The 142,122-nt window shown below is 39.9% G+C and overlaps 5 protein-coding genes, 3 long non-coding RNA genes and 1 pseudogene across 12 annotated transcripts; 5 read left to right on the forward strand and 4 right to left on the reverse strand.

The window, feature by feature from the left end:
* Nucleotides 1-10,802: 10,802 nt before the first annotated feature.
* On the reverse strand, nt 10,803-12,963 carry LOC122876849. The gene is made up of 3 exons (XR_006378144.1): nt 12,759-12,963; nt 12,333-12,475; nt 10,803-12,086 (listed from the first exon to the last, which is right to left on the reverse strand). It is a non-coding gene; the product is annotated as an uncharacterized LOC122876849 (long non-coding RNA).
* Nucleotides 12,964-15,292: 2,329 nt separating this feature from the next.
* LOC122877539 (ras-specific guanine nucleotide-releasing factor 1-like) lies at nt 15,293-47,453 on the forward strand. Of its 2 annotated transcripts, XM_044199246.1 has the most exons (28): nt 15,293-15,892; nt 21,321-21,427; nt 24,330-24,477; nt 25,287-25,379; nt 25,698-25,951; nt 26,078-26,157; nt 26,706-26,899; nt 27,730-27,839; nt 28,121-28,239; nt 30,844-31,004; nt 31,546-31,609; nt 32,139-32,165; nt 33,112-33,254; nt 33,836-33,918; nt 34,855-35,103; nt 37,769-38,142; nt 38,678-38,794; nt 40,943-41,113; nt 41,788-41,894; nt 42,019-42,131; nt 42,693-42,753; nt 42,895-43,001; nt 43,097-43,181; nt 43,386-43,583; nt 44,394-44,473; nt 44,597-44,714; nt 44,832-44,900; nt 45,567-47,453. In XM_044199246.1, exons 1-28 carry the CDS (start codon nt 15,617-15,619, stop codon nt 45,657-45,659), a joined length of 3,801 nt encoding a protein of 1,266 aa, XP_044055181.1. In that variant the 5' UTR covers nt 15,293-15,616; the 3' UTR covers nt 45,660-47,453. The 2 variants fall into 2 exon arrangements, with proteins under 2 accessions (XP_044055181.1, XP_044055190.1); XM_044199255.1 differs by lacking the exon at nt 32,139-32,165.
* A 114-nt stretch (nt 47,454-47,567) lies between these two features.
* LOC122877551 (pro-cathepsin H-like) lies at nt 47,568-54,668 on the forward strand. The gene is made up of 12 exons (XM_044199268.1): nt 47,568-47,702; nt 48,348-48,373; nt 48,498-48,603; nt 48,762-48,832; nt 48,929-49,033; nt 51,197-51,283; nt 52,050-52,105; nt 52,239-52,320; nt 52,430-52,498; nt 52,717-52,823; nt 53,693-53,821; nt 53,905-54,668. Exons 1-12 carry the CDS (start codon nt 47,627-47,629, stop codon nt 53,978-53,980), a joined length of 990 nt encoding a protein of 329 aa, XP_044055203.1. The 5' UTR covers nt 47,568-47,626; the 3' UTR covers nt 53,981-54,668.
* A 2,742-nt stretch (nt 54,669-57,410) lies between these two features.
* LOC122875227 lies at nt 57,411-60,802 on the forward strand. Its single transcript, XR_006377774.1, has 3 exons — nt 57,411-57,832; nt 58,104-58,193; nt 58,411-60,802. It is a non-coding gene; the product is annotated as an uncharacterized LOC122875227 (long non-coding RNA).
* A 10,163-nt stretch (nt 60,803-70,965) lies between these two features.
* Nucleotides 70,966-75,159, reverse strand: LOC122879394 (annotated as a pseudogene).
* Nucleotides 75,160-75,868: 709 nt separating this feature from the next.
* tmed3 (transmembrane p24 trafficking protein 3) lies at nt 75,869-79,595 on the forward strand. Its single transcript, XM_044214248.1, has 3 exons — nt 75,869-76,094; nt 76,434-76,679; nt 77,612-79,595. Exons 1-3 carry the CDS (start codon nt 75,951-75,953, stop codon nt 77,843-77,845), a joined length of 624 nt encoding a protein of 207 aa, XP_044070183.1. The 5' UTR covers nt 75,869-75,950; the 3' UTR covers nt 77,846-79,595.
* Nucleotides 79,596-80,144: 549 nt separating this feature from the next.
* LOC122884306 (isocitrate dehydrogenase [NADP], mitochondrial-like) lies at nt 80,145-86,561 on the forward strand. The gene is made up of 11 exons (XM_044214119.1): nt 80,145-80,443; nt 81,261-81,352; nt 81,539-81,704; nt 81,997-82,157; nt 82,254-82,397; nt 83,895-84,031; nt 84,240-84,391; nt 84,492-84,604; nt 85,625-85,722; nt 85,819-85,911; nt 86,054-86,561. Exons 1-11 carry the CDS (start codon nt 80,323-80,325, stop codon nt 86,136-86,138), a joined length of 1,362 nt encoding a protein of 453 aa, XP_044070054.1. The 5' UTR covers nt 80,145-80,322; the 3' UTR covers nt 86,139-86,561.
* Nucleotides 86,562-89,602: 3,041 nt separating this feature from the next.
* znf710b (zinc finger protein 710b) lies at nt 89,603-115,727 on the reverse strand. 4 transcript variants are annotated; one of them, XM_044213990.1, is made up of 5 exons: nt 115,522-115,727; nt 95,573-97,147; nt 92,646-92,837; nt 92,056-92,227; nt 89,603-91,370 (listed from the first exon to the last, which is right to left on the reverse strand). In XM_044213990.1, the coding sequence occupies exons 2-5, from the start codon at nt 97,103-97,105 to the stop codon at nt 91,189-91,191; spliced, it is 2,079 nt and encodes a 692-aa protein (XP_044069925.1). In that variant the 5' UTR covers nt 97,106-97,147; nt 115,522-115,727; the 3' UTR covers nt 89,603-91,188. The 4 variants fall into 4 exon arrangements, with proteins under 4 accessions (XP_044069925.1, XP_044069740.1, XP_044069647.1 ...); XM_044213805.1 differs by lacking the exon at nt 115,522-115,727 and adding an exon at nt 115,279-115,302 and having other exon boundaries at nt 89,603-91,367; XM_044213712.1 differs by lacking the exon at nt 115,522-115,727 and adding an exon at nt 115,279-115,302.
* A 22,069-nt stretch (nt 115,728-137,796) lies between these two features.
* LOC122877557 lies at nt 137,797-139,144 on the reverse strand. Its single transcript, XR_006378279.1, has 3 exons — nt 139,075-139,144; nt 138,722-138,760; nt 137,797-138,601 (listed from the first exon to the last, which is right to left on the reverse strand). It is a non-coding gene; the product is annotated as an uncharacterized LOC122877557 (long non-coding RNA).
* Between the last annotated feature and the right edge of the window lie 2,978 nt (nt 139,145-142,122).

Here is a 142,122-nt window from a genome sequence, read left to right on the forward strand (position 1 = left end):
ATATTGTTTTTATTGTTATTCTATTCTGATTTTGGATATGTGTATGTGTTCTGTGTTTGAAGTGTGAAGGGGGCTACAACTTTAATTTCATTGTGCAGCCCTGTGTTGTAGAATGACTAATAAAATGTACCTTGAACCTAGAAGAGGGATCCCTCCTCTATTTCTCTTCCTGAGGTTTCTTCCTTTTTTCCTTGTTTTTGGGAAAGTTTTGCCTTATCTGAGTGGGCTTAGGATAGAGTGTGTTGTATATTCACACTGTAAAGCTCTCTGACAAAAAATGTGAATTGGGGCTTTATAAATAAAATTGACTTGATTTGACATACTGTCACTTTTGTCTTTTAACTTTTTTTTGTAAAACTGCAATAGCTAGGCTGACTGAGAGCCAGGATTGAATAAATGACAAATTCCAGCTGTGTTCAAATGCTTGAACCTTCGGTGTCTATTAGAAGAACACATGATGATGCATGAGGATGAATAAACAACCAGTAGGCTACACTGCTGCACTGTCCTCAAATATGATGTTCCTCTTTCTCTCTCTCTGTTCACTTCCATGGTTTCAGTGGTATGATTTCACCTGCATGGCTCAGTGATAACACTATAATCAGCTGCTGATCTAATAATGTATGGCATTGTTGCTATTATTCAGCTCAGGCTGCTTATGCACTATATCTTGGTCACTGTCAATACTGATATAGTAAAAACTATACAGTGCAATATATGAACAAACCAAAAAGAAATACACCAAGACTCTTACTGTACATGCATTTGAATTTCTTTAAATGTTAAAGAAAGGTATACAGTAGACCCTTTTTCACAGCAGACATTTTCACTTGTCATAACAGGAAAAGCACACATGTTACAAATAACATTAATGATGGATCTGCTCCACTTACGTGTCCCACTGTCATGTCAGTAAAGCAGCATGCACAATACCAGGGCCCTGGAACAGTCAGACAGGTGGAAAACAGCCATTGTTGATGTTATTAATTACACCTGCGTTTGACAAGTCAAAATGTCTGCTGTGAGACAGACCCTCTCCGAGGTGCTGAACAATCCAAAAACTACTTTTTCTAATTAAACAGTGATAATTTTACACTACCACATATTTTAAGTAGATATTGGAGATTTTTGTAGGTAAGGACATCTGCAATAGAACATGCCTAATAGCTCTTTTTGGGAACCCTTTCGAGTTATAACTGCCATGTAGATATTTTGTCTTTTGATACCCCCTTGCTAGTCCCCAGTATTTTATAATAATTTTAAAACATACACATAACTATTTCATAGCTACATCTATAGAAGTAGTCCCTTCCTCCCAGATTTAGATTCATGTTTTGTTCCCCTGCAACACCAATGTTTCACATTATATTAATAGTAATAAGTACTCCATATTCTAAAACTTTTACATTGTAATTTCTCAAAGGATTTATGTCATAATTTTAAAATACCATACCAAAACTAATTTCATTGTAATATTAACACTCTTACCCATTTCCCCCCATTGTTCCTGTCTTGTTACCCAGTAACAATATTCCTGTACTTAGAGTAAAAAGATAAAGAATACTTAAGGTGTATTTATTATTGTGAATTTGCCTCCTATGTTTGTGAGACAGTCTAATAACTCTCTCTCTCTCTGTCTGGCTTTAAGAGTGACTATGGTAGCAGATCTTAAATATGGGCAACACCTACATAACTCTGCACATGGTAAACGATATTAAACATTTTTGATATTAATATGATCTGTGTAGTTAACTGTGCTTAGCCACACCTCATACTAGGCACTGTTTCAAACCTCTGTTCAACTGTGTGTTTTGCAGGTGTAATCTGAACCTTATAAAAAGTGACCTCTAGCGGCAGTAAAGTTATTTCTACAAGACACAACAGAGGAGTTTAGGATAAACCACAGCTGCATATTAAACTACAGCTTGAGGACACAGCAGTATAAAGCTGTGTGACTTATTCTAGACAACACAGGTTATAACTCATCTTAAGCCCTAAACTGCTGAGTTGATGATAGAGCAACTGTCCCCACAAATTTTAAGTTATTTTCCAGACCAATTTGTATCACCACTGGCTGGTAAAAAGTACTTCATGCCTCCAGCGGATCATCTATGTATGCTGCCTTGCTTTCCACCGGCCTGTTCTAACTACTTGCTGATCTGCTGGGACTAGATGCTGATCTGTGATATGTAGAGGTTATCCTTCTTTTCTTAAAATATAGTGAATATGTGAATTGTCTACTAATTAAACTAACTGTCTTGATTTGTGTTGTAACTAGTTTGACATGGATGTACAGATTAAAACCAACATGAAGTGTCTTAATATGGAGCCAGAGCAGCTTCAGTACTCCTTGCCAAGTCTGTGGAACTCTACTGGAGTTACCACAAGATATTCCCTCATTTATATATACAACCTTTATTTAATCAGGTAATCTCATTGAGATCAAGATCTCTTTTGCAAGAGAGACCTGAGTACAGCAGATAGAAAGAAAAACAAACATAGCCAGACATAACAAAAGGACATATAGCATCAGAGACATCACAGACATCATTAAATAGATTTGAAGATGAAAGTTTATATTATATCATTTGGTGTTATGGAGATGGTGGTGGACAGCATTTTCCAAAATCTGAGCCCTGGTGCACGAAAGCACTTGCATTTGATATGTTTCTCCACTTGTTTATTAAGGTTTTTCCTTTAATTTGTCCCTAGCTAATACAATGTGTCTTGTCAAAAGGAGTTAAAACGTCTCTATATGAAATTTTAAATATTAATATAGCAGCAAACAATTATTTGCTATGTAAAGAAGTAGTGGAGTAATGGCGTCCTGAGCAGAAACTGATATCACACTCCCTCTGCGTGCGTTGTAATCCAAGATTCTCTGTTCGCTGTTTTGGTAGCCGGTCCAGCCGCCATGCATGCATCTTAGTGCATGTGAGTCCCTCCCTGTGAAACTGTTGGCTTTGAGGAGAGCCATGTCATTTTCTCATCTAACGCGGTGACTAATGGGTATATTTTGACCAAACCAGAGTTAGTGATTGTTGGAACAGTGGAAAGACTTACAAAGGCGGTTTTGGTGAGTTGTATTTTGTTTCTGTCAAGTTTGAAAGAAGTGTGTTTTACGATGATATGCGAATAGAGTCTGGTAGGCAGTAGCGCCCATTTATTTTGGTCTGAGATGCTGGTGCTCTAGTGTGACATTTAGTGGCAGTGAATGTCGCATACAGCTCCTGTAGTGTTCTTGTGGAGTGTGTTGAAACTCTGTCTAAACACCAAGTTGAACTGTAGCCAATGAAGACAGAGTCGTAGTAAGGTTGACCATTTACTGTCACACTTTCTCATTAACATGCTGGAAAAAACTGTAAATAAAGGCAATACAAAAATATGCAACATCCATGTTCTTAACTATACATTACATTGTAAATAGCTGTAATCATTGCTGTCCTGCAATTGTAAATAAAACCATTGTTTTAAATAACTTATCAAACATAATTTCTTTACTAATATGGGATCTTTAACATGTCTAATGTCAAATAAATCAACTTACGGCATTGCCTCTATGATTCTAGTGGATGCAAGTGGATTATTAGAGCATGCACAACATGTCTGTCTCTTTTCTTTTTCTCCAGAACCGGGAAGGGCTTAACAGGAAGTGACTAAACAGGAAGTGACAGTATCGCACAATTATATTCATTTTACAAAAAAAGTTTGTTAAACTGTAGTTATCAACTTCTCATTTTCAGCTAAAAATAGGTACCAATGAATATTTAAAGAAGAAATTTGATAAAGTTAAACAAATGCCTTAAGGGCAACACAGCTCCTTTAAAGTTAAAAGGTTATTCTCTGCCAGTGAATGCTGAATTATGTTCTTCCTCAGCAGCATAATGAAGAAAATGGATTATTATACTGTACATGTGGTGCTCTATATAGCATGTTAAATTCAGTCTCACAATAGAACAAATGACCCTGAAGGAGGAGTGATATGAAAGATTAATTTTAGCATGCCCCCAGAAATAATCTAATTATAGATCCAAATTAGTTACCTAATGCATTGTTCAAAAAATATTATAACCATACTGTTGTTGTATGTATGTAATAACATACATATTGTTAATTATAGAACATGAGACGATCATGTTTCTTTATGGCAATGTTTTTGTTCAGAGGTCACCATTTGCATACAAATGAATGTTATGTCTGTCTGTGGTGGTTTTATAGATGATTACAAAAAAAATCTTTTGAGGATAATTTCTCTTCCCTTAGATCAAAATGGCAAAAAATTCTATGACTGACAAAAAGTAAGTTTAACACCAATGTTGACCCGTTGATTAAATACTGAATATCTCTTAAAGGCTGAAACTCTTCAAGTAACAAACACAGAGGTGATGGTGTTCAACCCAAGGCTATGGCACAGCGAGAAGGAGGGATTTTAACAAAACTGCACAGGTCAGACTATCTATTCCTCCAGTTACATCGACCCTCAGTACCATGCCCATTCCAGTTTATCAGCGTGTTCATGCACTGTTGTGCACTGCAGGCGGTGAGTGCCAGTTCTGCTGCAGTTTTTGAAACTAAGTGAGGCATACTCTGGAAGGTTTATTAGTCCCCCTATCTCTCTCCTCAGGGCATGGCGAAGGCAACTGTGGAGAGACACTGCCACAAATAGATTCTCTAAATATGCAATCATCTGTGCTTGTGAGGCTACTGCATTGTTTTTGTAAGTTTGCTTGGGTGATATTTTTTTGTTTGACCAGATATTTAGCTTTGATGCTCTACTGCATCAGTGTTAGATCTGACAACAAATAACTCACACTGGCTTTAATAATGTTAATGGTTTAATAAATTGCTTGTAGAACCAAAAGAATTGTGTCTGATAAAAGAGACACAATGACAGCCAGAAAGTTTAGATCTCAAAAAAATGCTCAGCTCAGCTTTTCTGTGATTGGAAAGAATTTCATGCAGATCCCAGATAAATGTTGTGTCATAATAATCATAATTTCTCAACAACTTAGCCCATGTAAGCTAGGCAAGGCCCCGGGGCCTGACGGCATTCAAGCAAGGGTGCTGAAGACCTGCACCCTGGAACTCTCACCAACCCAAAAAATCCCAGCCCACAGAACTCATCCACTACCTCCCCTTTGCCCTAACATCTATAATAATGAAGTGCCTGGAGAAACTGCTGCTTAACATCATTCTGCCAGTTGTCCCCCCACAACTGGATCCCCTCCAATTTGCCTATAAGGCTGAGAAGGGCACAGAGGATGCTGTGCCCCCTCCCCCCATTACTAATGCACGCGGTTATAAACTGGAATCCAGCAACAGAACAATCACCTAATTTTCATTCATACACAATGAAAATAAAGCGCTGTGATTGGTTTATTGATCAGTATAAGATCTATTCAAATTTCAACCCCCGGAGCAGAAGGAGAATTAGCAAGTCAATTATATTTCCACTGGGATAGACACATGCACTGAACTGGGTGAAGACCCTCTTCCTGTTGGGTCCTCGCTTGCTGGAGTACTGCAATGCGCCATGATGCCCTGCAGTTGACCCTGTGCTCTGACTTTGTGTTTTACACACTGTGGTCACTGAGCATGTATGTGGAACAAGCACAAATTCCAGTCAAGCCTTTTGTCGTTAAAAATCTACCACTCATATTGCATATTTCATCTGATCAAAAATATGCCCAGCTGAAGATGCTTCAACGCTGACTATATTATAATAATGAACACATGCCTTCATGAGTCAGCCTCCTTCATCCCACAGCAGGACTGTGTGCGTGTCTGTGATGGTGGACGGTATCTGTAAATGTAAATGTATGAATGTGTGCATGAGTGCACGTGACCCCATGCGTGTGTCCGTGCAGCCACGTGTCACAGCAGATGTTGCCTAAAGCCTCAGCAGTGTCTCCAGTGATGTGCTGTCCGCTGACCTTCAGTAATATTTGAAGATGCGACGTCCGGCTTGTCAAGGACAGTGCACTTCTCTGGCTGATTATGATGCTTTGCCTTTCATTAATATGCCTCACCTCCAGATCTGCTATATGGCATTTGCATGACATTAGCATATATCTTTGGGCCAGCTGCTTGACGCTGCAGTGTGCGGAGCTTGTGGGAATGACACCTGTTAGACAGAGGGGCAGATGACACTCTGGCAAGTCACACAGTGGAGGTTTGGGTGAAGAAGGTGGTTGAGGTTGGGAGACAGGGGAGTATAGACAGTTTTTGGGGCATATATGTTCAGCTGCATTTTTGGGCTGGTTGCAGTTGAACATACTCTTTAAAAAAGTACAATTTATTTGTAACCATAAAAAAATGATACCTTCACTGTTATATTGCTTTGAAAAATAACAGTTGGGGAGGTGTTGTTTTTGTTGTTTTTGCTCAAAACCGCTTCTGTGGTCGTTCCTGTTACAATTCAATTAAATATTATATAGCACCAATTCACAGACAGAACAGAAGTTATTTCATTGCACTTGTCCTATAGAGCAGGTCTAGACCGTACTCTTTATAATATTATTTATTTACAGAGACCCAACAATTCCCAACATGAGCAAGCACTTGGTGACAATGGCAAGGAAAAACTTCCTTTTAAGAGGCAAAAACCTCGAGCAGAACCAGACTCTGGGGTGGGCGGCCATCGCCGCTGCCAGTTGGGTTGAGAGAGAGAGAGAGAGAGAGAGAGAGAGAGAGAGAGAGAGAGAGACAGAGAGCATACAGTAGCACAATGCAAATTCCACATAGAATTTTAAAATAATAATAATGTAATGGTAGTGGTAATTTTAGTATTAATAAAATAATAGTAATAATAATGATAGGAATAATAATGATAATAACAGTTGGTGGCCCACAATCACAGATCCAGACTCTACAGCTTCGGAGGCAGAAGTACCTGCTGAAAGCGACAGAAGGAGAGAGGAGAGTAGGTGTCTCCAGGACCACATTTTGATCACATTATGATGAGACACACACAGACTCACAAGGTGTAAACAATACTAGCCATGCGCTGTCACAGCAGGTGAAAATAAAATTCCTGGTTCTATCTAAAACCAGCAAGAAAGAAATAAACATGACTGAGAGTCTACAGCTTTGTGGGGCTGTACTATATAGGCCTAGACACAGTGCTGCTTTGAGCTAAATGCTAACCTCAGTATGCTAACATGCTCAAAATGACAATGCTAACATGTTGATTTGTATTGGTTATAATGTGTGCCTCCTTAATTTAGCATGTTAGCATGCTTTAGCTAATTAGCCCTAAATGCAAAGTACAGCCGAGGTAGATGAGAATGTCATTAGCTTTACAGATATTTGGTCATAGACCAAAGCTAGATAAAAAGTTAAGGGATCACCAAAGAGATTCATCCTGAGAGGGACATGAATGTGTGTACCAAATATCATGGCCATCCATCAAATAGTTGTTGAGCTATATCAATCAAAACAACAAATGTCAAACTCATGGTGGTGCAAAAGGAAAAGTGAGGGGATCATCAAAGTCATTAGAATTCATCCTCTGGGGACCAGAAATGTTTATCCAACATACATACATAAATCCATCCAATAATTATATTGGATGGATTTACGTGGATGGATTTAAATATTGGACCATATTTCAGTCAGGACCAAAGCGGCTGACCAATACATCAACATTGCCATTCCCAGAACCACACGGCTAGTGTGACTAAATATCAAAGCAAAGCAAATAAAACCTTATAAGTTAATGAATCCAAATAGCCATAACAGAAGAATATATAACTCAACTCAAAAATACAGAATGTCATGAGGGTTTTTTTGTCACCACGCTGACAAATGTAGCTTGCAGTTGTGCTGATAGTGTTTTTTCAATAGGCTGCTGAACTACACAGCATTTTCAGTGATCTCCCTGCAGGTGAGAAAACACAGTTTTCTGCAAATTTCAATCAAATGATGCCTTGCTGGAAAAATAAGACATCAGCACCAGAAAACTCTCTGACGCTCTCTCAAAGATAACAACAGTCTTTGTCCCATTGTTGTGAAGCCTTTTCTCAGTACTTTTCCTATAGTAATGTCTGAAATAATGACTGTATAAACAAAGGAATAACAAAGAAAGGGCATTGAGGCTTAGCAAACTTTCTTCTGTTTAAGAGTTTTTATATCTAAAAAAAAATCACTTTTGTCTCTTGCAATATATTCTCTTAAAAATGACATATTTCCTTTTCCTGTTCTGAGTCATCATTTAACCACTTTACTCCTTCTGTTGGGTTTGTATTTATTGCGACAGCATAGGTAATATGTGGGTGAGATCTGTGGTTTTGTTCATTCCTAGCTCAGGCTTTTGGTCAGTTTTGATGCTGCTTGGCCTGAGGATGCTGCAGCCAGGTGGTGACCCTGCATGCAGTACCTGGCACACAGCAGAGTGTGCGGAGCTGTGGCCAAATCCCAGAGTCTGAGAGCTGCCCACACTGGCCAATCTGCCACCAGAGAGAATGAGCACTGGACACTGTCACAAATACTCAGGCCAGAATATAAATAATTTTATATTATAAATAATTTACTATGTATCGTGAGGAGGGATCACACTTCACATAAAGGTAATCATTGTATCATACTATATTCTCTATTAAAGGTTATATTGATAATTTTTTCATTTTTATGTAGACATTTTTTTTAAAACATCCACAGAGCATTTAGAAAGGTGCAGAATAAAAGTGTCACTTTTCCTAAAAAATATATTATGATTGTGAACTAATCATTTTAAAAAAAATTACGGGTCCAAAATGAATGTTTTGTTTTTCTCTGTGTGAGATGTCTGACGTTTGGTTCCTGCTTCTAACAGGAGTCTTAGCTTAATCTTCCGAACAACAATAACCCATAAAATTACAGTTCTGCATATTTAAACAAAATAAACAACAACTACCGACAGTCATAGTCCTTGAAAACCTTAACTAATGTGTTGTCACCGGTTCTAAAATTAGAAAAATAACAGCGTCAATCCCTGAGGAGCTATGTTAGCATTAGTGACAGTTCCTAGTGACTGTCCAGTTACCTAAAGTTATAGTTCCCTCAAACAATGTAACGTTATAATGAAGATGCGTATCAGAGGGGATTTAGAAGTGGGCCAGAGTCTGACAGAACCGATGGCCCGGGGCCAGTACAAGTTTATGCAGGGCAACTTGATTGACCAGTCATTGGTCTGTCTTGGCCGGTGGCGGACTGGTCCGCTTATGAAAAGACAGTTGCTGTACTTTAAGAATGGAGTGGACATGGGATCCAAATATATTACTAATGTGTCATGTCGAAGGTAAATTAAAGTTCAGAACTACTGTAAATCTGCTCATTATAGTGTTTAGACCCAAAACTTGACTGTTATTGAGGGTATCATCTCATATAGCAGTCTAACGTTAGCCCTATTATGAGACACTTTGCTGAGGATACTTGTGGCTAGCTAGCCATGTAGCCAGCTGCATTGAGCTCAACAGCTACGGTACTCATGTTAATATAGAAATCTGGAAAATACTGACATGATCATACAGTCGTCCTAGTAGCCATGTGTGGCACTCAGCTGTTTTTTTATAATCCGCTATGAGATTTGTTTTCAGCAAGAAAACACTTCAACTAGTGTTAGGTCATCACTACGCTAACACTAACGCTAGCTAACATCAACTTGTACTGTAGCTGTCTGTCTAATGTGGAGCACTGTGGGTTTTAATAGCATCCCTACAATGTACTGTACTGTACTATTTGATTGGATTAAAATGTAAATATTTACCTAATGACTTATAGTGTAAGGATGATTGAAATGTCATTTTACGGTAAGTGTTGCAATATAGGGCCCCTATAATTATTAAATGATGGGGGAAAAGGGTTACCTAAAGCTAGCTAGCCTTATCCTAAGATTACCATAGATAACGTTACATGAAACACCACCGCACAAAGTAACTAAAGCTATAGCTAATGTATAGCTATATGTTGCAAAATGAACTCATTACTCTATCACGAAAGATTCATCACTTGATATGACTGAGTCTGAGTCTCACTGCACTTGACCATGAAATATGCAGGTTGTGCAACGGACTGGCAACCACTGGAATAGAATGGAGGGGGGAGGGGGAGTGCGCCATCTAGTGGCTGAATGTTATCAATGTTATCAATAGCACCTTTAACGGTTTCTGAGTATAGAAACAATTTACACAGTAACATCACAGCATACTATCAAAGAATTGTGAAATTACAATTTCTCAGTTGTGCCATCACTTACTAATCAGGGTGGCCCTTTTACATTATTACTTTAATAATGTGCTAAAAGGTGTCATTTTCATTTTTGTAATTTATGTGAAAGGATTTGAATTGTGATGTTCCCCGAAAAACACACAAATAGCATTGCTTCCAAGTCCTTAACTGCCTTTTTCAAAAATCTTTCCCACAATATTATGTTTCTGTCTGTTGTGACATCATATAGTCTTTTTTTGATAGAAACAAACTTAATTTGCTGTGTATGGTGCAACTTCAGTCAGACAAAGACAGATAACTAAGCCTACTACCTTCCATTTGATGAATCCCAACTTTTTGTTTCATTTAGTAATTTAACATGACTCAAACAAGAGTGACTAACTTTCTTTTTTTATGTCAAACCACATTAGAAATATGTATGAAATTTGCTGGTCTGAACATACACACAATGTAAATTGACATTTCATTGACAAATGTTAGTTGAGTGTCAAGGCTGCTTCCCTAATCCAACACGTCTTTGCATTACTTTGATGTCCCCTGAAGACTGACAGCATCTCTAAAGGGATGTGACTTCAGACAATCACTGTGGTTGAATGGATGCAGGCGTGAGCGGATTCGTGGTCTTCAGTCTCCAAACTGAATCTCAAGTGTGGTTTTAGACGTATTAGGAGACATCGACAAAAAGCAAGTGCAGACCTCCTGCTTCAGGTATTCAGGTACTTCTGTATTCATAGGTCAGTTTACATTTAAAAAAAACCCCTGACCTGAATAAACATTTAAATATGCACTTTATTTTTTAGCTAGATGCGGCCAACTACATAGCACACCTCAAACTGCAAACAAGTTATGACTCTTTCTATTATGAATTTTTGATCCATGAAGGTTTTATATTTGTAAAACTTTCCTTGAGCTAATAAAAGTGATTTGAAAATCTGTGACGTCATCACAATGTAAAGTCTATGGGCCGTGTGGGAACTCACGGGCGGGGCCAGCGGGAGAAACATTCAGTAGGCTGCACACCCCAGAAGTAAACCCAGAAGCTAGAAAACCTTTTTGGCGTATGCGCCAGGCGAGTAATTCTCATTGGAATGGATAGGTGCCATTTTGGGGTCCGGTATCCAGTTCTTATAATACATCCATGGTCCCAAGGCATTTTAGTCTGCGTCCCTTGAAAATCAAAAATGAACTGAGAGGTTCCAGACAAGTACACATTGGTATTAGTCATACAATTTTAGGCATTAAAAACTGCAGTCCTGAAATCTTGTACTGAATATTGATTATTATCAGCTACCACAGACAATGAATGAGAAATGCCAATATTTCTAATACCACTATCATGATTAATTCTAATAATTCTGGAAATTAAAGCTGTAAATGATAAATGGTAATGGTAAATGGACTGTACTTGTATAGCGCCTTTCTAGTCTTACGACCACTCAAAGGGCTTCACACACTCCATGTGTGAAGTGTGAACATCCATTTTACAATCAACTTTGCAGCTGTAATATACACAAAAAAATCAAATATTAAACAGATATACAGAAACCTGTGAGGTACTACCAAACATCAGACACACAAAGTTAGCAACTAGCTGGTGAGGAAAGTCTAGCATCTAGCAGCTAAATAGCCAGACATTTTTCTCAGGGGTTGGTGGAAACCAAAACAGAGCTAAAAGGAGAGTGAATATCAGGCTTATATTTGTCAGGCAGCCAAAAACACTAGTCCAAATAACTCATAATTTTCCAACACGCCATAACAACTTTATAAGGTGATAATATGTCAGAGCTGTGAGATTGTCAGCTTGTCATGGAGTTTTTCTGCCCCCGAGTGGTATGATGGGTGTGATGCCAACTGTGATGTCACGGGGTCCTGGAGTACCACTGCAGCAAGGTGAGAAGTTAAACCACTGGAGGTCAGCAAAAACAAGATTTTCAAGGGGTATTAAGTTACTCTTTAATATTCAATTTGATTATCTCAGCCTTCCATTAACCCTCCTTTCATCCCAGCTTTGTTGATGAATAAATCTGGTTTATTGACAGCAACGTTTGATAAACAGCAACCCAGAAACCCAGAAAGCATGCCTCAGAATCCTGTTGCACAATATGTCAATATGTCAATAAAATCACCTCCAGCTGTGGGCTCCATCCTCTGAAAGCTGCTTTCTGATTGGCCACAGCTTCATGGGTTTGAATCCCCTTCATGACCTTTGGGAAATGTCAGCACCACTCTGTCTCTCCAATCTTCTGTGTCACTTTCCATTTTATACTGTCTATAATAGGAAGCCATAAAAATAATCTTTACTATCAGTGCCAGTCAGAAAGGAGAATCACCACCTCATTACCACCCCTGTCTGAGGGGGATGATTATGGGATGGACGGAGCCCAGCAACAGAGCTGAGCCTGGGGCGTCCTGGTGGCTCAGTCTGCTAATGGCTGCATGGGGTTGAATTGCAGCTCATTCTACACTGTTGCATCTCTCTCCCGTCACTTACCTGACTCTCTTCACTGTACCTGTCGCCAAAAAAAGAAAGGAAAAAGAAATGAAATACTTACTGTCCTCTCTCCTTTTCAATAAAAAGACCAAAAAGCTGGTTGAATCTAGAGCAGTCCAATCTCACTCAATTATGCCCTGTTACCTCCCTGGATCCTTTTAATGATCCCACACAGACAAAGCACTGTGATCCCACTGTGAACACCCTGTGATGAAATAGGCCATTGTGTGTGTCCTAGCCCCAATATGCTAATCCAGGATTAATTATGGGCCAACCCTAATGAGTATCTCTCTCGCCCTCTTAGATATGTAAATGTACCAGCAGTGGATAGCGTTGAGAGGCTTTTGTTAACTCTGTGCTCTATAAAAGAGGTAGGACAGGACAAAAAGAGACAAGGACAAAGGTTTAGTGGCCATAGATTATTTCAATTTATATCATTGCTGTAATAAAACAAGGTCTATTGTCATTGGGTCAAAGGAGTAAATTTGTAGCGATGCCTGGAAATCAGTGTATACTTACAGTATATGTGACTTGAGGGCATTTCACCTGTGTGAGTAAAGACAGGAAGCTGCAGAAATTATGTTAAAAATGGTAAGACATACTGGCAAGTTACTCAGCATAATACATACTGACCCAGACCCATTTGATATGGCAGTTGCCAGACTGTTCTCCATGAGTGGCTACCTGTCTCCCTGACAGCATGGGTGGTGAGTTGTTTTTCAGCTTACACAGGAAGTGTGAATATGGGCAGTGCCAGGCGAAGTGTGCTCTTGTGACACTTTCATCCTCATCTTCTTTACTTGAAGTGTAAGGGACAAAGAGAGAGAGAGAGAGAGAGAGAGAGAGAGAGAGAGAGAGAGAGAGAGACTTTTGCTGGCAGAGTGGAAAGACTTTCAGCTTTGTAGTTTACCCCAAATAAGAAAATATGTTGTTTCAAGAACAGGGAATGCTGGCAAACACTCTTATGCAGTTTTAAAAGTGGTCATTATGTATGTATTTCATCAATGTACAGCCAGTCATTGTCTGGAGCTGATGTATGGCCAGTTAAATAATACGTATATAAAACTAAGGATTGAAAGTCAAACACCTTAGCCCCAGAGGAAGTGAAACTTTCTCAGCAGTGGTGGAACAAGATCTGAATATTTTCAGGGTTAGGGAGGAAGAAGAAAAAAGTTCAACTACACAAATTTGTATTCATATTTTGGACCTTAAACTTTGCTTTTTTGTGAAATAATGGATTTTTTTTTTCATCTTTGAGCCTCAAACTTGTTTGAATTAAACCATCTGAGAAGTTTAGAGGGGATTGTCTCTAGGGGATTGACAGATTGACAGCTAGACACTGTTTTTTGTAAGAGCTCACAGGTAAAAAAAAAAAAAAGTTTGGGAACCAGTGCTTTGATCTTTCATAATGTACATTATATGTTATAAGATTATCATATATGTTTTGAATGTAAAAATCTTGGTCTGAAAAGTATAATTAGTAGGCTAACTACAGCTTGCAAACCAATTGGAGTAAAAAAGTAGGTAGGCAGTTATTCACTCTCAACTCAGCCACCTTTAGTTTCACACATGTAATTCTTAGTAGTCCTGTTACTCTTATCTTACACTGTTTATGGCTCTCATGTTTGATTGCGTGTTGGAGTTTCTGTCCATGGTGCTGCAGTGTTGGGAGTAAGACTTTACTCTTCTTTTAGCGGTAGCCTAACTAATTACTTTTTCAAATTAAAGAACTCAAGAATTACTGAAATTTCAAAGGGCTTGTTCCTTACTTTTGTCTTCCCTAAAAGTAATGGACAACTGCAGAGGACAGCAGACACATACAGCTTATTCACCAGTTGTTCCAGTCTAACATCACCCGTTTTCTAACATCCTAACCACTTCATTCAGACCAAGTCATCAGCACCAATGCAGCGATGTGTTGGGGTGAGTATGTGTTTATTTGTGCTTTAGAACATAACCACTGTGAAACAATCAGAAAATAAAGTTTAATTTCTCTGATTCACGGCTCTCTCACTCCCGGCGCTCCCTCTCCACATTCAATCTATAGGTCGCTCGACCACCACTGTCTCTGTCTCTCAAACAAATGAATACAAACCAAGGAAGCTTCTTGGTATCAGTATTTTTCAGCATAGAGCCAAGCACAGACGTTGAAGCTGGGTACACTAAATAAACCAAACCATGACACAACTGGGAGAGTATCATGAACTCAGCTCTAGCGCCTGGTTTCAGTGATATTTCAGGCTGACTGTTAAACAGTTTGACCAGTCTGATCGCCAGATTGGCCACAGCAGCATGACGTCGGGTTGCGGTTTCTCCAAAAGTTGATTCTGTTTCTACTGTGTGCATTAATAAAATAACTGAAGCAGACGTTTAAAAGTAACGCAAAAGTTACTTTCCCGAGTAATAATTACTTTTATATGCAGTAATTGGTTAAGTAATTCAATTACTTTTGAGAGAAGTAACTAGTAACTGTAACTAATCACTAACTTGCACAACACTGCCAAAATCTGCTGCTCCGGGGACAGGTCACGTGACTGCGCTACCTCCCTCTGTGAGAGCAGGATGCTGTGTGTGTGTGTGTGTGTGTGTGTGTGTGCGCGCGCGCGCTATGCACGGGGACACCTCAGTCCTCATCATGAGCACTTCGGGCTCGCGAGGAAGGCTTTTGGAGTCGGGGTTGCTGTAGTATGCTCGCAGCGTGGAATTTGTGCAGTTGAATGCGTAACTTTGACTCGTGTATCCTTTTCTTCCTCTTCTTGTTTTCTTTCGCCGTTACAGACATTAGTGTGGAAACTGTGGATGGGCACACAGGAGTGGGCTGCTGCCCACCAAGTCTGACTGTGTTTCGGAGGTGCTGAGAAGAAGAACATGTAAGAATCCGCAGGCATCGCCGCAGATCCTTTCGGATTCACAGCCAAAATGCAGAAAGGGATGAGGCTCAATGATGGCCATATCACCTATCTGGCTCTTTTGGCGAAGAAGGATGGGACGAGGCGAGGTTGCCTGAGTAAGAAAAGCTCAGACAACACAAAATGGCATTCAAAGTGGTTCGCTTTGTTGCAGAATATGCTATTTTATTTCGAAAACGACTCCAGCTCACGCCCCTCCGGACTGTACCTGTTGGAGGGATGCGTTTGTGACAGGGCGCCGTCACCGAAACCATCTCTCTCAGCGAAGGAATGCTTGGAGAAGCAGGTAAGATACTGATCACCCGGGGAGCTCCCATAAGACTGACTGACACTCACACTGTCAAGGTAATCCGTCTCACTGAACGGACGCACTCGTAATTGTTGCTTGTTGTGTTTCTTCTGATGGCAGAAACTTGCTTTTATGTATTTGGCTCTCAGTTAAAGCAGTACTTATAAGAGGATCTATTTTATATACGCAGCATAAATGAGTATAAACGACACAGTTGCTGTTTGTATCCCTATTTATCACGCAAACAATGTCCCAGAGATGTTCACTTGACGTTCAGTGTTACGTAATGGCGTCATTCTAACTGATTGATTGTCTCGATTCTGCACTAAAATAGCCTCGCAGCCTGCCTCAAAGGTAACTCATCAAATATAGGAAATACAAAAATAAACAGCTGTTTAAAGTGAACAGGATAAACACAATTCTCTGTGCAAACTTTGAAAACACAGGAACTAGTTTACCTCCCTCCACTTCTTTTCTCGCTATCATCATCATATCTGTTGCAGCACGTTTATTTTTTACATAAGAGACTGTATTTTTAGACATTTCAAATGTTGAGGGACTGCAGCTCATACACAGGGAGTAAACTTAAACAGCATCCAAACTTTGCAGGTTGCCATCTTGCGGAGGAGAGCTGCCCCCTTCCCTGTCGTTTTGACGTATTGATTTAATTCCTTGTCTTGATATTAATAGCATCCTACCTTGGCAACTGCGTCTCCCCGGTTCATAGCGGCTTGGTTCATTTGATAGCTCTCTCATTATCGTGTGGTTGTTTACGACAGTCATGAATGAAAAGCGAACTATGTCCCAGGCATGCTTTTGTTTCTCAGTACATACCCCATTCGTTTTTAATCCTCGGGCATTTAGTGTCATGGATTAACATTGTGTGAGGGCTACACAATTTCCACTATTTTTTATTTTTTTATGCCAGTGTGACAGTCAGAAATAATCTCATGGCTGCCTCTAGCGAAACAGTTTGGAGGGGTTAAGAAGGCTGCTCGAAGGAAGAAATAAACCTTGTGGCATTAAAGCATTTAAGAGGCAGAGAAGTGGTCAAGCTGCTGTGAGCTATGACTGCAGTCACCTTCTGAAATCTGCTCTGCCAGCTGCAGTCTCTTCGCCTTTCCCTGCTGCAGAGCTGATAAAGAACTGAAGTCAAAAGTCAAAGTGATGGGTCATTTTATCTGTTCAAGCATCATAATCTTTGTTTATGAGGCAAACAGGTGGTCAGTTTTTTCCCCGCTAATGCCATTAACATGTTAAATTTGGCAGTTGCACCAGTGGATGAGAGCAATTTTATTTTACAATCCATCATCCTTTTTCAGTTTTCACTATAAATGTTGGAAAACCTGGACTTTAGGCTTTGCAGACATGTTACACTTTTACTATATACCAACAAAACTGATCCAACAAATAAAAGGCAACCAAGTTTCATTTTGCAAACTAGCACACACTTTGATTGTGTCAGGGTACTGGAGTGTTTTGTCTTTCTTTAAATATATTTTTGGACATTTTATGCATGCAACAAGGGTCCCTGGCCATACTGGAACCAGGGATGTTGGGGATCCTAGATTTGAAGAAAAAAAACAAAAAGCCTCACTCGTGTTCAGTGTTTTTGTTCCAAAAGCTGTTTAAAATAACTCCAGTGCACGATTAAGGTACAGCTTAAAAACTGTCCAGAACTACAATTCTGTACTCTCATAAAAGAATATCTTGATGTCCTTAGTTATACAAAAAATTTTACTCTAGGTTATGAGCTGGTTTAGCATCAAAATCCTGAGTTATAATATTTATATTTTTACTATATAACCTCTGGGGAAGAACTGTCTATAGACAAAGGACAGAGCATTGTACAGTGGATCCTGCAGTTACTGTATGGGGCTGTTTCCATCAGCTGTACCGGTGTCGCTGTCTATGGTGCTGAACTCTGCTGTCGCGTCATGTTCTTCAAACGCTTGCTCTCTGCTCTTTGTCGGCAGTACTGTCAGGATTAGTATCAGTGTCTCCAAGAGGCGCCATACAGATGTGCCAGCTGAATTTAGACAATTCAGAACAAGCAAATGCATGTTTATTTTACCCTAGACAATTATTTCCCTATAATGGAGTTGTCAAATTTAGGTTTGGGGGGATACAGTCCTCAGCAGGGAAAAAACCCACTGGTTGTTTGTTCAAATACATTTTACTGAAAAGCGATATTCTGCAGTCATGTGAACTTTGAATGCCCACTCTTCTAAGTAACAAAGGAGAGTTTTTTTCTTTTTTAGTAGTTTAGTTTAGTTTCCTTTTTCAGATCAGAAAAAGCTCTTATTCGACATATGGGTTTTTTTTGGAAGGCACTGACAAACAACCTGCTTTGTCCTTTAGGTGTAAGGACTTGTTAGTCACTCTCATGGCATAAACTATTAAACTTTGCTCACTGTCAAGCCTATTTCCTTAAAACCGTGTCAGGACAAGAGGCATGCTCTGTTCTGGGTATGAAATATGGACTGGGTGACATCTACAATGACAGCTGTTCATGCAGGCTGCTCCTGTGAATTTATTTCAACAGTGAATTAAATTAATTTGAGAGCCTTCAATTAGCATAACACAGTCTTCTGTCCAGTACGTGTCCCATTAAATAATATATGTCAGGAATATTTGTGTGGGGGAGTGAAGTTTTGTGCACACGTATATAAAATTTGGACGTGTACTTGCACAAATACGTACTTTTCAACCATGAGAACTGCACGCTTTGTAGTGTGCAATCATTCATGCCAGTGTACATGTCTGTATGTGTCCACATCTGTACATCTTGTACTTGGACTTGTATGCATGGCTTGAAGCCTATATTTGCCTCACTGTGTCCTCCTGCATACGCCGATGTCGATCTATAAAAAGTGAAACGAGGACAGAAAGAGTAATCAATACTGCAGGTGTCTGAGAGCATACAGATTTCCTTTTCACTTTGCCCACTCTGGAAAAACAAAAAATGACACCCGAGTCAATGAGCAGACTGCAGAGGTCATCTGAGGCAATGCTACTGTAGATTTCTGACATTAAACCTGTTACATATGCAGATTACAACAGATTCCAGATTTCTGGTGTTGAGCAAGTTAGTGGTGTGCGTGCATATACTGTATGTCTGTGTGTGTGTATATGTGTCAGAGCTGCAGGAGGAATGGCCGGACGAGTGCTGGATCTTATCTGTGTGTGACAGGGAGAGGGACAATGCAGCGAATAGATGCCAAGCCAACTGCCACCTTGCAGGGCTACAGCGCTTTTTATAGCCCTCACTCCTCAAAAAGGCAAAAGATCTTTCTCTCCCTCCCTCTCCATCTGTCTCTCTCCGTTCTCATTGTATTCTTTGGAGTGTTCTACTTTTTATATGTTCTTATTCCCCATTTAGAAGACGAGCTACGTTTAAGCCCACAGTTACTATGGCAACCCCTATTTGCATCTGAAAAAGTGCATTTGAAGGGGCCAACAAAATGTGCAACAACATGCCTCATCATTGTGCTTCACTTCGCAAGTTCAGCAAATATGGGCATATACCAAAAACATGTTACCAAAAACAAAAGAAAAAAGGAGCATCATTTTAGGAACTCTCTCAATTTTCTCTAAATCAGTGAATTTATTGTATAATCTTGAAGTGTAGGTTAACAGTTTTTATATACACAACATGACTGTGGCCAGTTTGAAGTAATCATTATGTTCAACAATATCTGCATCCAGAAAAGAGGTACCAAAGGACGATACCAGAGCAAGTGGGTCAATGACTTATATTGACTGAATGAATGTATCCATGCATCAGTAGTCGTCAGTTATATCTTTGGCACCATGGAGAATCAATATCCCAAATATATTTACAATTGTTATGAAATGTTTAATGTATTTTTATTATTTATTTATTTATAGTTTGTTTCAATTAAATTAGTTACACTTTGAGTTTACTGCAGGTGGTTCAAATTATGCAATGAACAAACATTACCACTATGTACTTAACCCTTGTGTTTTGTTGACATTGGCTTTACTTGACCCCACCACAGTATGTGTAATAATAATATTATTATTTAATTATTAATTATTATATGTATATTTTTCTTTTCTTCTGACCTCATATGGAGAAAAGTATTAAAGTGGTAATGCTTCCTTTTGCTAGAAACTGGATTTGCATATTAAATGAGGGTTAGAAAATATGGAAATGACCATAAAGCATTGTTATTACACCAAATAAGGAAAAAACCATGGGTCATTAAAAAATCAATAGCAGAGAAAGAAATATACAGTATGTTATCCTATGTTTATAGGGAATATGTATAATAGCAAAAAAGAAAAAAAAAACACTCTTTTGAACAATGATTGGCTTTTTAAAGTCTACCTGAAAAATATTTTTTATTTAAAAAAACTGGATCAAAGAGGTTCTTGGAGATAACATTTCTCCAAAGTTTAGTAATTGGAAGCCATCTTTGTCATCAACATTACATAAGTAAATGTGTTTAATCTTTTCTCTTTTTCTCTATTCCAGATGAAATTCAGTAGTTTTTGTTCATAGATTTTAAATAAGGATTTACTACGGGCTACATTGTCTCACTTACCGAGAGATAATGTCTCTGTGGCAAAAAATGTAGTGACGTGGAGCTAAATATAGCTGCCTAAAAGGCTTGACACACCAGCTCACAGGAAGCGGGAGATGGGAAGCCCATTATTGACAAAGGCCCATTCTGCTGCTCATCAGGAAATATGGAACATTACTCCCCTTCACAAATGATTTGCTCTTGGCATTTGGGAGGGATGAAAAATCCAATATATTGGATTTGTGGGGGTCTGTTTACAATGCATCAGTGTTATATAATTTGATGCATTTCAACCGCAAATAGACTGTCTGTACTATTATGGCAATGACCACCACTTTGTTGATTTGAGGATTTTATCTGATAAGCCTATTAGAAAACAATTCCACATTCATTTGTCATAATTGCCATAACTGAACCTTTAAGGCTGTAGGGTCACTGGAGATAATTGGTGAGGGAGTAAAAAGGGGTGAGCACGCAGTGGTGTTTGTGCCACTAAAATGCTGCCAAATCAACGGGACAAAGCAAAACAAAACATGGCGTCAGTCGAGAGACTTCCACCAATTCAGAGGTGAGTTGCCAGGTTACAGACAGAATGCACAGAGGCTTTATAATTAATCTCTCGCGACGTTTCCCTCAGGAGCTCTCTCTCCCACTCATTTACACACATGGGAATGCATGTGTGTATACTTGCAACTTCAATTTCAACGAAATGTAGGTTTAAGAAAAAGCCGGTCATGGATGACCTTAGATATGTTTTCCTGCAGCTCATCGAGGAAACATTCTACATCTTTCACTTTGAAACCGTTTAATATATTCTGATTGTCTCGTTATATGCTGAGCAAATATTTGACTCTTTCTATGATGTCGTTTCCCAGTACTACTTCACTGTCACGTTCAATCATGACAACCAGAAGGCTTTGGAGCTGCGCACAGAGGACGTCAAGGACTGTGATGAGTGGGTGGCTGCCATCACACAGGCCAGGTACTGCTTACACATGACCTCTCACCTACATACACACAGCTGAGGATGATCTGAGGAGGAAGATTGTTGGGAATATGTGTGTGTGTTTACCCTGTGATGTAGCATCAATCAATTTAATCAATCAGTGAAAAATAAGTATAACCCTAGCCCTAACTCACCTTGCCATAAGACTAAAGAATATAAATCTAATAATGCTGTCATGTGAAAACCCTTCCTGCACCGTCAGTTTTTCAGGAACCAGGATAAGGTAATTAAAAAGGTTTTTGGAGCCTATCACGTTGAAAAACTGTACCAACCCATAGATTAGCATGTAATTCCATTCAACTTATTGGAAGGCATTAAAAGCACCAAAACTGGAGATACAAGGTTTCCCCATGACAGCATCAAAATGGTCAATCACAGTACGATTAACTTCTTACAGCCTGATATTTTAAAGTCCAACTGAAATTAAATTGCATGTTTTTTGTCTGCAAATCACTTGTCCTGTGCTCTCCTTTGAGAAAAAAATCAGAAGCCAAAACGGATACGTTTGTATTTTATAGTTTTTTGGTTTCATGATGACACCCCCTAGTTTTGCATTAATTCTATATAGCCAATCAAATCTTGCAAACAGTAATGTCAGCGTTCTATCGTAGGTAGAGCAGACAGTCACACTGAGCCACTCAAGACAGCCTGCTATGCAACACAAGAGCCACAGATTCTGAACAACAACCACATTAGCTTTCCTGCTAAAGTCTCCTTCTTATCTAATAAACATGAACACATTCATCTTGTTGAACGAGCCACCAAACAAACATTCACTGGGGAAAAGTGCTCTGCTAGCATCAGTTTGCAGGTTAGATAGCTAATTAGCTGCTCAGCTGCAGAACATTAAACAGCATGTAAACGTACCTGTAAATGTCACTTGGGTCCGGTTAGATGCTGGTGTGGTCCTCACTCATCAATACCACTAACAACACGCTGTCTGCCCATGACATGTAGGCTAGCAAGTTTGTTTACTTTGTCTCTAGTTCCCTACGGTGTAACACCGGCACTCTGGCAGCTGCTGTCAATCAAACACAGACACTGACATGTCCCTCCAGCCGGCTGAGACGAAAAGGAACATTTCTGATATTTCCCCACATATTTTTTCCTTCCTTTTAATAATAAAAAATAATTAACAGTACATTAAAAAACATGTTGACAGTATTTTCGACTACAAAAAGGGGATGTCTAAATGTGACTTCAGTTGGACTTTAAAATAAAATACATAGAATGAATTGTATTCTTACAAGAATCGAACGTGTACTCAGGCACAGCGGTTCTTTGAGCTCAATGCTAACATCGGTATGCTAACATGCTTACAATGACGTTGTCAAAATGTTGATGTTTAGGTATAATGTTTACCAAGGACACTATCTTAGTTTAGCATGTTAGCATGCGAACATTTACTAAGAGACACTAAACAAAAAGCACAGCGGAGGGATTTGTTCACAAACCAAAGTATTGGACAAATTAAAAATTTGACCTGAAAAGACAGGTGAGCACCAAAGTCATTAGAATTCATTCTCTTGGAACCCTGAATGTTTGCACAAAATTTAATGGCCATTTATCCATTATTTCTCAAGATATTTCCGTCTGTGGTGGGCATTGCCACCCCTAGAACCCTAGGCTTAAAAACCCATTTGTCTTACTGTGGATGGCACTCTCAGACCAAACACATTGGAACAAGTAGTTTGTGTGAGGTAGTGCACAGAATGAAGAGCAGCACAAAACCGCTCACTAGGATGCTAAAGACTACAACAGAATCACAATATTAATTTGATAGTCTAGTATCCCTGTCCTCTCCGATATATTCTGCCAGGGTTCAGATTTTTACTCAAGTCCTGGTAGGCTTGTAGAATAGAGTTACAGAAGTTTGTGAGTTCTGAAATGCACAAAATTAACTTTTCCACCATTATTCTCTATTGTGAGTGTGGAGGTCAACGTATTCAGGGTCAAGGTTCAATTTAATTAAACTGTTGCCACACAACCTGGTGGTAAATCTACGTAGTGTGAGCCTCTATGGCTTGCACAGCTTCATGAGAGAGTGCAGATGCTCTCTCTGATGGAAATAATGGCCTTGCTCCATTTATTGTCGAACTTGCCCTTTTGGCATGAAAGCCCTGTAAAAAAGAGTACTGACTCTTTTAAGACTCCCTCTACTGGATTATTGTGTGGATGCCTGTTATTATTATAGTTTAGAAAACCATTATATAAATAAATGAAATAAAATGCATTATTAATAAACTTGTTGTATGGTGTCCTGAGATGTATAATGAGTGAAATGCCCCTTTACGATTCAGAGACAAAAGAGGGTCATGAAAGCCAAGCAATACAATCACTCTAAATGTCAGCAGTGTGCATTTGTATGGCGAAAGGTCAATTTATTGGACTTATTGAAGATTACATTTATTAGTGCTCAGTCAAGGCAGCAGCACTTACTGTACTGGATTAAGTTGGCCTGTAAGCATGTAATACACAGCAAGGCAACGTATTTTCATATCATCATATTTGTTTTTACAGGTTTCTGATGGTCTGGATGTCACATTCTAATGCTTTGAATTTCTTTTTCACTACTTATTTATTTCAGCACATTCCAGTTTAACAAGCTGTTTAGCGAATTAAACTAAAACCCTTTGTTGAACAGGGTAATGTACAGAGTTATTGTTCATGCAGAAGCAGCCTTTACACATGGTTTGCTAAGCATGCAAGTATTTGAAGAATTGGTTGCGTAAGTTCCAGCGCTCTGTGTGGACACACGGTCTGTGGTTCAAACATATGCCGATCAGAGGTCTGCTTTTGCTTTGATAAATCTATGGAGAGCCCATGAAACATGCGTTAATGAGGTCCTTACGATGTGTCTGTGTGTGTGTTTGTGTAGTTACAGGAACCTGGCTACAGAGCATGAAACCCTCATGCAGAAGTATCTCCATCTACTCCAAATAGTGGAGACGGAGAAAACGGTTGCCAAGCAACTTCGACAACAGATAGAGGATGGGGAAATCGAGATAGAGCGGCTAAAATCAGAGGTAACTTGCCTTGTAATTTCATGCTAGTAATACCTGTGTGTGTTTTGTCTTACTGTATGGCACACAGTGGAGACAGAGAGAAAAGTGAAAGTAGTCACGCACAGAGTATAAAGACATAGCAGAAAGGGGGTATAGGACAAAGGTCATGACCCAGATTCCAAACCACAATGTTGTGAGTTCATGTTCATGAGCATCGTAGCTTGCGTCGCCCCTGGGATGTCCTTGTTAGAGACTCTGCAATACTGTTGAGTGTTTTGTATCCTAATTATTCAGTCTAAACTAGATCAAATGCACCTCTCTTTAATGTGCTAATGGATAGTTCCAATTGAATTGAATGTTTGCAATATTCATGAATCAGCTTCTATTGTACCTGATACTGCAGTCTGCATCAGAAAATGATAATCAACTGTGTCACTTTTCATGGCTCAAACGTGTAGTAGTAATGGATTTTGAGTTGTTTTGTTTAATTTCAGTCCTTTATTTAAGCTGTTTTTCTGGAGTCTGTTCTTATTCATGCACTGTGTCATTCTAATGGGAATAAATGAAACAAGACTAAAATAGGAAACATGTTGATGCAGCAGATACAATTCATTCATATATAAATTCTTTGAAACCAGCTAATGGACGGTAACAAAGTTGAACAAAAACCAAAAACAATGAATAAAACATTAATAATCATAATAAAAAGCACAGAGTGGAGAAAATATTACATGACCTAGATCACGAGTAGGATTTTAGCTGCATACAGTATGAGGTACTCATCTTAGCCCACTCCATCAACGCAATGTTTGATTCGTGTTGAATTTCAGATTGCTGGACTGCTCAAGGACAATGAGAAGATCCAGTCAAATCCAGAGGTACCTCCCAGTGACGATGACACCGAGATCAAGAAGATCAAAAAGGTGAGATCTGACTGCTTTGGTGCTGTGCAGTTTTAAAGGAGAAAGCCTGATTCACTCTACTTTCTTTATCAAGAAAAACTAAAGTAATGCAAAGAGGAAAAATAGGAAGTAGGAAAGGGGAAAGGAGGGAGGGTGTAAGCAGGGTGTGGGCAAAGTCTGATCTGTTCCAGCAGGGATACGTATGGTTTCTGAAACAGGGTTTTAGCTTGTCTTGGCTTGACATTAGCTTCAAGATAAGAATCTGAGTCTGATACAATTAAAGGTGCATTCGTGCATTCCTCTTTACCTTGTGAAGACGTAAATCGTTTTTCATCACAGGTTCAGAGTTTCCTGCGAGGCTGGATTTGCCGCAGGAAGTGGAAAACCATCATCCAGGATTACATCCGTTCACCCCATGCTGAAAGCATGAGGAAGAGGAACCAGGTGGTGTTTAGCATGCTGGAGGCCGAAGCCGAATACGTCCAGCAACTCCACATCCTGGTCAACAACTTCCTGCGGCCGCTCCGCATGGCCGCCAGCTCCAAGAAGCCGCCCATCACTCATGATGATGTCAGCAGCATCTTTCTTAACAGGTGGCTGGTGGTGAGCCTGGTTGTGATAGTGGTGTGACTCGGCACAGTGGGAGCTGTCAACACTTGTGAACAAGAAAGGGAGAAACAATAGCTCATGACCATCATTTTGCTTATTTGTTTTATCAGTGAGACCATCATGTTCCTCCATCAGATCTTCTACCAGGGCCTGAAGGCCAGGATAGCCAGCTGGCCGACACTGGTGCTGGGTAAGAGAGACAGAGACGAGCCCTCAGTCACCCACACAGTTCAATATTAGGCTGTTTTTGTTGGGATTTGTTAAAGGGTCAGTTCATCCAAATCACACACGCAAAAAAGATATTGCAGGTTTTTGAGATATCTACTAGTGAGACTTTTGCTACCAACCCAGTATAATAGAGGCAGCAAGTCTTTTTCCAGAAACAATAATTCTCACATAATTCACACTGTAAACTCTTATAACTCTGAACTATTTTGAATTTTTCAAATTAAAATGTAATGATTGTCCAGATCAGGCTGAAATCAGATCAGTACAAAAACAAATGTCCACTTTCTGACTTTAGGTGTTTGAAGAAAGTTTTACAACTATAGAGCAACCGACTTTTTCACTGAGAATGATTTTTAAAAATCGCCTGTGTTTTTAGCTCTTGCTCATTGGTTGTTTGTGTCTTTAAGTGTTATCTTTGTTACATGATTAAATCACAGGAAATATGCTGTATGAATGAATTGTACACAACATATTGTATGTATTCATGAAGATGTCTGCTTCTCTTTACAGCTGACCTGTTTGACATCTTGCTGCCCATGCTGAACATCTACCAGGAGTTTGTGAGGAACCACCAGTACAGCCTGCAGATCCTGGCCCACTGCAAACAGAACCGAGACTTCGACAAGCTGCTGAAGCAGTACGAGGCCAAACCCGACTGTGAGGAGAGGACACTCGAGACCTTCCTCACTTACCCCATGTTTCAGGTAAGATTACAGGGTTACGATGTAGATGGCTGCAGTATTATCACACAATCCACACACAGCTTCAGAAAGTATTCTGTGGCACTTGTTGCACCAAACCAATAAGTGTAATGTTTTTAAACATTGTACACTGCCAAAATGCTTCATACTGTACCTCCTTGTTTTGTCAAAATCACACAGTATTTCAATCTTTATAATGTCTCTATTAGGCAACCAATGTATTTTAAAGTGTGAAAATGAATAATTATAACTTTTAGAAAACTGGACCATTGTGAGATGTCACCTTAGAAATTATGTGTTGGAATCAACAACTTCCTGTCATTCTTAAACTTCAGTAATGAGATGACCTGCCAATAGCAGTAGCACTTTTGCACGACAGTCTGTGTTCAAATTGGGACTGAGGTTTTCAAAGCTACTTCAACAGCAGTACAATGACGCAGAGACTCATGCTTGAAGTGAAGACATAAAAGTGGATGTTATGGTGATAAAGGGTTTCATGAAATATTTATTGAAAATGTGTTATGTTTCAAGTGAAAGTAGACAAAAGTGCCAGTGTTAGAAGCTTTCAGGTAAAAGAGAGAATCAAAGTCAAAGAGTTAAGCTACGTATTTTATTAATTTCAAAGATGATCTTTCTGCCTTTCAGGCAAACCCTGGATAGGCTTCATGACCAATTAATTACCAGTATAAGGCCATTAGAGTCAAGATGCTTTACACTGCTTTCTAAAAAGCTTTAAATCTCTTGACCTTTAAAAGTCTGAAGTGTACATTTTACCACAAAAAGATTAAAGATACTCATTTCAATAAGTGGTTCAATCTCTCTTTCTCTCTCAGATCCCTCGTTACATCCTGACGTTGCATGAGTTGCTGGCTCACACTCCCCATGAGCACGTGGAGAGAAACAGTTTGGACTACGCCAAGTCAAAACTGGAGGAACTTTCCAGGTAGATCAGTCAGTCAATCAAAGCAATTAAAAATGTACATTGTACTACAGTATATGTTACAACTCAAAGAAACTCAGTGTGCTTAATTGGATCTAGAGCTTTGTAGGATTTAAAGAAGAATTTTGTTTTGTTTTCAATTATTATATCATCATTTGTCTGAATGGTAGAGAGTGCTGACACTAAACATGTGGTTAGAGACGCTTGCGATACTAATGTTCATCAATTAATTGAACTTTAACTGTGAAGTACCTGAATTCATAAGTATTTATTTGTCTTTTCAGAATCATGCATGATGAGGTGAGTGAGACGGAGAACATCAGGAAGAACCTAGCCATCGAGCGAATGATTGTGGAGGGTTGTGAAGTGCTGCTGGACACCAGTCAGACATTTGTTAGGCAAGGTAAGTTTGTTTCATCATCAGATTAAAACACTGACTGTGAAAAGGCTAAATCCCAATGAATTTGAAGTCATGAATATTGATTTTTATATTGGCTTGTTTGCAAACTGTATAGTCTGCAAATACACAAATGACAATGAGGGTAAACATTGTAGGAAATGAAACTGAAACTCATTAATTTAATCAAGGCAAAGTGTTTAGTTTATCTAATTAAGGCTTTTATGTGCTACATCTCAACCCACATCTAAAGAAAGGTCACTTAACCACCGATGCACAATTTACTTCAAAATTGTAATCAATTACTTATTACACATATTCATTGAAAAAGTAATAACATGACTGTACTAATTACTGTACTAATGAATTACATTACTCGTTACTTTACTTTTGTTACTCAGATCTATCAAAGGTACTTTTAAACAACTCCAACAACACAACTCCACACCCACACAATGCATATTTTGTATTTAGCATGTGTAGAAATAGAAAATGAGTTGTTGTGGTTTAACAAGCCCTACAATTTGGAGGGATTTACTGACTATCAAGCAGCTAGTTCAGCCTCAGTGACTGCACACAGCTTTCCAGAAGACCCGACCTCAAAAGCATGGTTACACACCCTCTGACCTCCACACAAAACTAGCGAATGCAGGCATACCCATGGCTAATGTTAGCCAGCTAAGAACTCACAACATGTAAATAAGACAGGTTTGGAATTATCAGAAGTCGCACTTCTCCACTTTTGGTAGAGCCTAACCACCTCCCCTCGCCTCAAGTCCCTGCGGCAAGCTAGCACATCCGGAGAGGTGGAAATCATATCGTTCAGTTCAGTTCAGTTCAAAGATTCGTAGTTACTGACTATGTAGTTTGATCCCCTTTTTTTCCTAAGCTAAGCGGACACGTCACCATTCAAATGCACTTCAATACATACATTAAAAAGTGAACGCATCACTGTTCAGGTACTTCAGTACAACAGTGAGTAAATGAAACACTGTTCATACAGCTGTAACGTTCAGTCTGATTCTGGTCCAAGCTGTCGCGTTCAGTTCAGTACAAAACTAGCCTATGCAAGCACTGTACATAAAGTTAATAGCTCAGCAGCCTGTTTACAACTGAGTTATCACATTATGATTGTTTCACTGCCTTTTAGTAGGCTTTTAACGAGGAAGTAACATACTGTGAATCTTTCAATGCCACTCAGCCACCAGTGAGATCCACTGTTCGCTCAGTGACAATGGTGATTCGATATAGTCAGTTCAGTTTACAGAGTCATTGTTAAAGATTCGTTTGCACATGTACTGAACACCTCCACTGTCTTTCCATTGAACACAGAGAGAGCAAACTGATAATTAACCCGCCATCTAACTAACAGCAATGTAATTGCTGCATTTCTAATTGGAATCCCTTACACTACTCATTACTGAAAAAGCAATCACTACTGTCACATTACTGTAACGTGTTACTAAGTAACGTTGTACTGCCCAACACTGCATGCAACATAACTTACAAACTAATATTATGACCTTTAAACAACATTTTCATTAAAAATGTCGGTAACTCTTTATTTGAAGATGGCTTCATAAGACTGACATGACACCGTCATAACCCTGACATGACTCTTGACAACTTGACATTAACCAATAAACATGTCATAAACATACCATGGCAGGCCTAATTATCAAGCTAAGAGAAACTATTTAGCTTTATGTGTTACCATTACATTATACCGTCATATGTGCTTGGTTTTGACGACTGTCACGAGACCATTCTAATTGTGTCATATAAATCTATAATATAAATGTAATCCATTATTATTATTACTATAACCGCTAACTGCTGCTAATTGTAACTTTTAGCTGCTGTTAGCTAATTAGCGCAGATAGACCCTTACAACCAGCCGTGCTATTAACTAGCTGACTCAGCCCACATTCAAATAAAGTGTTACCAAAATGTCATTAAAAACATTTGGAGTCATTATGACAGTGTCTTCATGGAAACGGTTGCATGGGTGGGCTTATAGGGTGACAAATGCACAATTGCATACTCTGATATATAAAATTGATGAGTGATAAGCACGACCACCTGCGATGGATTTTTGTTATCCTACACAGTCTTAAGTGTGCAAAACAATACACCCTATGGCAGTTATACTGACCAAAGTAGGAATGTATTACAATAAAATATTAATTCTTCAACATACATTAAACACCATCCTCACACATCTCTCCTACACCCTTTGCTGTTGTGATGCATCAAATGTACTCTCACCCAGATGTTCAACACCTTCCTCCATCTCTATTGACATGTGAATAAAATCAATGATTACTCATTTTAATTATATTTTACTGTAACTGCAAGCTACAAACAACAGAAGTTTGAATGTTTACATGTATGTACATTTATTTGTCTTTTAACTGTCCACACCTGATAATACAAAGGTGTGGACCTGGGGGAGTGTCATGTTATTATTCCCATAAAAGGCTTTCGAAGGTTAGACACCAAGTATAAGATCAATGTCAAAGTCAGTATGAAAAGTTGAGAGCAAATTGCATGTGTTTTCTCTCGTGTGTGTGTGTGTGTTTGTGTGGGTGTGATACTGACACTCCACAGGTTCTCTGATCCAAGTGCCGATGAGCGAGAAAGGGAAAATCACGAGAGGCCGACTGGGCTCTCTGTCCCTGAAGAAAGAAGGCGAGAGACAGTGTTTCCTCTTCTCCAAACATCTCATCATCTGTACCCGCGGCTCCGGGGGAAAACTTCACATCACTAAGGTACAGTGGGATTGTAGTCGAGAGGACCTGATACAAAAAAAGTACAACCCAATAAATTACTCTAAATGTTTCTTAAATGTTTCTTCTATAAAACAAATCAAACCTCTTTAAACTGGTAAGAGCTAATTCTAGCTGTTTGTGTACATTATCAAACATACAGTATAATTTACGGTAAAACAGGAATTGCATCTTTTTAAATAAAAGTACATAAACAAGGCATAGACTGACATGCCATGTAACCTGATAATTACCTATTAAACTAGTAATTCAATGAAGACATTGTATTATTGACCTCCAAAGATCAATAGTTTAATGCATGTAATCTTGGTAATTTTGTGAATTTTTTTTCTTCTTTTCTCCAGAAAATGTTCAACATGTTCACATCTTCAAATTGTATGACATGATGTATTATTTAGCAACTGCAAATCATAACATTGACCCAGAGTTTAAAGAGATTTCCTAAAACTATGCAGAAGCCTCCACTGTCTGTTAACTGGTAAGATGCTGTATGTGACCATGTGACCTTTCAACCCTGTCACAGAATGGAGTGGTCTCTCTCATAGACTGCACACTGATGGAGGAGCCAGAGGGGACAGACGATGAGTGTAAGCTACTACGTACACTATATTCAAATGTTTTCTTAATATATATATATATATATATATATATATATATATGTAGAAGTTTATATGTCCTGTATGTAGTAGCTTAAATATAAAGCGATGCAGTTTTTCTGTTAATATAGCTCACAAACTATTCAAACTTTACAAAAGACAAACTTGCTGAGAGTTGAGCAGTCAGTTATCAAAACTGTACATGCCATGTTTCTGAGGGGCCAGTATTATGTAACACAACCCCGAGTAGAACATATTGATTACCCTTAGTTGGCTACTTCCTGGTCAATAATTAATGAACAAATCACTTCAACATTTGGGATTTTGTTTGAAAATGAATGCCATTATTTTGACTGGTAGAAGAAGTCTTGGTATATGGAATTGTGTTTGTGGGTTGGGACTGAATTTTAACACAATTTATAAAGAAATTGTACTATTTTGTGCAGAGTATTTCCCTAATGTTATCCTTACTCCTTGTACTTGCATCATGCCTACCACTTTTTCCCCTTCACTCCCACAGTAACTGTTGTGTTGGGGGTAGCAAAAGGTGAGCAGTTACAATAAATCAGTACAATAAATCTGCAAATAAATAATATGTTACATTATTTTCCTGATGAGTGAAGTAGTTTCTTTGAGCCATTTGGATGCAAAGACTGACAGTTCTCCATAATAATCCAGTTTACATGACTATCCAGAGAGCTGTAGAGTTTTGTTTCTAGAAAAATATTGTTTCTTGACTCACCAGCATCAAATTGAACCAAAACAACCGCAGTCATAATTGTTGACTGGTTGAATGGTGCTGGTTGCACATGATTTAATCAAGGTAGCCACAGTGGATCATTATGAGGAATAGTGCTGTGCTTTCATGCCACACTTTCCAAATTAGAGGCTGCAGATGGAAAACACATATCAGCTGCTGCCTTCAGGTGAATGTAGGGACTTCAGAAACAGAAGGCTTTCATACAGTGTAAAGGCAGGGTGGTTTTTTTTTTGCAACAGATACCGGTAAGAATCAGTCATCTTTAGCTCAGTATGGAAAGCTTTAGATGTTGATCTCAATACTGGTCGGGGGATGTCTAGAATGTGTCTCAGTATTGGCAAGACCATCTGAAAAATCACAGCTGGACTCCCGATTACACAGCTCCTTGATGATTGTTCTTCCTTGTAAAGTAACTCACCAGTGCAAGATTTTCATAGGATGGGATTTTTTCTAAATCTTCAGGCCCTTTTAGACATTTTGATTTGATGGTAAATGTTTCTGAATGTCTAAATCAATATAAAATACATATATAATAATACATATCACAAATATGATTTAAAATTTTATTTGGTCCTCTCAGAGCTTTGAACTACACTCAGTCATGAAAAGAAAAAAAATGAACTGAACTTTACTAAAGTGTACATTTTTAAGTTATTTTGTCATTTCTGTTTTCAGTATATTTAATTTTTCCCTGTTACAGTAAAATGAAGGTTGTTGAATTTGTGCCTTGCAGCCAAAGGGGAGCGGAGTGGCCAGGACACAGAGCACTTGGACTTTAAAGTGATGGTGGAGCCCAAAGAAGGCCAGCCCTACACCGTCATCCTGGTGGCTTCATCCCGTCAGGAGAAGTCAGCGTGGACTAGTGACATCAGCCAGGCATGTGTCCTCATCTGTGTGATTAAAGACTAAATATGTTCCAAACAAACCCAATGCAGTATTGTGGAGTGCTGTTTTGACTTAAGCATGTCATGGGACAAGCAGTCATTAGATGAGGGAGAGTTTACTTAAAAAAATAGAGCTAAGACTTTAGGCTGCAAACATCTGACACTTGCTCTATATTATGAGGAAGAAGCTACATGTAGAAGGCCAGCGTTGAAACTTACTTAACTGAAGCTATTGTGGCTGCCACTTTAAACAGCGATGACTAAACCCTGTGTTAATATACACCTATTGTAGGTCAGTTGGTATAGAAGTGGAAGTTACATACAGCATCAATAATCATGGAAAATAGCGGTACAGTTAACATTCTTGTGAGCTGACTTTTGACCTCAGCTTGTTACCATAGCTCCACACGTGATGAGATAAATATCTGGACAGAATATAACAGAAAAACATTGTATCTTATTGCCATTAGGGGTAGAAACTTGTATCATCCACAGGTTTGTGAACTCACTCACCGTCTTGCTTTGTTACACTCACAGAGAGCCTTTTTGTCTGTCTGTCTGCTTACCTTACAGTGTATTGACAACATCCGCTGCAATGGCCTGATGATGAATGCCTTCGAGGAAAACAGTAAAGTCACCGTGCCACAGATGATTAAGTGAGAGTCAGACACCACGCAGAAATGCACATACATTATACACGCACAAACAGAAATTGGCGTTGGCATTACATAAATACATGACAAATGCATGAAAAATGCACGACTATGCGTGCCCAAGCTCACACACGTTTGTGCTTATATACTTGTGAGGACCCTCAATGACATAACATATTCCATAGGCTCTAACCTTAACCATCACAACTACATGCCTAACCCCAACTTTATCCCTAAAGCCAAACCTTAATCCCTAAACATCCCTTTAAACAAGTGAAAACCAGATGAAATGTTCTTACTCTCCTCACTTTCAAGGTCTAAAATTGGCCCCCACAAAGATTACAAGAGCACACACACACACACACACACACACACACACACACAAACATTAGTGTTATAGCTGAATAAATTACCAGTCTCCCACTGTGTGAATGGCTACACAGCCACCACTAGAAAAAACTTGGCCCCCTGAATGCAACTCAACACTGACTGTGATGCAATACATGTCTACATCCTTTGCATGTTCCAGGGGCCCTGACTGATTCAGTGGCCCCTTTCCATACTGGAGTTCCCCAATATATTTACAGCCTGTAGAGGCCAGTGGGGCGGACTCACCAGAGTCTGCATCAGTTTTTAGTAAGGCTTATTACTACTGCAACTTATTCTGAAGCCGCATGTGAGGCTAAAAAAAATAAGAAAAATTGCAGAACATTATTGGAGTTTATATATTTAACATTTTTATTCTGGTGGTTAAAATGATCTCTCTGATAACTGTATAGATTTATTTTTCCAGTGGGGGACCTACCCTACTCATAGCAATGTTAATGCTCTACCCATTGACCAGAAAAGTTAACTAACTGGAGGTGGGTTGCATAAGTACTGGGAGCTAAATCCCTGTGAGTGAGTGACATTCCTAACCTCACTTAAACTCCAACGCAGGTCGGACACCAGCTTGTACTGTGATGATGTCGACATCCGCTTCAGCAAGATGATGAACTCCTGCAAGGTGCTGCAGATCCGCTACGCCAGCGTGGAGCGTTTGTTGGAGAGGCTGACTGACCTGCGCTTCCTCTCCATCGACTTCCTGAACACCTTCCTCCACTCCTACCGCGTCTTCACCAGCGCTGACGTAGTGCTGGACAAGCTCATCACTATCTACAAGAAGCCCATCAGTGCCATCCCTGCACGGTGAGTGATCACCTGAGAGGTTTAATTAGGGATTTTATGAGCTCATTGGTATGAAATTGTCCACACTAACCATATTTTAGTTGCAGGCTAAACAGATTAACATGTCACCCTGCTGTTGTGAACCCAACATTTTATGTCTTGTTTTGCATACTCTGTGGGCCTGTGTGTGTACACATTGATTTGTTTGTTTGGTAATTTATTACACTAAGATGCAATTTCTTCAACTCATATTTACAGTATTGTTTTGATTCCACATCTGTGGATGCTGGGAATAAAAATTGCCATTGAAATTGCCGTTGGAAACACTGCTACAAAGATGGGTCGTACTAGTCTGAATATCTGTTAGCAGCATTTGTCAGGTATGAAAGAGCATGATATGTGACTTGTTTAGCCAAGCTTGGCTGGTCCACCACCTTAATGAAACTTGATGAAACTGACTTTGACTTTGATGGTTCCCTGACTTTTCATTTAGCACCATCATCAGGTCAAAATTTCAATAAACTTTGGTTTATGACCAAATACTTGCAAAACTAATAACATTCATTCTCATCAGCCTCAGCCCTAGTTAGCGTTTTGTGCTAACTGGTAGCATGCTAACACGCTAAACAAAGATAGGTAAACATTATACCTGCTACACTTCAGCATGTTAGCATTATCAATGAGACATCCTTGCTGTGACCATGTTAGCATGTGGATGTTAGCTCAAAGCACCACTGTTCCCTAAGTAGGCTACAGCCTCACAGCATGGCTGTAGTCTTGTTACAGTAAATCAACATGGGACCAAATGAAATGTGACCAAAATCCAGGTGCATCAGTCAAAAAACTGCATAATTATTTGATAATGTGAGGGCATGGAAGGCAAGCTTAGTTGTATAGCACCTTTCAACAAAAAGGCAAATCAATGTGCTACACATGTGAAGGAGAAGAGACTTGAAATGCATGACAACATCAGCCAATCACAGGAAAAGTGTATCAACCAGCAGAAACAGCAGAACTCAAGCTGAAACAGCTAGAACCTGTGCATGGCCCACCTCTGTAGCAGTTACTTCAGAGTTGCCCTTCTTCATGAAGTGTTTCTATGATTATATCTATCCCTGCATATTCTCTGTTAGAGTTTAAGTGGACACCTTTAAACTTCAGAGCTGAAATGGTTTGTTACATTAAACTCCTCCAAGCACCTCACTGCAAGGCCAATCCCTGTGGCTTATGACAACTGAAGAAGGAACAAAGTTTGAAATGTCCACGTATTTTCTCCTGAGGATGCAGCAACAGCTCTGTAATGGTGCAGTGAAAAGGTGGGACTTCCCTGGTGTCTGGATTTGTCTTTGCTCTCACGTGGGCTAGTCTGTAAGCAGCCCATAATGGTATCATAGCCCGTCCAGGTGAGAAGGGACTAGAGGAGAAGCAGTGAGAGGTCACACCAACACGTCCACTGTCTTCTGTCCACCATCGCCGTTAATTGGGTCCTGCATCCACCCACCTCTCCCTAACCCCTCTTCTGTTTTTTTCATTCCTCTCTTTACCCTTTTCCATTCTCTCACTTTTATTTTTCTTTCGACAAGTCTGACCATTCCTCTCTTCGCTGCTCTGTCACCATGGCAACCCTCCACTCTGCTGCAGGACCCCACCCTCTCCTCATCTTCTCCCTTCCTCCCTCTCTCCCTCTCTCTCTCTCCCTTTCTCCCATCATCTGCAGCGGCTCTACGGTATTAAATATTGATGGTGGTGTTTTGCACCCAGACCCTGCTCTCCTCTCTTCTTCTCTCCTCCTCCTTCCTTCTTTTTGTCTTACTCCTCTCTCTTCTCCTGCTTAATTATCTCCTCTCGTCTTTCCTCCTTCCTGCTTTACTTTTGTCCTCTCTTGTCTCTGCACTGTGCTTTTTGTGCTTTGTCTTTCTCATTTTCTTTTCGACTTCCCCTTCTGTCCTTTCCTCTATCCTCCCAGCCCATCTTTGCTCCTCTCATCTCCTTTCTTTTACTGTTTTGCAAATTTAGGTGAGGAGACACAACATGGCTGCAACTAACACCATACACGGCTGGAGGCTTCCCATTCGCCCACTCCCAAACAGCAGCCTTCGCTGTGGTGGAATCCATATCCACTATGTTTCTCCTCTCTCGCCCCCTCCCTCTCTGTCTCACTGTTTTTGCCCCTGCTTTTTTTATTTTTTTGCACTGCACCTCTGTCTCTTTCTCCCACTTTCCCTCTCTGTCTCTATCTGGCTCCCCTTTTCTCTCTGTTTCTCTCTCCCCATGTCTCTTTGGGCCTCCCCTGGGCTGGTTGCTGTTGGCAGCACCCGTGCCTCCCACACTGTCACTTGACATGCTATTTATAGGCCTTCAGAGGGGGTGGCTCTCAGTGCAAGGAGGATGCTGTCTTAAACAATGTAGCTTAAATAAAAGAGGCAGGAGCTCCCGAAGAGCCCTGTGGTTAATGTGTTCCCTCTCTGCTTCTGTGTATAGACACCAAGTGCAGCATGCACCCCCATTATCACCATGTCTCCCCTATCTGCTTTCTTTTATTCACTGGGTCTCTGGGAATAATTACCCAAAATCCAAAAAGTGTTGTTTTGTAGAAGTGAAAGATGCTCTTCTTAATGTTCATCCTTCTGTCTTTCTCACCCATCCCTCTTTTTTCTCCTCTCTTTCATTCTCTCCTGTCCTGCAGTTCTTTGGAGCTTTTCTTTGCTAGCAGCCAGAACAACAAACTCCTCTACGGCGAGCCACCCACGTCGCCGCGTGTCAGCCGCAAGTTCTCCTCCCCTCCTCCTCTCTCCATCACCAAGACGTCCTCGCCCAACCGCCGTCGCAAGCTTTCGCTCAACATCCCCATCATCACAGGGGGCAAAGCCCTGGACCTGGCTGCACTCAGCTGTTCTCCCAATGGCTATGCAAGCATGCACTCCACCATGTCACCCTTTAGTAAGACCACCCTCGACATCAACAAGCTCTATGTGTCCAGCACCATGGCCAGCAAAATCCCAGATGAGGGAGAGGCCAAAGCCGAAGGCAAGGCTGAGGAGTCTGTCCTCAACAAGCAAGGTCAGAATCACTGTCCGAGGGATTTTGCTCCGTTTTAATGAGGTTCATGTGTACTATGGTCCACTGTCATGCTCATATCTTGTATGTATCCTCTACTCATGCTAGAGCAACTTTTACTGTCTATCCCGTTAAGGTTGTAAAGTGATACTGATATGCATATATAAGACGTCTAAAGGGAAAAATAATCAGCTCCATTAAACAGCATCCTTTGAGATTGAACAGCAAAGGAGCAGTACATCCACGAGGCCATGTGTTTTGTTTGTTTTTTTCAAATTTAAAATAACTTTTTTTTTTGATAACAATGCTGTAAAAACATGTAAAATTCAACTGTCCATGATTATCGACCATAAAGCTTAGAAAATGCGTGGTTCTTTCAGACTTCGTGGGCCTTGGAGTTTCCTCAATTTTTGTCTAGACCCTTTGCTATCTTCTCTGCCCCAATCTCGCCATTTTCCCAGCTACCCCCAACCCCAACAGTTATGTCTGTACACTTCTTCTCCTTCTTTGTTGACTTTTTTTCTTGATCGTGAAACAGATCTGTCTGTGAGAGAGGAATGTGCTGAGGACCCAAGTCAGAGTGACGAAACAGAAGCAGAAATGTCTCCTCCCAAGTCACCGTCAACACCCAAGAACGTCAAGTCAAAAAACTCTGGTACAGTATGACCCAGTGTTGTCCTGCTTAAGTTGTTCTATGTCCTTTTAGAACATCTTGTGATTTACTTTTGAATCCCAACCCACCAGTTAAAAAAACAAACGAGTTGGCAAGAATGTTAAGTAACTTGGCAAGAATGTAAGAGCTGGCAAACTACAGTAGCTTAGCACTTAGTGCTAGTGACACACAGTACTTGCCAGCCAAGTGTCTTGGCAAATTAGAATATGACAAAATAAAATCAATAATAATAGATCATGTCAATTACAAAAACCATTGGTAACATGAAGCACATTTAACAGGCTTGCTATTCTTATGTTACACCCTCTATGAGCACTTGAATGAATAATTCCAACTGGCAAAGAATATATGACTTAACTTGTCAGGAAACCAGATAACATGAAATGAGCAGTTAAACTGAAATTAAATCAAATTTAAAAATAGCAATTGTCTAATGGAACTGCACTGAAAATTTTAGCGGAAGAAACACCAGTTGGCCTTCAGATTATAGGTTAGCCAGGATATTTCCTGACTGTAAGAGTGAGCAGTGGCTACACAGAAGTATCAACTTAAAGCAATAGCTCAGCATTTTGGGAAATACTTATCTTAAATTAAATTAGCTTAGCATAAAGACTGGAGATAGGGGGAAACAGGTAGCCTGGCACTATCCAAATGTAACAAAATCCAGCCACCAGCTCCTATAAAGCTCACTAACAGTTACACTTGTTTTTTAATCTGTACAAAAACTGAAGTGTAAAAATAACACAGTTTTATGGGGGTTATATGCCAGACAGGGTGCCAGGCCACCAGCAGGGAAGAAATAATTTGCCACATGACCCCCGGTAAAACCACAACATGTTGTTAATTACTGAACTTTAGAGGTGCCGGTAGGCAGATTTTGTTGACAGGACAAAGCCAGGCTAGCTGTTTTCCCTGTTTCCAGTCTTTGTGCTAAGCTAAGCTAACCGGCTGCTGGCAGTAGCTTCATATTTACTGGACAGTCATGAGAGTGGTATCGATCTCATCTATTTCTCGGCAAGACAGGGAATAAGCGTATTTCACAAAATATGGAACTATGGCTTTAATACATTTGAAACATTCAACTTTGCACATGAGGCATAAAGTGTCACACAGACACTTTATGCCTCTGAAGAGTAAACAATTCAAATACTAAGAAAATGGTCTATCAGCTGGCATTATTACTTGATGTGTACGAATCACCTTTAATAGTTGCTTAAACATAATAGATGTCAAGCAAAGCAAGGGAAACTGGCAGCTGTCTCAGAAAAGTATAAAAAGGTACATTTTAGGTCCAAATCATGTTTTTAGTGGAAATCAATAATATGAAAGGCAACATAAGGTGTCATTGTGATTTTTACCATCCAGCAGTATCAGATTGTGCATGTAAGAAGTGCAAAGAGGTTGAGATGAGAAGAGTAATTCATAGTGTTAAATAACCCTGCTACAGTAAACTGTATGGCATACTTTTTTCAGAAAATGACAAACGTAACTATAGCCAAATATGGTCTTGATTAAAAACCACCCACAGCCTCCTGGCCCTCCCCGTACTGCACAGAGAGGGAGCATCCACCCCATAGGTAGTCAGGCACAATTCATCCCCAGTGTGTTCTCTTCCCACGGTGCTGGATACAAGGGAAGCCAGTGCCTTGTGTGAGTAGGTGGAAGGAAACCTTGTACCTTAGCAACGATGTGCATGTTCTTCTATACCGCCCCCGGCTGAACGGAGGAAGGCAGGGAGGGAGTGAAGGAGGGAGGCAGAGAAGCAGACACAGTGGAGTGTACCCCGTCACTGGCACAAGCTGCAGGACATACTGTCCTGGGTCTGTTTTAGCTCTCTGTTGCCCTCCACTGGTTAATGTCTTAGTTTGATTATACATGTATAGTCTATCCACAGCACTACACTGAAGGAATCAAATCACCTTTAATCACCTAACCGATGAGCCACCGGCAATTTCCCTTTCAGCCTAATCCTGTCAGAGGAAATGTACACTGAAAGGGTTGTAATATTGGTGTTTGTCAGAAAATATGAAATGTTCTCAATTTAGGGGAAGTATCCTTTAACCTTTGGATAAGAATAATGAAAAGTAATTAAGCGTGTTAATCTTTAAATAACGCTGTCCCTCCCTGTAGAGTTTTCCCTGTTTTCCTTCAACAACGGCATGGTGGTGTCATCTTGCCGAGAGTTGGACAATAACCGCAGTGCCCTTTCTGCCGCCTCGGCCTTCGCCATCGCCACCGCTGGTGCCAACGAAGGCACGCCAACCAAGGAGAAGTACCGTCGTATGTCGCTCGCCAGCACAGGTCAGTCACATGAGGGGATGGACCTTCTGCTGACCAATAAAGAGGCTTGTTGAGTACTATCTGGAATTTTTTCTGTGTCTGCTGTTGCCCTCTCATTTAGATATTATGGAATTAAAAGTAATGTGTACAGAAAGAGTATCTAAAATCTAGTGTGATCACCACAAAAAACTAATTGATCAGATAACAGATGACTTTGTAAAAACAGTTCATTTCTGGTTGGACTTAATGCCATCTGTTTCAGTAATGTCGGTAAACCACTTATTTTGGGAAATCACTGTCTAGCTCAAATTTCCTGTATGTCATTTTAATATAATGTGTTGGCTTTCTTCATATCACATTCCTAATGCTGCCAGTTACACCATCAGTATCACTTATAGTACTGTAACATTAACAAACACTGCACAGCAAGAGTGAGATCTGGGGGAATGATGGGCATTTATATTTACATAGAGAGTATTTATTTAACATTTATTTATGTTTAAATAATGTTTGACCAGTTGTGAACACAGTTCGATAGTTTTTAAATATTCAAACTGCTTTTCCTGTATCTGGAAGCAAAATAATAAAATGTAAAGGAGAGAACCATTTAAAAGTAAGGATGTTATATCACATAGCTGATTGCTCTGTGGTGTAGGAATTCAGTTTCACTGTAACTTTGTTAAAACTGGTTCCAGGTTTTCCTACAGACCAGAGGAATGGGGACAAAGAGTTTGTTATCAGAAGAGCTGCCACAAACAGAGTCCTGAATGTGCTGCGTCACTGGGTCTCCAAACACGCGCAGGTACAGTTCACATTTCCTTCTATCTTTTTCATTTTTTTTGTTTCTTTATATCTTTCTATGCCTTTGCGGAAGGAAAACAACACTTCTGTAATGACTGTGCTGTTGTTCCTGTGTTGGTCCTCAGGACTTTGAGCTGAACACAGAGCTGAAGATGCGGGTAATTGGCTTCCTGGAGGAGGTGATGCATGACCCAGAGCTCCTCACACAGGAAAGAAAGGCAGCTGCCAACATTATCAGGTTGGTTTACCGTTATCATCGCTTGATCACACATGCAGTCACATATGACACATCTGTTTGTCAGCACCGTGTAGAAAAATGTTTCTGCAAGAGTATTTCTGATGCCAATGATCAATCGTGGTAATAAAAACAAGAACTGGAGATACAGTACATCAACCCAGGTCCTGGCCTAAATCTAAGTTGTGGTGGACACATAATGTACCTGGACACTTTCATAGAACTACAGAAAAAAACTTTTTTTCTGAGCAGCAGTTTCTGAATAACCCTCAAGTATTTTCTCTTCCTCTGGGGAATACAGAACAGGCTTTTGCATTGGTACAACATGGCAAAACTGGAGTGAAAACACCAGTATGGTGTGTGATCTAACCAACCTGTCAGCATGCAGTATGGCTGCTAATCATTATCAACCTGTGGAGCTGAAGCAAAAATATAAATTAATACCCAATGTACTGGGTCAAGTTGGGTACTTTTGAACAAGTGGAATCCATTTATGTCCATTAAGGTCATGGCAATTGTGGACAAAACTGTCACATAATGGCACTTTTCTCTTTTTGCATGTAGGACTCTCACTCAGGAGGACCCTGGAGACAACCAGGTCACTCTGGAAGAGATCACACAGATGGTGAGAGAAAGATTACAAAACCCTTTTCAGTATAAAAAAAACACCTCTTACTTCTTGAAATTACTGGGTGTCCTGTAGAAATGATTTGTACTTGAATTGTGATAATGTTTTTCACTGTGTGTGTGTGTGGGTGTGTGTCAGGCCATGGAGGACTGTAAGACTGAGCCGTTTGACAGCCACTCTGCCCTCGAGATAGCTGAGCAACTCACACTGCTGGACCACCTGGTCTTCAAGGTCATCCCATACGAGTGAGTACACACATATACATGTGCACAAACTCACAAACACAGGCACTGAATGTTGGTATGTTTTTGATTATTTGAAAAAATATTTTTTTCCACAGGGAGTTCTTTGGTCAAGGCTGGATGAAGAACGACAAGAATGAGAGAACTCCATACATTATGAAAACAACCAAGCATTTCAACGATGTATGTGTTTACTCTGGTATTGTGAAAAAAAAGATAGATAGATAGATAGATAGATAGATAGATAGATAGATAGATAGATAGATAGATAGATAGATAGATAGATAGATAGATAGATAGATAGATAGATAGATAGATAGATAGATAGATAGATAGATAGATGGTCAGTATTATTATCACCATGTGTTTTTCTCCTTTTTTTGTCAGATTAGCAACAGGATCGCCACAGAGATCCTTCAATGGGACGATGTCAACATGCGAGTGGCAGTGATCGAGAAATGGGTGGCAGTGGCCGACATCTGCCGCTGCCTCCACAACTATAATGCCATGCTGGAGATCACATCGTCTCTCAACCGCAGCTCCATTTTTCGTCTCAAGAAGACCTGGCTCAAAGTCTCCAAGCAGGTATCAGTCATTTCTGACATGTTCTTCCAGCAGTGAAGTTAACCACTATTTCACTGGGGTGTTAGACTTTCAGGTTTAAGCTTAGTTTTTCAAGTAATCACTAAAGTTCAGCTGGCCCAGGCACCTTAACATCACCTAAAAGAATAGTTTGTCATTTTGAGGAATACGCTTATTTGCTGTCTTGCCTTAAATGAGAAGATCGATACCACTCTCATGTTTGTACACTAAATAAAAGGCTTTCTGGGTGCAGTGAATTCTTGTCGTCACTGTGAGGTTGCCAGGCAACCAGCAGAGACTCCAAGAAGTCACTGCTCCTGGCCAAGAAATTGTTCAAGCACATAACTCCTATGTAAAACCACAACTTTTTACAGGGTTAAACAAACAATATTCAACTTGGTAATTAAAGAGCTTTAGAGGTGGACTTTTTTTTCCTTTGGACAGAGCCAGGCTAGCTGTTTCCCCCTGTTTCCAGTCTTTATGCTAAGCTAAGCTAATTGCCTCCTGGCTCTAGCTTCATATTTAGTGTACAGATATGAAAGTGGTATTGATCTTCTCATCTAACTCTTGGCAATGAGCCAAGTGAATAAGCGTATTTCCCAAAATGTCAAACTACCTTCGAGCTTACTTACATCAAAAATGAAACAGGACATTTTGCAAGTGAAACAAAATGAAAGGAAGACGACATGCTTTCAGAGAGACTGATAATGGTTATTTTGAATAACATTGTCCTCCTTCATAAAACACTGATAAACATAAACATTTAATTTTTGGCTGCTGGCAATAACAATTTTGCTTTGATCCATTTTCTAGACAAAAACTGTGATCGACAAGTTACAGAAGCTGGTGTCATCAGAGGGACGATTCAAAAACCTGAGAGAAGCTCTGAAGAAGTAACTATCTAAAGCTTTTCACTTTCCTGTGCCCACACATTGTGGTTGAGGAGTTTTATATATTCCCCTTTACAGTATGTTTGTGTACTATATCTCTATATCTGACTCGCCTTTTGTCCTCAGCTGTGACCCTCCCTGTGTTCCCTACCTGGGAATGTACCTGACTGACCTGGCCTTCATCGAGGAGGGAACACCCAACTACACAGAGGACAACCTGGTCAACTTCTCCAAGATGAGAATGGTAAAGAACACCAGTGTGCTGATATACATACATGTCAGCAATCTGTGCATCAAGTATTTTTGACACTACTAACCTGCAAGGTTGAATTTTATATAATTTGATTTCATTTGCCTCCAGATATCTCACATCATCAGAGAGATACGGCAATTTCAGCAAACAGCTTACAAGATTGATTATCAACCAAAGGTGAGATTATTTTTTGTCTGTATTGTTTTACTGTGTATTTTATACTTTTTCAAGAGCTACAGACTTTGATTACTTGTTTGGAGGTATTACTTGACTAATATTGCAATATCATTATATTTTTTCTAATGGTGTAAGTCTGTATTGTTTAGTGAAAGGGATCTCCCTTATGAGTACTCTTAGCAGTAATATTGGCCAATTGAGTCTTTTTTTAATTTTAATTGTAAAAATCAGAAAATTAATTAGATCTTTTTCTATCTAATCTGAATAAAGTGGCTGCAAGCAGCAGGAAAGATTAAAATGTACTAGCTACAAGTGACTGGGAATAAAGTATATCTTTTATTAGTAGTCAGTGATTGCCTGTGAATAACAATATAATCAAAGATTTTCTCAGTGGGCATTATTTTCATTACATTAGTCGTAATGAAAACAGTAAACAGTTTATATTTCTTTAATTTGTTCCAGATATTTATGTCATTTTGGGACACTCATTTTAAGTTTTTTTAGTCACAATTTTAGAATAAGAAAAAGTGAATGAAGGCTGCTTTCCTGCCAAACCACAATGTTTTGTATTTTCACTAATAGCATGTATACGCGCTATCATTCAACATCTATTCTAAAGGTAGAGCCTTGAACGAACTGCTTTGTCTGTGTCCATTATTGTTTTAGGTTGCAAAGTACTTGCTGGACAGCAGTACAGCGCTGGATGAGGAGAGCCTGTATGAAGCGTCTCTGAGAATCGAGCCCAAAACTTCATCATGAAGAGGATCTCTGCCACCCTAAACCCTCATATGGAGTGTACAGGAACAATATATCATAATGTACATATATTATTATTTGTATTAGACACTGTAGGCTGATCCCTTCTAGTATGTGCTCCCCAATGGACTTGTTGTGTATAATCGTTATTAGAGACTGAGTAGAAGCCCAGAGAGGTTTTATTTATATAGTTACAGAGTATTTATATGTTACTTATCGTCTTAAATACCATTTTATGATAAAGTTATTTTCCACCACAGAATAAACAGATGAGAGAGTATACAGACATGCTATTTAGTCATATCCTAATGGGAATGTGCAGTATAAAAATGCTCTCATTCATGAGAGATGGTGGTCACTTTCGACACATGATGATCAACTCCCACTTTTCTGCTCAGATGTCAAAATCAAAGAGAGAACTGCACATAACTGCAGTTGTCTTTAAACAATTCCCCATACAAACATTCTGCAGCCATTTCTTCAGCCTGTTTGTCCTCAAGTGTAGATCTTAAAAGTTAAAAATAATACAAATACTCGCTGCATGATCATTTATTTAATGTTGTAATCCTTAAGATTTCAGTCCTGGTTGATCTGAATCCAGCACTGGAATGGCGGACTCCGCCACTAACACTAAAAACTACTAATTGCTGAGTGTAAATACATTGAATGGCTATTGCAGAAAAAAAATGCCAACCAGAAATTGCGTCAAAAATGGGGTTTTATTTCATGTTAAGGATTCAAACTTTAACATTTATAAAGTAAGCCACAAATTTTTCCTCTCAGAGAAATAAAGGAGGTGAAAAGTGGGACTGCTGTGGTGGCAGAATCATGCGCTCTGATGTTTTATGTAGCCACTGAATGACAAAGAGTAGAGATTTGGAAGAGTTTGAGTTTAACTGATACAAGATTACCTGCTGACTTCTGATTGAGCTGGGACACATGTTTTCAGTTTGGAGAGATGGGTTTTTATGCCTTTTGCTTATTATCACCTTACTCCCCTGGTGGGCAACATGATGTATATACAGTATAAGCACCGGGCAGTGTATGTAGCAGATGTAACCAATATTGAGCCACTTCAGGAAGTTAAATTCCCAGCTTCTTCACTCAGACACTAAGAGCATAGTTTTTATGGTTAATCCTCTTTGGCCAGTGCATTATGGTTTTGCCTTAATCATGAAATGGATTATATACCACAAAAGTATGTAAACTATTTTGTTCTACGATTTGCCAATGAAGCAGAAATATTTGCTGTGTACAATATTGTGTACAGGCAGTCTGATGCATTTCCTAACGTGCAATGTGTTAAAAACATATCCCTCGAAATGTGTTATCCTTATGATCGTTCAACTCTGTAATAACTTCTGTGTATGATACTTTAAAACAAATGTTGAAAGCAACTTATAAGTGTAACACATTCTGTATCCTGTCTATTCCAACGTGTTAGCAGGAACTATACAGTAGTAACATTGTGCTTATTCTTGGAATATTTATAGGTATTTTTTACAGGCTTTGTATATAAAAACACCTAAAGCTTAAGTGGCAGGCATGTACCACTTCCACGTGTTCAAATCAAATCTCTATATAGAACCGTATGTGTACTGTATTTACACCCCACCCTTGCACATTAATCTTTACCCTCTAAAAGGCACATCAAATGTTTGCAGTGAGCAATACCCAGTGGTATGAGAATTATCTTTAAGTCTAGTTCAACAGCTTGAGTGGTATTTCCAGTTTTGTATAAAAGTGTATTCTTTCCTGATTACCTCTTGTTAATAAATCTATTCTTTCTCAGGGGGAGAAGTGTCTTCAAGGCTACCACGTTTGTTTTACACTGTAAACTGAGCTATCTGTATTAGCCCGTAAACTTTGTGGTCGTAGCTTTGCTGGGGGAAGATCAAAGGAGGGAGGGTGTTACGTAGTTATTATAAAAGGGAGCCGTGTCATGTGAGCTCTCAAAGCTGGGGGAAAGTATGGCGCTCAGTGTTGTGTGGTTTATAACCACCGTTTTTAGTTTAGTTCATTTAACACCGTTAATTTTACTCGAAGGTAAGTAGACACTCTTGAAGTTGAACAGTTGTATTTTATTTTAGTCAACTGCAAAATGTTAGTCGCTGTTGTCTTACAGTAGTATCTCCTTGAACAGTGGTGGAAGAAGTATTCCGCTCCTTAAGTAAAAGTAGGGCAAATACTGCGATATAAAAAACACTCCATTAAGTCAGCGTCCTGTATTAAAAGTGCTTAAGTAAAAGTGTTAGCTAAATGTACCCAAAGTATCAGAAGTGAAACTACTATATATTACAATATAGGATTAGCCTATTATTAGTGATGCATTAAAGTGTAAGTATCATTTTACTGTTGTACTTGGTCGAGTTGGAGCTAATTGTAACTAGTTTATACTGTTAGGGTAGTTTAATCTATAACACTGCATCATATTTTATATTTCCATTTATATTTTATATTAAACTCATCAAATGCTTTGTACGAAAATCTCAATCTGTAAAGTATCTAGTAACTGCAGCCGTCAGATAAATTCAGTGGAGTGAAAATTACAATTTCCCTCTGATTTGTAGTGGAGCAGAAGTAGCTCAAACTTGTACTTACGTATAGTACTTGAGTAAATGTAACTACATTTTAAAAGTTTGATTTTTAGGCTGCTTAATTAACTGACAGCTTCATTCTGTGTCCTGTCAGAGGAATATAAACAGTGGATGGCACAGGTATGTACATTGGCTAATAACAAAGTTATTATTCTTCTTTATTTTGAATGTTTCGAAAAAAAGTTTTTTAAACCTCAGTTCTTTCTTTTGTATATGCTGTTACATTTCTCTTTTTGACATGCAGCACAACAGACTTTATGACACTGAGGAGTATTACCACCGGCTCCACATATTCACTGAGAATAAGAGGATAATTAATCACCATAATGCTGGGAATCACTCCTTCACAAGTACAGTACAGTTCTGCACTAACTCCTGTCTCATAATGTGTAATGTATAGTTGAGTTGAGCGTATATTATCACGGAGAGTGCACTGTCAGCTCTCTTTTTAAAAAAAAGTTATGAAAGGCATGCATGTTCTAACAAAGTTTTTCATTTTCAAATCTAGTGAGCCTGAATCAGTTCTCAGACATGACATTTGAGGAATTCAGGAAATTATATCTTTTGACAATGCCTCAGGTATGATACATCGTATAATACAACACACTTTATGCAGTGGGTGCTTTTATACGTGTGCTTTTTTGATTACAATCTTTTGATTCTGATCTCCTGTAGAACTGCTCAGCTACTAAAGGGGGTCATGTCAGCAGGACTGGTCCTAACCCCGAGTTTGTAGACTGGAGGAAGAAAGGCAACTTTGTGACTCCCGTGAAGAACCAGGTATCCTATTAAGGTGCTGAACAGCCAGAAAAGTACCACCACAATTTAGAGGGAGGACAAGAATTTGGACAAGGACATTAATCCAAGGATATGAATTAAAGGTCCAGTGTGTAGGATTTAGTGGCACCCTCCCCTTCCAAGCATGTAAGAGAAACTACGGTGGCCGTGAAACCTGCAAAAAATGCAAAAGTTCCTATCTAGAGCCAGTGTTTTGTTTGTCTGTTCTGGGCTACTGTAGAAACTTGGCGGTGCAACATGGCGACCTCCGTGGAAGAGGACCTGCTCCCTCTGTAGTTATAAAGGACTTATTCTAAGGTAATAAAAACACAACAATTTATTATTATTTTCAGGCATTTGTACACTAATGAAAACATACTTAAATATGATTGCCATATTCTGCAAATAGAGTCCCGAAATTATACACACTGGACCTTTAACTTCCCTAATAATTTATTGTGGCACTTATTCGGCTTATAAGGCCTGTACGTCACTTTGGACAAAAGCAAATGCCTAATGAATAAACATAAATGTTGATGGAAGGAAATTCTTGTGAGCTAGTCAGCGCTGATTATGAAGAAGGTTCAGGAAACTCAGGATGTCCTACACAGCAATGTTTAATGAAGCTCAGCCAAGGAGAAAGTGATAACAGCAGTACAAGGTGAAATAAACAGTGCAGTGCCACTATCAAGTCTGAAGGTCTCCTTCTAGTCAACAATAGTTATCCCTTACCATCCCTATAGTGTCTATTGTTCTTCCTTACAAGGTTATGCATCTTTAGCCTAAAAATGTGTACTCTACCAATTGGATGGTGAACCGTAAATCTGACTTTAAGTCACGTTTGAGCTAGGAGGTCAAAATGTGGTGCATTCTGTGCATTCGTGCTACCCACACTCTCATTACACGAGGCCCCTTAAGGAAAATTCCTTCACAAATATAAATGAATCAGTTTACATTTACATACAATTACATTATTCTTTGTGTGACATGTAGGTAAACAACGAGCTGACCTGAACATCCTATATGTGGTCTATTATCAGTAGAGTGAGCAGTTTCTTAGCTGCCAAAGAGATAAAAAGCTATATAATCAATAACCATCGTAATGGCTGTATTATGCTTATGATAGGAACACTCATTGTTTCCAGTTTAAACTACTTAAACTACTGATTGAAATGTGAGCACTGAAAAAGTAAAATCAACTAATGTTTTATTTACAAGTAGTTACATTATTATTAATGTGGCTTGACTAGTAAATGAGCTAAATTGCATGACAAAGTGACAAAGACAGCATAATAAACAACAGTATTGTCACTTCTTTATAATGTTACTGTACATTCTGTAATCAAAGTGGGATTATTAGTTTAAAAGAGTACTCAGGAATTTAGTACTGTTACTATAATGTACTTGGGAGAGACAGATTAAAAGAAATATTAAAACTGAAGCTAGAAGACCTAAGGCATCCATCGGTACCAACCATGTCATGCTATCTTGTTGGCAAGAGGGCTAAATAATGCTCCAAAGCTAGGCGACATTTTGGCGAGGGAAAAGTAGTCCCTTTGACTTCTCTAGTGGTCTCTCTCTTTGTGTCTTCCATGTGTGAATCATTTCATGTTCTTTTTTAATATTTGCATGGACTATTGTGGACCTTGTTGAAATTCAACTGGCACTTGAACATGGAACACATTTATTGTTGTTAATTATTATTAATATTAGTGCATAGAAGAAAGTATTGCCTTCTAAGCTGATATCAAATTTTAAACAATAGTATTTGAATTTAAATATACCTCCTTGGTGTTGATTCTACATTAATTCTGTGATTTTACATTTTAATATCCATTATTACATGCTTCAATATTAAGAAGAACAAAAGCAATAAATCGCTATAAATCACAGCAAATTATGCGATTAATTTTTGTTTTTTTATCATTTTACAGCACTAATATATACTGTGTATATATATATATATATATGTGTGTGTGTGTGTGTGTGTGTGTGTGTGTGTGTGTGTTCCATGTGTTCCATGTTCAAGCCAGAGACACAGAACACATTATACAACTGTTTTCACAAACAAACAGTTGACCTTGATATGGAAAATCTGTGGAGTGTGGAGTGCCCCTTTAACATTATCAGTTGTTGGCGTTATATTGTGTTTATGTGCGTCTTTAGGGTCACTGTGGCAGCTGCTGGACCTTCTCTACCACTGGCTGTTTGGAGTCAGTGAATGCTATCGCTACCGGGAAGCTGATACCTCTGGTGACTACTATTATTTAGTAGGGGAGATTCACCATAATTGTAACATTTTTCACTTTTCACTCTTTTACTCAGATTTTTTTTGACATAACATTTTCAGGCCAATGCTAAAAATGCTTTGTTTAATGCTAGAAAACAGCATTAAACAAATAGTTTTCAAGACGAGTCAACAATATTTCAGTCAAGCAGCTGTTTTTCGTTGATTTCATACCAAGGATGTGATCAGATAATGTATAAAACATAATATTATTAAAACTTACCAAATGTACCAGTTGGAGCATTCGTGTCATTCCTTGTTGGCAAGGACATTGATTACACCTACATGGTTAGCAAAATTGATTGATGAAAGTTGTAAAAATACTATACAAACCTAATCTGATTTAGAATATAATTGAATGACATCTGACTGAACACAGAGTAGCCTATTGGCCAGTACAGCGCATGCTTTTTGGGGAGGCCCATGTGTAATTGCATACTGAGCCCTGGAGGGTCAAAAATGTAGCAATACACCAAGTCACTAAGCTTTGTAGTCTATGCTATAGCCACACAGTCCGTATATATTTGCAAGTTTTATTTGACAGAAAAAAACAAAAAAATTAATCAAAATTAATCAAGCCGTGCTCGCAAATAATTTAGAAGATGCACTTACAGAAGAAATCTCTGTTTTCCTGTCTGGTCCTGTGCATTATTTGAACTAGTAGCAGTATTAACTGTCGTACAGTGTCATTGCTGTGTATAAAAGCATAATGCAATTTGCTTTCTGTATCAGTCAGAGCAGCAGCTGATAGACTGTGCCAAAGCCTTCAACAATCATGGATGCTTGGGGTAAGTAACATGAACTTGTTATTATAAGTTGTTAGTTTTTTTTATTGTGATAGCTGTAAAATATAAGACATTAATAAGTTACACTAATTATAAGAATACTTCAACCAGTTAAACACTACCTGGTTTGTTTCAGTGGGCTCCCCAGCCAGGCATTTGAGTACATCAAATACAGCAATGGTCTTATGACTGAGGACGACTATCCCTACAAAGGCCATGTATGACTTTTCTGGACTGATGTCTCATTATAATAGTTATATAAATATATATTATTATTGTCATGTAAAAGAAATTCTCAATGTATGAATTTTGTCCTTCCTGTCTTAGGATGACTCTTGCCATTTTGAGCCTGCACTTGCAGCTGCTTTTGTCCTGGATGTTGTCAACATAACAAGTGTGAGTGAACAAGTGTATACATGTAATGTTACACTGTGAGACAAGAAGGAGCTATTTTGGTATAGGCAAATTAGTTTTTTATAATAAGTGACTTTATGACACTGTTACTTGAATACTTGATTGCTAACATTTGCTCACAATATAATAACTTTACCTCCTAGCCGCATTTTGCTGTTAAATTTTTGTATTCAAATTTCTATACGTTTGTCTATCCACAGTATGATGAAAAGGCCATGGTTGATGCTGTGGCCCGGCTTAACCCTGTGTCCTTCGCTTTTGAGGTCACAGCTGAATTTATGCACTACAAAGAAGGTGTTTACACCAGGTGAGCTAAGGACCTTAATAACTCAACAAGCACTTATGTATTTACTGTTAATATTCAGAGGACTGTGGCTACCTTGTTTCTGTACCTTTTGCACTATGGAAATATTTATAAAATATACTGTATAATACAATAATGGGATTTTTGTCTAGTAATCCACCAGCACAGAAGTTATTCAGTCATGAAAGAGGATTATGGAACTTACAAGGCTATCAGAGAAATACGCAGTGACCAAAGTCTTAGTTGACAGCTGTTGGTAGGATGTGACAGAAATCTGTTTGCACCTACATTAGAGCATTACACATATTTCAGACTTTTGTCAAAAAACTTAAGTCAGTAGTAAGTAAGTATAATGATAAGATTGGTTTCAGTGCTACCTCTATGTTCAGCATTCATTCATTTTTGTTGTTTTTTTGCTTCCACGCTGGTGTCAGACCAGTGTAGTGACCAGAACAAAAGTACTCTGCTACCAAGCCTTCCATCACACACAGCACACATGTCCATCCCTAATAAGGAGCTATTCATAGGTTGACCACTATGATGATCTGATGGCTCATTTGTTATGGTGCTTATAGTTAGAAGTGATTTTGGTTCACTTCACTCAACTTTCTGTCCTCTCTATTACAACTGTGCTAATATTGAGGAGACTACAACATTTTAGCTATGTGTAATATTTTGAACCGCAGACAAATGTGCCAGTTTTTAAATGTTTAGATCTTAGATTTTGTTTATTTTGTTCAGCCTGTTTCTCTGTATCATGGCTTTATCATAAAAAATATCTACAGAAACAGCTACACAACTGATCTTTGCATAGGCACCCTACAAAAGACATGTACTCTATTGATCTAAAAGAGTCATTGTTGTCTGTTTAGTACCCAGTGTAAGAACACAGCAGACATGGTGAATCATGCAGTCCTGGCTGTGGGTTATGGCGCTGAAGAGAACGGCACGCCATATTGGATTGTGAAGAACTCTTGGGGCACAGCCTGGGGAGTGGACGGGTAAATAGAGTCTGTGTGTTTCAGTGTGATGACTTGTTACAGTGTTCAGGTCTCATGGACACCTTTCTTTTTTATTCCACCAGATATTTTTTGATTGAGCGGGGGAAAAACATGTGTGGACTGGCTGCGTGCTCTTCCTACCCTCTACCTTTAGTTTGAGGACTAACAGCAGCAAAGTGGAAGACTGACCAAACTGACCAAAAATGTCACCCAGAGAAAACATAAATGCAGTGAATGTGTTTGAAAGTTTGTGCTTTCATGTCCCCTGAAGTGTTTAATGTGGAAGTTTGATTTCTCAACTATATGTACAGTATTATCCTGTATTGTGAAAAAATGCCATGAACACAAACACACATAATATAAGAAAAAGTTCAGCAATGTATTTTAGCCATTTTTTTTAGGAAAGTTTGTTTCACAATATCACAAGTATCACATGTTACGAGTTCAGCGCTACAGAGTAACCACATTCTTGTACATTTAGCTATGGTGCAGCTCCACTGCATCATGTGCACACACAAGTAAATCTAAAGAGTACATAATGCATGGGTTAGAATACCTTGCTGTTAAACTTGCTGAAGTGCATGTGCCATACTGTAACAGGCCAGCTGTTACAGTGTGATGAAGTTTTAATCAGTTTGTGTTTCCTGAGTATTTAAGTTTATTCTGGTATAGGTAGGCAGATCTGCTCGGGGTCCTGCAGTTACAGATGACATAACACATTTTGATTGGCTGTACGTCTGAAAGTGTACTGATGCCATGTGTTTGCGCTGCAGGCGACCAAATTTTAATTGTGCGATTGTGTAAAGAAAGAGATCTACATCTAATAAAATGTTATTGCCAAACTTTACATTTAATTATTTCATATCTGTTTATGTATATCTGAGTGTAAGTTCACAGTGCAAAAATACTGTACTATATAGAGCTCTCGGATGCCTGCTTTTAAAAGGAGCAGTGTGTAGGATTTAGTGGCATCTAGTGGTGAAATTGCAAGACTGCAACCATTTGAATACTGCTCGCCTCACCTGCCACTTACAAGCCAGTAGGAGAAAGTATGGTGGCTGCGAAACTTCACGAAGCGAAACTTCACGAAAGGCCCTATCTAGAGTCAGTGTTTGGTTTGTCCATTATGGGCTACTGTAGAAACATGGCGGTAGATATAAAGGGCTTATTCTAAGGTATTATTTTCAGGTGATTATACATTAATGAAAACATACTTATAAATATTATATTCCATTTCTGCCAATAGCTCCTCCTAAATGTTACATACTGGACCTTTAAATAGTTCATTTGAAGATCAGATAATCTCTTGGACCAGCAGCAAAGTTCTATTAAAACATGCAAACATTGCCTTGAATGGATGAGTAAAGACTTATATATACTTGGGACAAGATGGTTTGGTTGCAGGCTAAAATTTCAGTATGCTGTACTACACTTCAGTGACTTGTTTTTTCATGTGAGTTACAAAGCACTCCAGCAGAGGGAGATATTGCTCTATATTGCCTACCGTGACACAACATTCAGTGAGAAGCAACTTCGAGGGACAAAAACAAATGGATGAATGCAGGAACCTCAGTAATTTGAGGCCTACTCTAAAACATAGCTAATAGCCTGACTCCTACGTGTCCACCCCACTCATGACAGACCACAAATTACAGTCAGCTTTCTGTTTACATCTCCAGTCCAGGTGTAAACTACTAATAGATGACACAGGATATCACAGAAACAATCTCATCTGCGGAGGGTTAAGCATATATACATGGCAACTCTACTCTTGGCTGATTTTTAAGGCTTGCTGCTTCTTACACAGTCGCAGACGCGGTGATGCTTATCTCCTCACCCCTGCCAAGTGGAATACACTCACTAAGAATTCCATGCAGGATCATTTGTTCATGTTGCGTCATGCGCCACAGATTCTGAGTGGCTTAGTCGAGTGGAACCAGAACAACCAACACAAACAGAGGAAGCCATGAGGTTGAAGCAGACATGTTTGAGAATTTCCCCCACACACACTCTTTCTCAGCCTCCCTCCATGGATGGATTACTGTACACAGGCCCAGAGCCTCAAGTGGTCAGGAGGCCCTAAATCTGAGCCTCTGTTTGAAGTTAACATTTCTTGTTGAAAAGTAAATTGAACAACTACAAAGGGATGCAAAACATATTTGCCACATTGTTTCATTTTGTGTCTCTTTCAATCTGGGTGTTTTGCTCCATTGTATGATGGGTGGGGCTTTTACATGTCTGTGCCCATGGGCCTGTTGTTTTATAATCTGCCCATGCCTCCCTCTCAATCCAGTTAATTTCATTTTAGGGGAAACTTTTGCCAAAGCTATATAACCACTGCAGGTGTATCTAGTGCTCTCAGTAATGGGTTGATGTTACAATATAATGATCCAAGCAAGATGGACATGTATCAAAGAAAAGGAAGATATTGAAAAAGTGCTACAAAACATGATCATTGGTGTTCAGCATTCAACACTACCCAGCCATATCTACTTGCTGAGAAACTTCTAATTCCAATTCCAATGTAAATTAAAATCTCAATGGTAGGATAGTGGATTTCTTGACAAACAGGTCCCAGTGTGTCAGGGTCACTGGTGTGTTGTCCTCCAAATTGCACTACACGTGACTTTTTATCTTGCACACAAATGATTGGAGATGCAATTAAAGAACATGCAAAATGATGCGTCTGTGCATGTGGGTCATAATCTATTTGTAGATTGTTTTGCATGTGTTTTCAGAATTTTGCTGTTTTACAAATTACAATTTCTACAAATGCACTCTTCACAATTTTTATACAAACACGATCTAACTTGTATTTTCTAACCACTGTTTCAAAACATGCGTACAAATTCTGTGCAATTCTCAGCATGCAAGTATCAAATCTGCGTTTGCGGATCGCTTCGCATTTGTCTACAAATCATATTCACACTGTTGTACTGGTGGAGAGTGTGAACACGATCCACAAACGTAGTAAGCCAATCAGGTATTGCTTTCTATGTGATGTCAATAACAGCCTTTAGCCTGCTTCACTCAGTGAAGTAGTATGTGAAGTCCAATTACTTATTGTAAACATATGCGTGTTAAGGCCATCCAGCGAGTGAGGAGAACACACAGAAACGTTACCCCCATCCAGGACATTTAAGCCAAACGCTGCACCAGAGGAGCCCGCAACACAATCAAGGATAAACATGCCAAGCTGTTATCAGTCACCACGCTTTAATGAAGCTGATCTCGTGTTAAATTATCTACGGCAGTACAGGCGAAATTGTCTTTTCTCTCTTTACGTCACCAGCCGCCGCATTCAACACACATGGCAGCTGACCCTTACGTGTTTCATATGCATGTGCTTTTTGCAAGAGTAATGTAGCCTACTTCTAAAGATAGCTACCCCACCAATCTTATTAGTGCTCAGAGGCTTTGTTCAGACTGCAGGCAAATCAGATTTGTTTCTCAAATCAGATCTTTAAGACAGACTGTCCGCATTGTTATTTGCAAGTGATCAGGTCAGATTTGTGTGTCCAGACGTCACCAACCTGTTTGTATGTGTTACTGTGGTAACGACGTAGGCATCAGTAACTACATACGCCATGGAGATCCATCATCTCGCCCTCCAAACAATTGCGCTGTCAAGTCGCGGGGCAGAAGTCCTCCATACGCACCAGGCAAACTTAGCGAAGGAGAAGTTCTGCACTGCGACTTAAAAGCACACAGCATGGATTCTGCTCAGCCGCTCCATGGATGTATTATAAGAGCATCCATGCGCGGCTCTGATTCACTTCCGTCACTCTGGATTTGTGAAAAAGACACTATTTGAGCGTCCAGAGCGTCCTGGACTGAGACGCATCCAACGTTAGGAGTGACGCTAATTCCACTACTTTTGGCGGTGACTATACGTGTAACTAATTACTTTTTCAAAAGTAAATGGACTCATTAATCATTACTTTTGTCTTACCTGTAAATAGTGGACAACTTGCAGCAATTATCAGCATTGTTGTGCGGCGGTGTGTGAGGGTGAGGGCATGTTTATTTGTGCTTGGATCTGATTTGCAAAAATCGCATTTCATGTTGTTTTTGGCTGTCCAGACTTTATAAAATCAATCTGGATACAATCTGGATATGCCAAAAAACGTAATTAGGACTGGCAGTTAGAACAAGGCCTAAGTGTAGGCCTTGTTCTAACTGATGATGATGTGATAGAATTACTTCAGGTGATTAATGATTCCTAATAACAGTCTCCTTATGCCAAAGGAAATAAGGAAATTTAATTCTTGTGTTTTACCAGATTTTTATGAACCTCAGTACGCCAAACGCCACAAGCTTCAGCAGGACTTTGACGACCAGGATGGCGGTGAACACATAGTAGGAGTACTTTGTAAGATTTTCTATATACTGAACACACACACACACACACACACACACACACATAAAGAGGTTTATTTCTATCCCCTCACAGGGTTGATGTAAATAGTTCTGAGCTTGCAACTCCTGTAGACAGTGATTGTATGTGTACCTGAGGTTGATTATAGTGTTTGAAAGCCACTGATGATTCCTTTTAGTAATCCTTCATCTCCATTTTTTTGCTCCTGCAGACACTGGTGAAAGGTCTCCACCATTAAACCAATACACATGTCGAGGAGAAAGTAGCTCATAATCATGAAGGAGATGAAAAAAGAAGGATCCATTCGTTGTGGTTCCTCACAGGTTGAGAGGAGCGGAGACATCATATTTTATTTTCTTCTGCATAAGAAATAAAAAATAAAAGACAAATGTATTACACTGCTTACGAAGACAGCCGAAGACTTACCTTTCCTTGAACACGTAGAATTACCAGTCTTCATGCTCTTTGCACCAGTGGTGCACTCAAGTTCATAGATCTCTGCAGGGGTGAACACTTAAACATCAGTCACCTCTCTTTATCCAAAGCATGAACAAAATACTTAAAAGAACCACCAGCTCTCGGTTGGGTACCAAACTAGACTTTGAAAACTATCACTATTAGGAACTTATATTGTCCTCATTTGTTTGTTTGTTTTTTAAGAAGCTCTGGAACAACATGAAACCGTTGAGCAAAGGTGTATGTAGGAGGGACACAAGGGACAAGTGTACAAGTTGCTCAGTATAAAACATGTAGCTCTTAGAGAAACCTAAGACAGAGGCCCTTACAGTGTCCTTGAAGCGCTGAAGCACTACGCCCACAAGTACATTGAGAAGAGCATGTTTTCCAACATGTTTTCCATGGGGAGGTAGCAGCCATGTCGTTGTATAGCACCAGATTCCAGTCCTCCTGAGTCTGGATCTGGATTGACAGATTAAATACAAGAGAGTAACACAGACAGAGATTAAGGCACAAATTGCATGATGATGAAAAATGATGATGATTGCACAAATTAGGAAGTCAAAAACTAACCTGGAACACAGTGTAAGGTGTCAAAGTTTTTTTCAGTCAGTGGTGGTGTCTCTGTGCTGTAAATGGACTGTACTTGTATACCACCCTTCTAGTCTTCAGACCACTCAAAGCGCTTCACGCACTGATGGCAGAACTGCTCATCAGTATAAAGAAACTAATTAAGTGTTCACACACAGTTCAGTGTCTTGCCCAAGGACACTTCAACATGTGGAGTGAGGGAAGCCAGGATCGAACCGCCAACCTTCCAATTGGTGGACAATCTGCTCTATCACTAAGCCACAGCCGCCTACAGCTTCCTGCAGCCGCTGTGTCTTAACATTACATTGATCACCAAACAGGTGCATGCCGAGAATGCTGGAAAGAAAATAAGAAAATGCAGTCAGAATCACTGAAATGTATGCATCTCGAGTGAGATAATCATTATAGTAATAGAACAGCATTTGGGATTTCCTGTGACATTGGATTTTTCTCACCAATAAAGCAGCGATGTGGGGAGGAATGATTATTGTGTATGCATGTCTGTACATGTCTAAAGCTGAAAATGACAACCAGCTGTAGCATGAAGAGCGCAGTTGCCCCTTGCCCCTTGCCCCTAAGTAATTGTCTCCAACATACTGAAAAAAACAACCATATTTTAATACGCTGTTCGCAACTACTGTCTGACAACTGTAACCATATATTTAATATTCTGTATGTTGATGTTATAGATTATATTGTTCTAATATTGTTTAAAGCTAGGGTACGTAATATTGGAGAAAGTAGCAACAGACAAACAGACAGCTAGATTTTGAAAGTATCCAACTGAAAAATCGTACCCCCTCCCTTCAGGCCTTTCTCCAAAGCCACTCCCCAAAACACATTTTCATGCACAATGAGTGCACGGCAGAGTGCCACACTCTGCCATCACCACACTAAATATAATAGTGATGATCTTGTTACTGATTGTGTGTCAACACCTCAGGCTGTAGGAAGAGAAGATGGAAAGAAATAAAGCAAAAGAGCAAGAAAGGACAGAGGGGAAGAGAGATACAGATGGAGAGAGGGGGCAACAGAAAGCAAGAGCAAGGGAAAATGCAAAGAGAGATGGTGGTGATAGAACTGATAAGAAAAAGCAAGGTGAGCAGATTAAAGTAGTTTGTGAGCCACCTGGGAATTCAAACCCTGGACCTTTGTATCCCCAGAGATGGTGACTTACTGACTGCACCACTGGGGAGAAGCTGGGGAAGAACACTGCCATGCTGGGGGTCCTCACAGAGGCTGTAGAGGGGGTTAACGGTGGTTACCGACCGAGGCTGGTCAGACGTCTTAAACGGGTAGTAACTTAAGCTAACTAAAATGGTTAGCTAACTGATACAATAAAATGTTTCCACTCATATTAATATTACAGGCAACATTATTACAGGTAACATTCTTACATGTAACGTTAGTAGTGTTCGCAATTGCTACCTAACATTATGCTGACTGAAGTTGCTGTATAAGGTAATGTGACACTTGACAACAAAATTATAAAATGACTTTCTGTGACGGATGGAAATATAACGTGTATCACTACAAAATAAAAAATAAAAACTACACATGGTTGTTTCCACTCATAGTAATATTACAGGTAACGTTATTAGCTACATGTTACTAGTGTTAGTGATTGCTAGCTAGCTAATGTTATGCTGACTGAAGTTGCCTATAATGTAACACTCAACAACAGATGGGGGACCGGCGATGTCCAATGTCATCCCGCGGCGTGATTGTCCACATCCAATGTCACCCTGCGGTGTGATTGGCCTATATCCAATCTTACATTGGACAGGGAATACGATGATTGGCTGATGAGATTGGAGATTGAACAGACGATCCTGAGCCAAGCTCAGAATCTGCTGCTAAATCAACACAAATATTGCTTTTGCGTTCCTGGTGATCTGGTGCACTTTTGTTAAATCAACTCGTTTTGTGGCATTGTTTCTCATTTGCATCACTATCAGTTTACTTGTGCGTATGTAGTAAGGCACATTTTGGTCACTTGGTGTACATAATTGTACATTTGAAAGTGCAAATGGCAGGGGTACAAAAATTAACTTGTAAAAATGAAGAAAGATACTGTAATGTGCATGTTTAGGGTACTGCCAAGGTCCAAATGAGATCAAACTTATTTTCAAGATTATGTACTCCAAAAGACACAATTTTTCTTTACTTTTTTGTGATACAAACATGTAGGGAAATTATTAGTTATGTTTGGCACATGTGCAACAAGTTATCAAAGTTGTCCAGTAAAGCTGTGACTCGAGTCAGGTTTCAGAGTTCCAGCAATGTGACTCAAATTCTCACCTGTGGTGTTGCTCTATGGGACTGCATCGATTACTATGCCAATCTATCTCTATGCTTTCTAGGGACAGAAATAACACACCGTGGCATACAGTAGATTATCACAGATCATTTTTATTAACATTATGCCAAATGTACTTTTTGTTTTACGACATGTTTTTAGGAAGAGATGGGGGACATATTGAACAAAGTCACTGGGCCAGATTCAAACACACAGCGTGATGCGTGTCTCTCCTGCTGGGCAACCAGTCTGTCCCTTCTTGTTGACTCTTAGACTGTGGAGGCTTTTGTCCTGCCAAAATGCCTTTATCACTGAAAAGCTGGGCTGGTTGATTTCTAAGTTCCAATTTTTCCATTTTGTGCATATCATATGAGTGTTTTCACTTTATCATAGGGCAGACGGTGTCCATTCTGTCACCAAGACACTGACAGTATCAAAGTAAATGCAGTGCTTGCCCTCTAGTGTTCAGAGGCTGACAGTGACAATAGAGAAGCCTTACATCTCAGTTCGCTGGGCTTGCCATTTCAACTGCCAGGTCTTGATGTGTGCTGGCAGCCCTCCATGATCACATTTCACCCTTCAGTGAGCAGCAAGGGTGTAGCACTGCACAACAACAGCAGCATCAGCTCTGGAAGCTCCATCTCGTTGCTTCTCATCTGTTCAGGTCCCAGCGAGGTTGACAAGCTCGCTTTCAAAGTCTATCAGTTACAGATTACTTTCTCCATGCTCAAAACTGGGTTTGTGATTGTGTTGTTTTTCCCACACAGTAACATAATGCTATTAATTTTAGTCACCCAGTTTAGTTTAGTTTAGTTTATTATTATTATTGCACAATATCCAGTATTTCTGCCCAATGTGTTGCCCTGGCTCACACTGACATGTTGGTAAACTCATGTTATATTAGTAACACTTTCAGAAGCACCAACAACTACACTTTTCAAACAGGACACACACACACACACACACACACACACACACACACATACACACAGATGTAGTTTGTTGTCATGGACACATTATTTCAAACCCCACATGATCTATTTCCATGGCAAGTGAGTGCTGGTTGGCCCCTTCAAAATGGACTGAGGATGGTCTGAAAATGATAAGAAACTCAATGATCATATCAGAATCAGAATCAGAAATACTTTATTGATCCTCGAGGGGAAACTCTTTTGTTACAGCAGCTCGCCTTTACGTCAGTGCACACAGGAATAGAAGTACTAGCAAAAAATATAAAATATACAGTTAAAAACACATGTGTAATTAGCTACAGAATTAGGCTACACATTTCAGCTGAGAACATCAATCAAGTGCAACTTCAGTGGTTCAAGTACCTGAAAAGTAGTTTATTTAACCACCTCCTGTTTACAGAACTGTATGCTAAGAAAGCACATGGGTGCTTGTTTCAAGCAGTGATAAAATGCATTTCCTTCACATAGAAAAAACAATATCTGATATTACCATGGTAATTTATATCTATCCTAAGATCAGCACCAACTTCACTGAACCCCAGTCAAGCACTGTGCGTAAGTGTGTTTGTGTACTTTAATATGTGGATGTAGGTCTTTGTACAAACACAAATCCTAAACAAATATGTATAAATCCCTGTTCTAAGTACTGCAGTTTGTTGAGAGACCAAGCGTGACAACAGTTTAAACAAGCCAATATTCTTTGAAACCAGTGTTTAACAGTAGAATATCTCTTTCAACTCATACCTGATTCCTCTGAAGTGAGAAATTTAACTCAACCCTTCCAGCTTTCATCAGGTCCAGTTGGGCCTCATCAGGCTCAGGAATTAATATAAAGATCCAGCAGAGAAAGCTAGACAAGACAAAAATGAAGAGTCCCAATGGGTCTCGCACACCTACTGCCTTTCATTATTTCACAATTAGTGATCCATATTTTTAAAAGATTTTTACTTTACTGCACATGGATCAGATGAAGGCCAAACTGTAGTTTCCAGAGAATGTGTTCCAGGAGTCTTTAAAGTTCAAAACTGTCCTCTGTCAAAGTATTCTCAGCCGCTCTCAGTTTGTCAGAACAGAACAACCCATCAGCGAAATGACTTGCAGTATAAAAACCAGCTCTCAGTAACGGGCACAAAGGGGGACTTGGGTAATTTTTCAAGGCTTAAACACTTTAGGGGCCATTACTGGCCATTAGATGTTGCCAAAAATTGTCCTGTGTATGATTGCCTTAGAGACTTTGATGCATTTTTGGTAGTGTGGGTGGGTTTTTGCCAACAATGATTACCAATAGTGATTATTCACCATGTTGCATATTTAAAACCATTTAGTGTGCTGTGTCAGTTTGCACTTTAGGCCACGAGAAGGCATTGCACTCTTGGAGATGATGTGATGCAACAGTTTATCTCACGTCTAAAACAGATTTGTCAAAATACATGTCACAGTTGCGTGTCCAGATTTTTTTGACTGGGGTAGCCCAAGTGGGGCACTGACTTATGCAGGGGTGGCATGAAGTACGTGTGTATACAGACACACACACACACTCACACACACACGTTGGAATAGCAATAAATTGCCATTTCTGTCTCCACTACTCACATTGATTACTAACATTACAGTATCTTACAGTTTCTTACATTCCTGTATTTAAAATTTTTTGTTTAACAGATAAATAGACCGACCAATCACAACACAACAGATTGGCACCATACAGGCCACACCCTGGACACCCCTCTGACATGTCATGCATGCCCTAAAATTAACTAATTTATATGAAAGTATACAAAATGAATCATTTTGACTTTTTTTTTCTTAGATTTTTGTTCATACAAATCTACATTGCATTACAAAACACATTATAAATACGCAAAAAGTAAGAGTATTTTGCCATCTATGTACCATGGTCTGTAACACTTTAATATAGCCACAAGGCAACATAAGAGTAATGTTATTATAGGAGTTTAAATTAGAACTATAAACATGTCAGTGTGTGCTGTACCCTGTATAGTTTTGCTCAAAACCTGTACTATAGAAACAAACAAACTTTCTTTTAGGAGAAAAAAATACATTTGCTTCCTCCTGGCATGAGGCTTTATCAGGACAATAGAAACGGCAATTAAAATAGCAATTTCCAAGTTAGCAAAAACATAAAAATGTAACATATTAAAAACAGGGTCCTCAAGTTGAAATAAAAAAACACACACATTTGGCTCTTGAGAATAAGTTTACTACTGTAAATACTATAATGAAATTCAGTCAGATGTCTTCTTACCTGTTACCTGTTTGTTGGAAAAGTCTCACAATAGAGGCCACTGTTGAGCTTTGGAACTTTGGCTGCACTCTTAGACCAGCCGTTGTCATTGATAGACCATAAATGATTCCAGCTGACACAGCAGATCTGTGTGTGACTGATGTGCATGTTATTGTTGGTCTGATAATTTATGCTGCATAATTATTTGAGAGTGTGCATGTTATTTTGTTTTTGTATATTTTGTCAGGCTTTATGGTTGCACTTGATGTTTGTTCCCACTTTAAATAACTGCAAAGGTATGTTAAAGTCTAGGATTTGTTGAAGGAAACTTGGTTTATGAATTGCTCCACATACAGTAGTATGTAGCAAAAAGCAGCCTGTCATAACACAACTGTGATGTAGAAACTCCACCGTTTGTGATGCAGCAGAGAGTGCCTTTATGTCAAGGAGGCTAAAATTAGCATCAGGTAATTATCACCCCTGAAGCATGTACCTACATTTTTTCACAGGCAATGGTACATGAAGAATGAGATTAAAGGCCAGTGACAATCTAAATTCAAATCTTCCCACCATTTAGGTGTTCTGGTTTCAGCGCCCTGCCATTGTCATGGACACTCAATTGGAATAAAATCACCATTAATGTTATTAACTGCACCTGTGCGCTTCCTACTATGACAAGTTAAAATGTCTGCCTTGAAAATGGTCTATAGGTCAGTTTAAAAAAAGGTTTCCAGTGAGCATCAGGCCAAGAAAATGTGTGAGAGGTGAACATATATCAACCAAAGTAAAGAGGGGCAGAACAAAAAGTCTGTCATCATCTACGTTACAAATGTTTTTCAATCAATAAAACTGAACCAAAATTCTCAAACCATTTTACTTATCGTAAGAATGGTAATTTCCCAAAAGTATAAGCTCTGATTCCCCTGTTTCATACAGGTTACAGGCTGCATAATGTGCTCATCCGGCGAGCACTGCCATTCAGGAAAATTAACTTAAGCCATCACATCTGAACTCAATGAACACTCCATTCTCCAGGTCCAAACATTAAACAGCAACAATTACACAGCAATTAGAATTTCAAGATAAATAAATAGGCGTTTTTGTTCAGGCCTGGTAGTAGAAGGTGCATGACAGGAGTCCTTGCGAGTGGGAAAACTGTCTGCAATGCCGGAGGAAGCATGTGGGGACATTCCACTGGAGTCAATCCAGGGGAGGATTCGACACGCCAGGGGGTACTTCCCCCGCTGCCTGGCCAGGGCTAACATCGCGTGTGATGTGTGGATGGCATTTTATGGCCTCATATAGCCAGAACCTTGAAACTGAGGAAGATAATATGATATGAGTGGATATTTACGGTATGGTTTACAGTACTGCAGTAAAGTACTGTACAGTACTTTGGTTTTGATTTGTGTATTCTCTCATTTACAACATCAATTTGGTATACTGTACAGTCATGAAATAAAACTTTTATGTGAGTGTTAAGTTTTTGTGTTCTATCACGCTGGTGTAATTTGTATTGATTGCAGTAGAATAGTGTTTCGAAGGATATGGGTTATTTTAAGCACAGTGATCCGGTTTATTAGATGTGTTTTAAACTGAATTTATTAGTTTTACTACTTTTACTTTTACTAATTATTATTAGTATGTAACAGGTAAAATATGTAGTCAGTGTTTACTGATGGCCTTGCCATCTGAAATACTGTTTCATTTAGGTGAAAAATGTGTATTTGACTTGTTATGTAAGAGGTTTGTACAGATTAGTGAGTGATTTTGTCTTTATCATTTCGAGAAAGTGGTGCATAAAATGTGGATATGAACAGTGTTGTTGGAGCCGCGGAGCAGAGGGGCCAGGAATGTGTCCACTCTAATCCCAGTGAGGGACAGAAGATGTTTTAGCAGATCTCCTCTGGTCCACATGAGTGGCCCTGATGTCTGATGTTCCCACAAACTCCGGAACTGGATAAAGAGAGGCAGACGCCTGTTTGGTTAGCACCAGACTTTCACACTGACGAGAGGAACTCAACTAAATAATCGACAACAATGCCAGCAAAGATGGCTACAGCCCTTCCTCTCCCAATGGTATGCTAAGACATCACAAAATATCAAGAGCAGAATGTCAAACCATGTGGAAGAGCTGAATTAAAGCTGCATGGCACCAAATGGAGGAATACTATAGGTAAAGAGTAAAGATTTAACTACGTTTCACAGCAGTAAGCCAAACAAGATCTCATTTGTTTATGCTTATGGGTACCCAAAAACTAACAACCTAATCTTGAAATATGAGATGTTTAAGCTCCACACACTAATGTACCAAGACAAAGCAGTCATCTTTCTTAATCACTTCATGGTCCCTCACCAATTTTAAAGCAAACACAACTTTATAATTTGTGTAATTCAGAACAGCATTTTTCCAAAAAAAATACTAATTTATTAGTATTAATTAAAATGTATAATTTAAACTACTATGGTGTACAAAATTAGAATAAAGGACATTTTATACCAAAATCCATTTTTATTTCAAAATACATGTAATAAAACTTCACAATAACTAATATTTAAAATCAATCTTTAGTTCCCATCATGCGCCAGTCTCTGTATGAAGGAGAATCTAACCGTTTGGATTGCTATGCTTTTTAACTAGTCAGATCAAGGATTGTGCCTTGTCAGTGTTTAAATAAAGCAGATATTTAAATTTGCCTCTTTGAATAGAAATGTGGGAGTTGTGACTCCTGACTTGAGGATCTGATGGGAAGCGTGCGGTGAAGAGTCTGGAGCAGCGCAGCGTGTGCTAAGCCAGGTGGACAGCTGACTCAGCACCTCCCCTGTTGTCTGTGTGCTCGCTCGACAATGTCTTTATCTGCGGCGACAGAATACAGCCTCAGGGCCCGAACTCCCCTCACAACCATCTGAAAATCCTCCTCCCGGCCCAGGGGACTTACATCACCATATATATATATATATATATATATATATATATATATATATATATATAGATAGATAGATAGATAGATAGATAGATAGATAGATACACACACACATGTATACATATATACATATGTGTGTGTGTGTATCACTATGCTGCTGATGGTTATCTCTTTTCGTATGTATGAACGTAACAAAAAAAATATTCTCATAAGTCTGCACACAACCTAAGCTACAACTGATGAGTATTTCGCATTTAGAATGCTTTGTTACAACTCCTGCATCACTTGGATTACACTACAATTATCAGAAGTAAATATTGTAACATCGTTTTGATCTTTATCATTGGTGTAGTATCATTTTTGATAGTTTGATGCTAATATTTCCATACATCAAAAGACCTTATTTTACAGCAGTGGTTCTTATTTTCTGAGTGAGGACACAAACCGGGTTACAGGCTTGTTTCTGAGTTGAGGAATTTTCTAAAATAAAACAAGCAAGGTCTCATGAGAGCTACAACTATACTACGTATAAGTGACTGGCGACACAGAGGAGCTTAGTCACTGGCTGGCTCTTGATTCAGCTCAGCACATGCACAGACTCGTCCAAAGGTAATCACGGCATGCTCTGCTCTGCTTTAGGCCCGTGAATGCTGCAAACCTGTATTCCCGCACCTGCCTGAGGCACACACTGTTGGCTTCTGTACTTCTGAGAGAGAGAAATTGAGGAAAAGAGGGAGAGACAAAGGGATCCACTGCAAGATGAAGAGCCACAAAGGAGGTGTGAGAGCGGGAGAGAGACAGAGATCAAGACAGAGAAAGACATATAGAAAATGGCTGGAATAGAGAAAGAGAGAGAGGCCTGCATACCAGAGGGGCAGACAACACAATCCTCCAGTTCACACACATTCTCGTTAAGGCTTCATGATCTCCACAGGGAGAAAACAGGCACAGATGATTCTTTGCTGGGGGGGAAGCACATGCCACTGCCTGCACCTGTACGTTAACTGACTCAACATCAGGGTAGATAATGAGATACAACTGTGGTAGTCTGTGGCTCCTGGAATACTCAATATATGAAAACATACTGCTGCCTTTATTGACTATATTGTGCTCACATAGTTCACAAGTTACTTATAGTGACTCCTATGTGTTTACACTCCAAACAGGAGCCTTTTCTGTCCTACACATTGACTGTATCATTGGTGACATACGTGTTTACTCTGTAATCCCAAGGTTTTGCTCTTCAGTGAGACATCATAACTTTAAAGGAAGTGGCATACTTTAAGAAAGAATTGAAGATACACACAGCATGGGTAGAAAGTCGCTTATTTGTGCAACTGAAACAGGAGCTATTTCCTTCTCCCTTTGCATGGGCCCCAGGAGGAGGAAAGGGGAGAGTGAGTGGTCAACAGAGGTCTTTCTAGGAGCAGCTGAATACCAGAGGAGCTGACAGGTATGTACATATTGGAATGTGCTTCTCAGCCACACCTGTGTGGAACACACCCGCCAAGCCTGGCCTCCCTCATCCCACTGGCTGATCTCCCCGTGATTGACAACTGGAAGAACTATTTGGCTCCAGTCCACAAGAGCCAGGGGGCAGGTATGGCGAGTTCTGAATGTGGACCAATGGCAGTCGAGAAATCCCTCCGAGCCAGGCGGGGCTGCAGTGAAATAAAACTCATCAATGGGGTGTGTCTCAAACGTTTGTCAGCAGTCAAACAGTGAAGGGCTACTGCTGCAGGAGACCACTTTGACCAAGCTTAACTAGTTCCTCGCTGCGTGAGGGTCTGAGCCGTTTTAGCTGGCAGGGATGGTAGAAAAAGACAGAGAGGGAGTTTTTTTTCCCCATGACCTCTTCTGTGAGTGATGAGGTGAAGCAACAGATCTCATCTGATCCGACCTTGAGAACTCCTCTTTCAGGGCCGGGCCTTCGAGGGAATGGATGGCAGCTTCAGGCAGTCCATGGTTGGGGACTTTTTAAACCTCTGAGGACACATTTTTGTCCCTTAACAATAGTTCCTTCATCATAGAGATTCATAGAGATTTAACAGCTGTTACTGTACTGTGGTCGCTCACATCTCCTTATCACTTTTCCAGCCCAGCTATAGATTCTGTATCCGTTGGACGGAGAACTGATAAGGGCATGTGCATGACATTACCTACAGATACTGGAGACATCTGAGTAAGAAAGCCTTTGGGGTAATTAAGTCATTCAATTCATAATTGGATATCATGTTGAAGACTGTTATTAGTTTTTGTGCTTTTGCTGTTTGCTTTTAAGCTACAAAGTAATTTTTAGAAGTATGACTAGAACTGTAATTTAGTGTTTTTCAGAGATGTAAGACTTGTTAAGAAAATACGAGCTTTAAGTCTTAAAATGTGAACTTTGTAAGTGGCTAATAGGTAAGTAAGGGGTTTATGCAAGTTCCTAACTACCAACACTAACATTTAGCTTGCATTGTTATGTATCTTAGGATTTGATGATTTAGTGCTGGATACACAGAGTCGTGCTTTACATCTAAGGACTGAAAAGTGGAAAGGTATGTCTTTGCACTTCTGTCGTGCAACATGAGAGACAGTGGATTATTAAATGAAACACAAATTCCCTTCGGGCAGCTCTGAGCACACCCGGTTTTAAGTCATATATCCCAGAAATGTGATGGAAGCAACAGTGCAGCTTTCTTTGTCAGGTGAGACTTCAGGCAAGATGATGTATTTCTCTGAAATGAGCTGTGCATAGGCAAGACCAATGTTTGACATAATCTGGTTTGGGACACCAGTATGATCCATAAAGCTTAAAATACAGTTATTGTGTAGAAACACACTTACACACTATACAGGGAGCGTGTAGCAGTAGGCTGCACACAACACTTTAGCATTCTAAAAATATTGTTTCCCTGATATCTGATTTAGAAAGCAAAGGGGTGACAGTGAACTGGGACACCCTGACATGATACAGCACGACTGACATAATCCATAATTACACTGAGGATGGTGCAACTGGTGAAATAGAATACAAAGATTTGGAGAGTAATTTTGATATGATTCATACCAACATACTGACACAAGTCTCACACCCAAAAACATGCAGCTTTGGATAGCTTTAAACATATCTCATACCTAACATACTATACAGGAATAAGTGTGTTCATACAAAACGATGGATCAACATCAAACTGAGAAATAACGACGACCAAAAGCTGGAAAACAGGAGTATGAAAATCCACAGAAAGTGATGTGAAAATCCTGATATTAATCATAAAATAACATCCACGCACAGTTGTTGATTCATAGGGAAAACCTCATGACTTTATTTTTAAAAAGTGGCATGTGTAACAGCTTTGTGTAACAGGGATGATTTATTCTTTAACACCTCTAACACCTGAGCTAATTCAAGTAATTCCCTTTTGTTTCATTTATATTTTCATCTGCCTTCATTTAAAAGAGCTCTGGGAAAACTCTTTTAAATAACCGAGCTTCCAATAAGGAGCTTAGACTGGCATCCTCCGTTTTCCCCATATCTTAAGATGCATAAACTGCTCCAAACACAAGATGGGGCCGCATTCAGCCTTTTCAACACATCATCATCTTCAAGCGTGCTGTTAACCTGATCACAACAGTCTGGATTCTCTATTTGTTTCTGCTAGTGGTGAGTGACTTTAAAAGACTCCTTTCAATTGTTGTGGATGTTTTTTTTTAATTTACAGCCATCAATCTTCCATAAATACATATCTAAGAGTTTTAGTTATTGCACCTTTTATTTAATAACTGCCGGGGGGAAAAAACACTTTTTATCAGATATTTAATGCCAAGTATTACATTGCTGATGGTTCCAATTGTACACTTCTGTACTGTTCATTTTGAGTAAGTTCAGTTAACAAAAGGCACATAGTGCAATTCTCACTGTTTAGAATGAAAGCAACAAAACACCAAAATGACCTTGTCATAATACAACAAACAGCATCCACTATGTAAAGAAAAACACACACGCTCAGTAAGCTGATGAGACTTCTGGATCTACTGGATGATTCTCTGCCCCCGAGGCGTCCACTCCCTCTCTACACCTGGTGGAGGATCCTCTCTTTTCTGAAGTGCAACAATCCTCTCACCACAGCCTGATAGCAGATAAGGTCACCTCCCAGGCTTTAAGCAACGCTTCAGCGGTACTTCAACTTCAGTCTACCTCTTCACTCTGCACACAAATAGGCTCTCATCGTCTTTTCCTTGTACTTCTTAGGAAAATGTAGTATTGCTTTACATGTTTTTATGGCTGTGTTTCTGCAATGAGATTGATACGGAATTGCTTATACAAACTATACAATCACTTTACTGTATGTTGGCAATTGTTGTTTGATGCCATGAATAAAAGCGGCAGTTTGAAGTCTTAAGCGTCTCTTGGAATATGCAACACAGATCATGTGAAAAAAAAAAAGAGAGCCTGTTTAGCACCTAAGCATTTTAGTATTCCAAACCAAAAAACAAAGTGAAAGCAATTGCTCAATAAAATGCAAACAATCTGCAAAGATGGTAGATTAAAAAGCAAGTGTTACCAAGTTTTGGTAAGGATATAGCAGCATACCATAGTATACCATAGATATACAATAAAGCACAAAATATAATGCAGAATATGCATAGTATAAAGACAAAGCAATCCTTTTAAAATTCAATCTACTGACTGGAGTCTGAGATTTAATAGTGCAAAATGATCAGCAAATCATATAGGTCTAAAAGATTTGAAGAGGTAAAATCATCCTTGATATGCAATACTTTTTTACGTTAGAAAATAAAACTAATTGCTGTGCTTTATTTGCCTGTTTATTCCCCAAGGACACTGACTCCAGCTGGAGGAATGGGTGATAAAAGCAGGGCAGGCTGCTGTGTTTAAGTCAGACCAACCATGGAAGCACTGAGGTCCCACAGCTTCTTGGCTGCGGCATCATCCAGGGCCTGCGGTGCCGCCGTTTTGGGGGCACAGTCACTGTATGATGGAAGAAAAAATAAGATAGGGGGAAAAGATCACCAAAAGTCCAATACAGTGTTATAATATAATTTAATGTAGTACAATTTACTATGCCACAAATCATTATTTCATTGTACAATGGGCAGAGTAAAACCCATGCAAAGTGGACTGAATTCCAGACAACTGCAACTTTTAACAAGTTTTATTGCAGATGCACTTGCCTGTAGTACAGGCCACTGACGTCTGCCAGGCTCTCATCCACAGCGCAGTAGATGGTGGTCTGAGCTCCTTCCCAGGGACTTTTGACCAGCATCAAAAATGGCATGGCTATGATCCTCTTCCACAGGGCTAAAGTAGGGAACAAGTGGCGGCCTAACTCGGTGCGGATGACCCCAGGGTGAAGGCTGTACACTGTCACACCAGTGCCTGATGAGAGGGATACATCAAATCAAATGTTAGCTACAATGTGTGAAGCATCATAAGATTATCAACACAGGGAGGAAGAACAAGACACAAGAGCACCAAGGCAAAAACAAAAGAACTTTGTATAAAGAGATCTGTTACTACATTAAACATTATGTTAATTTAAGAGATTCAAAACTGGGACAGTGTGAGGTGATTATTCCCCATCATCTTTACCTGTGCAGTGTATCTGATTAATAATAACAATAATACATTTTTGAACAACGCTTTTATTAATGGGACGCAGTGTGCATTGGACACTACCTTGCAGTCTTGTAGCCAGTTGTCTGCAGAAGAGCACATTGGCCAGCTTGCTTTGGCAGTAGCTCTTCTCACGTTGGTAGTCTTTATCAAGGTTGATGCCATCAAAGTGTATACGACCTGCAAGAGAAACAATCCAGGGTGGTCTTTCAGCAGAAATTACATTTTAAAATCCATAAACAACCAGGTAAGTTTTATCTGTCATAACTGTCATAAAACACAACCAAAGTGAAATATCACTCTAAGTGAAGTAAAACGTTAGAGATACATTTTTTAACTATGAAATATCTGATTGGAGACTGAAAAGGAGACAAAAGCGTTTGACAATCACAGGTGCGTTAAAAATTGCCTCGATGGACTAAAATGACAAAACATTACCTTTCTCGTGTGCCAGGCTGGAGACGGTGACAATGCGACTTGGAGCTGACTTCTTCAGCAGGTCAAGAAGACAGTTGGTGAGGAGAAAATGTCCCAGGTGGTTGACACCAAACTGCATTTCAAAGCCATCCTCAGTCTTCCACTTAGGACACATCATGATCCCTAACAATCAACACAAACACTTATATGGAATAAAACTAACAGGTCTCTGACAGACTGCAGCGAGGCTAGATCCAGCTTCTTTACCACCACGTTGCCGTTTCCACTCTGCTGCCGGATCTCGTCAGCTGCAATGCGAGCAGGCAAGGATCACTCTGGCTCCTTGACAAAAATAAGGAATGTCAATGTAATCGAGATTTATACAGTAATAGTGGAAGTAGTACTACATTTTTAGTCACGTTAGCAGTCAGTTTAGGTCAATCCAAAGATAATAACAAAGTGCTACACAAAAACGACCAAAAAGAACAACTAACAACACAGAAAGTGTATAAACAACTATGAGAGTCTCACCTCGCAGGGCCATATCCAGGGCTGTCTCCTTCCCAATGCCAGTGTTGGCTCCTGTGATCAGGACTGTTTTGCCATCCAGCCTGACCTTGCTCTTGCACACTCCCCCAGCCAGCCACCTACGCAAGGCCAGTATGGCTGTTCCTGAAAATGTTAACATTGTTAACAAAATGTTAACAATAATATCAAATGTAGTGTCATATGCCTTGTTGTGGTTATATTTTTTTATTTGACATTTTATTCTATTATGTTAAAGTGACATGAAAAGCTGTCGGTGAAACGAATTCCCTTACAGGAGAATAAAATATTGAATTGAACCCCTGCTTAGGAGATTTCAGATATGGCTTGAGCTCTAAAGAGATTAGCCTTATTTATGATTGTGACGATTTAATTACTAAAATTATCTTTATATTTGTGAAACACTTCACTGTGCTGATTCAAAGAGCTGTTCCAGTTATTCCACTGACATTTCTAGATATCCACAAACTGAGCAGCAGCCACAGTGAATGCCTCTGGAATGGAGCAAACATTGTTACAAAGTATTACCATTGCTCCCCATATTTTCCCTTCCCTTGCAATTGACATTTAACACAATGTGTAAAGGTATAAAACATATCTTACATGATATCCTTATGATAAATGAAATTATTTACCTGCAACAAAAGCAACTGTGAGGCCGGTCGCATGCATCTTTATAAAGTCCCTTATCAACTCTGCGTAGTTTTGCATCTTTTAGTCTGTTAATTATTAACCGACTTAAATAACTACAAGCATGAAAGGAAGGATTATCGCAAATTTTAAAAAAAAAGTTCAAAATCTCTCCGTTTAGAATAACTCTACGTAATTCATTGGCTATAAAGTCATATACTGCCAAATCCTGTGTAAGAAGGTGTTTTTCCTTGGCAGACGTGGGGGCGTGGTGTGCACCACCTGGGATTTTCAGAATAAGACTCCTGTTTAATGTGTACCTTCTGTTGTCATAGCAAGTGTGTCATAACTGCTAATTAAACTTGGTGTCGTGAGTTAAAGTCAGACTCTCACACAGGTTTGATAATCTATTCCGGGGGTCCATGGAGAGCAGAGCAGTTTATCTGTGTAGCATACACACGCCCTACAAAACACACACACACACACACACATCAGTACAATGCAGCTCACTGACCCATCTACTGTTTACTTTTGATTGCCTACTTTAAAAATATCTTGTTGCTTATACCTCTGTAAAAAAACAACACGTAACCCTTGAATGGACTTTTATATATTACACTTTTTCTTACTGTAGGCCTACAGTGTGTGTGTGTGTGTGTGTGTGTGTGTGTGTGTGTGTGTGTGTGTGTTTTTATGCATAACGCGAAAATAATGCGTGGACTGTCATACTTATATATTGAGCATTTATTTTGAAACCTGAACGTCATGACGGATCGCAGTGTATGTGTCACAGTACTTTGTCGCTTCGTTTCTTCAACTAGTTTAAAAATGGGTTGTCTTACATTTAAAGGTTATACTAGTATTTTGTTTGAAGGTAATTGACGTTTCTGAACAGTGGGCTATTTTATTTATTTTTTTTACCAAAAAATAAATACATAAACAAACCTGCCCCGGAAGTTCTTCGTGCTCGTGCCACGTCAGAGCTACAAAACAACAGTCTTCATCACTGCTGTCTGCAGCTTCCAGCAGTTCCTTTTTACGCTTTCACCATGCTGTACTTGGGACTCAGCTGCTTGCTGCTGCATGTGTTTGTGGTGTTTGGGACTGAGCTCACATTTGAGCTCCCTGACAACGACAAGCAATGTTTCCACGAGGAGCTAGAGAAAGACGTGAAATTTGACATAGATTTCCAAGTAAGTTGCCTCATCCCTTTCGCTCTATGTGTTTAAAAGATGCTGCCAAAGTTATTCTTTAGTATGTCGTTTGAGTGGTTTCTGTCTGTTGTTCTTGAAAAGGCAGCACATGAATAGTATCTTTACATAATTTCAAAATACATCTGTTTTTAGTGAGGTGTCCATGTGTTAACTTAAATGTTAAGTTTGTGTTTTGGTAAATGTCCTTGTCTTACCCACCTAACTGGCTTGCTGCATAGCCAGTTTGAGTCAGTTCAACATTGCACAGTCCATATGTTACAACTATCTTGGCATGCATATCATCCACACGTCCTTGGTGTGTGTTTTCTCTTCTTGTAGGTCATTTCAGGAGGCAACTATGATGTGGACTGCTTTGTCACTGATCCTCTAAACAATGTCTTGTATAATGAGAAGAAGAAGCAGTACGACAGCTTCTCTCACACCACAGCCATGAAGGGCGTCTACAAGGTCTGCTTCAGCAACGAGTTCTCCACTTTTACACACAAAACGGTGTACCTGGAGTTCCGCCATGGAGATGAGGAACCTCTCCTGCAGAGCATGACTAGTACTACAGCACTGACTCAGGTAAGTCTCAGGAACTTGCTTTACAACTACGCCTAAGGAAGAAGGTGCTCAAAATCTGCCTGCTAACCCTTCACCCTTGGCTGCCCCAGTGTGTGAGTGGGTATAAGTGTGAACTGAGGCAGACTGTTGTTCAGAAAAGAACAAATGTGCTCATTTAAAGTGTTCAGAGGACCATCATAGGTAAGGAAAGCAGACAACATACAAAGAGACAAAAAGAAAACCACAACACATATTTTCACATTCAAGATATGAACCAGATTAAAGAGACACTGTAGCAAAAACATTATTTGCTGGCAGTACTGTGTTTAGTATGTTAGACTAACTAAGCAGCTGTTGAGGTGATAGCAAGTGCAGCAAAACTGTTGCTGTTATCTTATTGTTAGTTTCAGAAATGAGACAGTTTCTATAAAGTCCACTAGGTGGAGCTGGAGTTGTTCTGACTTACGTCTCACCATGTACCGGAAATATTAACCCTGAATCATTTTTGCAAGTCTTTTAATGTGCTGTCCTTACTGCACAATACCTGAAACACCCAGATGTGTTAGCGCTCCCTTTTTGGACGGTCAGTCCATTTCATTTTTACACAAACTGGAGTTTGAAATGTCAATTTTTTTTTTTTTTTTACTTTAATACTACAGCTTTAAGAACACAGAATAAAACATCAGATTCCCCATATCAGCCCACATTCGTAATTCACCAGTTATGAATAGTGTCTAATATGCTGTGCTATATACAGGATAGTATAATGTATGTGTTCCATTTTGGTCACTTCTAGTCCTGACACTTGTAAGAAAAGTGTAGGAAGTTGAAGTGAATCTGTTTGGAGAATATAATTCAACTTTTGCATATGTGTGACCCACCTTTCACTGTATGTTTTGCCCCAGGCCGTTGCTCTGCTCTTGATTAATTTGTGTTGATCTTTCTACTTTCAGCTGGAGTCGTCTTGCGTTTCCATTCACGAGATCCTGAAGGTGGTGGCTGACTCTCAGACATGGTACAGGCTGAGAGAGGCGCATGACCGCACAAAAGCAGAGCATCTCCTCGAGCGGGTGACCTACTGGTCCATCGGCGAAACCGTCCTGCTGTTCATCATCGGCATCGGTCAAGTCTTGTTGCTCAGGAGCTTCTTCACTGAGAAGAAAGGCTCTGTGGCAGCCACCACCTAGAACTCGTAGTCTTGATGTGCCCTCAGAAAGACAGGTGGAAACTTGTTAATGCAAACACACAAGTGCATCTGGAGAGCAGCAGGCGTCTTGTAGTGTTTTCAGCAAACCCTTTTGTTAGAGGGATAGTTCGCGAAGTTTTCTTAATTTTTTCCTAGTGTCAGATAAACTTGTGAATGCCTTTTTCATGTCTGTGTTGTCTTGTTCTTGACAAGCTGTACTGAAAAGAAACACCACTCGTACTTGTGTTGAAAATGAGATTGACACCTTTCAACCTTGCACAGACTATTTATTATTTTTTTATAGAAGTGCAACATAAAGCAGGTTTAGTCTGATCCATCTGTTAATGACCTGGATTGCCTTACACTAGGACCGGATTTTCATCTGGATACCCAGCAAGTACATAGTGGCACACTGATAGAAACCAAAGAAGTGTTGTTTCTGAATGTTAGTTTTATTTGTTTTATAGTGTGAGTATTGTTTGTTATTACCTTAATTTATGTGCAAAAATGATTGTTGTAAGAGCTCCGTCTCCCTCATGTCCTTGTGTGTCTCATACAAAGTGCCTTAAGAAATCTTTTTTTTTTTTTCATTTCCTACCAAGTTGAAAGTTTACTGTTTTAATTTGTTATGTGCCATCCTGTTACTGATTCATTGTATTCTCAGTTTTCCATTTGGGTGTGATTACAAGTCTGTTATTTCATAGAGATACATTTAATGGACATTGTTAAGTGACTATTGATATGGCTTTTACCCCCACCAAGTCCTGTATGTTTATCTGTAAAACCTGTTAACAGATTTTAGTAAAATTTGGTGGAAAGTCATTTTTGGTGAAGATGCAAATCTAATTTCTTGACCTTGCCAGATTAGGATTTTCATTTTGAGCATTTTTTGGGGGGGGGGTATTTTCTGGCACTATGAAGCCAATTCAGATCCAGGTTCACATAAAAATGTATTTTTAATTTAAAAAGTTTTCATAAGAAAACGTGTTAATTAAAGTAAGAAACTTAGATAACTGTGCAGCCTTGGCAGACATCCGCCCTCTTAGTGTTTTCTAATTAACAGATGAACCGCACGTTACAGGAGATGATTAAAAAGCTATTTCTGGCAGGGCAGACTCAGACCCTCTTAGTAGCATCTTTTACCATTTAGTATCACGAACAAAAATGATACGGCTTGGACAAGAATGACATTAGATGAGTTTGTATGTTAAACAGAAAAGTGTTGTGTACAAATCCAGTCCTATATTTAAGCAAGGTGCAGGTAAGAAGATTCAGAAAAGACTCCTAAACTTTTATTATAACTAAGCAGACAATGTGTGAACGCTAGTGGGTCTTCCTCCGGTTTCTCAGAAGGATTAAAAAGTTGTCAGTTAAAAGTTTCAGTGCTATAATTGAGTGTACTCTGCTTTTAACATGCAGAGGAATGTTAAAAAAGCCTATGTGAGCAGATCTTTGTCTCTGATATGAATGTCTTTACTCTTCCGATACATTCACATTCCTCGTATACAACAGTGTTGGGGGAAAAAGTGGACTAGACTGCTGCCTGGACAGGCTGCTGCATGAGGGTTAGGAAAGAGGAAACAGGAAGAAGGAAGGATTGTTTATTTTCCCAAAACGTTCTTTATTTACAACAAAGAGGTATAATAACGATTGTCATACAACAACAGTAAAGAGCAACTTCCATAGGAGTCCTAAGTCCACTCATTGTGAGTCCTTGTAGAGTTCAAATAAATTTTGCTTCCTTCAAATTACTGAAAGTCTTTGTAGCTTTTTTGTTCTTCCCTTTTTCGATTAAAGTTCCATACTGTTTGAGTTAAAGAGCAAACCGATGGAAGCAAGGTTTGGAGCCAGAATATTTTGATTTGTGGATGTGGAATTTACCAAGAATGATTAGAAGCTGAATTATAGGCCCTATAGTTGATATTACTATCCAACCCACAAAATTTTAATTTAATAGTTTTTTCTAGTTGTTATAATTTATGTAGAATAAGCATATAATTGTTATAGATTGCTACTGACTATTTTATCAAAAAGGTTTGCCTTTTCGAAGGCATATATAGTAAATGGCACCAATTATAACTAAATGTGAGTTCTTCTTTGAATACAGGCATATTTCTGAGGTGGCAATCTGAATCACCCGCAAGGTTCTCTGCTTCTGACAAACACATTGTTGAAGGGCCTGCTCTCTCTATGGGGCCCCCGCCGCACTGCCTGCCCTGTCTATATTTACGCCCCTGATTAGTACCCATTTTTGTATTTATAAAGTGGATTGACGTGTACCTGAACCTGAACCCACGCTGAACTCAACGAGCACACTTCACGGTTTTGCTGGCCAATCAGAGTGCTCTATCCAAGCTGACGTGGATGGAATTCATTGGCGCTTAGGTCCGACGTCACCAGTTTACCGGGCTACCGGCCCGTCTTTTCATTCAAGCAAGTAATGTTACAGTACAGTCAACCTGTCAGTCCCTATTAAACATGGCGGCTTACCTAAAGGCTCTGACGACCGTGTCTAGAAGTACAGCTGCTGTGCTGTCGCGAAACCCCGCAGTGCTCTCACCGGCCGCCGTCTGCCATCACAGACTGCAACAGAGGAAGTGTAAGTCAGCCGTCGACTAAAATCACAACAATATGACTCAAAATTCACTGCAGTGCGCATTTTCATCGAGGTTCACAACATTAATGTGGTCAGTCACCTGGCTGTGTACAGAGTGAGTGTTGAATGAATGAGAACTAAATAGGGGACAGTCTAAACCGGTAGGAAGTATGTGGTTGATTGGCGACTATCACTGAATCATCATACAAGATCCTAATAGACAGTCCACTCATTAATCCAAAGCAGTTTTCATTTAGCACCAAGTTACAAATGTATCAAAAACTCAAACCAAAACAGAAAGTTACAACACAATAGAAAACCTAAAGGTGTAAGGAAACAAGAAAAAAAAACAGCATCATGCTGAATACTGAGTCAAAATATGTTGTATAAATTTCACAGGTGAGAGCATTGATGTATTTATCCCACAGTAGACATGAATAACATAGTGTATGTTACAAAAAGTAACCCATAAGCCCATAAAAGCAGCTGGGGCCAGCCTGTCTTGGCATGTGAGTCCACGTGTTGTCAGGTACAAAAAGGGCTTGACAGGTAATAACTGCTATCAAAGCAGTCATTTAATCCCAGGGTCACAATGTCTGGCAGACCTTCACTGTCTCAGCAAGAATGAACTCTGCGTAACTAAGTAGTGAAAGGGATATAAAACGAAAAGCAGGTCGTGTCGTGTGTCATCAGTTTGTTTTCTGGTAGATCAGACCGGTGTCACAGGTGAGCTGAGTACATTAAAGGTAGTCCCTGTAAGCAACAGAGTAAAGCATGATAGTTAATGTAACTATCATTACATTTTCGTGGCATTTTTCAGATGCCACAAAGCGCATCAAGGCGGATCAGCCGGTGGTGGAGATGGACGGAGATGAGATGACTCGCATCATATGGGAGTTCATCAAAGAGAAGGTAAATCAAACACACTAATATAACTCGACTGACAATGATTTAGACCTGCACTGTCTAAAGAAACTGTAGACAGTTTATAATCATCAAAAACACTGTGTGTGTGTGTGTGTGTGTGTGTGTGTGTTTTTGCTTGCTGTGCATTGTTGTCCTCATTCAAATAACATTAAACATCTTGTACACGTACAGCTCATCCTGCCCAATGTTGATGTTGAGCTGAAGTACTTTGACCTGGGTCTGCCTTATCGTGACCAGACAGATGACCAGGTCACCATTGACTCTGCTCTGGCAACTATGAAATACAACGTGGCTGTCAAGTGTGCCACCATCACCCCTGATGAGGCCCGAGTTAAGGGTAAGTTTGACTCGTTGTGTTTATTTATATTCTAATTGTGCTGTCTAAAACGTTTTGTGTATTTCAACCAATAGCAGCATTAGTAATAAAATAAGTTGTATGTATGTTAATAACAATACATGTAATGATACTTTTCATTTTGGTTCTTAGTTTCTTAACTGTGCTGGAGCCTTGGCAACAGCTTTTAAAATGTGTGTGTGTGTGTGTGTGTGTGTGTGTGTGTGTGTGTGTGTGTATATATATATATATATATATATATATATATATATATATATATATATATATATTATAGAGTTTAACTTAAAGAAGATGTGGAGGAGTCCTAACGGAACCATCAGGAACATCTTGGGTGGCACAGTTTTCCGTGAGCCAATCCTTTGTAAAAACATCCCTCGTCTTGTTCCCGGTTGGACACAAGCCATAACAATCGGCAGACATGCTTTTGGCGATCAGGTAACAAATGCAGATGTTTGCTTGCTCTTTCCAGAGCTGCATCCAAACTGACAAACGAACAATATCACATACCAGGTTTGATGTTTAATCTCACAGTACATGGCCACAGACTTTGTTGTTGACCGGCCTGGCAAGTTCAAGATGGTGTTCTCCCCAGCTGATGGAAGTAAGCAGAAGGAGTGGGAGGTGTATGACTTTCAAGGAGGGGGCTGTGGGATGGGAATGTATAACACTGATGAGGTAAGAATGAGTTTGATTTTAATTTATTTTATTTACATGAAATGATATACCAAAAATCCAATGCAATATTTATAAATAAATATAAACAATCGTCATTTATATAGCACCTTTCCAAAACAAGGTGCTTTACAGGGTGAAAACAACAAACAAGAGGAATCATGAAAGTGTTCATCATAAAAACAATAAGAACAATCAAAGACACCATCAATAAAACAATACATAGAATAAAGCAATAAAACTCAATAAAAAAATTAAAACAATAAAAACGAATGGTGTGGGAAGGTAAGATAGAAGGATCACAGGAAGGCTAGACTATAAAAGTGCGTTTTAAGAAGAGACTTAAATTAAGAGATAGACTTTGCCATCCTAATCTCCTCTGGAAGGTTGTTCCAAAGTCCAGGGCCCCTGATGGCAAACGCTTTGTCACCTTTGTTTTTTAGCCTGGATTTAGGCAGCATTTGAGGACCTCAAGTCCCGTGACGGCACATGGGAAGTTAAAAGGTCAGAAATATAGCTTGGGGCCAAACTGTTCCAGGTTTTAAAAGTGATGAGTCAAATTAAAAAAAATAAAATAAAATTGTTACACACAAATTACTCATTTAACAGAGATCTTACATTGAGTAGCCCTGTCTTGAATGTATTTGGCACTTCGGCATGGGGCAGTGAAGGAGACATAGGCCAGCAGGGAATGTGAAAGAGATTAGATGGTGTGACCATATAGGAAGAGCGATGGCTTGCTGAACACCTGATCCTTCTGTTGCTGGTCACACTGGGAATGGTACTTTTAAAATCACAGAAAAGGCCAGCAGGACCCTCGCTGTTGTAAAACAAACTTTTCTGAGTAGAAGTGTGGAAATGCTGAGGTGTGTGTCAGAGAGAATTGAAAGCTATAAGATGGATAAAATTAGAAACTAGTTGCTTGGTTCCTTTCTATTTGGGTGGTGGCCGTCAAGTTTGTAGAAGTCCTGCTTAGTCCAGAACTAATTAAAATCGCTGATAAAATTATATCCTGCTGCCAAACAGATATTTTGCAGTGGAGGCTAAAAAGACGACTAAAATGTTCAACGCCCTTTGAAAGAGTAGGGATGGGGATGGGGCCAGACAATACTCAGCTTTTTCCCGAGACTCTAGATTCTAGATAGCATAGTGATTCAGTGTCCTGGTGCAGCTTGGCTGACCGTCTAGACATGACGTCATTAGTTTCGGCGTGTACTATTACAGTGTGGACTGAGGGGTGAAGGTCGATGAGCGTTGTGGTAAGTTCAATAAAATCTTCAACTTTTCTACCGCCGAGACAATATGCAATGGCAGGGGGTGGTGGTCATTGCAGCTGGAGGCGAACTGAGAGCAGCTGAGGTGGTAACCTGCTTGGCTACACTGGGTGACTTATAGACAGATAATTAGTTTTTAAAAAATATTTATTTTGTGGAGTGCGCTTTCGGTTTTTTGATGTTCTGTTTAAAATCTGGACCTTATTGTTATATTTTCTTTGCACAGTCCATCACCGGGTTTGCTCACAGCTGCTTCCAGCATGCCATCCAGAAGAAGTGGCCTCTGTACATGAGCACCAAGAACACCATCCTCAAGGCCTATGACGGCCACTTCAAAGACATCTTCCAGGACATCTTTGAGAAGTAAGACACTGAACAGATGACGAGTCAGACTTGATGCACTTGTTTTATTACTTTGCTCAAGAAATAAACTCTTTAGCAGACCCATCGCAGTTTCATGTGATAAAACCAAATGAACAAACGGTGTACTGTCTCCAATTTAATTGCTCAATGGTCAGGCCACTGAAGTTAACAGTCACTGTTAAGGGGACAAAACATTGATCTTTTTCAGGAAGTACAAGCCAGAGTTTGACAAGCTGAAGATCTGGTATGAGCACCGTCTCATTGACGACATGGTGGCCCAGTTCCTGAAGTCCTCTGGAGGATTTATTTGGGCCTGCAAGAATTACGATGGAGATGTGCAGTCGGACATTCTGGCTCAGGGTAAGTGCACTTCAGTTGATGATGGGTAGGCAGCTGCGGTATTGCCCTGCTTTCTCAGCTCTGCCTTGTGATGACAGGTTTTTCTGTGTGTTGTGTCCAGGTTTTGGTTCTCTAGGCCTCATGACATCGGTACTAGTGTGCCCTGACGGCAAGACTATCGAGGCCGAGGCTGCCCACGGCACCGTCACCAGGCACTACCGTGAACACCAGAGGGTAAGAGCCACCAGCTCACGCTGCTGGGAGTGTTTTTACTGTATGAGCAAAGAATACTGTGTGTGTGTGTGTGTGTGTGTGTGTGTGTGTGTGTGTGCGTGCGTTCTTGTACTTCTACCTTTGCAGGAACTCATTTGATTTAGACCTTGAGAGTGAGAGACTGTGATGGACGTTTTAGCCGGACACAAATTTTCAGTGGCCTCAGTCATGGCTGGGACTTGGTGTTAGGTTTGAGGTTAGATTTTGGTTTAGGACAGGAGTTTTAGTTGAAGTTGTGATGGTGAGGGGTTAGAAGCTGCTAACATAAATGTGCCAAATACTAGGTGGAGTGAAACTGTCAGGTACCTGTCACTCAAATCAGCTTTTTCAAGCTATTTCCAGTTTTGTGAGATTCTCCACTTATTTTACCATCACTCTCTGAAGCGTTTGAAGCCAGTGCAAACATGTGCAACATGGAAACGCTGAAATACCAGACCAAGGCTTACCAAAAAATTGTCTTATCTGTTCAGCTGCAGGAGTACTGCAATTTGAAAAAAAGTTTTGTCAATATGACCATTGTAGAATTTAAGAACCAAATTATACTGAATTGTAGCTTACAGATGTTTCAGTGTAGAACCTATTAGACGCATTGTTTGAATGTGTGTTTAGCATTTTTAGGTCAATTTTGTTGTTAGGTGGGTATTTTTCTGATTCCCAAAAATAACTGGCTAAATGTATTACACATTATGTCATTTTGTGATATTTTCAGCTACAATTTAGTTTTAAGGCAGATTGTTTTTTTTCCCGTGATCCCTTAATAGTAAATCTCAGGTTGTGCTGCAAGTCCTTCAGAATCAAACAGACTAGACTCACAATTTTACACCTTTTTAACTGCCATATCCATCCCATAAATCCGTGGTAGAACAGGCAGAGATGCTAATGTCTCCATCCACAGTAGCTTCAATAGACCTGAATGCAAAGCAATCACAATGCATGTTGAAGTTTCAGTAACCAACCTTCACTGTGTCCTTTGCTTTGTAGGGAAGACCAACCAGTACCAACCCCATTGCGAGCATCTTTGCTTGGACCAGAGGATTGGAGCACAGAGGCAAACTGGATGGAAATCCTGATTTGATAACGTATGTTATGATTATTTAGTTTAATTTACTAATGGGACGTATGTTTATGTAATTTTACATCATAATAATTTGCCACTCTGCCTTGTCACTCTCCAGGTTCTCCCGGACGTTAGAAAAAGTCTGTGTGGAAACTGTGGAAAATGGTGTGATGACCAAGGACCTCGCAGGCTGCATCCATGGCCTGGCCAAGTGAGTTTACATTTTCAGATCCCACAGTCAGAGTGTGTTGTATGTGTATAGTCTGTTTTTAGGAAACTTATTCTGATGTTTTTACACAAGGACATATTTTATAACTTATTACAAATGTAACCCCTGCACTGTGATCTTGCAGCTGCAAGCTGAATGAACATTATGTCAACACGTCAGACTTCCTGGATGCTATCAAGACCAACCTGGACAAATCTCTGGGCAAATGAAGAACACTCGGAAAAGACACACTTGCCAATGTAGAGACAAACCCTGTCTGTAGATTTTTAGCTCGTTTTTTTACCCTTCGTTTGTATGAGCCTTTTGTATCCAATTTTTGAAGGAACCAAGTTTGCTATTTTTAGTGCCATTTTTTTGTATTTGTGTATAGCTCACTGACACATCACTGTGCTCATGGTCCTCTGCCTTTCCTGTTGCGGTCCACTTTTGTATTGAACAGTTAAGTGATTGCACTGTAAGAGTAAATATTAATGCTAACTTATAATGGCTATTTCAAAGAAGTTTCAGTCTTTCACATTTAATTAGAAAGTATCTTCAGGGAACAGTATGTACCAACAAGGACAATGTTTTGCACTATCAGCATGAATATTAAAAAGAAATAGTGATTGCTAATCACTCAATAACGAGCAGCATATGGAGTTGTCTTTTTCCTGTCATTTTGTCCTTTACTTCAGCAGCAACACTGTTCAGTTCTGCTATCCTGAACACTGGGGCAGAAAACAGACTCATCAGCACAGCCTGTACAGAATAATTGTAGGGGTTGTTAGATTAACTTTCAAACTCCTCTGTGCTATGATGACACTCACCAATTTTAGTTAGGCAGATGGTTATAATTAAATTTAAGGGGACAGAGAAGCATGTTTGTTTCATCTTATTCAAATCTGGCAAAAGGAAGAATGTATTTGTGTTCGAGATGCCAGAATTGAACTGGGCTAGTATTGGTCTGATCAGTGTTGAGTGGCAGTGCTTTGAGCCTTCTAGAGGAGCTTCAAGAATGATTCAATGAGACATCAGTTAAGGAACTAGAAGTGGTGCTCAACATTAACCTCAGCGACATAACCTCTCATGTTGAACCAGTATTAAATCCATAACTCCTCCAGAGGGCGCTAATGAGGTTACCTCACAGGGGCTCCAGCCAAATGGCAAATCCAGATGTTCAAATCAGTATCACTAATAGTAAATGCCATCTGCATGCAGTTTCATTTCAGATTTTAATTTCATGCACTTGCACATATGAGCCTCTGTCCAGCGGTGTATTCGTGCAGTGCTGTATGCTCATTTAGTAGGCATCATATGCACCCTCCTGTGCATGACTGTAAGTAGTGTTTGCACCAGCAGGGGGCCAGACCTGATGGGAGTTTTGGCAAAGCTCTTTGCTGAGCTGACAACTACAGTATATCACCAGCAGATGTCGACATGGTCACACTCTAAATGATGCACTTGGTTTTAACTTTACACTGCTCTTGTCAGAAATTGATTCCGGGCAAAACTGCACCTGCACATCATTATTGGTGCTTGTAATGTAGAATAACGGAGGCTTGCTGTAGTAGGGCAGTTGAGATTGTGTCAGGTAAATTGCCAGTCACAGGTTACCTGAATTGACCTTCTAGCAATGTTTCTGTTCATCTAAATGACCTGTATAACAACCTAACCAGAGTTAGTAAAAGTAGAGTAAAGCAAAAACATGCCTTTAGGAATATGTGAAAAGGATCTCATCAGGCCTGGCTGGTGATCTAACTGAAGGCAACCAGAGTATGCAGAGACACAAACACTGACAGAACAACGGTTAGTTTGACATTGTGTTATTCTTGCTGTTCATTCGCAGTCTAAAGCATTTGGTACTCAAAAGTCCTGACAGAGGTTAACTTTATAATTGAACCACTCACCAGGGAACATGCTAGTCTCTCTCTCCCAGTCACTAAAAAGTCAAAGAAAATGAACAAGGTGCCTCTATCACAAAACTACCGGAAATTTGCATTTAGATTACCCCCCCCTCCTTTCTTTAATTCCCTCCTGCAGGAACATTCCCATGTGACTTAAGTGCTGAAGAACCTCCCACTTAATATGATCTGCAGCCATAAAAGAGTCATATCTCTGAGCAAATTGATCAATCACGTCCCGGGAAATGATTTTCTATGGAAGTATAATCCATGCACAATGCAAAGCATCCGTGAAACAGAGTAGGACCAATCCATGAGTGCACATTTTACAGTGGGAGCATCTGTACTGGAGTTGACTGAGGCTTCAGAAAGACCACAGACGTAACCCAAAAGTTACAATTCAGTTCCCACAACAGGCAATGTATCCTTAGGCAAGACACTAACCCCCTACCAGCTGACAGCATGAAATACATTTAAAAAACATGTTAAAGAGATGGGGTTATCAATTAACAATAAAGGAAGTCGCCCCCTTTACAGTTAGTAAATAAGTCAGACATGCAGTCTGCCTTATTTACTGCTCTGTCTGCAGATTTCTTTAGAAGGAATACATCAAAAGACTCTTTTGTTATTCAGAAATGTCCCAAAATTTGTTTTGTCAAATGTGTACGTCCTCAAGCACTGATTGACAATGTTACTGAGCCATGATTAATTTTAAGTTTGGATTGGTCTTCAGCCATGCTAGCAACTCTGTGAGGCACAGTGGTGCTTTGAACCTAATGCTAACATCAACATGCTAACGTGCTCACAATGACGAACATGCTGATGCCATGTTCACCATCTTAGTTTAGCATGTTAGCCTGCTAACATTTGCTAAGTAGCACAAAGAACAGCTGAGGCTGATGGGAATATCACTAGTTTTAAAAGTTAGACTCATCATGTGCACATCCACAAAACCTCAGTGGCTGCTGAATACAAAAATGAGTAGTAGGCTACCTGCACACTGTCATCAAAGCAACCTTTAATTTTATTCGCGACTTGATGACCAACTACAGCTCTCAAATACCCACAGGACAGACATGAGGGATCACATTCGTATGAATGATTATGATGTCACTGGTCATTTTGCCACACAGTATATATTTCTCAATTTCTTCCTGTGCGTTTTTGCCTGATGAAGACCTGTAGTTTGTCCTCTGGGCACCATGACTGTCTGTACAAATGTTTATGGCATTCCACCTGATAGTTGCTGAGATATGTAAGTCTTAGAGCCATGGTGCCAGTGTGGCTAAAACAAAACTAAGAGTCTACAGCCATGCTAGCAGCTCTGTGAGGCTGTACTCAGGGACAGTGGTGCTTTGAGCTAAATGCTAATGTCAGCATGCTAACAGGCTAACAATGAGGTATGTTTGGTCATGGTCACCATCTTAGTTTACTATCTTAGCATGCTAACATTTAATTAGCACTGAACACAAAATACAGCTGAGGCTAATGGGAATGTCTGTAATGTAGATTTGAAGATATTTGGTTATAAACCACAGTACTGGACACATAGTAATTTTGACAAGATGGCGCCAGCTGAAAAGTTAAAAGATCACCAAAGTTATTACAATTCATCCTGAAAGGAACGTGCATGTGTGTACCAAATTTAAGAGATATTTCAGTTCAGGACCAAAGTGGTGGATCAACTGACAGACCGACATTGCCATCCCTAGAGCTGCTAGCATGGCTAAAAATACCTGACTCTGAGGATTACCCCCACCACCAATCAGTGACAGATTAAACAACAATCTCCATCATTTAAACTAGAGAACCTTTATTAAATAATTCATGGTCAATTTCCATGAGGCCTCAGTTTGATATTCCTCATTTCAAAAAAGAAGTAGTAGACCATTTCTCTGGTTTAGTGTGCATATCAAGGCTGACCTGCATGGCAGGACAGGGGGAGCTGACTGTCTTCCCCAAAACAGAATTATGAATAGCAGGACTAGCGTCAGTCCACTTTCAATTCAACCATTCAAAATGTAACCAAGACCTCCAAATCGTTTCTTTTCTTCTTTTAAATCTACAGATTGGATTTGATATCCATTTTCAGTAATTTTTTTCCCGTTGAGAGGGGAAATATCTTTCTGAATTAACTGAATTGAAAGTGAAGTGAAAACAGCCCTGGATTTAAGAGTGCTGAAACTACAAACAACAACAAAACCCAAAATGCTGATTCTCCGTACAAACTGCTCATTCTTCAATTCGCATTTGAACTGACAACTGCGAAATATCCATATCAAGGAAACTGTAGTTTATAAAAAACCTACAGAGAAAGCATATCTGATCGTGTTTAATAATATTGCCGTTATGGGGGTTAGGAAGATTCTACGATCTTATTTCCCCCAGCTCTTCTCCTTGAGGCAAATGAGTTCACTCTTACTGAAGACAGCCTTCACAGAAAAATGACAGGTCTCAGTGAAAAAGTGCTTTGTATTGTTCACTCAGTAATTCAAAAACTGGAGCAGAATACTCACTACACGGGATAGATTATTAATGTAAAGCTAAACCATTTGAAATAGAAACGGTGGGTAAACACACTGCATGTTGAAGAATCATTTGTACAGTGAGAGGGCTTTACATGTCAGTGTCATAGTTTTCTGGTATCAGCCGACATGGGACAGTAGCAACTTTGGTAGGAAGTGCCCTATCAAGAAAAAGGCTACAATGTCCTGTGCAAAAAGCACACGCGTATTGAAAGACCGGCCTGTCTAAAATGAGGGCTGGGTAGAAACAGGTTACTACAATTAGGAACTGTTTAGTGAGAGCATTCAAACCTATGAATATGTTGTGACTATGTATCAAAAGTTCGATATACAGTGAGTAAATAGCAGACACGGTGGAAGCTTAGTTGCAAATGTATCTAGCTGGCACTTTCAGTCAAAAATATAAGGGCATACATTGGTTGTGAATGACAAAAATGGCAAAATGGTAAACAAATTTCTATCACATCAAATGTAACTGATGACTCTGCAACTGCAACTTTTTTTTTCAAATAACTGATACATACACACAACATACAGATTTGACTGTCCGCCAGTGAGAGTCTTTGAGTCTGTAAGCGCAGTAATCCCCCCCAAAAAAAGGAGCTCCAGATCGCGTTAACAGTTTCAGCGTCTCTGCTATCAGCAACAGAGCCGAAACGTCTCCTTTGAAGAGCATCTCCTTCCTGGCCTCCTATCAGAGTCTGTCAGTTCTGGCTCTTCTGGAAGGAAGCCAAAACTAAATGAAAACCCCATCCCCAGTGTCTCCCAAAGCGTTGACAATAACTCTGTAATTTTCTTCTGCCTTCAAAAAAACAAAACAAAAAAAACAAACATGTTCTCTGGTCCATCATCACTCAAGGTGTAGTGTAGCTGCTTGTATCCTTCCCGAAATTGTAATACTCCTCCATGTCCTCCATATTTGCTGTAGTGAGTTTAGTGAGGTTTTGGGAGCCACCATTGTCCATATTGTCTGGTGATGTAAAGCTGAAGTTCTGTCCTTCATACTCCCCCTGGCTTTCCATTTCTGGAAGAACTTCTGGGGGAAAAAAAGCAATATAAAGTACCAAAAACCAAAGTACCTTAAACTAAATCAATGTACAATCAGTGTCACCATGCTGAAGAAATTCCAGGGTCACATCATGTTTCACATTGTTTTATTGCTTTAATGTTAGTAGATATGAGCTCTTGCCTTGAATTAATAGCATTTAAGGTATTATTGATTTCATATGACCATGCAACAAAACCGCTGACTTTTATATACGGCTATAGTTTTTTAAATTCAGTTTAAAAGGACCTGAATATTCAATTCCTTCCTCAAACTGTGAGGGTAAAATTTGATCAGATTCAGTCGACAGTGGCCTGGCAACGTAAACAGGCAACCCCATAATGGTCATCAGATTCTGAGCCAAATGTTGCTAAAGTCTACATTGGAGTACGTGACATCACGTTTTTCGAACTGAATCCCGCCCACCTCAAACCAGTGTGATGAGCAAAAAGGGAAAAAGATTACAGAAATCTCATGTGAAATAACCAAAACTCTTCTAACTCTGGCAGAAAGCTTGTGTGGGCATGTGTGTATGAGATAGTGTGTTTTAGAGTTTTGAGGTTGGCTTCAAAGCTGTCAGAAAGGGGGCCAGGCCAGTACCAGGTTTTTGATCAGAGGGTCACTGGTGTGGGATGAATAATAGAAAATATGTGACAACGTGTGCAGCGGGCCTCACCTTGTCCTTCTGGTGAGACGTCCATTCCGTGCTTGACCTTCATGTGCCTGCTGAGGTTTCCCTTCAGGTTGAACTTACTGGTGCAGTAAGGACACTTGAAGGGCTTACTGCCAGCATGGAGATGCATGTGGCCCAGCAGGTTGTACATTCGGTTAAAAGACTTACCACATACCTGGAAAAGAAATAACCAAAAATATTGACACTGATGAACACAGACATAAACAAATTTAAAGATAAACGTCATAGTAGCTACTTGTAGTTGGTAGTTAATGATGAAAACATCCTGCCTGATGACAACTGCCTCAAACCTCTGGGATTTTCTCCCACTCTTAAGAATGTGAATTTAATTGTAGCAAAACCACTGATATCAAAGCGTGTAACCCTTATGAACTGATTCCTAGCAGCATATTTTCTCATTTCTCCTTTTCACATAATCCTGTTACATTAAGTTGAACAGATCTTAAAATGTCTTCGCATCTCATTTCACACCAAAATTAATTAGAAAATCTTGCTACTATCACCCAGAATATAATTTTTTTTTTTGTTGTTTTTTGTTGTTTTTTTTAAATTCATCAAGTTCAAATACTCACCTTGCACTTGAATGGCTTCACAGGCAGGTGGACGATCATGTGAGTCTTGAGGGTCTGTTTCTGGATGAAGCTCTTGAAGCAGACGTGACACTGGAAGGGTCTGACGCTGTTGTGGATGAGCATATGCCTCTTCAGGTTGGCCGACAGGGTGAACTCCCGGGAACACACGTCACACTTGTGGCCTTTCATCCCCTGCACAGTCCAAACAGCAGGAAAGGGTTAATCATTCAAATACAGCAATGTGTACTGCAATTTTCTTTCTTGTCACATTGTTTACTGATAGTCAGACAGAAGTGGATTTATTGCTTAATTCACGGGGGTGGGGAGGGTTTAGCTATTGTAGTTTGGCTGCTGATTTGGCCCGCTTGTCAACAGTCAGCAGTTGGAGGTGCGGCAGCGGCATACAGCTCATGGCGGCAATTAAGACACTTTAAAACCTTTAGCACCCGATTGCCGCAATTACTAAAAATCGCACTCCTTCTCAGAGTCATAACTCACTCAATCTGAACACCTCACATGATACACATCTTTTTAGATTAGAATATCATTATCTCCAATGTTTCCGATCACGATTAAACATCTATAAATCCGCTTAGAAATCATAGGAAAAAAATCTCTCAAAGTACAAAGTATCAATCTTTGTTGTGCTACAGTAACTTCATATCTAATTTCATCTACAAAACAACAGGGAAGGTATAACTTTCTTGTCAAACATGCAGGCCAAAGAGCAGGTTTGAAATTTAATGAACAGAACAGCTTTTCAGTTGTTATCATGTCATGCAAATACAATGTAAGGACAATGTGCTATGATGGCAAAGCAACTGTTGGTCTGGGAAGTCAGTGGCAATTTTGTTGAACATTTTAACCTAATGATATTCACATCCTGCCTGTGAGATATTGCTCATTTGTTTGACTATATCCAAATCCAAGGCAGCCACTGTAGGTGTATCAAAACAATTACTATAGAAAAGCAAAAAAAAAAGAGAAAAGAACAGCCCTTTCTACCCGTCCTTATTCTGTTCCCATAATATTCTCAACCACATGCGACAGGAAATGTATAAACACTGAGAAGCAGGTCACAAGAGCAGACAATTCACAGCATCTAAGGCCTTGAGGCTTGTCTAAATGAATGTGCTGCAGCTCCATACACTCCACTCTGCAATAAATATCAGCAGACAAAAAAGTGGTTCTGAATAACTGGATTCTGGGTTATTGAGAAGAACAAATATGTACTACAGGTCACTAGGGTGCCGAGAGACAGTGTTTGTATAAGCAGACAAATCTGGCAGACTGTCAGTCCTCCCACTGTCTGCACAACAAATGGGATGTGCTGCTGTTGTCCACCAGGGGGAGCAGTGAGCAGACAGCAGGCTCAAATACAAGCCACAAAAGAGAACATTCTCTCCACTGAGAATCCACACTGCTCTCTCATTTCGATGATGAGTGTGGCTTAGGATTTTTGTTCCCCTGAAAGTAATCAAATTTAGGCAAATCCTTAGAAATTCAGCATTTTCATTTGTCACTGTGTGTGATTTCTATTAGAAACTAGCCGAAATGATCTGATCCATCTATCCATCCATTGCTCTATCCATCTGTATGGAGTCTGGCAATTTCGAAAAATTGCCTCATTCAAAAGGTGAAATGAAGAGTGCGGTTTCAGAGAATTGTCAAGATCTCATATGTTGTGCATTTTAGAATGACAACTAATAATCAAGGCCTCAAATGGAAAAGATAGTCCTGTGGTTATATTAAATGAATCGTGATCCTCATCTCTCTCTTCCTCACCTGTGTGTGTGTGTGTGTGTGTGTGTGTGTGTGTGTGTAATTACGTGCACGTGTGTAGAACAGGCAGAGGGCACTGAGAAATTACAGACATTTCATTCAGACGAGGACTATAATGAGGAGGGCATGAAGACAGCTCAGTATTGTAGATGTATAGAATCAAATCTTTGTGAAAATGCAACCCTGAACAGACATATCTATTCTACTTCTTACTGCTTTTGCTGTTTGACTGCTTTTTTAAGTTCCATTTCTCTAAAAGCAGATGAAACTTGCTAAGTGCAAATTCAGTGTAGAAGCTTTTCCAATCGCAAGGTCATAACATCTGTCAGGGCAAACTGCATCTTATGCAAAAGAAATGGGTGATTAAAACATATTTTTAAGTGAAAGGGATTTTTTTACAGCTTACAGGAGAATTATCTGGCAACAGATCAGGCTTGATTTGTTAATATGAACAAACCTCTTTCAAAGCTAGAAACTGAATTCTCTTGATGTCCCCAGGACACACATCCTGAAGCTTGCTCTATCGAATAGTGAGAGAGTGATTACTGTACTCTGGGTGACTGCATGCAAAAAATAGGCACATATCCCACCCAAACCTGTTGGCACTACAATGACAAAAGCCCTATATGGGTTAAACAAATCTTGTAGCAAAGCCTGTCTTTGGTATGTTGTTGATGTTGTACTCTTTTATTTCATTTGACTTCATTAACATTTATGTTGGGTGCTAATTAGTCTATATTAGAATGGGACATTTAGCTGTTTCTACTCGCTTCTAATCTGACCTCAAAAACGGCAAGTTCTGAAGTTGTAGTCACAACAGAAATCTGACAAAAACACAAAAGTAAGCAGTACAGAGTATGGATGCCTGCCAGGGTAAGTGCTCATACCTGCCTACTTCACCCAGATCTCAGTGGGTAAAGGACAGAAAGGCCTTTGGACAATAGAGGTGTGATAGCCTCCCTTCGGTGATCCAATAGTTCCTCTTTTTTGTGTGTTTGCTCTCCACTATCATTTTATTTTATATGACAAAAGAAAAACCATTAACTTTCTAATGATCTATACAGGTAATATTTACAGTGTGTCTGTAACTAGAGCAGTCAGGAAGTCTGGGTGGGAGCGGAAGTGTCCAGCGGCGGTGTCAGTACCTTATGAGTGAGCGAATGCTGACGTAGGTGGTGGAGCTGCACAAACTCCAGGCCGCACTGGGAGCAGGTGTAAGGCCTCGGGCTCTGGTGCTTCAGGAGGTGGTTCTGGAGCTGGCTGCGGTAGGCAAACGACTTGTTGCACTCGGTGCACTGGAAGGTGTGGGGGCCCTGGTGGCTTGTCTGGTGGCGTTTGAGGTGGGCGTAGGTGGGGAACTCCATGCCGCACTGCGAGCAGACGTGGCAACGTCCGCGCTCGTGCTTCACCTCGTGCGCTCGCAGCTCGCTGGGATAGGCGAAGCCGCGGCGGCAGAAGCGGCAGCTGTAGGGCTTGACGTCAGTGTGTTGGAGCATGTGCCGCTTCAGGTGGCTGGTCTGGGTGAAGCCCTTCTTGCAGACGGTGCACTTGTGGGGTCGCGTACCTTGGTGGGTCAGCAGGTGGGTTTGAAGATGACTGGGCTGCTTGAAGAGCTTCCCGCAATGTGGACAGGCATGTGGTTTGATGCCATTGTGGCCCAGGATGTGTGTGACTAGGTTGTACTTGGAGGTGTACGATTTATCACACATGCGGCACTTCCAGCGCTTCAGACCGTCTCCCACATCTACGCAGTAAGATTCATCGATCTGGATGTTGATATCCAGCCGGTCCACTCTGCGGCCGCCGTGCCGACGTGGAGGCTGGGGGTGTGGAGGATGCTGGTGCTGCCCTCCTCCACTCCCATCTGTCCACATCATGCTCTGGCTGCCGTCTTCATACTCGCCACCCCCCATGCCCATTTCCGCTGAATCATAGCTGCCCACTTCACTGGTCTGGAAGTAGCTGCTGATGGCTTCCTCCTGTTGTGTAGGCTTCATCATGTTGTTCCCCTGATGTTCTACCTCTTCTTCATCCTCTCTGCTACCTCGACCGTGGCCCCCCATAGGGCGCTGGCCCTGCAGTCCTCTGTGGCCCTGCTCCCCTCCTCTGTGGCCCACCTGGGGGGGAGGAGGGTGAACGTGTGTGTTGGCTTGCTGCTGGTTGGATGCTTCCCGCTCACACTCTGTACAGTTCTTGTTGGTGCCTCTGAGGGTGGCTGGATCCACTTGTACTAAACCACCTCTGGGAGCCATATTGTTTAGCATGTGGACACAGGAGGACATTCCAGAGTTCACCACTTCCCCTTTCACATGGGACGAGGACACATCACCGCCTTGAAGGCTGTGACGATCAGGGCCAACCATTTTCCCGTCTGGATGTTGAGGGGGCCCCTGCTGCCACCTCCTCTGACTGCAGCTGGGTTGCATCTGACCGTCTTCTCCCAAGTTGTCTCCTAGGTAATCTCCGTTGGCTCCGATAAGCTGGTCTGCGTACTCGTAGTCGACTCCGTCTACTGGTGGTGCAGGGGACTCTTTGGGTTCACCGGTGTAGAAGCCGTTAGGTGCAATGGTAGCTCCGAACACTTCATTCTGGGAGATGAGACCTAGCACGGCGGCCTGGGCCAAGGACAGCACGACTACTGGATCTGTCTGTGTGCCTATGTCCACCAGCCTGGCCATTACCTTGGGCTCACATCTACCCAGGCGCCGGCTCGCCTCCTCCTGGAACAGAAAGAGACACACATGCACAGAGAGGCAAGACATCAGCACTGCCAGGAAGCAATTAACGAATATATATCTGACTATAGAGATATAGTCAGCAAATTGAGTTTGTTAGGACTCATTCTACTGCATGGTATTGTGGGGAAAAACAAATTAAACTATGGATTTCTTCTCTATCAACATGTTAAATTTAGGTAAAGGTCTGTTTTGTTGTTTCAGCCAATTTCTCAAATATAACTTATGAACAAAATTGACTAGGAGAAGCTAAGAAAACAATTGAGAACACAACATCGCTTGCTCTTGACAATTTCAAAAACAGCCTGTCAATACAGGCCACTTAGGCTACAACCAAATGGTCGACATTCTAAACTGTTATAAAGGCAGAATGACAATAATTTGGCAACAGCCAAACTACAGCATACTGTACTCCAATGAAAATGTGTCCTTCATCAAAAGTGATCCAATAAGGACAAAAAGGTGTCGAGACTCATCATCCAATCACAGTGTCTCTTTGAGCCGATTGTCGAGATAGACAGAAGGAGAAAGAGACAGAGAGAAACAGAGATTTTGATTTCTAAAGAGTCCTTTATTGCATCACTATAAAGGATATACAAAAAAACAAGAATAACGAGACTAACCTTGTCCCAAATCAATGGTTCTGGTACAAGAAGTCAACCTGAATAACGACTGCCCAAAGGCAAACCTTTAGATCTAGTGACTGAGACACAAGAACTATGAAAGACACCATCCTAATCCAGCGTGCTAACCATGTATGGCTTGTGTGTGTGTGTTGTGGGGGATTAGATGGCCTACTGATCTACACACAAACACACACATTCAAGTGCAAGAGGAAAAAATAGGAAGAAAAAACTGAGCAAGATTAAGAAAAAAAGAATGGAAAAGCAGGAGAGGAGACAAAAACAGAGGAGAGCAGAAAGAGAACAGAGGGGGGGAGAGGAAAAACAGACAGAGGGAGGGAGGGAGAGAAGCAGGAGAGAGAGAGCTTAGAGCAGGCAAGAGTCTAGTGGAGGGGAGGGGGAAGAGGAAAAGAGAGAAAATGAAAGGTAGAGGGAGAGTGAAGGAGAGATAAGGAGAAGGGGGGCAGGAGGGAAGGCTGAGAGAGAGAGAGAGACACTGGAGAGGGAGGGAGGGGAGAGCTGAGTGAAAGAGTGAGAGGGTGAGTGTGAGGCAGCAGTCAAAAGAGAGCAAGAGGAAGAAAGAGAAAGAAAGATATGTAGAGACAGAGGGAGGGAGGGAGGGAGGGAGAGGCAGTGAGCAACCAGGAGACAGAAGGAGAAAGAAAATGACAAAATGAAAGCCAGACAGAATGAAAGATAAAAATTGTGAAGTGAAACAGGCGAGCGAGAGAAAAAGAGGAACGAAGAAGAGTTGGGAAAAGCTCAAAAGAGAGTAGAGAAGGCCATAATGAGTTAATGCAAGAAACAAATCTTAATTTGAGAGAAATAAGACATCTGCAAATGGAAACTTTAAAAACAAAGAAAATCTACAAAGAATCAAAGCATCTCTGCAGGCAGTTTTCTACCTGTCTTTCAACTGCGAATGTGATCAACCCATGTTGCCCACCACCTCAGCAAACTACCACTTAACATGCTACGAGTGAGAGCCAATAAACTCACCACGCTCCTCCTGCTGTGAGGTTTCAGGTGCTTTAAAGATCTCATTCTTCAGTGCAAGTGTTGAGTGAGAATAGGCTCTGTTCGCCTCCTTTTTATACGTGAGGGATGAGGGGAGGCGGGGCCAACATTGCCCGCCTCCACCCCTCTTCTTCTTCAGCAGTTTCGGTACTGACTCTGGTCACACGAGCACAAACACAGACCAGACGCAAACAAACAAACAAATATTCCATACGAGCATGTGGCCAGCAGGTTTAAAAACAAACAAACAAACAAAAAGCTCATATATCACTGACGCGCAAGGCTTCTTCATAGTTTGGTGATAAATGGGCTAAGTCACCTCAAAGACACACACACACATCAACAACAAAAATAAAATCAACATCATATCAGTCTGAAATTATGGATCCACCAGGCTGCCCCCCGCCTCACTCGCCCTCCTTTCTTCCATATCCGTCTGTCATTCTTTGTCTTTGTTTCTGCCTATCCCTGTCTGTCTCTCTTCCTTTATCTGTTTATTCCTGTAGCTCCATCTATTGCAGTCTCTCTCTCTCTCCCTCTCTCTCTCCCTCTCTCTCTCTCCCTCTCTCTCTCTCCCTCTCTCTCTCTCCCTCTCTCTCCCTCTGCACCTTTGTATCTTTCACTCTCATTTCTCAAGTAAGGTTTATGAGTACGGAAAAGTGTTGGAAGATTGTTTCGTGCACAGACTTGGATGCAAGTATGTGATAGGAGAGAGAAAGAGATGGAAGGTGACTGACAAGGAGATGAGCGAATGGAAGAGAGAGGGAGAAGATGGAGAAAGAGAGGAGGAGGAGGGAGTGGAAGGAAAGAATACTGAAGAAAAGAGAGGGGAGGGGTGGAGGGGAGAGACAGAAAGAGAGAGGGAGGGAAAGAGACAGAGGGGGATGGGAAGAGTGGAGCAGAATGCGGTAAAAGAATAAGAAGAAATGGAAGATGGATGGAGGGAAGAAACAGATAAAATGAGAGTTCAGGGAGAAAATAAAAAAGGTATTGTACTACTCTTAATGATGCATCAATCAGGCCAGTGTATCCCTCTCTCCTTGCCTCAATTACACACACACACAAACACACACGAACAGACAAATTGGGCCGCTGATTGACACTTCATGAAACATCGAGGTTCGAGTGTGAAGAACTTTCATCGCTTTTCACGTCGTCTCGCGACCAGCGCACCGCCAGCAAAAATTAGGGATGCGTGGAGAGATGAGATAGCGGTGGAGCTGCGAGACGGTGCCAAACGGTGCCCTGAGAGTCCACAAAGGTCATGCATATCCTGCCAGTGATGAAACTGAGACCACACAAAAGCTGCAAATTACCAAGCTGCAAACTATGGGGGGAAAATAAGAAAATGGGTGTCAAATGACTGACTGACACTTCCTCATACACAAAGCCTACATTCAAGATGTCTTGTATGCATTTTGCAACAAACACTTTGGTTGGTGTCAACATATGTGAGGACATACCAAAGCCTCATTTCTTTTGCTGAAATTTCCTGAGACGATGCAAAGCTGCGAAGACCGAACGGACAGTTGATTGTAACTGCAGAGGCTAGTGTGCACTGATAATGACTGTATGAGCCCATGTCATGCATGTTAAAAGGTGTGTTCTCTCTACAACATGTCTTTTCTATATCTGTCATGCACCCTCCCATGTCACAGAACACAACTACCGTATAATAACGCAATGTAAACAACAGCCCTGTGTTTACAATTGGCTAGTCAGATGCTCATTTTTCTTCTTTTTTTTTTTAGCCTTACCGCTTTTCAAGCTGGAGTAGTTTTACAAGGCTCCCATGAGTGATGAATACAGTGAAACACTTGCAGGGGTGTTAAAGAAGAACTGCCTAATGTTCAAACAAATGAAAAGACAACTGATCGCTTCAAGAAACTAAGGATCTAATCCAAATCTGAAAGAGATGGTGAGGAAAATGGATGAGAGAAACTTCCCTAACTTCCTTCTAGTCTAGAAGGCATTAACTCATAATTACTAAGGAATAAAAAGAAAATCCTGAGGATGTCATATACTGTATATGATTACTGCTTGAAACCTAAAAAGAAAAATGGATTCACATCTCTGATGTGTACTAATACTGAAGTGTGCATATTAGCTATAAAGTTCCTGTGTCAGCCTGGTTGTATTTAAATTCAGAATAGGATTGGAACTGAATATTTTAAATATAACTAAATATTGTTTCTAGAGCAGAAACAGTAAAGTTTACAACAGCAAATTCTATAACTGACTATATAAACTCTAATATCTCACTGGAAACAAATCTAAAATGTTTGGTGTTGTTTGCTGGTTTGTCTCAGCCAGCAGTAAGTCATACAAGAATTTGCCAAATTTTAAGATTCGTGGCAAACTACGATAAACAGTTAAGCTAAAACGAAAGCTGTCTTTACGTAGTCTGCTTATAACAATTAGCTATTAGCCGAGCTAGCGTTCTGTGCTTGTGCAAAACATATGAGACTGCAGACAGAGCAGATTAAAATATCGCTTTCTACATGTTTACATGTTTATGCTTGTTGAACAGGTGTATTGGATTTTTACTCGAAGGTTTTATGGCACTAACAGTAACAAGCGTAGTTGTCCTCAGCTCGGGTAATCTTCGAGTTATTTTGTGTGTGTGGAGGAGCTCAGTCCGACACAGAGAGCAGGGCAGAGGCTGTAGTGTGATAATAAATACTACGGTCTTTAATACCGGGTTTCCGTACCCATGCCTTAATTCTTTTGCGACGTGTTTATCGTGCATGTTCATTTCGCGATGACGATGAAAATACAATTTATCGGTCAGCACTAATATTTGCTGTGGTTTTTAATCTTCTGTTACAGTGAACTGAATGTCTTTGGGTTTTTGAAAGCACAAGACATTTAAAGACATCACCTTGGAAAACTGATGGAAATATTTCAGAATTGTTGTAATTCAATAATTTCAAATGTTTAATCGATTACTCGAGAAAATTAATGACTTAGAAACCATCCAGCATCATTAGTATTTTTGTTTCTTTTACCTTTTGTTTAGGTGGACTGCACCGGTAAAAGATTTAAGTATTTTCTTAGCAACTCATTTGTGGCTGTTTTGCTGCAGTAGTGTTGGTGGGTAATTTGTGGATTTGTTTCCAAGCCTGTCTAATAAAATCACAATTTTTCCCCAGATCTATTTATATTTTAATAATTACTGCTTATTAATTATGTCATAATAACTGTTTCTCCTAATTTTCCATTTTCTCAGTGTGGATGACCGGCTGACAGTCTGCATCAGAAGGTTAATAACATTTATAAAAGTATACATTTTAAATGAATTCTCTCACTGTTTTATATGGAGGTGCACATTCAGAAATACTGCATGAGCTGAGATGTGACGAGTGGGGGTGCCTTGCCTCTACTTTCAGCCTCAATGATTTCCATGTTTTCACCCACAAAATAAAACTTTCCACAAATAGTTAATGTTCTCTGTGGTTATGCTACAACCCACCTCCTGTCAATCACAATCCAGTCAAGCACAAAACACCACAAGATGCTTCCACTGAACATAGTCTGTAAAATAAAATTCAGCTTGATTTTACAATATACATAAATGAGTTAAGACATGCACATCCCTTAACATGATAAAGCAAAAGAATAAAATCTATACTAATGTTTAAAAGTAAGGAAATCCTGGAAATTAAACTCCACACATAGTGCTCTTCTAATTAGTTTTTTTTTTTTTGCAGAGTTCACCTTTAAACTCTTAATCAAAACTGCCTTAAATTACTTAAACTTTTGATTTTACTGTTGCAAAAAAGTTCGATTTTCTTTAAATGTATGGTTGCCCATGAGATACATTTTTCCATTAACAGCAAACTAAACTGCCCATTCTCTAACACAGCTACACAACATGCCAAGGGGTGTGAACTTGTGCTCTCTTGGGTCCTGTTCACAAACTCCGCATTTAAAATGTGTGATCTGATCAGGGGGAAGATAGCTTTGAGCAAGAGCAAGATTTTAGCCAATAGAAATAAAACACAATTTGGGATCCAGTTGCTTTGCAGTACATGCATACAGCACAACAAACTTCCCAAACACATATCGATTTGCACGTGCCAAAAAAACTTGGGACAATGTTACAAAGTCTGCAACTGATGCAAGGCACCCACTAGCCACTGCAAACCTCTTTTCTAGCTGTATGGTCAAGAGCAAAATGTGTCTGTTTAGCAGCAGTCACAGTTTCCTACAGATAAAATCAAATGGGAGCCGGAAGTGAAACCTGACCAAACGTGGCTGCTCGAGATACATTCTGATGTCAAGTTCTGATGTCGTTCTGGATACATCCGGATAAAAGATACTGAGGTGGGACACAGCCTGACACGGTCCGGACAGAGCATGTTAGCTCCACATTCCTGCTCTATACACATGTGTCCATAACTTCTGATTTAAAGTCATAAGGCCACTCTTACTATATATCAGTAATAATAGTGCTGAAACAATTAGTTGATTAATCAATTAGTCAATCAACAGAAAATTAATAGCCAACAATTATGATAACCAATTAATGGTGTAGTTTATTTATCACATAAAAATGGAAAACATTTATTGGTTCCAGCTTCTCAAATGCGAGGATTTGCTGCTTTTCTCATTTCGTATTATTGGGCTTGTTAGTCGGACAAGACAAGATATTAGAAGACATCACCTTGGACTCAAGGAAAAGTGTGATGGGCATTTTCAATTATTTTCTGACATTTTAAACGCTAAATGATTAACCCAAAAATAATCAACCAATCGATAATGAAAATAATTGTTAGTCGCAGTCCTAATTTGTAAACAGCACCACTCAAACAGCAAGGGCAGCAACTAGGGCTCAGTATTCATCCTCAATATTTTTTGGTACCGACCGAAATGTATTGAAAACTGTCCACCAAAAGTTGGCAGCCAGTGTTTGCTCAGATTTGCACTTTCTGATTTAAATAATCATTTTTCATTTGAATTTACTTTTAATTTAAATGACTGACTTTGATTTACTGTAATTTATTTAGGCAAAGGTCTTGTACAGCTGCTTGTGTTTAGACAACATGTAACAATGGAGAACTTGGAAAACATGTTTTTATTTCCCAAAAGTAGGGCACCGTAAAAAAAGTATCATTTTGGTATCCGTACTGAAATTCAGTTGTGAAGTGGTAGGGGCCGCTGGTTTAGTCCCAGATAGTGTAATGATCCTATAGGTTAATGTTATGACCACCAGTTTCAATTATATCTACTTCTCACCTCATGTTTTATGTACACAGGCTTGTGCCTTTGACTTTTTTTTTTTTTTTTTTTTTTTTTTTTTTCAAAGAACCAGATAACATGTAACATTGTCTTTGGGAAACATGAATGGGACTATTACTTCCGGAACCAGGAGCGCCCGAAATAGCTCCTCTGACTTTGAGAAAAATTCAAATAATACCCAGCCCTAGCAGCATTTTACTTGCAGTAAAATCTCAGCAAACTATCAATGGTTGCGGCTTCCAGCTGTGCAGACGGAGCAGCTCAGTTTATTAGGCTACCCTGTCTGTGAACGTGAGAGGTGAGGCAGTCACCTGGTGTATCTAGTTTACATTCCCGTGAGGATGATGTCTGTCATTTGTGGCTGTTTTGTGTACCGACATGTTAGCCACTTGTTGAATATAGACAAACATAAGGGTAAACGGCTAGCTTTGGGGCAGATTGTTACAGGAGGCAGGCATTTATATTTGGGTTAATGTGAATAACAGAGGCCAGTAAATAGCACCACAGATGGACAGGTTAAATAAGAAAAAAATATGTAATGATAGGGAGAGAAGCTTTTAGTCAAGATACAGCTTTTATTGTAGAATTATAACTGTTTCTTTCCCTAATGTGTTTGTTTTTTCTGTGATAGAAAACAGTTTTTTTAATAAAGTTTGTATCATAAATGTCATGGGGGAGTGTGGTAAACAACAGAATAGAGAGAACATGGAGGAAAGAGAGAGAGAGAGGGAAACGGCAGAGGACAAAATGGGGGCGTAATAGAGGAAGCAGAGAGAGAGAAAGAGAGAGAACAGATGATTGCATGGAATGAAAGAGGGATTGAAGGGGGAGGGAGGGGAGGAGATAAAGAGAACAGGGAGGGGAGGGGGAGAGAGTGAGCGAGTGAGGGAGTGAGTGAGTGAAATGGTGGAGTGAGAGAGGAAAGGAGAGAGAGAGAGAAAATGAGAGGCAGCAGTGGGGGAGGGGAGGATGTAGAGGTAGAGCAAGAGAAGCAAGAGAAAGAGAGACAGAAAAGGGATACAAAAAGGGAGAGAGAGAGAGAGAGAGAGAGAGAGAGAGAGAGAGATGGGGCAGGGAGCAACGTGAGAGCGAGACAGAGAGAGGGAGGGAGGGGCAGTGTGCAACGTGAGAGAGGAAGAGAGAAAGAAAGAGAGAGAGGCAAAGAGAGAGGAGAGGGAGGGGTAAAAGCGTGATGGAAACCGAGCAAGAGAGGAAAAAAAAGAGAGAGGGAGAGAGAATGAAAGAGGGAGAGAGGAGGAAAGAGGAACAGAGAGAGGGGGAGGGGAAGAGAGCTGGAGAGAGAAAAACAGAAAGGAGGTAGAAAAAAATAGGGAACAAGCGAGGGAGAAAGAGAGCACAAAACCTATCTCGCTCTATTTTGTGGTTTCACAAACATGGCTGCAGCAAAAGAAGAAGAAAAAGAAGAATGGTCTTCACAAGCCCTCTCTATAGCACACACACATACACACACATGACCAGTAACATTTTAATATACCAGCATCAGTTGTAATCACCCATGTTATTCATTGTAGGGTGGAAACAGCTCCATTCAGGTAGACTGTGATGTGTTCACAGATGGGAAGCTAGGCCTAGCTAAAGGGCCCTAGTCTTTCATTCTTCTCAACTGCTGAGATGCTCAAATAGTACAGTACAAATGACACTGCGGGTCCTCCCTCAGACAAGATCGAGACAACTGTGCGCCCAAATGTGCATCAATTCTTTAATAACTAAAGTTATCCTTATCAAAAACAAAGCAGTTACTCATTAGGGTAGTTAACCATGCTGAGGTCTAAATCTGCAACTTAGTCAAGCTGTGTTGTGGCTGCAATCCTAAAAACAAAGTATGCTTCTAACAAAGTTGTCTCATCTAATAGCACCTCAAAATCATTATTTTTTTTAATAGTAGATTAGGTGCTACTTCCTGAAAGTGACAATGGGTTTTTATATAGTCAAGCTGACTGGTTTTTCCATTACAATGTGGTGGCTCGGTAAAAGGTGTTGCCTACCTTGCTCACCATTCTAGCCACCTACTAGGTTTCTAGTCACTGATGTAATCGGAGCGTCGAATTTCTCTTCTTCTCTTGGTGTTGGTGTCAATAACAGCGATCCGCCTGCACCTACGCGTTTTTTAAAGCCCAAACAGAAATGCTGAGGCTGATGTTGTGACTCTTTAAATGCCCCTCGCTCTCGTTGCTTGTATATGATGTCACATTCTTGAGCCAATCCGTTAGCTGTGACGACATGGCTCTATGGCGGGGGGGGGGTCTAGCTAGCAAGCAGGACCACAGCAGCTTGGCGTGGCTGTCCTATGCCGTGAGGCTGTAGTGGAAATGTATGTCATCACGGTACGGCGCAGCTACAGCGGACCGACCCGGGCCTATGGAAAAACCCTAATTGACATGCAGTTTCTACAGCGATGGTTCAGGTGTGCATTAAGTGTGAAAATGGCCAGCGCTCTAAGTGGCTCTGCAAATTCTCTTCTCCGTACTCCTATGCAGTGGTCCAGGTGTTGGCAGCTGTAGAAAGGCAGCCTGTCTTCAGAGATGATACATGGGTGGAGTGTGACCATAAACAGAACCAACAGTGCAGACAGATTTGCTCAGCTTTTTTTTATAGCTTCCATAAAGTTTGCTCAGACCCTCATTACTCCGGAACTCAACGTTTCTCAAACTTGCACAGATGTCATTTAAAACAAAGATGGATGCGAGTGCTTGATTTTTATAATACAATTGCAATTATTTTATGTGCACTTCAGTTTTGATTTTTTTTCTCATTTTTTTTGGTTTGATAGTTTGTCACAGTGGAATAACGTTCTAGATTTAAAAGTTTTGTATATATTTGAACACAGCTAAGACCTACCTTTACAATTTCAGTTTTTGTGTCAGCTCTCCATAGATTGGTAGATGCACCAACAATAGTAAATTAGCCACAACGCACTTTATACTGTAATCTCACATTTTGTCCAATTAAAGGAACAAAGAACGTCTTTTTGCCCTTGTGGTTAAGAAGTAGTCAGAATATTGCAGGTTAATAGAGGTGGTGGCTATAGAGATGTAGCTACAGTATAGTTCATGCACTATTAATAGTAATAGTAAATAAATATTGGACTCTAGTGCTCACCACCATTAATAGTTATGAGGCATGAGAGAATTCAAAGTTCTACACTTTGACACAGTCACATTATACTGGGTTGAAATGAGAATTCATAAATAATTGAACTCTGATAATAAACACCAAATTTATACAGACAAATAGGGACAAATTAAAAGGAAAAACCTGCATAAATTAGTGGAGGACTATAACAAATGCAAATGCTTCCATACAGGGCACGACGGGTCACTTAATGGTTTGATGAGTATGAAAAAGTTGTGAATCAGAGGCTATAACCTTTACAGTCACCAGATCTCAACCCAATTGAACACCTATGGGAGAATGTGTTAGAGAGCACTCTCCACCATCAACACACCACCACAAGTGAGGGAAGTAGCACTAAAGCTGTTCTGGAGGCTCGTGGTGATACTTTGTAACATTTTCCATTCATTTGTCTCCCATCTTTATATCTCTCCCAAATGTTGCTCCCCGTCTCCCAGCACTCCTTTGAAATTAATGACTACTGGTCCGAAGACATTAAATGTACATTTCTGTTCAGATACACTTCAATGCAAACCCCTACAAACAACATGACGGCAAATAACAGAATGCCGGATCTCACACTAATCAGCACTGTGAAGGGAGGAAGCCCTCTACTTAAAAACACACCTGCAGCCAACTGCAACAACAGCTCCGGCACAGAAATAGACATTTTAAAAGGTAGAATCAAAGCAGTGAACACAGAGGTCGTGCACCACTGGCCATGGGTTCGACTTCATTGACCTGTAGTTCAGTGACCCATAAACCTCTCACTCTTTTCTTCAAATTCCCTTAGATTTAAGAAAAATACGAAGTCTAAAGCATCAGGGCGCAGAGCAGAGACTTAAATGTGCCATTCTTTCATATATTTAAGTTTTTGTTATGGGGCCCAATAAAGGGAAACAAATGCTGATAGGTTTATATGACTTGAATTTAAGTTGATCTGAAACCCGACGATAAAACCGCCATCTATGAATGTGCCATCAATGCTTACAGCTGGTGTGAATGGCAGATTTAAGGTAGCCTATTTGCAGCGCTTGAGGCAAGTATACAGTATAATATATTTACGAAGAGCTGTCCTTTGGGAATCAAGTCCCAAAATTCCCAAACACATGGTGTGTTAGGGTGCTAACATTTCATCTTTGCTATCTTTATATGTGAGTGAAAAACAGCTACATGACTTGTGACATACACATTCACACACCGTCGCACTGTTCAGTTTCTCAATTTTTTCATGTGGATATGAATGATCAGGGAGACGAGTCTGGTTTTGTTTAATGTTTACGAGGTCATCACTCCAAACCAACCTTATAGCATTAAAACATCGCTCCCAGATATCATTTTATTCCTACCATGTTTCACCATTATGTTACAAATTCATTTACAATCTCATAATAAAATATCAAGGCATGAAGCTATCAAACAGAATCACTTTGAGTGAAATTATGAGAAGAGACACAATTTAAAGTCTCGATAAACGTCGGCTCTGCTGCTCTGTTAAATGCTGCTGTGGGCCTACCATTTTGTTCCAGTGCTTTGTAACTAACAGTTTCAAACTACACCACTCCTCTCTCTCATCACTCTTTCCTCATGTTTCCATGGATACACCCCCTCCCTTTTTTTCTCTCTCCCTTTCCCCCTTTTTCATCACTTCCTTCTTATCTTTTCCCTTCCAGTATCATCCCCTACCACTCCTTCATTGCTCTGTTCTTTCCCTACCCAATTTCTCTCTTACAGATGTAGTTTAATGCTCATGTGGTATGATGATCCAGTGATCACTGACTCCCCTAGACACATGTGAAAATGCAAAATAGGACATTAAAAGGAAAATAATGCACTTTATAAAGCACATTTAAACAACAGGTTTCATGTTCTGGTACTATACTGATCCCTGAAGGGAAATTCTCTTTTCACTTGTTCTTCACCAGTTGGAGATCAGCTACACAACAGTGCCCCCAGAGACGAGATTGAGATTTAGTGTCTTGCTCAAGGACACTTCAGTAGGACCTCCTGGCAGAAGTTTGGTTTCCCTGCTCACCATTTAGTCTCCTTAACCTTACAGCGGGTTCTTGGATGTGGAAATTGAATGGGGCCGTCATGTACTCAGGACATGTCTTTTTCTCCTAGATTTTGTTGAACACAGGGGAATATTATTGTGTTCATCATCAAGTTTATCTGTTTAAGGCTCTCAGGTACAGCCAGCGATACCTGGCATATACAGACCGCTGTCACAGGACCTCAAAATGCACAGCAGACAAACACTTATTGGGTCTGTGTTATAGAAAATGTAACAGCAAGGACATTAAGCATTAATATATGGGAAAAATAAGATACTTCAGCATCATAGCCTTTATTTACGTGAGGCCAAATAATCCCTTAATGCAACACTGAAGAATTCAGGAAATAAAGATCTTTATCATTTGATCCAAAATGACACAGCTAACTGTTTCACCACCGCATGCACAGTATTTAGTGCATTACAGTCCATTTGCCAAGTCTTTTGAGATGATGCTAATCCAGTTTGTACTGTCCCAGTCCTCCCAAAACTGGATGCACTGAAGTAAAGCGGCTAACAATATTCTCATTACATAATTCTAAAGTTGATTTAAGAGCTCATTTGCCAAAAGATGCCATTCAAATCTAAGGGCCGGGTTATACTGGAAAAGAAGTGATTCGTACAACGTGTTGTCCGAGCCCGTCAGAAATCAAAAGTGTTTATAGTTATTCAAAAGATTTAAGAAAAATACGAAGTCTAAAGCATCAGGGCGCAGAGCAGAGACTTAAATGTGCCATTCTTTCATATATTTAAGTTTTTGTTATGGGGCCCAATAAAGGGAAACAAATGCTGATAGGTTTATATGACTTGAATTTAAGTTGATCTGAAACCGACGATAAAACCGCCATCTATGAATGTGCCATCAAAGCTTACAGCTGGTGTGAATGGCAGATTTAAGGTAGCCTATTTGCAGCGCTTGAGGCAAGTATACAGTATAATATATTTACGAAGAGCTGTCCTTTGGGAATCAAGTCCCAAAATTCCCAAACACATGGTGTGTTAGGGTGCTAACATTTCATCTTTGCTATCTTTATATGTGAGTGAAAAACAGCTACATGACTTGTTTATAGTTATTCCGAACGGCCACACTGGAAGGCGGGGTGAAAAACCGACAATCACAGAGACAAGGAGACGCGATATTGTTTAAATATGGGGATAATGGAGCACTTTTTCAGACAGTCTCTCCTGGAAAACATTCATCATGCATCTTGCACAGTGTGACTGAGCAAACCCGGCAGCACTGTCTGAGGTCTGTATGCATTGAGGCAAGTTGTGGGGACATTACTGGGGTGAATGTGTTTGTATATTTCTTATTTTTATTTTAGAATAATAAATAATAAATGATGATAAACTGTGAAAATACCTGTTAAAGCAAGCCATAAATCTATCTATCCATCTAGGCCGATGCTGATATTGATATCTGAGTTTTAAAAAATCTGATGATATATCGGCCAATAGTAATTTTTTAAGATAAACAAACAATCTTGATATAGATTCCTTAGATTTTTTGTTTTTTAACATTGTGACCAAGACACATACTGAGTGGGACATTTTACAGTGTAAACATACTCATTGTAATCTGTAAAAAAGACATTTAACTAGCAACTTCTTGATCCAATTCTCCAGTACAACTACTTTTCACCCGATCACAGCCTCAATGTAAACCCATATCAGCAGTAATGGCTGAGCAACACAAGGTGTCAATCACACCAACACTGTAAAATGGCTGTACTGTCTCCCTCGAGAATGACGCTGTCCATCCACAGAGGTGTAGCACAGCTAAACAAACATCACTAACTGTAAAACTACTGCGGTAACTACTCCAGCATCACTGGCCCGAGTACTGCACAGCGTCACGACAAAAGTCTCATCACTGACAGAGACACAGGAACAGTGTGAAAGGACAGAGAGGGAATGAGAGAACAGGAAACAGAGACGATAAGAGAAGGAGACAAAACAGAGAGACGTCCACGGACACATACACACAATGCATGCACACAAACACACACAGCTAAAATTACATCCAAGAGGGCATGAACTAGGCCATTGCTCTGCACTATGCTGGAAAGTGGTAGTTAGCTAAGTGAACAGAGGCTTGCAGAGACCTGAAGGCTGACACTATGTGTGACTGTTATCTTACTACACACAATACTATTATTTTCAGCCCAGATGGATTATGGTCTGATCACGACACAACACAGAGGCTAATAATCAGGATGCAATCAGATTGAAAGAGAAAAAAGCAGCAAATGATGACGAGCAAACAGTTGTCTTTATACATGAGGACAGAATATTCCAATTTCGAACTACAAATAATTTCAGCTATAAAATAATTAACAGATTGTACAATAGCACATTCTGTTAAACTGCAGCTAATCTTTTTCACGCAGAGAATTTGGCAGGATTCGAGAGGAGTGACTGACAAACTGACTCACCAGACAACTAGTAACAACTTCACACAACAAAAGCTGGCAAGGACAGCATTTAGCCAGACCAAAACTGACCGGCATGACTGGCACCTAATAAGCATTACATACAGGAGTTTTCTATTAAAAACTCCTTCTGCATACACGCCATGAAGCAGGCTTAAGGTTCATAAAAAGATTATATGCATTATATTATATAGTATTTCAAATCTTCACTTATTTATCAGCATAAATAACAGGATTAAGAGTCTACAGACATGCTAGTGGCTCTGTGAGGCTGTACTATTGGACAAAATGTAAATTTGACCTGATGAGGATTTTACGTCTCCCCTCAGGATGAATGTCTATGAATTCTTAGACATGGATATCTGTACCAAAATTCATGGCAAGCCATCCAATAGCCTACATGTTGAGACATTTTACTCAAACCACAAATGGCAACGTTATGGTGGTGCTGGAGGAAAAGTCAGTAGGATTCATCCTCTGGAGACCATGAATGTCAAATTTCATGGCAATCCTTCCAATAGTTTAAATATTTCAGTCTGGACCAAAGTGATGGACCGACCGACCAACCGACCCTGCAAGCCCTAGAGCCAAGCCATTAGCATGTCGAAAAAAATTCTCTGACATTAGCTTCAGACATTAGGAATAATGCAGGCCATTAAAGCAGAATTTGCCATGAGCCTTGTTAAATCATCAAAAAGTGACACAGATGAGTCCAGGTTAAATCTAGATCATATTTTGCTTGCTGTCTCTAAAAGCCAATACTTATCTATTTCTCACCAGCGATCAAACTGTCAAGAGAGGTTCCTACAATTCATAAAAACAGCTGACAAAGCTGTTGTTGCTTTGAATCATAATCATATTTACTCACATGGTCCAATAGTCAGGTAATACGCTGACAGATGTGTTATTAGCAAAACATTCAACGATGCCAATGCTTCGACCAAACAGTCAGCTGTTATGCAACGGGAAAACAACAAGTTGCATTTATTATTAATGAAGCCATATCGAATAAGCTGCTAGCCCACTTAACAACACAAGGCTACATTTTTTGGTGTTATTTAGGAACAATTCAGTGTTGCAGGCCTTTTTTCCCAGAAGGCCTGACTATTGTGGCGTTCAAATAGGCCTACACATCACACTCATACAGCTCATACAAACAAACTAGCATTACATTCTGGAGGTCATTCAGCTGGCTGTAACCAACAGGCCCTACACATTAGGCCTTTGTGCTTCGAGAAACATCAGCCTCTTTTTTTTTTTTTTTTAAACCCTGCCTGCAGCACAGCCGAGCGCTGCAATGTGCTGACACCATCATCAGCTATTCTAAACCTTTTACCACAGCTATATTCCCACATCCTGATACAGAAGGGAGGGAGAAAAAATGAGAACGCCTCATTTTCATTTATCTTCACCTGTAAGAGATGTGTCTAATTTTCAGAGTCTGGTAAAACGAATGGTTCAATTTCTTTAGGAATATTGTGGATGTCCTGATGTTCTGTCTGTTTGGCACCGCTGGACCTCATTCAACACAGTCACCCTGCCACTGATGATCCATGGACAAATGGCTTATGATCCCCTGAGTAGCATACAGATTGTGTAGAAGCAGCAGCAGTGTAATAACACATTATCGATCCAAACATGGGGAAATTCATTCATCACTGTACAAGTCAAGCTGGCCAAAAAATAAAAACTAAAAACTGTACAGTTAAACTTGGAGGCATAAATTCTGTAGACAAAGTATGAGCCTGGATTGTTAAGAACTTGCCAGTGCTTTTTGTTGAGCTTGACAATTTTTCAGCACACTATTATTAAATCAAGTTATGGGATCATCATACATAATGTCAAATACAATTCTATCATCATCAAGCAATCTTTCAACGCTACAAACAAAGTAGTCTGGTCCAAATACCAAAACACAATGCCTGTAATATTCATTACTCAGCACAATACATGAAAATCACAAGGCAGAGCAGATTAGACAGACCACCAACACAAGGTTAACACAGAAGACAACAAATATAGCAGCCAGCTGAGAGACAGCAAGTTTGCAAAGCAAATTAATATTTGGCGAGATGCCTTCAAGCTAAAACAGACTGGAGATGTTATCATCAAACAGTGGCTCTAAACTGCATTCAGGGAGGCAGAGCACTCCAATCAACCATGTGGCCATGGCTGGTCATCCACTAGAGCTGCTTGACAATTCAGGGGGAAAAAAGCACTGCAAGAGCCAAAAAATGCACTCCTTAGAAAAGGTGGAAGTGGAGGTGGACTCTACAGTAAGAAAACACCAGGCCAGCACCACTTGACCAACACTCATAAACACAAGAAAGGAAGGCAAAAAATGACTGGAGATGCTTAATCTAAGAGCCGCAATAAAATAGGATCTGCTGACAAAACACTGCTGTAACACTAGGAAAGGGTTAGTTGGACAGAAGTGGTTGATGCACTGCAATCCCTTGGGCGCTGAGATGATTAAGTCAGTTAAGTCAAAGTGTCATTTCAGGACGCACGTCTGTTCAAACTGACAGCAGAGATGGGTCACTTTCAAAAATACAAACAGCAAGATCTGCAGCATGACTTAAGATCTGCATGGCAGTGATACCTTGACTAATGATGCTGAGTCATTTGAACATTTCCATCGAAATGACCATCAATCAGATGGCCCATAGACCACATGGGGAGGATGTCTTTTTAATTACTGCCAGCCACCGAAGTGCACTGACACCAAACTGCATCACAGCACATCTATAGGCCCCAGGCTGCCAACTGGTATGCACAGTGGTATGCAGCTGCCTTGCTGCATGCAGTGCACCATCCACATTACGTGTTTAGACACTGCATGGCAGGTATGCAAGGGGTCAGCAGAGTTATTACTCATTCTGGCTTTGCATTGAAATCCACAAAACGACACCGAAGCAGTCCAAAATAAGAGTATATACGCAAAACCATACAGGACCTTCACATCCCTTGACAGCCAGTGTGAGCTGCACTGCCCTCATTAGTGCAGTGGAGGGTGCCTGTGGCCTATCAATGATCTCTGACAGCTCAGTGAAGAGTCACCCAACTGGTGGTGGCCTGTCCCCCCCACAGGAGCGAGCAGCCCGGGCTACAGGTTATCTGCTGCAGTGCATCTTCCCGGTGCTTTGCAGTGTCCCAGTATCCTCTCTGCACTGGGTTGTGACCAAAATGTGGTCTTGACTGCACGCTAGATACACTGAAAGTGACCGGGGCGAGCGTTGTCTCCACATTGGGATTGTGGACACTTTTGCCTGCTCAAAATAAACCATTACCCCCCCCCAAAAAATATAATAATAAACTTGCGCTGTATCTTTAAAAGAAAAGGCCCGACAACTTAACAGCAAAAACTTTGTTCAAGGCAGGCCTACGCAAGACATATTGGCCTCCCGCGTCCTCGCATGAAGAGGTGGGTTATGTGCAGGGTATAGATTAGTGATGGGGCAGAACCGGGCTAATGTGGCCTGGTGTAGCCCCTACTCCTTTATGCGTCTCTCTCCCCATTCTCTCCATCCCCCCTCTCGACGCCATCTGTTTGTGGCATGAGAGAATGTGGAAGTAAAAAAAGAAAAGACGACATTTTGACTGTAGTTGCTGACCTACATCGAGCATTTGTTTGCAGTATAGCGTAAAAACCGCACCGAAAGACAGCCGTCCAAAGCGTACAGTCAGTAAAATCGCCATACATGACGCGCGTGCATTTTCTAGTCTGGTCAGGAGGAATTTAATAAGTTACGGTTGAAACACTCCTCCGCCTCGCCGGGCCGGACAAGTCAACGCTCCCAGCAGCACATTAGATTTCTTCTATTATCGTCAAAGGAGGAGAAAGAGAAAATCTCAACTCACCTGATTCCAAAATCGGTTTATGGTGGCGACGTGATTGTGGTTAATTTTAATATGGGAAAAACAGTTACAACGGTGGGTCCCCGTTGTGTGTAGCAGGAAGGAGGGAAGGGAAGGCGAGAGGGGCTGACGTGAATGAATAAACAACTGAGCTCCTCCTCAACGCCACAAGTAAAGGCGGAATGTGGCTGACTTAGTGGAATTCACCGCCAGCCATTAAACATCCTCTTTATGGAGTTTTTTTTTAATCAATTAATACTGTTTTTTAAAACAAGCTTTACAATACCTTTGATACCGATTATTACACCTAAGCCACACGGTGTTAATTTTCTCATTTAAAAATACCTCGTTTCTGGATAACCCATATAGCAATTCTGTTATCGTATCATTTCTATTTTAATATTAAGTAACAAAAACCTATGAGTCATTTTAACTGTAAAACACCTTCATTGTATGGCATTAACAAAATCCACCAGGTGGCACTATGTCTGCAACCTAACAACAGGACTGAATTTGGCATCATGGCCAAGCTCCATTAAGATCCCCTCCAGACATGTTTTAAGACATAAAAATACTCTGCTTTGGAAAATAATAATGTGTCTGACATGGTTATTCAACAAAAAAAGTTTAACAAACTACTTAACAATTTATTAAAAGCACATCTACTCACTAATCTTCTCTCTCACCGAATAATGCAGAAAATACGAATATGCAAACACGTTTCTGCTGGATGCAACTGAAAAGTCCATTCTCAGGGTACAGTGTATATATATATATATATATATATATACTGGACCATGATTGGCTTCCAAACTGGTTGTGATGTCACAAAATCCTGCTCGTACGTACACGCCTTAAACTCCGATTTAAGGTGAGCACAGAGAAACTTTCCCCTGTCAGCAGATGAAGTTGGAAACAGTCTTCTAGTGTCAAACTCAGGTCAAACATCCAAGTGAAGTAACAATAGGCAAAACATATTTTTGAGTGAAGGGGGACTTATATAAGCACACACAAATACAGAGACAAAAAACATTGTGAAAAAAACAAATTTGCATGCCATACTTACAACTATACTTATATCAGACTAAAGCTGCCACCTATATGTTTTGATGTTTTAGGGGGACAAGATTACACACTGAATACAAGATCGCCACAGAAATATTATAGTTTTTTGTCTGTTTTGTTTGTTTTTAGATTAAGTCATTTAAAGATATTGGAATAGATGGGGAAGTGCATAAGGTGGTAAAAAAGGAATATTTCATATAAAAATAGCCTCTTGATATACCCAAATGTCTGGTGCCCACTCAATCAAATCACAATTATTTGATTTATTCCACTAAAAGCTGTATTCTGTATCCTCAAAAGAGCCACTGATGATGTTTTGATTAAACAGATTCAGAAACTATGAATTATGAGTAAAAGTTTTGAAACTGCTGCAATTATTCATATCCTAAGAGAAATGCACAATTCTGACACTAGAGGGCACACGCACTCCACTGAACTGAGCATTAAACGTCTTTTCAGTGTCCAAATGATTAATGTCTCATTTGATTAAGATTCCTTAATTAATTCATTACTGTTAATGTGGGAATAACTACATCAGTATTCCTCTTATAAAATGTCAAAAAAGATCAACACAGGTCCACTGTAACAGCATTAGACCTCTACTGAAATCAATACATGTCAGTGGTAGGCTATAGCTCTCCTCCTTTAAAGGCACTCATTTTTACAACATCAAAGGAAATGATGCTCGATTGATCCGGTTAATTTGTTGCTGGTAATCAGAAAACGACGTGGTCTTGTGTTGTATAATTGTAAAGAAAAAGAATAATGTGTCATAACTGTGCCTTCCAGTGCTGTTGTACTGTGCTATCGGTCCACACAGAAGGCCGTGCAGCCCCCTGCAGCCTGTGATTATCCAGTGTTATTGACAGAATATGCTCTTTTACATAAAGATGCTGTGCCCTTCAGTATTCAGAGGCCCATCAATTCAAATGCGCTGTGAATTTAAATGTTTGCAGGTTGGTGGTCTAAAAAAACTTAAAACTGTGTCAGCAGAGTGAGATGAGTTTTTATTGATTGTTATGTAGAAGATCCAAGGGTAAGAACACTGCACGCACTGTCAGAGGGAAAATCCACTTGTTTTCCCACAGGTAGAGAACACCACTGGAGCATGCAGCAGACAATGTGGGGGTGTTTGGGACGCTCACTGGGTTATAAGTCACACTTCCGGACATTTGAGGCTTTCTCACATCTCTTGTCATAGTCATATGCCCCTGTCTGTCTTTCACATTTCAGCAGAAAAAGTGCTGTTTGCATAATATGCGAGGTAATAAGCAGCAAACGATTTGACTTACATTAACACATACTCCTTTTTTTCCCCATGCCGGCATATTACTATTCAAGCCTTGTACTGTTGATTCATCATGATGCGCTACCATGATAATTTGACTGTCTGCTTTTCGCATTGCAGAAATCTGCGCAGTGGAGTCTTTGAAAAGGGCTTAAAAATGTTGTTCCTGTGGGTGGCTGATTTAACAGCAAGACCCATCTCCTCCTCGCCTACATCCTCTCTGCCCTGCCTGTCTAGACTGTGATTACTATCTGATTCATCACTTTGGATAGTCCACTGTTTACTGTGCTCTCTCTTTCTCCTTCTCTCCCTTTCTCGCTCGCACACAAACAAAAACAGCCACAAACACAATAAAATAAGATGCTGAAGCAGATTCTTGTCAGACTTATTTGCCAATAAATCCCATTTCTTTTTATTCAAAGTACATTTATCAGTAAATCGTAACATTAGAAGCTGGTGTCCATCCTGTAAGTAGGCTTACAGTATCTCCAGACTGATGTAAGAATAGTGTGGTGAGGTTATAACTGCTCCGGATGAGAAACACATTGCACAATGATTAATCTGAAACAGATATTCTCTTAAAGGGAAAATACATCAGAGAGAGAATTTGCCATGTGCTAAGTTGCTGAGACCTGTTTTGTGATCAAGTATAATTGTTTTCTTAAACTACACATAATAGAGCCAATGATGATGTCATCTGCAAGCCACTTGCGTAACAGGTTACTGACAGTGAATGCAAGACAGAGTTTGTGACAGAGAATTACAGGCAGGTTTGTGCAGAATACTTGAAACATAATAGAAGGAAGTTTATTTACATGATTGTAAAATGCTCAAACAACAATTTTGAGCCCACAAACCCACTTGAAGTCATTGATAATAGAGCCTCTTCATTACATAACAGATCAGAGCCTTGATTTACATTTAGCCTTGGGACCAGGCTCACAGATATTTATCTGACTTTCTGCTTTGGATTTTTAGCCTGGCTAGCAGCACAGCTCAAGGAATGGAAATGTCCATCTGTTGGTTAATCGGTCCACCACTTTGGTCCATACATATCTCAACATCTACTGGATGGATTGCCGTGACATTTTGTACAGACATTCATGTTCCCCAGAGGATTAATGACTTTTCTTCTAGCGCCACCAGTAGCTTGATAATTTTGGCTTTTAGTGAAATGTCTTAACAGCTATTGGATGGATTGCGATAACATTTGGTGCAGACATGCATGTCCCCCTCAGGATGAATTGTAATAATTTTGGTGATTCCTTTCATTTAACACCATCATCAGGACAGTTTGTCCAATACTTTGGTTTGTGACCAAATGCCTGCAACACTAATGACATTCCCATCAGCCTTTAGCTGTACCTCGCATTTTGCGCTAATTAGCAAATGTTTGCATGCTAAAATGGTGAACATGGTAAACATCATACCTGCTTAACATCAGATGTTAGCGTTGGTATTATGAGTATGTTAGTATGCCAACATTAGCATTTAGCTCAATGAGCGGCTAGCATGGCTGTAGACTCTTAGTCTTGTTCTATGATGATTGAAATAGAAATCCAGTAATTCTTGTCCATTACTGAGGCGTTAAATTAATTTGTATCAGCTGTTATGAATCAACTTGACCCAGCTCAACTTGAAGACAATACTTATCAAACTCTTCATGTCATGTCATATTTAATTACACAAATTTAAGAGGACATAAAAATGAAAGAGCCCAGCATGCTCAATTTGTTACACCAGTGAATTTTAACTTTGGGCTTCCATGTGTTTGCTATTCATTCAAGGCAGTGTAGTACTCTGTTTTCCCATATTCTTGACAGCGTGGTTTTATTGGGGTGTAACAGTGTTACCTCATTCGTCCTCGAAGCACTGAAAGCTCGCTCCAAGCTTTCAATGCTTTCCAGAGATGTACATGCAGGGCGTGTTGGGGCAACTGAAGTTCATATGTTCAAATTCAAACCCAATCCCCGGAGAATGCACAAGCTGTTGCGTAAGACCGCCTTTCAAATACATATCCTGTGTTGTCATGAGGCATTTAAAACAGAGAGCATCGTTCTGTTTTCTGGACAGCTGTGCATGTAGGCTCAGATGAGGATTTAAATTCAGGTATATTAATATCTTGCCTTTATGGATGCTTCTTTCCAAAATACTGTACAGCATTGTTTAGAAGGTGCTGCACACACATTCCACAGGATTGCAGGAAAAGGATGAGAACTATGACAGCAGTGTGAATGCCACAGTGGGGTCAGAGTGCCTCAAGAATCCCACTCCAGTGAGGGGTTTAATATAGCCGAGGTCGCTGTCACCCCCTGAAGAGAGACCAGTAATTAACACAGGGGCATCCTCCTCCTACATGATGCACTGCCCCACAGCCCACTACACCAAGTTCTTGTGTCAGGATGGACAGCTCCAGTTAAATTTGTTCAGGAGTGTACAGTGTTAAATGTATGAGAGCATGCAGACAGACTGTCCACAGACAGACAAGAAAGGGGAAGAGATGTCTTTATTGACAACTGGGTAATAACCTCAACACATGCAGACCGGGTGCCATCATGGAGGTCTACTATCATGCAGCCCTCCTGTATTTCTTGCTCGTTTCATTGCAGCCTCGCATTGCTACATTTGTACCATTTGAATAAAGAAAAACACTTGAAGACAGAGTCAGAGAAGTTGTTTAACATTGAAACCATCTATGTAGTTAAAAGTGAGACCTCTTTGATGGCTGCAGACTGCAGTACACTCCAACCCAAGATGAATAACACTTAAGGAGAAATATAGCTGAACATTCTTTTGAATACTGAACTTGATTTGATTACTTGAGTGCATGAAGTACTTGAGTTGTGATTCTTCAGCCAACCTGGAAATGTGGCTACATCATTCACCAGGTGAGATCAATCAAATAATCCTCATGTCTTGCAAAATACAGCATGTCTGTATTTCCATGAGTTTTTTAGTCCAGAAGCTTAAAGGATTTAAATCCTGGCTCTTTACATTGTTTTGTTTTCAACAAGCAGTAATCAATATGGCATACACATTCTCCCTGATTTTAACTTTTCTTAATCGTGTACAGCCCGAAATATCAGAAATACCACAAACCTTAAACTGTAAACTTCTGCTTTACCACACACAACGCAGAGTAGCTGATATTTCAGCACATGTCCTTTAACATCCATTTGAATGAAAGCAAGCCTTTATACACACACTTTCATGGCAGGTGTATTTGCACCGAAACATCATGAGTTTCCCACCATGCATCCCCCTTTGAGGGTTTAGTGTTTTGTTAAAGAGCACTGCTGCTATAACACCAGCTGCCTTCTAGCTGCTGGAGCACATTGAACAAATTGAAGCAACAATCCAATCTCTAATTGGTCCCTCTATCCTCAAGACTATTTCTGTAAATTCTCAGTGTGATAATCCCTTTTCCTACATGCTCTCTCAGTTTAGATAGCTCTAATAAGCAATAATTACTTGATAAATATAATTAATAACATAATTAAAGTCCTGGGTGGTAATACATTGCATTTCCTGTTGCCTTTCACAATAAAAGCCACCCTGTGAATCCCTCCTGCATTTGAAAGCAATTTAAATCAAATGTGGGAATGGCCAGGTCTGCCACTTGCAGCAAAAAGGTAATCACTGAATGTAAATACATGGAATGACTATTGCAGAAAATATGCTGTGCATAAAATAGTATCAAAAATTAGGTCAGATTTAATGAAAATCTTAAGGATTATAACTTTAAGCAGTAATTGTTATTTCACAATAAGTGTGTTGTTGTACTCTGCCTCTTGACAGTGTACAGTATTGTAGCTAATGTAGCTTTTTCCTTTTTACATGTTGGAAATGTGTTTATGTCTGTGAACGATATCCTCATTACATGGTGCTGGAAATGGCACTGACCCGTCAAGTTTCTTTGAAAGCTGCCCTTTCTATCATCATGGAAGTCACACAACTGAACACTTCATTGTTCGTGTGCCACCTTTTTCCTTTCAGAGCCTACTGGCCATTTCCACTTGTTTTAAAACAAGCACAAAACCTGTCCAGGCCCACGGCATTCCTTCTCAGTTCAATACTGCAACATCTGTCGCATAGCGTTGGGTATTAAGAATTGTAATCTAGATATTTTTAAACCTTTTATTATGTATTTCATCTAATGTAATACAGTATATTCATACATTTCCTCTGAAATATATTTACAAAAGGTATTTTTCTAATCAGAACAATCATTTGGTCTAATCCAGCCAGATTTCAGTTTATTTTTGAAAGCCTGTAGACTAGCTTGTTTCTGGCTAGCTGATTCCAGATAGCTCTGATAGCTCTACTAAATGGCATTAGAATTGCACATTTTATCTAACATTGTTAATAATTTTAAATAAAGTTTAAAAAAAAAAATAACAACAGGTCTATTTTCTACTGAGGTAACAGGACAAGGCAGGGTCAGTGGGTGTTGTAAATGACCAACACTTGAAATCATCTAATCAAGTTGTCAATAATCAGAACATCACCACATTTATGAAGTTGGGGTTGTTTTCCTGCTTCCTCCCAAACTTTCAGATTTTTTTTAATGTTCCCTCAGACACAAAACACAATAACTAATGCTTCTGCAACCCACCGAAGAACAGAACAATAAATTAAGCGTGCTTTATCCTCTCTCTCACTTACTCAAAAAAAAAGAAAATTTAAGGGTTTGTCTGTACTCATATTACCATAGAAAATACCATTCAATTGATTGCCAGTTTACAATGCTGAGGTTGGGCTTCCTTTCCAGTACAATACAATAAATCCCCTTTCAATTATTCCAAATATGTTGTGGATATTCACTATCATCCAGCGCTGGGTAGTATCACATAGATGTCTGAATGAAGGCACAAGTAGCAGGTTAAAGTGAGTGTGGTCGATCATAGCCAACCAAACTGAAAACATTGGCAACAGAGTAAAAATGTTCAGAAACAGAGAAAAGCCCCCAGGTTCAGTAGAGTGAGGCTGCAGACTGCTCTACACACTGAAGTTGCGAGTGAGTGTCTGGTCACAGCAACAGTTCCTGTTTGTGCCATAACAGAGAACAGAGAGTAGAGTAGAATTTTACTTTCTGCTCGTCCATTTAGGCTCAAAACCTTTCTACTAATGAGCAATGGCTTCTTGATTCTGAACATGTTTGCAGACTAACTGACCAGTAAAGCAGGTATCCTTGTTTTTATTCCACGCATTCTTCTTCCTTGTCAAAACCTGGCATCTACATTACCCACAATACAACTTGACTGCCAACATTTTCGGTCAGTGATTCGGATGTATTATGCTAGTAGCAGCTAATGTAGCCTCGAGGCGCCAGCCTCAAGCAGAGTTGAGGAGTGTGCTACAGAGGTCTGGTCAGTTCATTCCATTTCTTTCTAACTCCATAACCCAGACTTTTTTCATTTTCAGACTTGTTGCACACATATGCAAAAGCACTGCCCAAAATCTGTAAACAGACTTTGATGTGTCAATATGTACAGAATTAAATGTTTCTGAATGTAGAAAAAAACAAACAATTTCACATCCTTATTGATCCTTGTCCAGCTGAACACTTGGAGGATGCACACACCTCCCTGGAAGTAGAGAGCAGCTTATATGTGAGCAAGCAATCTTGTTCCTCTGGGAGGAAAAACATTTCAGTAAGGCTGTTGGTGTCTATCCGGCTCCAGTACAAAGCTTTGATACGAACCTTGTGATTTGGTGGATGGGAGGATGTAAGCTGTGCACCTGTAAGGGGTCTCTCCCTCATTCCTTGAAAAAGAGAGTGTTTTGTAGCCTGAGGTGAGCGGCTAGTACAGGTGCTGCCTCTGTTTGATGTAGACACTCACTGACTGGGGGAAATCCACCCACCTGTATCCATCTGAGTTACTGAAAACTTTCTCGCTTCTGAATTCATTGGGTTTTGAAGTACCTTTTGACATAAAGGATGAGTCTTTGGCACAAAACAGAAGAGATGGAGATTGTTGCAATTTGAAACTGAGATAAGATGTTAACCCAAGGGTTTCTTTACTATAGGTGGCCTGAACTAAGGGTTAGCTATAGTTCATGGTTCACTTTGTACTTTATATCATTAAGGGTACTGGAATTTTTTTCACTTCATCAATCAGTGAAATATAGACCATCTCTTTTTTCCACTGGTTCTCTTGTAGTGGGGAAAGCAACCTTTTTTTAAGCACACATATTAAACACATTATTTAATACCAAACCAATGGAAACAGATGGCCTCTACTGATAGTTGGTCCATAATTACAAATTAATTCAAGCATAAAAAAACACATTATAAATACATATATTACGTGCAAGGTAAGGCTGGCAGTATATGTCAAACATATGGTGTGCTCTCTGACTGCAGAGGAATATGGTGCCACAGCAAATACCTCTATACCTATTGTGACTCCAGGTCGGTTCTGGTTTGATTCAGTTGTTGGCTCGAAATGTTGTACTCTTGCTAAATTAAAAAAAAACTTTTTTTGAAAGGGAATGGGAGCAATCTAGTGTTGCCAGTCTTTGTGAAACAGATTGATTAAATAAATGACAAATCAGTGGCCTTTTGTTCTCAATAGCTGACAATTTCCAGAAACAAAGTCCAAATAAAATGGAAAATTTGAATTTATTTTTTCACATTATAATGATGATGAGTGGCACAGTGTGTTAGTGGCAAGCAATTTCAATAGTTTTTCAATTGTAGTTTTTTAATGCTTTGAACACCACAAATACAGTTCTTTCCGTTAATCAAGCTTTCTTGTTACATTAAGGTCAAATAAAATAATTGTTTACTATTTAAGAGAAGAGCTGGTCTGTTTCCAGTTCTTTATTGTTTCATAAGTAGTAGGATCAGAAAAGCTGGTAAGAACTTGCAGTAGGCAAGTGAAGTATCACAGAGGCCACATTTACCACATGGCTAAAAATATGAGATGGGGCTTTGGACTGACTGAATACAGCTGTACTTCATACTCAGGAGATCATAAAGTGTTTGAAGGAATTGCACAACCTGTCGGTGCTATCATTAAAGTGTTAATAAAGAAAAACAAGGATCTTTGGAAAGCTGCTTTTCAAAGATTATTTTCATAATCTTTTAGTGTTTTAGCTTTTCAGTAGACCTGCAATAAAGGTTTCATAGAGATGGTACTTAAAAGAGGACAGAAAAGGAAAGACTTTAACCTTAACAGTTCACATCAGCAAAAGGCACATCCATTATAAGTCATTAAAGCATGACACTGGCCACTGACTCATATGTCACTGTGACACTTTCCTGTGTGATAGTTTCACACATGCTTTTATGTTTCAATTAAATCCCATCAGTCAAAGGTCATCCAGTGTCTAGCAGGTCAAAAGATGAGCCTGGGATGATGCTTCAGCACATCCTGTTAGCAGTGACTCACTTCAACAATGAAAGACCAATTGTATTCATTAAAGAGAAGAAAAATGTCCCGGTGGCCTTGTTGGTCGCATCTCCCTGACTTTATTGTGATGGTCATTCTTCTTCTCCTCTCTCAAAGGTGCATTAAGCCATTTTAAGTCCCCCACTTCACTGTGATGTTCAGTTTTTGATGTCAGAATTTGTGAGGTCAAAGATGTTTTAAATGTCACTTTGGCTGAAATGTGATTTTAATGGTGCCACAAGAGAACTGTGTTGTGTCTGAGATGTGATACCCAAATATTTATACGAAATTGGGAAACTACATTTCAACTGTAATATTTCTCTTTCAGTATCTTTCAATAAAGAAATGCACTGCCTGGGATGTAGCAGCAGGTTTCCCCAAGAAATGTTTTTTGATGTGATGCACCAGGTGGACCCAGAATTCATTAATTCTCTTTCTTGCAGAGGCCTTTAGGAGGAATGTTATACAAATATGCTGTAGGTTGTTTACCTGCCCTCACAGCTGAAATGCACTTGCTGCTTCATTCCTGCAACACTGTGCATTCTACCATAAATCACTCCAGTTATGTTTTGCCATAAATAAAGTCCAGATACATATGTTTTGTTCTCAGCTACAGTGTTACATAAAGGGGTTTTGACCTATGGATGTATAAAAGCCAAATGCTTTTTAAAACTGCACTGGCACGTTTTTTTGTTTGGTTTTTCAGTATAAATCATAAAGTGGGACTAGAATATAGAAGATATCCCCTGATTAAGACATTTGTCTATGCTGATGTTGTGGTATATTCACACTTAAAGGTACTGTAGAGTTTTTGTGGTAAAGAAAAACCAAAAACATTTTGTTTACATCCAAATGACAATGAGCAATATGAAAAAAGAATCTCATAGTGCCAGATCCACAGAGAAACATCACATCAATCTGGAGTTTTCCCCCAACAGAGCTTTTTAGCCTCTTTTAGCTCCTTGTTTTGATTTTACAGCCTGCAACTTTACTGTTGCATTATGTGTATATCCGTGAAAAAGTTTTGAAAAACCCTCTGTATGGTACCTGCCCAGCACCAAACGTCAGACAGGCAATGTTCACGGCAAGCTTGTGATCATAGTGGAGTATTTAGTAGCTAAGGAGCCAGACATTTTTTTCAAACTAAAACAGAGCTAAAAGAGAGTGAATGTTGGGTTTACATTTGTCAGGTGGCCAGACTCCAAATGATTGCCCTTAAGAATTAAATTCAAACTGTCTTATGAATAGGTAAGAACATGAAATCATTTGCATTTCTTGTTCCTTTTTTATATCCTTCAGTATGGTGATCATAGACCGACCAGGCTGCTAAACATGAATTTTGTGTGCTCTGACATTTTCATAGTGCAGTATAATGTATAATGTCATGCTAAATTGAGGAGGCAAACAAGGCAATAAGTAGAAACTGATTGGCAGAATGATGCTAAAGTACAGGATATGACGCATGTTTCTAATAAATGACTGTGATTATTGTCAGAGCCCCAGTCATATATTGCATCATATCTTTTTTTCCCCCTCTGGGCTGACTGGATTCATATGTGCTGGGATGGGCTTGGCTGGGCTGAACAGCGATGACTCTCCTACTTCTCAACAAGGTCAGAACTCAACAGTGTAAGAGTGTGTTTGTTGTCTGCTCTCTCCTGGCTCTCCTTCTGTCTCCCTCTGTCTTTCTTCTCAGATGTGTCAGTCCATCATTGATTGATGTCTCCCCCTAGGACTTGAGTCATCTTTCACCTGCAGCCTGCCTCACAGCTGTTCAGTGAGCTCAGTGCAGGCCCATATGCATGGACACACAGCTCTGCACACCATAATATAAGCTCCTCAAAGGCTATGTGGTTTTTGGAGAGTCCAAAGGCCGATGTATCACATGCCTCTGTCTCTACATGAATCATCTCACATCCAGTATTTCTCTCCCCACTGAGTTTCTTCCTCTCCCTGTTTGTTTCTTCTTTATAGATTGGGAGGAGATTTGGGAGTGACAGATCAGTCCAGATGCTAGCATTGACTCCTTCTTGCCACTTGCATCTTTATATGAGAATCAATGCTATTATTTAATATATGTCCCACCCTTTATCACCATTCCTGGGAGCACAGGAATAATAAGTCACTTTTCAGCTGCAGAGGCTGTAATTCTATGTTGTCAGAGCCCATTGTATTGCAGACGCTGCATCTGTTCTTCTCTTGTATTGTCTATTGATGGTGTGGGAAAGGCAGGCGCCTCGACGGGCACAATTATGCTGCTTCACAAACCAGCGAAACTGCATTTCCCTACACATGGATCAGCATTTTCTCGAAGCCAAAGGTGGGGAAAGGCTGAATAAATATGTTTATCCTCTTCGGCTACAGACCTCAAAGCTTTATGCTAACGCTCAGCTCCACAGCGCCTAAAGTAACATATTCATGCAAATATGATGAGCAGGTTACAGCACTGCCGTAGCCACAGTATCTTTTCTGTTTGTTTGGCCTTGGTTTTTGGTTTAGGGCAGAGATTATGCTTGCAGAAAACCATCTTTTAAAACCAAATTTCTGCTTTAAACAGACAGACCGCCTGTGTTTGGAAAGACGTCTGCAGCGCTTTTGGAGAGGTATCAAAGTCTTTCAAAGATGTGAAGGCTATCGACAGCAAGTATTTTGTATTTCTATTTAATACAATGCGCAGAGCTCAATGATTGTTTCACAAAGGAGCAGCTTGTAACATGTTTTGGTTGCTGACGCATTAGAGGGGAAGTCCACCAACTTATACATCACATCTGTCTGAGCTCGCTCTTCATCTCTGCTTGAGGATATAGCAGCTCAAGGCTACATTAGCCGCTACTAGCATAACACACCTGACTCTTCGCACCAAACTGTCAGGCGGCGGTTTTGACAAGGAAGAAGAATAAAAAAGATGATATCTCGTTCTGCTGCATCAGTTTTGATCCTTTTCTTAAACTGAACTTAATCATGATTCAACGTTATATGAGTGCAATGCTAAATCAGGGGAGTATTATTTTCACAAAGCATTGCCAAGTTTGGAGACTCAACAGATAAGAAGGTAGTGGGGATTTTCTTTTTTCATGTTTATTTTACTACATTTATTTATTATGTGATACGCTTTTACTGAATCTCTACAGCAGTAGACCTAGTCATTATGTAGAATACTATGGTGAAACACATGCCAAAAATTGTTACAATGCAGAGTTAACTCATAAAGGTACAGTAAAACATGCTGGTAAACTGTTTTAACTCCAACTTGTTAAGAAACAGAGGGCCAAAGATAGTGATTTATCTTCAACCAAACAGCAGTGTTCCATAATCACAAAACACATGCCTGGCTGTTACACAATGGATATGCACAATAACAATGTTAGATGACTCATGTCTCCACAACAGTTGATGTGAAACAGGACACCAACATCCTTGTTGTAAATTCCAAATTTTCAACATGGCATTCCTTCTCTGTTTGGAAAATTTTAAGGTTCAAAGACTGAAAAGTCAAGACAATTATGACAGAATCAAGTTTCCTTGACAATAATACGAAACCAACAATAGAATCAGAATTGCTTTAATGGAACTAGACAAACAAATATCAACAATGCATGTGAATTGAATTACTGTTCTACATGGCTGGCCCTGAATCAATCGGTTCCTGCAAATCTGACACAATCCTCTAATCCAGCTGGGAAGAAATGTGCTCTGACTGCTGTGCAAAGTCCCTGGAGCCAAATAAAAAAACATAAAACACTGCTTTGCATTCCCACTACACATCATTTTACTGTTGTCCAAATTCGTGTTCCTCCTTTATCCTATCCCCTTAGTCTTCTGTAGGAAAATGGAGGAGGGACGTCAACGGGACGTTTCTCTTTAATTTTTCATAAGTAAACAGAACAGTAGAGAGAAAACAGAAAGAAGCTCCGGAGCTATTGTGACTGACTAGCCCGGCCGGGCCCGCTTACAAGTTAACGGTTAGCTCGCCAGCTACAGCAGTAGACATGCGTGTAGTCACTACGTCACCAAACTTCTGGCCCCACATAATATCGCACTGATGAGCAAATGTTACTTTGTGGTGTGACTGCCTCTGTTAGCAGGTGTTTGGGCATTCTCACCATTACCCATAACAATTGTGACATATTCAGTGACGTCAGTTTTACTGAGTTTTTTTAGTTAATTCAAAATAATACGAATATCTGTACTTATTACAGCATCCAGCCCCCTCTGCCAAATATAACCTTAATTACATTCTTTCCTCATGCACACACATGTTCTGACAGTTGAAGGGGGGCAGAGCCAAACCAAAATAATTTGCCCTGATAGATGTTGACAGAGGATTTAATTTACTGCATCAAACCACAGTTCCGTTGGAATTTTATTTGTAACTCAAGAAATGCAAGTACAGAAAATACCACAAAGTGCATTACACTACTGTGTTACTGAGAAAAACAATGTGATTTCAGTAGTACATTAATCCCAAATTGCTGACACACTTAGTTCAGTTAATGTATTGATGATATTTGAAACCATAGTCTTGCCAGCATCAACAAACTAGTTAAGTTATGCACTTTTTTTTAGCCAAATATAGCCCAAGTTATCTCTTTGAACAGAAAAAAGTAATCACTGGTAATGATAACAGATTGTCAGATTGGATGGAAATTGCTTGGTTATGACTTTGATGCTGTTATATTGAAGATATTATAAATGAAACCAAATTCCACCAAATGTCAACATAGCTGACACAAAACTGAACTCACAATATCAGGGTGAAAATACTGTCCACCCTTGGTACAAAGTCAAAGGTTTGTTTGAAAAGGCATATGCAGCCAAGAGCGGCCAGAATCTGTTCCCATTTAGCCAAGAGGAAGTTGACCTCATCAACATGAGAATCGTCAGATGGCTGACATCATGGGGAACCTATCCACAACACTAATAGTCCCCCTGTCACATTTCAAAGAGTTTCCTCTCCCCCTATTGGTGTGTGTGCCTCCTGTTTAGTGGGACAAAGGCAGAGTGTGTGTGTGTGTATTCAGTCCTGGACTGGCCCTTGTAAGAAACACTATTGAGACGCATCAGGGGCGTCCGCCTCAGGCTCCCCTTGACGTCACATTAGTTACAATAAGACAATCAATTGCCGGGCCTTCCCCTAGGTGCAGGGAATGGACGTCTGCCACTGCTTGACAGGTCTTCTTGGTTCTTGGGAGTTTAATGCCCTTAACATTTAACTAGGCTCAATGTGGCCAAGCTGACATTTGCACATGACCCTGACAGATTATATAGAGCCAGTCACAGAGGGGGAACAATGAGGTTTTCATGGTGCATTTCCAATTGGCTGGAAGATATACTGTATATGATCTCTCTCGTTAGTGGTCGTAAGAGGGAGAGTTGTTTAAAACGTGTACCAACAGGGTATGACTTCAGGTTGTCCTGCAAATTTTACCAAACAGGCGACTTAATTCATACATTTACACATTAATTAATGAATTCGCTCATTAAGTCACTCAGTCATTTACAGCCAGCCTACTTGTTCCTCTCTGCAATCCTGCTGAACTGTGTAAAGGGCTTCACATCTATGACAATATTTGTCCTCATTGAAGGAAAACCTTTCGTCAGCTTTTTCCCATTTCCCTTATGTTCCCACTATGTCATCAGTCTTGTGGATGACTAGCTGCCGAGCTGATTAATTGGCTGGCTGGCTGCTTTGGAATCAAACTGTGATTGTGTGACCGACTGACTGACTGGCAGACACACAGAATGAATGATTGACTAACTGTACAATTAGTTGGCTCTTTTGCTGACTGACCGCCAAGGTGACCGACTGGCTGGTTTGCTGGTTGACTCTCCCATCAGTTGCTTTCACTTATGACTTATATATCGCCAACTGAGTTAAAGGGTAAAGCTGGCATCATTCTACATTTTTCTTATTGTCAATATGTCTCATGAAAAAACCAAAACCAACAGTGTGTTAGTCCGTGTCTCAATGGTGTCCCCAGCTGTATGTCTCAGCTCCAAACCCATTGGTCCCTACTGAACTCATAATATTGTTTAAAATGGGTCATGATTATATACTATAATGTTTAGAAAAGGATAAATAAATTTCCTAAAACAGCTGGGCACTGTAGTTTTTAGCAAACATTACTCAAACAGGATTGAATTGTGTATTTGTTGGGGACTATTTTTAGCAGTGGATCAATACACATTTGGTGCTCTAGTGAGTATTTCCGGGAGCAGGACAGTGTATGTGGGACTGACTTCATGGAAATGAAGGAACATGTCGCACAGTGCAAAGGTGTGTCTCACTGATTTTTTTGGACAACAATGGACCTCCATTGTTGGAAGGTCTAAGGCACAGGAAAAAGACATGTCAGGCTTTGGATACACAGACAGCATTTGTTGGTAATTTTTGTTTTTTGTCTTTTCAGGAGATTTGTCGGCAATAAGAAAAATATGGAATACCACTAGACTTATCCTTTAAAGGCCCTGAAAACATATTTTCCCCAATAGGTGTATTGTTATTAGCAATGGGGAACTGCAACTGCAATTGATCAATTTTAATTCTTTTACAAGAGATTTCATCATTCATTCTGTGCATCTGCAAGTCAGTCAGTCACATAATCACAGTTTGATTGCAAAGTAGCCAGCCAGCCAATTAATCAGCTCGGCAGGCATTTGCTTGTGTTTATTGACACTGTCAATAAACTCTGATCAAACCACACCCACACAGTCTTGATGAAGTTGAGTTTTTTAACACCTGGTAAATTATACCTGGGGATGTTTTGTTTTTCAAATTTTGATTGACCTTTGATTGTTGCTTATTTAGTCATGAATATTTAATGTTTTCAGCAGCTTTAAAATGAGGGAAATTTAATCTATGACAATACATTTCCTATTGTGCTACCCATAAAAGGGAGCTGTGGGATAACGGCAGTGAACTAGATAATATTATGCAAGGATCGGATCTCAGAATCCCATATAAGGTTTGGAAGCTTGGGAGTTCTCAGTTGTTGTGAAAGATCTGTCAAGCTGATGGAACCAGATGAAAGAGGTCAGGAGAGGACAGATTATCTCGTTCTCATGAAGCTTTTACTTCAGTCATTGTTGGCATTTATGATTGAGTAATTATCTCATTAGGTCACTCGAGTGATTTGTGTCTTTCATTGCCAGTGTCAACAAAACAAGCTGTTCCAGAAGATCTATCTGTCTGTCACCCCGGGCGGTCACAGTCAGGGATCTCTCCAAGAAAACTCCATATTTGTCCCTTTTCTTTTCCTCAGATGCCTCATGAAACAGGGTTAAGTGATGGTTTAAGGCCGAGAGACATCCTGTTTCTCTCTTCCTTCCTATCTCTTTCACTCTCTTGCACACACTGAATCAATAAAAAGAAGCATCTCTTTCGACTCTTGACTCTGTATCTGGAAGCTGATAAATGCAAACTATTTGTGCATACCCAACTCAGAGCACCAGTACCAGTAACAACCCTTCTGTGTTTGTGTATTGTTCCTGAAAAGGTAGTATATAGAATGAACATGAGGCTGCACCTGCCTCTCCCATTTTTGTTCCCCTAAGCTCTGAGAGGCCCTTGACCAGAGAGTCTATTAAACTGGAAGATCTTGTTAAGAACAGGACAATTTGTTCCGCCAAAGGGGAGACAAAACATACACACACCAACAAGTAAAAGTTCCTTCAAGACAAAACCAGGCAATTAAAGCTGATGACTTACAGCTGAGGAGACAAAGTGATAACCATTCTCTTGACACTTCATTAAATCACTCGAAACAGAGCATGGGAAAAGACCCTTCGGTCTGTACATATTGCATTGTACGGTATTGATGTTATGGTGAAGTGGAAAGTGAGACTCCAAACGACAACAACTGCCCTCCGCTTGTCAACCTTACATCTCTTTTGCTCTAGATTAAGTGTTTTGGTATTACAGTGCTCAAAAACCAGTGTTGTTTCTTTGAACACAGTGTCAGACAAAGCAATCTGTGCTGATATTTTCTAATGTCACTTTTGAAGGAGAAAACAATTTTGCCAGCTGGACAGTCTTGGCCTTTCCCAGAATCTAAAGCCCAGTTCTGTTGGAAAATCAGTTTGATGGCTTACCGTCACAGCGTAAAGCAATTGACATCAGACTGATGTTACTAAAGTGATTGTGTCTTTTAGTGACCGAGCAGCAAGACACAGGACACAGGTTTTTGGATTGGGTGGGTTTTTATTTACCCAGAAAAATGAGGAAAGGCAAAGTAAATGTGATTATTAACTGAATGGGCCCTAAAAGAGGTCAACAAAACAATGACTAAATGTGCGTGCTTCATCTAGAAATTATGAATGTCCAAAAACACTAATAAACCTAAATGCAAAATTGGTTGTTTAACTATGTGAAAGTTTCCAGTCCGAACATAACATAAACCTAAATGAGTAAAAAGGTAAAAATTAAAAGTGAGTGTGGGTGGAAATGACATCACCAAGTGTTTGTCTGCTGGTGGGGGCGGCCATCACAGTGTCTACACAGAGAGACACACAGGGGGGCTGATAATGTAGCAGTTCAGTGGTGTCAACACAATGACCATTGATTACAACTTAATGGAGCCTCTTTTAGTCAGTCAAAATTAGCTTGTTTAACCATACACAAATGGAAATGTGCTGGAACTATTTGATGACCAACAGTTAATCCATCCACCCAGCACTTCTCCACTAGTGACAACCTCACTATGACAAAACTCAGAAGTCACTGCTCTCAGCTCTTGTTCGCCAATAAAAAGCTACAGACTCAACCTTCCGTTTCTTGGCCGTGTACTGCGTGCCCTGGCTGCACTGGAGCGCGTCACAACAGCAATCCCGGTGGAGGTAGACGTTCTCCACTGTGGTCACTACATGCTGTCCAAATCTCCAAATCTGTTTGTGTCTAGATTTAACAAAGTTCCAACGCGTTAATTAACTTCAAGGTGTGTTGCGACAGAATGCAAAGCAAACTTTTAAAATGCCGCGATTGGGTGAGAAAAGTTTGTGCTTATCCTATATGAATCAACTTCATACACATACAGTAATGAGAGAAAAACAGAAAGAGACACATGTATGTTGCTAGCTATCTAGCTTCCAGCCAACGTTTGTACAATTGACACATTGGCTGTTTGGGTTGAATAAACACAGACAACACAAACAGTCCAGTGGTAAAAGTTGCGCAAATTATGCAAGAGAAAAACTCGCTTTGCCTTCTTTCTGAACGCACATTTAGTGTTTGTAGGTGTATTTTTTTAAACTTTGGAGAGAGCCAGGCTAGCTGTTTCCTCCTGCTTCCAGTCTTGATGCTAAGCTAGGCTTATTTTCTCCTGGCTCTAACTGTGTCATTTAAAGCACAGACATGAGAGTGGTATCAGTCTTCTCATGTAACTCTCTGTAAGAAAGCAACAAGTTTATTTCCCAAAATGTTAAAAGCTGGGCCTTTTTGCCCTGCACGAGCTTTAGCTGAATGGATGAGACAGTGGATGAAAGCAACAGAGACACAATGTCTGTGCTCACGCTTTATCGTAATGAACACTACTCTATTCTCAAAATGACACAGCACAACATTGTATTCCTGTTTGGCACTCCCTCTCAGTTGGAACAGATTGCACCTTTTTGACCTAAAACTCGGGGGGTGTTGAGCCTTAACAGCATTTGACCTTTACGTTCCAGTTTTGAGAATATATATATATATATATATATATATATATATATATATATATATATATATATATATATATTCTCAAAATATGAATATATATATATATATATATGCAGTGCAGTTTTCAGTTGTACCTTTTTCTCTGCACAACCTTAGTGATTCCTCCTTCAGCTGCTTGGGGGCAAGAACAGAAGTCCCTGTGTATTCAGAGAGAGAGAGCAAGGCCTGGCCGTAGGGTTGCCAAGGCAACAGGGAACTGTGCAGGCATGGTGGTGAAAGAAGAGGGGTTCTGGGCTGATAGGGCTAACTGGAGACACCAAGGGGACACCTTTGTGCATTAAGATACTCCACACTCCCTTTTGAGGGGGAAAAAGAAAGTTTTTTTTTAAACCAAACTAAATTAAACCATAAATAGTGCTGCTTAGGCAGTGTCTGAAATTGAAGAGCCCAATATCAGGGAATGTACCTCACGGGCGGACACAGAGCATTTTCCGGTATCCAGACCAGGGTGAATGGGTACTTTGATCTATTTCTCATGTCTGCTTTATTAGATACATGGTCTCCAGTGCACTGAAAATTAACACACTTGAAATTCTGTGCAGTTATTTGTAACAAAGTAAAATACATCCTATAAAATTTATGATGCTCACACAAAAATACAAATCTTAACATGTTTGTTATGTTTGTTATGTGTTATGTTTCAGGTTGAAGATGGCTCAGAGAGGCAAGCCTTACAGTTGCTAATGCGAAAAGCATTAGGCTAGTGTGTATGAGAAATGCAAAATCCACACTTACCCTCAGATGACTTGAAATTTCTCATACAAGTCCAGCTCAATGTGCTCTACAAAAAAGCCTCCTGGACCACCAAAGTCAGCCTAACTAGATTTTCCACCATTTTGAATTTTTTGAAAAACACATTTTTGACATCTCCTCCTAAACTGTAGGTCCGATTGCTACCAAATTTTCAGTGGATCATCACTGGATGAAGCTTATCAAACGTTGTATAAAGCTTGTTGATATCTTATTCAGTTTTCAGATATTGACCAATGAACTTTAGGGGCGTGGCTAAGCATTTATGTGCTTAGCGTGGCTAAGCACATAAATAGACCAAAGTCAACAACCGTTGGGCCAATCATCACAAAACTTATGTCCACATAAGTACCTGAAACATACCCTGAAAGTTTCATTCAAATCGACCACTAGGAGGCGCTACAAGGGCAAAGAATGTGCATGGCATAACACGAATCAGACTATGAATCAGAAATTGTTTGTTTTCTTCATTCTTTTTGTGAAAATGCAAAAAAGGGAGATTTCACTGCTTTTGTCATGTCTAGGCCACATTTGATCAGGTCCAGATCAAAAGCTTTAAACTTCTAACGGTCTGTGTTGGCTCGAACGCTGGAATTGCCACATGCGGCTATATTTCTTTGTTTGTTGTTACACAACAAGAGAGAACAGAGTTTCGTGAGGAGGAGAGAGAAACTTTGAAATCCTTTTTTAAGGAGGGAATGACATGTGTTGGTTAACCCTTAAGATCAAGAGCTGCATCAGCAACTGGTTTGGAAACCTGTGTCATGGTGCAGCACTAAAGTAAACCTTGAATCTAACAATCAACATATCAAATAAAAACATCATTTTGCTGTACTAATGGTACAAATTTCAAAACGGAATGGATGGAATGGAAGTTTTTGGGTAAAATTCAGTTTAATTGGTGTAATACCATTTCAGTATTTTTGTTTTCTCTCTTTTAGAACTGGATCGGAAACTACAAAAGGTCTTTTAAGGCTTCTTCTGAGCCCTCGACCCTCAAAGCCAAAACTTCACACAGAGTGCAATATCCAAATCGCAGAAGCTACTTTTGATAAAGGTAAAATGTGTGACAAACAGCATCATAATGAAGTACTGTAGCGCTGCAGAGATGCTCTGGGCTACAAATCATGTTCTCCAGATGTAAGAAAACATGTATGTTTGGTACAGACCCCAACAAATGTCACATTGTCGAATGTCTCAAAATTTGAATAGTTTTTTTCAGTGAAAAATTAAAATTGTGGTGCAAAAATGATCATTCCTACTAATCGTGAGTCATATCGCAATCAGTCAAAATAATCGCAACATGATTTTTTTTTTTACCATATTGTGCAGCCCTAATGTCAGTCCTTGTATAGTGCTGGTCCATTGCAAACATCCACAACAGCTTTATTGCATTTTATTATAGATTTTGTCTTTAACACTTTGTGAGGGATGTGACACTCAGTTGGAGTTTTCATGATTATAGTGGAACACCTGTTCTAAGGCACCATCATATAAGGGTTTATTTGAATGTGACTCTAGTGACTGTGATGGCCCTTGGCAAGGGTTTATATCTTTTTCATGCTCATCAAACTATTCAGTAATGTCTAACATTCCTGTGAATTAACATATCAATCAGATGCAGCACCAACCCCACTGACAAAGCAGAGGGAATTTTAGAGCACATGGACGCAGAAGGTATGCTGATCTTGCTGACACTGTATCAGAATGCAGCAATTATTTATTTTTATTTAACCTTTATTTAACCAGGAAGTCCCGTTGAGATTAATAAGCTCTTTCGAGGGAGACCTGGCCAAGATTGGCAGCAGCACAGATAAAAACAAATAGTTTCAGACAGATCACAGTACTACAATAAGAACAGAAGCAGAGACTAATATTTTAAAAGAAAAAAAATCCACTAGACAGTTGAGAAAGTTGTTAATCAAAAACAGTGAAATTCCAACGAATCAGCCTCCAATTCTTTTATTTTGGATTTAAAAGTATTTAGCGAGATGAACTCCTTAAATATGAAGTCGTTCAGGAGCAGATTCCAGGCAGAAGGTACAGAATACATAAACACCCTTTTTCCAAGCTCTGTACACAAATTTGGGACCAAAAACATGAAAACATCTTGAGAGCGCAATGAGAATTGTCCACTTTTTTTTTAATATAAACACAGAGGTAGGAGAGTTTCGATTGGCAGGACAGTTTACAGCTCCACAAAAACAAACATGGATCTTGTTGCGGTTAGACTAATCAACTGATCAGCAGCACAGCATTAATTTGATCCTCACCAGTTACAATGGAAACACACACGGAACATAAACTGTATGAGTTTGATGAATTTTGGTTAGCAATGAATTAAGGAGACATTTTGAATGAAATAACAAAACATTAAAACTTGCTAAAATTAACCATAAAAAATCAGGAAGCAGAAAAACAGCCTTGGTCATGAGTGTCTACAGTCCTAGTCACTATCATTGTCATCCTCATCCTCATCCTCATCATCATCATCATCATCATCACCATCATCATTGTATATCAGTGTCTGTATGCTTGTCATGGGGAGGGCCTGAGACAGGCAGGGGTTGTCTGGGGTGATGTAACCATGCATTGCAGGAACAATCTGGTACATTTTGGTAAAACATCACAGTGGCATGATGTAGCTTTCTTTCCCGCTGTTTGAGACATTGGATGAGAGCAGCCTTTGCATCAAGCTGCCCTGTGTCATTGATGGCAGAGCACAGAAAGGCATGCTGCTGATGGAGGTGGTCAGTTATAGTTCTCATTTTCTGGTAAAGCATGGAGCTTTTCCTCAGCTGCCCAAGTCTTCATATGTAAGGCATCAATCCCTCACCTTTTCAGACTCCTCGAAACATCATCTTCTTCAATCTGGAAGAGGACAAAAGAAAACAGAGTGCTATGTCATGTTACCAGGTGGTTTCTTAAATGTTTGGCAGGTAGTTGCCAGGTGGTTAGTAGAGTGATAACAGACAGATACGGCTTGCTTACTCTGTTTCATCCACCATATACGACTCACGAGTCCCAGACCTATATATTACAGAAAGTACAGCAGAATTCAATAGTTACAAACCTGAAAGCATCACTGTGGTACACCTGACCAAACATTGTACAAGTTATAAGGGAGCCCTTGGTGGTAATTGATTATTAATCACACCATATTCAATTACTGCAACATCATAGCAACTCTTCATTTATAACAACATTGTTGTGACAGTTTCCTACAACAATATGCATTATTGTCTGGCTCATAGCTATGTAATCACACTTAGGCTTCCAAGTTGAAGCATGTCAGTAATTGGGTGTAATTACTATAGTCTTGCATAAACACATTGAACTCTTACTTGAGCTTGTAGAAATGAATCAGCTTGATGATGATGTTCCTTTTCCATCTAGAGACAGTGTCTGGAGAACAGATTTAGACATTATTACAGCTCTAATAAAGTGCTTCATTTCATGTTACTTCTTCACCCACACAGCTTACCTGACCGTACGTCATTACTGAAGGTAAGTAAGTACAACATATTTGCAATATTCTTTGTTAATAATATTCATGACCTTATGACAATATTCAAGACATTCACACATTCACTTCAGTTGTTTACTTATTGCTTTAGGTTTCTGTTGGGCTAGCTCCATCTCCCTTTTCATCCATCTCGCCATGTCTCGCTCAGAAACCAACACTAGCAACAAAAATAACAGAAAACACAACAACTGTCAATGAATCTATTCAAAATTACTGTGAGATTGCTATGACTGTCTGTATGAGTGCACGCTATGGTTCTGACATACCATGTATCAGGAAGGTGGAGTGAATTTTTGTGAGTACTCTTCAGACAAGCCTCACAAAAGACTGCAGTGGCACCTATAATGAGCATGTTCAAGGCAGACAACACACTGGGTAGTGATTGGTGCTGAACATTCAAACGACACCTTAAGCATGTCATTCTTGACTGCATCCCAGGCATTTAGCTCTCTCTTCTTTGCCTTACTGTATGCAGTCTCAGAACATGAACTACAGCTCAGTGCCACATCATCAGGTTCACCCTGTTGAGGTGTAATAGATGTGGAAGGGTCCGAAGGGCCTGTCTGTCTGGAGCTGGGCTGGGGAAGGCCTTGACTGAGGTTAGATACCTTTGCATGGCCAGTGATACACCTCCTAACCACCTTTATGTTAACGCTCCTGAAGCGTGCGCTCTTAACTGCTTTTCCCATATCTGAAATCAAAATATTTGGCAATTACTAGATAAAACATTTCTCTTCAGATGAATACAATGTGGGATATGTATTTGTATTTGGTGCCTGTCTTTATGCACATGATAGATAGATAGCTTCTATCTTACACTCACAGGTGACAGGTGTGCTATTAGAGGAGCAGCCCGATTAAAAGTGCGGGATCAAACGCAGCCAAGCTTTGTTCAAACCCACAAAACTTCCAAAGATTCATGGAAATGTGTATAAAATTATGCTCATCGGTGCAGCCATAAAAAAGGCGGCTTTGGTTTGAATATTTCCCTAAATATGAGTTTGATATAGCTTCAGTGAAGCACTTGAAGGAGCAGATACAGAATGTATTATGTAACATTGTCTTACAGTGTGGAAAAAGTCACTTTTACAGGCTAACTTTGAAGCTAATAGAGAAATGTAAGGGCTGGTCCTTCGTGTTTCTGGCCGTTTGTGGCATTATGTACAAAATCTAATGCATTACTTTTCGTAACATATCATATGAAAGTTGTATGAGGATACCCTGCTATGTTGCATGTCTTCTCCTTTACTCTCCCCCAAATTCCTGTCTCTATTCACTTTCAAATATCAAATAAAAAGCAAAATACCCTGACAAATTATCTTAAATAAAACAAAACAGGTCCATGTCCATTCAATTTATGTACACATACGTTACATACTACATTCCAGACAATTTCAAGTCGCACTTGTGTGTTCATATATCAAAAACATTCCTTTCTTCTTTGTGCCAAGCATCCTCACTAGCTGCTGAAATGCTGTTCCCAATAACAGTTCTTATTAATCCAGCTGTGTCTTATTGTTAACTACGAAGTATTTCCTCATGCCCATCCACAAGGCATTGTTTCCTGGATTAAGGTAAGACTCTCAGTAAATGATGAGTACCCACCTTGACTGAGAGACACATCCACAGCTACCTCAGCTGTAAAACCGCTGACCCTCCAGCAGAGCAGATGATCTCTTCTTGGACCCAAATGTCCAAATTTCCGGGAGCCTATTGGAGAAGGAGGACTGTGTGAAGGAAAGAGATTTTATCATACAAATGTATGTAATAATATTACGGTGTCCATCCACTAGCTTACATATTGCCAAAAATATATTGGATAGGCCTTTTTCACGGAAGTCATACTGTGACATGTCACAGTAGGACAGTACGGGTGTAAATAATACAGTGAATGATGGCTAAATTCCATCAAGCTGCTTTGGTTTCAGGTTCCTGGTGTGCATGCTGACTCACTGTCATGACACTTGAATAGAACAGAGCCACCGTTAATGTTATTAGTAACACCTGTGCTTTTCCTAGTATAACAATGTCTGCTGTGAGAAAAGGCCCATCAACACAGTAATGATCTGCACGTACTGTAATTTCATAACTGCAGGATATGAACTCCTCGCACATTAACTGTTTTATTTAACAGAATTATTACAGCAATAATTTTTTTCCATAAGTGCTAATTAAATCACAAGTTAAGCAATATGGCAGCATACAACACATTTATGCTATGTAATATAGCCAGTGGAACATTGTATGTGCACATGCCATACTGATAGGCCATCCATTGCAGTTTGGCCTGCCATTCTCATTCCAGCGGTCTTAATTAGTGCTTAGTTTCCAGAGCCTGGGAACCCTGCCACCATGTTGACTTTAGATGTGGCCTCTTCCCAAAAGGGCATGGTTTTGTTTTTGTAAGACTAGGAAGATACAGCTTCACTGGAACTTACACATAACAAGCTGGTCAGAATGGGCAAGATATGACCGTTAACGTAAACAGCTTCAAGGTGCTGTTTTAAATTTCACTTAAAGTGTTTGGAGCTTGAAATGCTACATACTTTTGGAGACCATGCCAGTCATTGAATAATCATGAATCCTGCGTGTTTGATCCAATATTGTGACACCATAATCCTAACACACTCTGATAAATACAGATTTCACACTGCATTGCACCATTTTAGCCCTAATCTTATCTGGATTGAATGGATAGTTTAACAAATCTATAATATGTTAATGTCACTTTCAGTCTTTCGCAGTGGAACAGGCACCAGTCTAGGTAGTATACACGTTATGAGCAACATGTAGCCTAAATGATTCACATCCACTCACATGTGGGTGCAGGTCCATTAGCCTTTGTCACATTTCATTTAGTGAGTCA

This window comes from Siniperca chuatsi, linkage group LG1 (genome assembly GCF_020085105.1).
Source record: "Siniperca chuatsi isolate FFG_IHB_CAS linkage group LG1, ASM2008510v1, whole genome shotgun sequence".
Taxonomy (NCBI): domain Eukaryota; kingdom Metazoa; phylum Chordata; class Actinopteri; order Centrarchiformes; family Sinipercidae; genus Siniperca; species Siniperca chuatsi.

Coding starts and splice junctions, on each gene's coding strand:
- LOC122877539 (XM_044199246.1), top strand. CDS start 15,617: ATGCAGAAAGGGATGAGGCTCAATGATGGCCATATCACCTATCTGGCT. Junction 21,428..24,329: donor GCTGCCATCACACAGGCCAG/GTACTGCTTACA, acceptor GTGTTTGTGTAG/TTACAGGAACCTGGCTACAG. Junction 24,478..25,286: donor TAGAGCGGCTAAAATCAGAG/GTAACTTGCCTT, acceptor GTTGAATTTCAG/ATTGCTGGACTGCTCAAGGA.
- LOC122877551 (XM_044199268.1), top strand. CDS start 47,627: ATGGCGCTCAGTGTTGTGTGGTTTATAACCACCGTTTTTAGTTTAGTT. Junction 51,284..52,049: donor CCGGGAAGCTGATACCTCTG/GTGACTACTATT, acceptor TTTCTGTATCAG/TCAGAGCAGCAGCTGATAGA. Junction 52,499..52,716: donor ATGTTGTCAACATAACAAGT/GTGAGTGAACAA, acceptor GTCTATCCACAG/TATGATGAAAAGGCCATGGT.
- tmed3 (XM_044214248.1), top strand. CDS start 75,951: ATGCTGTACTTGGGACTCAGCTGCTTGCTGCTGCATGTGTTTGTGGTG. Junction 76,095..76,433: donor AATTTGACATAGATTTCCAA/GTAAGTTGCCTC, acceptor CTCTTCTTGTAG/GTCATTTCAGGAGGCAACTA. Junction 76,680..77,611: donor GTACTACAGCACTGACTCAG/GTAAGTCTCAGG, acceptor TTCTACTTTCAG/CTGGAGTCGTCTTGCGTTTC.
- LOC122884306 (XM_044214119.1), top strand. CDS start 80,323: ATGGCGGCTTACCTAAAGGCTCTGACGACCGTGTCTAGAAGTACAGCT. Junction 82,158..82,253: donor GACATGCTTTTGGCGATCAG/GTAACAAATGCA, acceptor TTAATCTCACAG/TACATGGCCACAGACTTTGT. Junction 84,392..84,491: donor GTCGGACATTCTGGCTCAGG/GTAAGTGCACTT, acceptor TGTTGTGTCCAG/GTTTTGGTTCTCTAGGCCTC.
- znf710b (XM_044213904.1), bottom strand. CDS start 98,829: ATGAGATCTTTAAAGCACCTGAAACCTCACAGCAGGAGGAGCGTG. Junction 92,228..92,645: donor TGAAGCCATTCAAGTGCAAG/GTGAGTATTTGA, acceptor TTTCTTTTCCAG/GTATGTGGTAAGTCTTTTAA. Junction 91,371..92,055: donor CGTCTCACCAGAAGGACAAG/GTGAGGCCCGCT, acceptor TTTTTCCCCCAG/AAGTTCTTCCAGAAATGGAA.